General features: G+C 36.1%; 1 protein-coding gene and 1 pseudogene across 1 annotated transcript; one reads left to right on the plus strand and one right to left on the minus strand.

Annotated features, from left to right (window-relative positions):
• Positions 1 to 32,157: 32,157 nt before the first annotated feature.
• On the minus strand, positions 32,158 to 96,915 carry SYT10 (synaptotagmin 10). The gene is made up of 7 exons (XM_023208920.3): positions 96,462 to 96,915; positions 83,428 to 83,785; positions 66,227 to 66,794; positions 43,086 to 43,206; positions 40,272 to 40,443; positions 37,738 to 37,867; positions 32,158 to 34,806 (listed from the first exon to the last, which is right to left on the minus strand). The coding sequence occupies exons 1-7, from the start codon at positions 96,610 to 96,612 to the stop codon at positions 34,735 to 34,737; spliced, it is 1,572 nt and encodes a 523-aa protein (XP_023064688.1). The 5' UTR covers positions 96,613 to 96,915; the 3' UTR covers positions 32,158 to 34,734.
• A 4,314-nt stretch (positions 96,916 to 101,229) lies between these two features.
• Positions 101,230 to 113,152, plus strand: LOC111540648 (annotated as a pseudogene).
• The last annotated feature ends 30,592 nt before the right edge of the window (positions 113,153 to 143,744 follow it).

Here is a 143,744-nt window from a genome sequence, read left to right on the forward strand (position 1 = left end):
TCCTGTCTGTATCAAAACCTTGTTGTTCATTGTCTCTGTAATCCAAAAAATCAGCTAGTTTTCCAAAGGTCAGAAAAGGCCCAGCCTAGATCACCCTCAGCAACTGATTCATTTAATCTCATATTGGAGATTTTTGGTGTTTGAATGTAACCAAAATGCAAGTTAGTTGTTCACTGCATGTAGAGTCCAATTAACAAGACAGAGGTCTGATACAAAAAATGTGAATTTATTCTGAAGTTAACTTAGAGGAAGGGTACAAAGTGTCCTGCCTTTAAATGTGGCACTTCATCTTTGGAGCAGAAAGTGGATATTTTTATAAGTAAGAGAGGAAATTGAGCCAGAGCAGGGGACCCCTCTACTAACTTGTTGCCTTATCTACAGAACAGTTGAGTTGACACCTTCCATGGAAGAAATAATTTGTAAAAGTGGCCAAATGGGCATGCTTTTGACATGCCCTCCTGGTGAATGAAAGCCCTGAGGCAAGAGTGGAAGTTTGAAGGCAACCCCCTGGAGGCGAGACTTCTGTGGTGGTTATGCTTTGGTCTGCAAAGTGACTGTCGACTCTCAAGGAGAGACCTGTTTTGGAGCAAAGAGTTGGAAGTTGCATTGCAGGACATGTCTGGTGAGGGAGATGAGAAAGAATACATTTGCATTTTTAAAGGGCTAAGTAGGAAGTGGGAAACCAGAAAATGAGAATAGAAAAGAAAGCAAATAATAATAATAATACTAATAATAATTAAACCACCTCTTAGAAAAGTGAGGGATACTCAGTTACATGAATAGGTTAAAATGTATGCAGTTTTCTCAAGAGCCATGAATAAAATTACAGTTAGAAGCCAACAGTTAGCAGATATCTTCCCTGAAGAATTCATCTATGGAAAATCTAGTTTTGAGATCTTATGGATAAAGACCAACTCTGTCTTTGAAAAGGTACTTCTGTAATATCAAAGTTAGACCTCATTCTATTCTGCTGATTGATCTGTCAAACATAATTTCTCATCTAAATTGAGACACTTGAGAGTGAAGGGTGCTCTGTAAATAAACACACAAAAATCACAATCATATTCCAGTGCTGTCTCAAGGCATATATGACCATCACACCAATAGAAATTCTCATATTATACCTAGTTCTATTACCACCTGTGCGAACCCAAAGTGTCTGAGACAGGTATCCGTTAATTTACGAAGTTTATTTTGCCGAGGTTAATGATGTGTCTGTGACACAGCCTCAGGGGATTCTGATGACATGGGCCCAAGGTGGTCGTGGCACAGCTTGGTTTTATACATTGTAGGGAGACAAGAGACATCAATCAATATGTGAAGATGTACTTTGGTTTGGTCCAAAAAGGCAGGACAACTTGAAGCTGGGTTGGAGGTGGTGCTTCCAGGTCATACATAGATAAGAAACAAAGGTTGTATTCTTTTGGGCTTTGATTAGCCTTTCACTAAATACACAATCTACATGTGAGAAAGGGGTAAAGTAATAGTCACTTATGTCTTAGACTGGCTCAGTGAATCCGCATTTTTACATAAACGACAGGGCAGAGGAAACAATGATACACATTTGTCTCAGGTGAGCAGAGGGATGACTTTGAGTTCTGTCCTTTGTCCCACACCTGTGAAGATAAGCTATCAATTTACATTACCAGGATGAAGTTCAGCAGAACTGTTTTAGGGTAAAGATCTTGAGGCCTACAAGGAATTTCCTTGTGGGTTAATTATGAGGGAGGTATGTAGCTTTTTAAATCTTCATAGCTATCTTATTTAGAATAAAATGGGAGGCAGGTTCACTTGATGCGATTCCCAGCTTGACTGTCCCTTTGGCTTAGTGATTTTGGGGCCCTGAGATTTATTGTCCTTTCACACCTGCATCCTTCTTTACTTCTTTTCTCTCTTCCTCCCCAGTTTCTTCTTCTTCCTTCTCCTCCTTCTTCTCTTTTTCCTCTCTCTTACTATTTCTCTCCTTTTGCTTCTTTTCTTGTCTGGAGTCTAGACTAATACCATATTGGGAGGTTTTCAAAAAAGAAACTGTCTTTTTTTTATTTGAAGAAACAGCAGAAGACTGTGTTTTACTTACCACACATACAACTATGTTATAGGAATAAAGGAAAATATACAATTATTTTAAGTATTTTCCTTTCATTTCCACTTCTATTGCATCCCTGAACTCCTTCTCCCTTTTGCCTTGGGTTCACAGTCATTTTTCTGTGCCTGTAAGACTCTCAATATGCTGAGTATAGCAGAAGAGAGACTGCAAGAATCTGAGAGGTTCTGATCATCAACATAAGAAATGGCACAAAAGGACTTAGAGTAGAGATTAGAAGAGTTTGGTCACACAGGGGTAAGGGAAGTAAGAAGAAAGTCAGGAGTTCTGTTAAATTTTGCAAATAGAAAGGTTTAAGAGATGTGGGTAGTTACTTTTGAAAGTGAAACTTTGAGGGAATTTGGAAAGTTTTACTCTCTGACATGCAAATTAATTCTAATACATCTTTAGGTGAAATGCAATACATGCCAGCAATTTTCTCTTTGTTTTGTGAAGCTGGATTTCTACATTTTTTTTTTTTTTTTTGAGTGTGAGAAGTAGCACTAGTTTTACTAGATATACCTACTAAGCACATATCAAATAACAGGCCCTCAATTTGGAGAAGTAATGTTGAATAAAGCATATGTAACAGATGATGCTTGTGGAATGAATGAACAATGAATCCATAAATCAATGACCATACTTGAAAAGTTAGAAAGTTTTTCTCCTCTGAACAGTCTGAGGGCAAGTGGCATACATCAGCCCTTTATCCCTAAATATTTTAATATGCATTTTTGTCAGAGTGAAAAATCATATGGTTTTAATTACTCTTTTAATCAATTTGATGGCTTTCTAGAGTGAATGTGGGGAGATTCAGAACTGGGTGGTTGCTATTGTTCTCCTGAGAGTTGTTTATTAATAAAGTGTTTTCTCATACAGATATAACCAGAATAACACATTGGGCATACGCCTATGTGCCCCTTCCTTACCTCTCAGGAAATCACAATTTGTAAGAGATCAAGCTCTCACGTTCATCATATTCTTTCTAATGTGCTAGTGGTATGAGCAGACCATGAAAATTGTTCACAAAATTATTTTCCTCATGTAACATTAATAGTAATAGTGGTTCTCTTCAAATCTTAACTCCTTCTAGCAGAAATATACTCTCATTAAGCTATTCTCCACTAGTTAATTATCTCCTGTATCCAGTTCATCACAACTGCCACTCACTCCCATTAGCACCCTCTATTGTGTTCTCATGGGCCTGGGAATTCCGTTCTCTATTCCCCTCTCTTATATATGGTCACTGGGGTATTGCCTGAGCATTGTTCTCCCTACTTTTCTCATGTATTAACTTTAGTCACATTTTTATAGTTTCTATTTTCCTACTTTCCATCATTGTGTTAATTATTCCTTCACTTTCTTTTATATCTCAGTTCTGATTTTGACTCTTGTTCATTCTCTTTTATTTTTCCTTGCTTATGCTTACTGTAGTTTTCAAGGAAAGGGTTTAATATTAAAACTCTGGGGACACCAATATATTATTTACTGGCTCTTCTGAGAAGTTTTTGTAACTCTTAGAGGGTTCCATTGGTGGTTCCAGAAAACAGGAGGAGGCCTGGAAGGATTGAAGTTTATGTGAGTTTCCAAAGATACCTTAAGGGAGAATTTGCAAACTCATTACTGGCAGGTCAAATCTAAGCTGCAAGATTGGCATTTCTTTATTCCTTTTTCTTTTTAAAAAATTGGCCCACACAGTAATTTAAACAACTTTCAATTAGTTTCCAGCATTTATCATAAGACATTTTGGCTTCTCTTTAAAATATGTGTCTGTAATCCTGCAGGGTAGCAATAAGCTGCAGCTGAGAAGCTCCTGACCGCTTTAGATGGGGTATATAATTCGGAGTTTGCCACAGACTCCATCAGACCCATTTTAATTGTTTCTATTCCCTTCCTGACCCCTGTAGTCGTTGAATTTTTCACATTTGTATTAAAGTCTTAGGAGCAGCCTGTTTCGAGAGGTGAAGAACAGGGCCCTAGCAAGGTGATAATTGTCCTCCAAGGACACAAAGAACTTGGGAGTATTTCCGCTGTGCTCCTTTGCCTTGTTCCCTACATTTTGGTGATATTTTGTTGAAAATGACTGACTAACTGAAATATCAAGAATCATGGTGATACCATAATTTTATAAACCTCTGAAAACTCAGCAGGCTTAGTGTGGAATTTGTAATCCTTTCAGCTCTTAACATTAAGAGTTGTAAGGGAGGAAGCGATGCTCTGGCTTAGGCACAGTATTCTTGCATGAGGCCAGGGCCAGACTCAAACATTTGACTTTGTTTTATTCTTTCACTTGGCGACGTTGCCATATTCTTGCTGGTATTGGATTGGCTATTTCTTTCTTTTCTTTTTTTTTTTGAAATGGATTCTCGCTCTGTCGCCCAGGCTGGAGTGCAGTGGCTCTATCTCGGCTCAGGGCAACCTCCGCCTCCTGAGTTCACGCCATTCTCCTGCCTCAGCCTCCCAAGTATGGATTGGCTATTTCTTAAAAGGTAGGTCATTAGGGGTAAGGAAGAAACAAAAAAGTTACTGCAATTGGTCAAAAATAAATAAATAACTCCATATTACAATCTAGATTAAAACTCTTCTTTGGACTCTGGTTGCATTTGAGGACTGTCACAACTCCTTGTTAGTGGCCCCTGCCTCCTCACTTCCCCCATTGTGGCTCCAGGATAATCTATACTACTCTATCCCACGCACTTCACGCAGACCTCCAGGCTGCCTTCAGATTTTCGACATCTACGTAAAATGCTTGGAAGCAGCCTGTTTGGGGAGGTTATATCAAGTTAATAATTTATCCTAGAAGGACGGAGACCCGGGAGCAGGTTCCTCCACCACATCAGTCTCTTTCCTGCCTCAGGGACTGGGATTTGTTGTCTGTCTGCTTTCATTTTTAGCTCATCTCTTGAATTTTCCTTCTCAACTTTTAGGTCTTGGTTTAAATGTGCGGTCCTCAAAAAGATATGTGAACTGGAATAAATAAATAAATAAATAAATAAATAAATAAATAAATAAATAAATAAGAATAAATAAATGCAGACTGGCTGGGCATGGTGGCTCACACCTATAATCCCATTATTTGGGGAGGCTAAGATGGAGGTATTGCTTAAGGTCAGGAGATTGAGATTCCGCCTGGGAAACATAGTGAAATGCTCCTCTCTACACAAAATAAAATAATTAACTGAGCATGATGGCATGTGCCTATAGTCCTAGCTACTCGGGAGAATTGCTTGAACCCAGGAGTTCAAGGGTGTGATGAGGTATGGTCATGCCACTGCACTCCAGCCTGGGTGACAGAGCAAGACCCTACCTCTTAACAACAACAACAACAACAACAACAACAACAACAACAAGTGGATCACATATTGAATCCCTTTTGTGCCTTTGATATTTCCACTGCTAGTAATATAGTTTGTAGAGACAAATGATACTATTGGCATATATTAATTATTTTCACCATACATATAAATTAAGAGTGCCAAAGTATCAAAGAAGACTATAATTTACTCTAATCAAATATTGATACATTTTTCTTAAAATATGAATCATGAGTGCCATCTACTCCAATTTCTAGTAACCTTCTCACTTGACTCCTTTTGGAGGTGTTAATAAATTTAAAAACCGGAGAGCACACCTTTCATGCTAAAAAAAGCCCAATAAACTAGGTAGTGATGGAACATATCTCAAAATAACAAGAGCTATTTGTGACAAACCCACAGTCAATATCATACTGAATGGGAACTGGCACAACACAGGGATGCCCTCTCTCACCACTCCCTTTCAACACAGTATTGAAAGTTCTGGCCAGGACAATCAGGCAAGAGAAAGAAATAAAGTGTATTCAAATAGGAAGAGAGGAAGTCAAATTATCTCTGTTTGCAGATGACATGATTGTATATTTACAAAATCCCATTGTCTCATTCCAAAAACTCCTTAAGCTGATAAGCAACTTCAGTAAAGCCTCAGGATACCAAATCAATGTGCAAAAATCACAAGCATTCTTATACACCAATAATAGACAAACAGAGAGCCAAATCATGAGAAAATTCCCATTCACATGTCCTACAAAGAGAACAAAATACCTATGAATCCAACTTACAAGGGATATGAAAGACCACTTCAAGGAGAACTACAAACTACTGCTCAAGGAAATAAGGGAGGACACAATCAAATGGAAAAACATTCCATGCTCATGGATAGGAAGAATCAATATTGTGAAAATGACCATACTGCCTGAAGTAATTTACAGATTCAGTGCTATCCCCATCAAACTACCATTGACTTTCTTCACAGAATTAGAAAAAAAACTACTTTAAATTTCATATGGAACCAAAAAATAGCCTGTATAACCAAGACAATCCTAAGCAAAAAAAGAACAAAGCTGGAGGCATCACACTACTGGACTTTATACTACAAGGCTACAGTAACCAAAACACCATGGTACTTGTACTAAAACAGATATATATATATATATATATATATATATATATACACACACACACACACACACATACATACATACACACACACACACATGGAATAGAACAGAGGCCTCAGAAATAATGTCACACATCTACAACCACCTGATCTTTGATAAACCTGACAAAAACAAGCAACGGGGAAAGGATTTCCTATTTAATAAATGATGTAGGGAAAACTGGCTAGCCATATACAGAAAATTGAAACTGGATCCCTTCCTTACACCTTATACAAAAATGAACTCAAGATGGATTAAAGACTTAAAAGTAAGACCAAAACCATAAAAACCCTAGAAGAAAACCTAGGCAATTCCATTCAGGACATAGGCATGGGCAAAGACTTCATGACTAAAACACCAAAAGTGATGGCAACAAAAGCCAAAATTGACAAATGGGATCTAATTCAACTAAAGAGCTTCTGCACAGCAAAAGAAACTATCATCAGAGTGAACAGGTAACCTACAAAATGGGAGAAAATTTTTGCAATCTATCCATCTGATAACAGTCTAATATCCAGAATCTATGAGGAACTTAAACAAATTAACAAGAAAAAAAAAAAAAAAACCATCAAAAGATGGGTGAAGGATATGAACTGACACTTTTCAAAAGAAGACATTTATGCAGCCAACAAACATGAACAAAAGCTCATCATCACTGGTCATTAGAGAAATGCAAATCAAAACCACAATGAGATACCATCTCACACCAGTTAGAATGGTGATCATTAAAAAGTCAGGAAACAAGAGATGCTGGAGAGGATGTGGAGAAATAGGAATGCTTTTTACACTGTTGGTGGGAGTGTAAATTAATTCAACCATTGTGGAAGACAGTGTGGTGATTCCTCAAGGATCTAGAACTAGAAATGCCATTTGACCCAGTAATCCCATTACTGGGTATATACCCAAAGGATTATAAATCATGGTACTATAAAGACACATGCACATGTATGGTTATTGCAGCACTATTCACAGTAACAAAGACTCGGAACCAACCCAAATGCCCATCAATGTTTGATTGGATAAAGAAAATATGGCACATATACACCATGGGATACTATGCAGCCATAAAAAGAATGAGTTCATGTCTTTTTCAGGGACATGGATGAAGCTGGAAATCATCATTCTCAGCAAACTAACACAGGAACAGAAAACCAAACACTGCATGTTCTCACTCATAAGTGGGAGTTGAACAATGAGAATATATATGGGCACAGAAAGGGGAACATCACACACCGGGACCTGTCGGAGGGTGGAGGGCAAAGGGAGGGATAGCATTAAGAGAAATACCTAATGTAGATGATGGATTGATGGGTGCAGCAAACTACCATGGCAGACGTATACCTGTGTAACAAACCTGAACATTCTGCACATGAATCCCAGAACTGAAAGTATAATTAAATAAAATAATAATAAAATAAAGAAGCTGGCTAAAACCCACAGAAACCAAGATGGTGATGTGAGTGACCATTGGTCGTCCTCACTGCTACAGTCCTATCAACGCCATGACAGTTTACAAAGGCCATTGCAATGTCAGGAAATTACCCTATATGGTCTAAAAAGGGGAGGCATGAATAATCCACCCCTTGTTAGCATATAATTAAGAAATAACCATAAAAATGGGCAATCAACAGCCCTCGGGGCTGCTCTGCCTATGGAGTAGCCATTCTTTATTCCTTTACTTTCTTAATAAACTTGGTTTCACTTAAAATAAATAAGTAAATAAATAAATATTGCTATCTTCCAAAGTTTTTGTTCCACTGAAAACACTTAGAGAAAAAAACTGTAAGAGTTTGGGATAGTTTCAACTCAAAAATTTGTCATTGGTTTTAAATTTCTTCAAATCATGTTTTCCCCTATTGTTTCTGCCTGAATTTGAATATGCCAGAATTCCTTAGAGAATTATATAGTTAGGAAAATCCATCAGTTTTTAAGTACTCTAAAATTAAAAACAAAGTTAAAAAAAAATACATGCTGGCCATATAGCCTTATAAATGTATATATTTCACCTTATCTGTGATTTTATTTCTTTGCCTTAATAATAGACATTGGTATAATTAAAAAAAAAACAGGGGAATAAACTTTTTGGATAAGGTTATGTCAAGACAATTTAATTTGAAGCATACTTATTTGAGACACATAAGACTGTGTTCATCACATGAACTGCATGATTATCAAATAAGTTTTAATATCAAACTAAAATTATTTTAACTCAATGTATTCTTTGTAATGATAATAGTGCCTTATTTCTTTGTTGTCATAGGCATTTTTCATTCTATAATTCTCGTTTGTTTATTTTAAAAAACTAGCCAATTTGACTCTCGGAGAATGTAGTGGCTCTTGGAATGTACACCTTTATATTTCTCTAAGCATAAAATCTGAAGTCATTCAATGCCTGCTGGAAGTGAAGACATAGTCCAAATTTAAGTGTAAATCCTAGCATAAGGCAAAATAAATGTGGGAACCCATGTGTATTAGGCCATTCTTGCATTGCTATAAAGAAATACCTGAGACTGAGTAATTTTTAAGAAGAGATTTAATTGGCTCAGGGTTCTGCAGGCTGTACAAGAAGCATAGTGCTGGCATCTGTTTCTGGGGAGGCCTTAGGAAGCTTACCATCATGACTGAAGGTGAAAGGGGAGCAGGCATCTCACATGGCAGGAACAGGAGCAAGGGGTGGAGGAGATGCCACACACTTTCAAACAACCAGATCTTCTGTGAACTGAAAGGGAGAATTCACTCATCACCAATGGGATAGTGACAAGCCATTCATGAGGGATCAGCCCCCATCATTCAAACACCTCCCACTGATACACCACCTTTCAATACTGGAGACTACATTTCAACATGAGATTTGGAGAGGGCACATATTCAAACCATATCGTCATGCCAGTTGCATATCTACTCAGTATGCCCAGACTCAGTATTTCCAACCATAGTGATGAACTTTGCTGTCCATGAGGGCATAGAACATATCTATAGTCAGTCAGGCTCTTACTGGCTGTTAGCCTTTTCCAGCCTTCCATTTGTTGCTTTCCCCACCATTGTTCTAGATCTTGTCCTTTACTCTTGTTTATATTAAAGTACAACTTATTCTATCCCCCTTTGGACATGCACCATGTATATGAGAAAGATTGGTTCTAAACACATTGGTCCTTTCATTGTGTTTCCTGTGATTTTAGTGACCGCATCATGCTTTGAATTACTTTTACAAATAAGCCCAAATGAAAAATACAGATATCATTGCATTTATATAATTCATTTTGATTTTTGAGTCTCATTTAGAAATAGAGCATTGAAATTTTAGGCATTCTTATTTTGATGATAGTTCTCTTGGTGAGTTACTCCATAGCTACTTCACCTCTTATTGAGTTATCCTTCTTGTTTCCAATTTTCTTAGGTCCACAGAAATGTCATTAGTATCATTACTTATACTCATAGCATTGTCCAGTACCAGTTCCACAGGGAATCTGATCTAAAATCTAGTCAAACACCAGTGATATCCTATCTCAAACTATCGATTTTCCCTGACTTCATTATGATTACCTTTGATTTCCAGTTTTAGCAAATCTCTATTCTCTGTGATAGTGCTGACTACCAAGTTGAGAGGGTTATTTCTGTGATTAAAATTTCATGGTTTCTTGCATCTAAATTCTTTGCTAGAGAGAACATTGAATATTCTCTGGAGGGAAAAAAATACAACTAACAATTTTTTGTTGCAGAAATTTACCATTACAAATTCTAGGGAGTGACCTTTCATTAGTTCTCTGCAGGAGAAGTCAAATAATGGTAATAAGCTACAAAGTAAGGTTTTGACAATTTGTTTATAAAACTCAATAATATATTTTGCATATACAGAATAATGTTTTATCAAGATTTTTATTTCCAGGACCAAATAGAAAATATAACATTTGAAACAATTAAAACAAGAATGCTCTATGAAAAATTGAGTATTACATTGTGCTATTTCTGGTTCTCTATGGTTCATTGACCCTGCTAATATAATCATGCATTTTTAGCATTAAAAAAAAGCCACTTTTTGTGCAGTTAAGAATTCAGAGGGATACTGTTAATTGAACTAATAATTCTCAATTTTTGAATCAAAGCAACAAGGATTTCTTATAATCATGATGTGTGGCTAATTCTATGTCATATAGTCTAAAGAAATACATGGTCTTTGTTGCTGCAAGTTTTATAATTTTGACAAGAAAGTAAGTAGAAAGAGAAGTCATACATACACACACACACGTATATATAATAAAGTTCTTTTTTTATAGTATAAAAACAGCAAAATTAAAAATATTCTGCCTGCTGGAATCTTATAGAGGCATTAATAGAGGGGCGTGAGATTTTGACTGGCCTTAGAGTGTAGAAGTTAAATTAATGGGTGGGTGAAGAAACAAGAGTAGAGGAGAGGTTAGTATCCATCAAAAGGTATGCCAGCTCCTTTCCGCTAGGACTGTAGATCTTTGCCTAACCCTCAAATTTTGTTGGACAAACTCTCCGTGATATGTACAGTGTTATCTTGAGAGCTGTAGGATTTTAAATTTCTTGTTTTTCTTAGAAATGGATGGGCTTGCTGAGGTGATTTATAGCAAGTGAATTAGATCAAGTCCAGTGATGTTCAATTTTGCCACATGTGTAGACACAGCCATAGCTCTGGAAGTTATTTAGATTTTGTGTCAATAATAGGAGGTTAACTGGTAAGGTCACTTTGTGATTCAGAATAGAAAGATGAAATGTTCTGAACTGGATAATAAAATACAGTTGGACATGTGACCAAGATTGTTCTCGATTACTGGTATCTGAAACATTTTTTGTAATGCTGGAGAAAAGCAACAACATAATATGGTGAAATATGCCACAGATAAGAATTAACATCTGATGTTGCCATTGTCTGCTTATAGTACGCATCTGACTTCAAGTAGCTGCAAAGAAGAGATTTTTGGAATTGAATAGAAATATTACAGATCCAGTGTCTTCTGGGTAGTAAGAAAACCAATTTTTTTTTTTAGGCTCTTGAATTTTGCATTTTTTTTAACCAAAATTTCAGGACCTATAGATCCTTCCTGGTACTGTAGTGCAGATAAGAAAGAAAATAAAAAATAGAAAGGAAGAGATACAAAGAGGATGGAGCTAGAGACAGACAGTGATATAAAGACAGAGAGAAACAGGGAGAGTAAGACCAAGGGAAAGACAGAGACTGGATGATACATACGTATGGGCTGTCAGCTCCCTTCCTGAACCTAAACCTAATACTTAGTTCTATGAACTGAATTGTGTTCCCTCTCCCCTAAATTCGTACGTTGAGGCCCTAACCCCCATTGTGATTATAATTGGAAATAGGGCTTTTAAGGAGGTAATTGAGGTTAAATGAGGTCTCAAGTTGGAGCATGAATCCATTAGAACTGGTGTCCTTTGTCTATAAGAAGAGGAAGATACACCAGGAGTCTATTTCTCTGCACAAGCACAGAGGAAAGGCCACGTGAGGACACAGGGAGGAGGCAGCAGTCTGCAAGCCAAGAGGAAAGGCCCACCCTGAAACCAACCCTCCTGCTACCTTGCTCCTTGGCCTTGTAGCTTCTAGGACTGCAAGAAAATAAATGACTATTGTTTCAGCCATCCAGTTTGTGGTAAAGTATTTTGTCATGGCAGCCTGACCAGACTGATACACTCACTATGCCAGTAAAGGAACAGTGCAACTACCTCATCCTTGAATAGCCAAGTCATTTTCTCTGCCAAAAGGAGAATGAGGAGTGCATCTCGGTTTGTGTCTAAGTGAGTTTGAGGGGACATCAAACTGGAGTTGGCTCCAACTTTGCTGGCATAAAATAAATATGTTAGATGATCCAGCAGCTCAGGAAGATCTTCAACTGCATCCCCATCTGAAATCAGTTACAGTGACTTTCCCTAACTTTAATTCTATTATGTGTCTAATCTCAAGGAATGCAAGTCAATTGGTGGTGGTTGGAATATATCAGTAGAGGTCCAAGCAGCAGTACAGGATAAGTAGACAGCATTGCCTGTTGGGTGATGCATAACTCAGTTTAGATTTGGCTGTGATCTAAGGGAAGCCCTCTAATCAGCCCAAAGTGTAGCTGCTAGGAATGGGTGATGGGCAGGATCCTTGGAAGAGTGGGAAGGGCACTCCCACTCTTCTGCCTACTGCCAGGTCCTTGGATAAAATGCTCCTTCAGCAGGATCCTTTGGTTTATAATCCCTTATTCCTGACCATATGATTTATTCATGGCCAGCCTTCTAATCCTGCACTCAACTCCCCTACCACCCAGTCTACAGCAACTTGTAGTCTCATAGGAATTGAAGTTCTTCCTCAATTTGACTATGTCCTCTCCATGCCTCAATGAGCACAGGCTTTTGAAACAAAAAGACCAAGAAGAAACTCTTGTTTTCCTCTCTTATATTCCTCCCTTGAGAAAATAATCATGGAAAATCCAGCTGCTTTGACTGTGGGAAGCAGAAGAAGAAAGGGATGGAGTCAACTCCAAGGAGGAAGAAAGAAAAAGGGATCATATTGGTAAATATCTAAAAATATTACTCTTTCATACTTGTTATGCCACCTGCTATACATATGCATATAAATTGTTATAAGCTCCACTTTCTAGCTTCTTAAAGAGAAATTTAGAGAACCAGTGGCCAATCAGGGCTACTACAGATATGTCACACTGACTTAAACCATGGAGGAAGAAGTAATGTCATTAGATCAGTTGTTACATATTTTCAGATGTTACAGTCCTGTCTCATTTAATGAGAAAGAATGAGGGATGCTAGATGTTCTGCAATATTTAGGGCAGTCTGCACAAGAAAGAATTATTCAGCATCCTGCGTGACTTTCATATCTTAATAATTAAAAATTTAAAAACTTGTTCAAATAGACAAAAATTCTGTTTGTGGTGTACAGCATAGTGTTAAGATATATGCACATATTGTGAAATGGCTAAATCAAGCTAATTAACATGCATTATCTCACATACTTATCTTTTTCGTGGTTAGAACACAAAATTGACTCCCGTAATTTTCAAGTATAAAATATATTGTCATTAACTATAGTCACCATAATGTACAATAGGTCTCTTGAATTTATTCCTCCTGTTTAAGTGAAAATTTGTATCCTTTCACTAACATCTCCACCATTCCCCAAACCCCAGCCTCTGGTACTCATCATTCTGCTTTCTACTTCTATGAGTTTGGCTATTTTGTATTCCACATATAGGTGAGATCATGTGGTCTTTGCCTTTCTGTGCCTGGCTTGTTTCACTCAACATAATGTCCTCTAGATTCATCCATATTGTCCCAAATGACAGGATTTACTTTTTTTTTTTAAGGCTGGATAATATTCCATTGTGAATATATGGCATTAAAAAAATCTGTTCAACCATTGATGGCTACTTCAGTGGTTTCCATGTCTTGGCTATTGTGAATAATGCTACAATGAATATGGGAGTGCAGATATCTCTTCAACATAACAATTCCAATTCTTTTACATATGTATACCAGGAGTGGGATTGCTGCATCACATGGTAATTCTATTTTTAGTTTTTTTGGGAACCTCTATACTGTTTTCCACAATGGTGGCACTAATTTACACTCTCACCAACAGGATGCAAGAGTTCCTTTTTCTCCACATCTTTGTCAAAACTTCTCTTTTGTCCTTTTGATAATAATCATTCTAACAAGTGTTAAGTGATACCTCACTGTGGTTTTAATTTGCATTTCCCTGATTAGTGATGTTGAGCATTTTTTTTCATATACCTGTTGTCCCTCTGCAAATCTTCTTTTGAGAAATGTCTATTTAGGAACTTTGCCCATTTTTAAATTGAGTTTTTTGTTTTCTTGCTATTGAATTACTGAATTCCTTATGCATTTTGGATATTACCCCTTTATCAGACATACTGTTTGCAAATATTTTTTTCTCATTCAGTAGTTTGTGTCTTTACTCTGTTGATTATTTCCTTGGCTGCACAGAAGCTTTTTAGTTTGATGTAATCCAATTTGACTATTTTTGCTTTTGTTGTCTGTGCTTTTGGGGCCATATGCAAAATTATTGCCATGACTAATGTCATAGAGCTTTCCCTCTATATTTTCTTCTAGTAGTTTTACAGTTTCAGGTCTTAAGGCTTTAATTGATTTTGAGTTGATGTTTGTACATGCTGTGAGATAAGGCTCTAAATTGTCCCAACCTATTGGCTAAGGTACAAATGAGGCATAGGTTTCAGGCAGAAGTTCAGTTAAGTAATAAACATCTGGCTGAAGTTTTTTTTGTTGCTGCTTCCCTTGGGAAGCTCAGAGTATGGCCTTTGTTTGGCACCTTCCGCACACAGGTTAGCAGTTATCTAACAGCCTAACTCTTATAACTTTTCATATCCAGAGTGGAAAAACTCACATTATGTAAAGGGATTTTGAAGTGTTTAGTCATTGCTTTCATGATATAGTTACAATTTATGAGAGTATGCACGTGATTCATTTGGCCAAAATGGATTGCACAAATTGACTTTTATCAAAAACAACTTACAATAAAAGAATTGGTTAATGGAAGACTGTATGATACCTCAGCTGAAGAGTCTCCATTTATGATGGAGGTACATACCACTTTATCCAAAGTTAAATGAATTCAAGTAGCAGAAAATGAAATGTCATACTTTACATTAGAGAGTTTGTTTTTTAGATTTGCCCACAGGACACAGGGGTGGTCCTCGGGGATGGAGTGACTCATGTTCCCAATCATAACTAAAAGTTGTTAATCTTTCTTCTTTTCCAGAAAACTGTTAACTTTTTTAGAGAATTAAATTACAATTCAACTTGTTGGATAATGCAATTTAATACAAGAAAAGCTTCCCAGGAGCTTCCCACAGCTGTCACCCCAAGAGATCAAGAAAGCATGCTCCCTGCGGTATTACAAAGAACCAGGCACCCTTTCCAGACTTCAGCAGCCCTGGGGAACTGAGAGCCTACCACCCTCCAGAGTCTACTGGGATAAAAATCTGCTTGGCATTCCTGCTATTCTCAGACCTACATTCATCCAACCACTCCCGAGTGTTTCTGGTAATGCCCTGAGGCTCCTCTCCACTGATCAGGTTTCTTACTCCTCTTACAGTCCTCTAACCCCTTTCACTGTACTATTTGGTATTCCTGATCTATGATCAGGAAATTCTTACATAGTCTTGGCTTCCAGACCTCCTCCTGCAGCATTCTCAAGCAGAAGTTGCTCACCTACTCACCTCCGGGCCAGATCATGTGAACCATGCAGGGTATTAATGCCTTGATCACTTGTCTCAAATGGTGTTCTCCCATCTACCGCACATTCTCACTTCCATGGGTGTGTCTTGTACCTTTTCTCACCCCAAACTGTTCCATCTTAAAATCCCCAATGCGTTTCACTGAAAGGCCATAACTGTCTATATTTCTTATTGGCTTAAATAACCTATTGGAATAATAGTTTTATTTTTATGCTGTAGCTCCTCAGCACCGGTCTTAACTTATGTGGCTTTCTCATAACTACTTCGGAATTTTACTCTCTATTCGCAAAGACCTAATCCCTTTCCTTCCTTCCCCCTTATTCTTAGCAAATGATTTGGACTTTGATATTTATTTACTTGACATAGACATTTAGATGTCTCAGTAACTTCAAATTCAGTATGTAGAAAAATACCTTTTGAACTCTCCTCCTCCATCAAAAATGTCCCTCCTATCCCTTGAGTCCACCAGCCAGGGTGACAGAGTGAGACTTTGTCTCTAGAAATAGATAAATAAATAAATTCTCCTCTTTCAGTGTTCTCTGTCTCTCTTTCTCTCTTGCACACCTCTGAGCTAGTCACTCAAAACTTTAAAACTGTAAACTTGAAATGTCTGCAGGCATTCCATTGCCCCTGTTGGAAAGGCCATCTTCTTAGTAGGAACATGGGCTGGTTCCTACCTGTTTCCCTCCAGCCTCATCTTGTGCTAGCTGCTCCTCACTCTGCGAAGGTTTTTTGTTCCACTCATAATCACCGTCTTTCATTTCTTCTGATGCACTCAGCATCTTTGCACAGGCAGTTTTTTCTGTTTACCACTATACCAGCAACCAGCTTACCCTTTTCATTCTTCATGTCCCTGCTAAAATACCCTTTCTTCCAATTAAACCTCCACTGACCAAGCTCTCTACAAGATTAGGTTAAGTCTTCCTGAAATAGAATATAATAAAAAGTTGCATGTCTCAATTAGAATGATTGATTATTAATATTTATTTCCTACCCTCAAAATAAGCATCATAATACCAGAATCTGGGGCCACTGGATTCACCTATATAGATTTTCAATAACATCCATGGAAAAAACAAACAGATGACTTTGAATCAGTCTGTTCACTGTATTTTATGAAGTGTAAGCATGATGTCTTTATTGTGACTCACAGGGGTATAATTTTCTCTCCTCACAGAAGATATGAATAAATGCAACCTCTCTATCATCTCAATTTAAAGCACTTTGCTCGTGGATCACTATCTCCTATCTTTCCAGATCACTTCCTCGTTCTCTTCTATTCCAAAACCCCTGGAACTGAGCATGACAGGAGAAAAAACATACAACAATACTGACTGTTCCCACTTTAAATTCATTCCATAAGCCTAAAAAGAGACCCTTAGTTCTGCCTAGCAGGAGGAGGGCCTTCCCCTTGGATGTTCATCCTCTCATTTTCCTGGAAGATTTTCCTACCCCCTCCTTTTTCATCCTTGGAATCCTTCCCTTGCGACTTTCCTTCACAGCTGGCATTCTTCCTTCACTAAGAACACTGAAGCATGCAGAGAGGGAGAAATTAGCATGGGAAAAGTAACATCATGCTTACGTGGTGCTTGAAATAACAGTGAAATAAGGACAGTATAATGATATGAGAAAGGGGGCAGAATTTCTGGAGCAATGTCTTTACATAGGTGAGCACAGAAGCAGAGTGTTATTTTTCCCATCTTAATTTCTCTTAAAAATCTATAAAATAATATTCCAATACAATTATTTTCTGAAATGCGATTTTTAAAATGCAGTATGTCATAATTTATTTTGGCAACGTCATACTGTTGAAAATATATACTGTGTTTCTAATAGTATTTGCTGTAAATATGTGGGATGTTCTATTTGTTTATATTAACTAATATTTAATCCTATGTTATCTTTTTATATAATGTACTGTTTTTAGTGGTTTCTTGTTTTCCTTCTTTTTGGTGTTTTTTTTTTGTTTTGTTTTGTTTTGTTTTGCTATCTAGACTATTTTGTTTTTAACCCCTATTAGTGTATTCATTGTTTTCATTGTAGATATATGCTTTTAGGTAAATATAGTGTAACTATTATTTTTTAAAAATATTAGTGTCTATTATCCACCCATGTATTATAGTAAATTCAACCCCCTTTCTTTTTCTTCTATCTCTTCACTCATTTCATATCTACTTTTTTGGTGATGAAATCTAAAATTTTAGTTCATGTTATCATTTCATACATTTTATATTGTGTTTTCTTTTTCAAGATTTTTCTACTCTATTTTGTAGTAAATTAGTATTTATTCAAACAATTTCGATTTCAGTAGTTTTATTTCATAGAGACAATTTCTTTATATGATGATTTTTCTATTATTAAAATCTTTGATTTTTTATTCTTTTCTCATTTTGTTGAATAACTTCTTCAAGTATCTTGCATTTAGTATATGGGTATGCTATACTCTGAACACTTGCACATTTAAAAATATATTTTCTTATTCTTATAGTTGAATGCAAATTTAGCCTTGCGTAGAGTTCTTTTGTTGAAACTCTTTTTTACAACACAATAACAACAAAAATAACATTGAAAAACTTCAGAATATATGACATTAAATACATTAGAAATGAATGTAATTAAGGATTGATTGCCAATTTCATGATAGAACTTTACTAATAATTACAATTATATAATTACAATTAAAATTAAATTATCTAATCACTTACAACAGGTTAAACAAATAGAACACACCTGAAATTAATAGCAAACCATGTTTATATTTAAGAAAGACCAGATGTGGTGGCTCAAGCCTGTGATCCCAGCACTTTGGGAGGTCAAGGCTGGTGGATTGCTTGAGACCAGGAATTTGAGACCAGCCTGGGCAATATAGTAAGACCACATCTCTACAATTTTTTTTTTTTTTTAATTAGTAAGGCATGATGGCACCTGCCTGAAGTCCCAGTTACTTGGGAGGCTGAGGCAGAAGTGAGTTGTGATTGTGTCACTGCACTCCAGCCTGAGCAACACAGCAAGACTCTGTCTCAAAAGAAAAGGAGAAAGATAGTGTATTTTATTGTGAATACTCTCCATAAAAGGATAATTTTTTCAATGTATTAGTTCATAAGATGTTCCTACAAAATTGTGCAAATTCAAAATAGGATTATAAGGATTAGAATGCCGTATGACATCGGTAACTATATCCTTGTTGGCTTATTTAGTAGTTTCTGGTGGAAATACAGATGTACAAATAAATGACAGCTGTCACTTCAGGTAAGACAGCTGAATATCAAAATTTATTTAAAAAGAGATTCTTAAATTTTATTGTTGTTGAAAAGAGAGATGAAAACAGTATCAGTAGTTTCTTAGAATGAATCTTTAACAAATCAACATTCATTTGAAATAAAATCTGTGCTTATATTTAAGGCATTTACATAGGTTTACATTTTGGTAGGGATGTAGAAAGTACATCCGTACTAAACAATTGATTGAACGGTGGTGAGGCTTCGTAAGGAGTAAAATAATTCCAAAATGTTCCAGACTTTAATTTTTTTTTTTTTTTTTTTTGAGACAGAGTTTCACAACTATTGCCCAGGCTGGAGTGCAATGGTGCAATCTCTGCTCACCTCAACCTCTGCCTCCCAGGTACAAGCGATTCTCCTGCCTCAGCCTCCCAAGTAGCTGAGATTACAGGCATGCGCCACCATGCCCGGTTAATTTTGTATTTTTAGTGGAGACGGGGTTTCTCCTTTTATATAACACTATGCATCTGAGATATGGCAGGCATTTTGTTTCCCAAAATATTTGCGAAAAAGGCAAATGTGTACCATGTAGGAAATGACATCGTTTGTTGAAAACACATATCGAATTGTATATCGTGGATTACATAAAACAATGTTGCAAAAATGAAGCTTGGCTAACTATTGGAATGGTTTGCTGAAATTGGCTTTCAAATTTGAATTGCATGTTATCCTTGAAACTTCTATATCACATGTGAAGGGTTTGGAATTTTGCCATAAAAGTGCCAAAGTAAAAGTAATGTCATTCCGTTCTTTCTTTCCAAAAGTAGAAGCATTAAAGAGAAGCAAACACACTTAGGAGAGTAAAGAGAAGTTTTGCAAAATCAAAAACCAAAACCCCAACAACCAAAAGGTAAACACAAAATTCTGATATATTTCAAAGTTACAAGAATTATAAATAACAAAATGAAAATTTTAAAATTAAATATTTTGTAAGATTACTTATAAACAATGTTATGTAAAATAATAACTCTTCCCAATCTCTACTCCACTGTCAGTCTTTATGTGTCAGCTTTTGGCCAGCAATGTTTCTATTCACCACTCTTTCTTTCCTTTCCCCACAGTCTTTATTATTATTATTATTATTATTATTATTATTATTATTATTGGTATTATTATTATTTTTGAGACAGCTTGCTCTGTCGCCCAGGCTAGAGTGCAGTGGCGCAATCTCGGCTCACTGCAAGCTCTGCCCTCCGGGTTCACGCCATTCTCCTGCCTCAGCCTCCCGAGTAGCTGGGGCTGTAGACTCCCGCCACTACACCCGGCTAATTTTTTGTATTTTTAGTAGAGACGGGGTTTCACCGTGTTAGCCAGGATGGTCTCAATCTCCTGACCTCATGATCCGCCCGCCTCGACCTCCCAAAGTGCTGGGGTTACAGGAGTGAGCCACTGTGCCCGGCCAGTCTATGTCATTATTAAGACTGTAGTGGTAAATGAAAATGGACCAGGTAAATTTTAAAGGAAATATGAATACGGGGTAGATAGGAACAGTCAGAGAATTAACATGGATGTAGTTTGCCTTTATCTTGGTTGAGTGAGATTTTAGAGATCAATGCCTGTTCATTTTTGCATTTATCGTTTTAAGTAGTAAAATTACATTTTTTTCTCTCTCTCCTTTTTATTGTTTTATTTTATTATTATTATTATTTTTTGAGATGGAGTCTTTCTCTGTCGCCTAGGCTGGAGTGCAGTGGTGTGATCTCGGCTCACTGCAATCTCCACCTCCTGGGTTCAAGCGATTCTCCTTCCTCAGCCTCCTGAGTAGCTGAGACTATGGGTGCATACCATCACGCCCAGCTAATTTTTGTATTTTTAGTAGAGACAGGGTTTCACCATGTTGGCCAGGATGGTCTTGATCTCTTGACCTTGTGATCTACCTGCCTCAGCCTCTCAAAGTGCTGGGTTAACAGGAGTGAAACACTGCGCCCTGCCCATTTTTTCTGTCTTTAACAGAATTAATTAACTACATTTGATTCACCGATCCAGTTTTGTAAACTGAGATGTGATACATAAAATATAACAAGCTAGATGTTAATTATATTAAAAATGGACCTCAAGTTTATAGAATTGTGTTCATCATAATGTTTGGTTTGTAGACAAATTATTTTCATTGGTCCATGTAAAAAAGAAAGTCCTGTTTTATTTTATGTATGCAGATAAGCATGTATGTATTTGTTAATATAAAGAGCGACCATGAACTCAAACCTTAATAATTAATTATACTGTGGCACAAACCTGTAATCCCAGCTACTTGGGAGTCTGAGGCACAAAGAATCGTTTGAGTTTGGTAGGCTGAGGTTGCAGTGAGCCGATTGTGCCACTGCCCTCCACCCTGGGTGACAAAGTGAGAATCTGTCTCACAATAATAATTATAATAATAAACTAGACCATTCTAGTTATTTGTATGAATATACTTATTCATCTTCATTCTATCGTTCTAGGTACCACCTTCAAATAAACTCTGACCTTAATTTTACGTCTATCATTTTCTTGCTCTGTTTTTTGATAACAGCATTATTCAAATATGATTCATATAGCAAACAATTTACCCACATATATATGTGTTTATATATATATATAATTATATAATTAGTGTTGTATTCACATGGTTATACAACCATCACCACAATCAATTTTAGAACATTTTTATCAATTCAGAAGGTAATGCTATATCCTTTGCAGTCATCCTCAATCTTCTCATCTACTGTAGCCCCAGGCAACCACAAATCTACATTCTGTCTCAATGGATTTGTCTATTTTGTACGTGTTATTTCATATAAATACAATCCTAAAAATGTGTTGTCTTTGGTAACCAGTTTCTTTCACCTAGCATAATGTTTTCAAGCTTTGCATGTTATCGCATGGCCCAGTATTTTATTCTAAATCATATAGTCCATTGCATGAATATACCATGTTTCAGTTATCCATTCATCAATTGTTGAGCATTTAGATTGTTTCCTCTTTTTTGACTATTATCAATAATGAAGGTATGAATATTCACGTACACTAGGAGTCCCCAACCCCCAGGGTACAGACTGGTACCAATTCATGGCCTATTAGGAACCAGGTGCACAGCAGGAGGTAAGTAGCAGGCAAATGAGCATTACTGCCTGAGCTCTGCCTCCTGTCAGATCAGTGGCAGCATTAGATTCTCATAGGAACTCAAACCTTATTGTTAACTGCACATGTGAGGGATCTAGGTTTCATCCTCCTTATGAGAGTCTAATGCCTGATGATCTGAGGTGAAACAGTTTTATCCTGAAACGATTCCCACCCCAGTCTGTGGAAAAATTGTTTTCCACAAAACCAGTCCCTGGTGCCAAAAAGGTTAGGGACTGCTGATGTACACTTTCTTTGGTGGACATATGTTTTTATTTCTCTAAGGTATATATTTAGGAGTGGAATTGCTGGTCATATGTAATTTTATGTGTAACATTCCTACCAACAATTTATGAGGTTTCAAATTTCCCCATATAGATGGCAATGCTTGTTATTATCTGTCTTTTTAATTATAGGCATTTTAGTGGTTGTGAAGTAGTTACTTATTGTGGTTTTGATTTCCCTGGTGACTAATGATGCTGAACATCTTTTCATGTGCTTATTGGTCTTTTGTATCTCTTTGTGGAGAAATGTCTTTTCAGATCTCTTACCCATTTTAAAATTGGATTCTTTGTCTTTCTATTATTGAACTACAGATGTTCTTTGTATGACTTATATATAATTTCTCCCATTTGGTGGGATGTCTTTTCACTTACTTGATGGTGTCCTTTGAACCACAAATGATTTTAATTTTAATGAAATCCAATTTATCTATTATTTCTTTGAAATTATTGCCAAGTCCAAGGTCACAAAGATTTATGCTTATGTATTCTTCTAAGTTTCATAATTTTAGTTTTTATGTTTAGGACTTTGAATCACTTTGAGTGAATTATTGTTTATGGTGTGAGGTAGGGGTCTAACTTCATTCATTTGGATGTGAATGTCTAATTATCCTAGCACCATTTGTGGAAAAGATTATTGTTTTCCCATTTCATTGTTTGACATCCTTGTTAAAAAACGATTGACCATAAATGTGAAAGTTTTTCCTGAATTCTCAATTTGCTTCCATTGATTTATCGTCTATTGTTGTTCTATTATCAGTCTTTATTCTCTTGCTCTTTTGAATTAGTTTATGTGTAGTTTTTGCTTGCAGTGACACAATATTCTTTAGCGATTTAAAAAAAAATTTTTTAAAGGTATAACTATACATATTCTTTATGGTGAGTGTTTTCAGTCCCCATTTTCTAAGATTTATTAAGAGTTTAAATTTAAAGCCAGGCACATTGGCTCACACCTGTAATCCCAGCACTCTGAAAGGCCGAGATGTGCAGATCACTTGAGGTCAGGAGTTTGAGACCAGCCTGGCCAACATAGAGTAACCCCATCTCTACTAAAAATACAAAAACTTAGCTGGGTGTGGTGGTGAGAACCTGTAATCCCAGCTACTCAGGAGGCTGAGGCAAGAGAATTGCTTGAACCCAGAAGGCAGAAGTTGTGGTGAGCTGGAATTGCGCCACTGCTCTCCAGCCTGGGTGACAGAGTGAGACTCCATCTAAAAAAAAAAAAAAAAAAAAAAAAAAAAAGAGTTTAAATTAAGATTTATCCGTATTGTAGGTAGAAATAATTAGGTGATTCCACTATTGTTTAATATTTTGTTGCTGAATATACCACACTTTCTTTATCCATTGCCCTTTTTATTGGCATGTGAGTCATTTCTTCTCTCCCTTCATTGATTTTGTGTGGTTTTCCTATTAAAATTTGGTATGTATCTCCTAATCCACATGGTTGAAGGTTTCTCTGGGTATAGACTTAGGAGTGGAATTGCTCCATCCCATATATGTAAAAGTTTAATAGATACTTCCAAATTGTTTTCTTAATATCACTCTCCCAATAGAAATGTATTAGAAAGTCTATTGCTTTACCACCTTTTTGGAGTTAGTGTTGTGAGACTTTGTGACATTGTCAATTAATATTATATATTGTTCTCATTATAACCCTGATTTATATTTTCTTGATAATTAATGAGATGGAGTACTTCTTTATGTGTTTACTGACCATAAGCATTCCCTCCTCCATTAAAACCTTTCATGCTTTTGCTCACTTTATACTGGATTACTTAAGCTCTTCTTATTGATTTGTAAGATTTGTTTACATAAGTTTACATAACATGCTATGGACTGTTTATTAGTTATATGAATTGTTAATATCTTATCCTCAATTTGTAGCTTGTTTTCACCCTTTTTTGTTTCTTAATTTTTTTTAGAAATGGGGGGTCTCGATCTGTTGCCCAGGCTGGAGTGCAGTGGCATCATCATAGCTCACTGCATCCTTCAACTCCTGGGCTCAAGCAATCCTCTCCTCAGCCTCCTGAGTAGCTGGGACTACAGGCCTAAACCACCACATCTGGTTGCTTTTTTACTCTAAATGTTTGTTTTGATAATGACAAGTTGTTTATTTAATGTAACAGTATTCATCAGTCTTTTGCAATGTAGAGCACATTTCATGTCTTAAGAAACCATTTCCTCTTTCTAAATTATTTATACTTTACAATATAATTTTGAGAATTTTCATTTGACATTTGAATGCCACTCAAAGTTGAATTTAGGATGTAGACTGAAAAGAGGATCCATGTTTATATTTTTCCCATTTTTAAAACTTGCAGTTATTAAATAGTTCCATTGTTTTCTCACAGCTTAATATGTCCCCTCTGTTATATTAATTTTCATATCTATGTGGCATGTTTTTACTCTCTTTATTTTGTCAGTTTGCCTAAGTCCATACTGTACCACACTGTTTTGATGACTGTAACTTCAGGATAAGACATGATTTTTTTTTTTTTTTTTTAGGTGAAATCTCAACTCCTCTTCTTCCTTTTCAGCAGAATGTCTGTTCATAGACCTTTACTTTTCCATATGCCATTTAAGAATCAGCTTATTAGGTTCCATTAAAACAAAAACAAACAAACAGAAATCTTGTTGCAGTTTTGATTAGAGTTGCTTTGAAACTCTGAGTTCTTTGTAGTCCATTTGGAGGAAATTTAAATCTTTACTTTTGTTTGTTTCTATAATTGTCTTTGCTCAGTTCTAAGAAACTGGAAAGTTTTGGCCAGGTTTGCCTACTCCAAGGTCACAAGATATCCTGCTTTGTCATCCAGAAGATGTACAGGTTTAAGATATCCATTTAAGTGTGATGTAGATGAAATTAATTTTTATGTATGATAGGAGGTAGGGGTCAAATTTTATTTTCTTATGGATTTCCACTTGTTCCACTATTGCTTGTTTTCTTTTTAAGATCCATATAGGGTTTTTGAGTAAAGATATGGGATGCTCAGAGATGCATTTTCTGGAGATGGAGCTGTATAGTGGAGAGTGAGTGGCCTTTAGGAGAATCTAGACATTTTTAAACCAATTAGCAAGATTTATAAATATCACAAAAGAGGTTTCATAGCCTCAGCTATGGTAGTGGCAACGGGAGAGGTTTTTTTTCTTTTTTTCTGAATATGATTAACAGGAGTCTATAGAACTTGAACCTATTGTCTAGGCTCCTTCTCTACTCTTCATTGCTTTTTTTTTTTTCTTTTTTTTTGGTCAGGTCAGGGTCAATTTGGCATTTACTCCCTTCTTAGCCACTTCACCTGCACAAACACCTATCTTATGGCTTTTAAAAATATCCCATCCATGGGTTCTTCCTATTAATGACAGGAATGAAGTTGGTGCAAAAACTAGTACCTACTATTTGCAGAATATTTTACATATTACAAGATGGTACATACATTAACTAAGTGGTAGGTCAGACAGAAATAACTAATCTCAATTTATAGATGAGTAAAGTAAGTGTTAATTAGGTTTATATAACTTTCGTCTTAGTGATTATATCTTAAGAGGCAAAATATCTTTAAGTCTTATTTTGTTTCATAGTATGAAGGCAACCAGAAAAGCAACAGGTCATAAAATGTGCATGTAGTTTGAGGACCAAAGACCTAGATTTGAGGCCCCATTCCACAATCTACTACAATACCTTGGGCTTTCATTTAAACTCTGTTAACCATGATTATCTTCTCTGTTAAATGGGGGTGATGAAATCCACATGGCTTGTGGTAAGAATTAAGAAGCAATATATGTGAAAGTATTTTAAAATCGTATCAGTATTAGTTGTTATATCTCATGTCCTGTAGAGATTAAAAGCCCTGATTTAGGAATGAGTTAGCCATGTTTGCAAGGTTGTACCCTGCCACTGACTACGGGTGTATCTACTTAATCAATCTGAGCCTCAATTCCCCCATCTTTAAAAAGGTCACAATAATACATCACAGATATTTTGTACACATAGATTTGGAATACAATAGGTAATAAGCACAGTTCTTGGTGCATAGCACGTATTCTGTATGTTTTAGGTAACATGTCCAATAAAAAACAATCTCTCCTTTAATTCTCAACTCTAGCTTTCAATTTTAGCTTCTGGTTGAATTAACTTTGTACCTATTAGTGCTACTTATATCTTATTATTTACTAATTAGAGGTGGTTAGAGTTGTGTGTTCCTGGAAGCACCATTTAGACTATAGGCTGTTTTATTCCTCCTGGGGTTGTGCAATTTTGTGGCCTGTTTGTGCCTTGTGTTCTCTGTATGATTTCTATCTATTAGCTCTTTCACGTTCTGGCTTGAGTTTCTGTTACTGACTCAGGTCTAGCTTCCCATTTAAGGTAAGTTTTTTACTCATGTATGTTCTAAAATTAATTAAAAAATTAATTGCTCATGAAAATGTACACAATCTAATCAGACTCACTAAACGCATTCATAGTGGGAATTCATTTCTCTTCACATAATTTATACTCATAGTTGGAACTTGAATGATTTTTCTATACTTGGAGAACTTTTTTTTTTTTTTAATTCTAACTATAGCATGAAAATGGAAACTTCTTGTCAAGTGTCCTATTTGTGCTTTGTATTTAGATTTTTGATTTTATTCTCTGTGGACGTTACTGGATACAACTTTACCCCATTCTGTGTCATTGTATGAGTGGATAGAATCAAAACAATTCAAATTTAGCACAACAAGGGATTTTTAAACAATAGCATAAATAATGGGTTATTTTTTTCTACTTCTTTCAGACACACTGGTGGGTGACAGCCGAAATCATCCTGGAAACTGTCAAGGTAAGAACTTGTGCTTTTCAAGAGGAGATAACTTTTGTTTAAACTTTGCTTTACATTTCCTCATACATATATTTAATATGTATTTTTTATTTATATATATTGTATAAATGTCCTTTATAGATTATAACCTAATATTTTGACATCTACTTTGAAGAATGATTAGTTTGAGATATGCTTATATGAAAAATTTATCTGCATTCAAAAATGAAATAAAAACCTTTAAAAATAAATAAGGAAGAAAATCCCAATGGAAGAATAGGGAAAGACTTAATGAAATCCAAATTGCCAATAATTATGTAAAATACGACCTATCCCACTGGAAAAAAAGGAAATAGAAATTAAAACATTTTTTCATGTTCAAATTGGCAGATTCAAATAATAATGCCAACTGTGGATGAGGGTACCTGGAAGCTCCTTATATTGTTAGTGGGAATACACATGTTAAACCAGTGGGAATGTGAACACTTCCTGGGGAGAAATTTGGGAACACTGCTAAGAAACGAGAAAATCTTTAAAAGTGGCAATCTAGCTCCTTTTCTAAAGCATCAACTTAGATTTCACTCAGGCTCTTCATACTGTTTGGATATACGGATTTAAACAAGGCTAGCCAGACAGGTCAGGTCATTGAGTTTTTATCCTGCATCATTCTGGGAAGAGGCATATATATATATATATATATATATTTTTTTTTTTTGAGGTGGAGTTTCACTCTTTGCTCTTGTTGCCCAGGCTTGAGTACAGTGGTGCAATCTTGGCTCACTGCAACCTCTGCCTCCTGGGTTCAAGTGATTCTCCTTCCTCAGTCTCCTGAGTAGTTGGGACTACATGTGCCCACCACCATGCCTGGCTGATTTTTTTTTTTGTAGAGACAGGGTTTCACCATGTTGGTCAGGCTGGTCTTGAACTCCTGACTTCAGGTGATCCACCTGCCTCCACCTCCCAAAGTGCTGGGATTACAGGCATGAGCCAACACGCCTGGCCATATATATATATTTTAATAAACAATGACTCTAGGTATAGAACATCTGATTTGCCAACAGTTATGATTTTCTTTGAGTCAGTGCCCTGTTTACTGTCTAAAACTAGTAGCTACGCCTCTATTCTTGATGAAAATATTTTGAAAATTGGAGGAAAAGCAGAAGCAGACAAATGATCCAGCAAAATATCTGATACACCCCAACTGCTGAATCACCTGCTAAAGTATTTCTAGGGGTTTGGGATTTTTTTTGGAAGGTAAAACAAATTTAGCTAATGTGTGTAAATGGCATTTACAGCTTTTAACACTTGACTCATGATTGTTTCATTGCTTCTTAGTGGAAATAATCAAAAATTTAAATGAATAATTTTGTGATAAAAATGACATATATTACAGAAGACCTTTAACATATATTCAGTGCCTGAATTATCGGATTATTGATAAACATATCACTGCACTACTAATGAATGCCACAGATAATGTCTATTAGAGAAAACCTTAATAATATAAAGGTCACAAAATTAAATCTGGAAAATATATTTTCTATAAACACAGACAAAGATAATTTATAATCACTTTATTTCTTTTGCAAAGTACATATGAAACAGAGTAAAATTATATTTCAAATGCTTTCCATTTTCTTTTACAAAAGTAATCATAAACTGTATACTTCATAACAGCTTTGAGGTTTAATTGTTACGTAATTCATCTGAACCTGACAAATACAGTCACACATTCTAAAGAAGACATTGTAAAAATACTGCATTGTGTAACATCTTTTAAAGGTGGTTGCAAAAAATTTGTTCTAAGTAATACAATTATATGCTGTCAAGTTTCACAAATGACTGTTTACAATGTACAAAAGCCAGAAACACGAATTTCAAAAGATTTTAACATTTCTGTTCTATAATACGGAAATCAAAGATACTGATTTGAACAATGGCCAAGTATCAAATCACAAAATTCAGCTGAAAAGTCACCTAACGAACAAGGACTAAAGGTACCAAAAAATCAGATATAATGGATCTAAATAATTTGATGTTATAAGTGAAATGATGGATTTTAGTGGTTCCTGGCAGTTTAGAATAATTGATAATTGGCAACATCTTGGACTATTCGTTAGTGGACTCATCACATTTACAATGTGACGCAGTTCTTTTCGACTTTGACTTCTTCATCCTGAAATAAAGGTTTCACTTCATTGTCCATAATTTCTCCATACTTTGCAGGTGAACCCGATCACTTCTTTCAGTCGGAAAGGTCAATAACAAGCTAATGTGAATGACACCCCTTGGGCTGGACATTTTGTCAATAAAACAAACTATAAATGCAAATATTTTGTATATTAGAGTTGGTCTACCTGCTTATTTATACAGTGATAAAATTTATGAAGCTATTCACACTGGAGATTACTATGTTATTTAAGTGGAAAACTTCCAGGGTATTTTTAAAGAAAAACAAAAATTATAATGAAACTCACAAAATGATCTATATAAATATAAATAGAACAAATCATGCAATTTTTATACAGAATAATTCAATGACCAGTTTGTAAATAACCTAGGGATTATAGGTTGTTTTGGGTCCACAAACTTTATTCTATGGAAAAATCATAGCCAAATATAATTCATATATTGATGCTCAGATTAGAAAAATTAAACAAAAAATTTTGAAAGGGTTGATGAAATAAATAGCTAATGCATTAACCTTCCAACATTGAGATTTATTTCTCTTAACACTTTTGGCTTATATCTATAATATTCATTAATATCTAATAAATTATTTTTGAGGGAACAAAAACGTGAAATTGAATAACTGAAATCCACCACCCTGTGCAGTAAATAAGGGGATCTGTACACATACAACAGATTACACTTACAGCGAAATTTCAGGAGAAAATGGCTTACTTTTACTCTCTGGTGACAAGATGAGGCATAACTTTGCTTCTTGGAGAGGGTTCTCATGGTCCAGGTGAGTTTAGAAGAAATTATTGTCAGTTTGAGATAAAAATATTTCCATACAAATGTATCTATCATTTCTAGTGTCGCAGTGTAGAATCATCCTAATCAATTCCTCCTGGCAGGAGTGTATTTAAATCATTTCAGGCATGAAAAAGGCTACACTTTCTCTTAAACACTGTCTACTTATTTTTCAGTCACCACTTTTAGTATTCAAAATGTTTGCATTCAATAAACTGTTAAGTCCCACTTCCACTTCAGCCTTTAATTTAGTGCTTTATTTTTTTAAGTCTCTGTAGCATGATGTTGTCATGCCACCAAATTATACCCTGGTTTCTTATGTTCACGATGAACAGGGTGAGAGTGAAAATAACTTTTTACTTTGATGAGGAGACACTTGAACTGAATATTAATTAACTGCCACTGTTCAAATACACATCTTTTTGGTTAACTGTTAATGGTAGATGACAACTAATTACTAATACATCTTTTATTAAATTATCATTCACTTTAATTAACAGAATATTGAGTACATATATAGAAGTCTTATAATAAAACATAAAATTCTTACCTAAAAGGGTATCACTGAATAATGTATCGGAAACAACATTTAGTTTAATTAACTGTTTCTCATGGAAAATACAAGCTCATTCTTTTCTTTGAAATAATGGGTCTTTACAGCAGGTTCAGATGAATCATATCCTGACCCATGTCACTGAGTTAACAATTAAATGCTCTGTCATAGGTTTTTTGGGAACAATGTTAAATTATATACATTTCTCTAAAAGTTAAAACACACACCTCTTTTGATTTTGCATCTCAATATCATATTTCCATATGCTTTAGCTTCTTTTCTCAACTATCATGTAATTATTTTACTTTCATTTTTGAATCATGTCTCATTGACAGCAATATATTTTTAGCCTAAAGTTTATAAAAATTTAGATCAAGTAGAGTACCTCAAAACAACTAGAGCAGCTTCAAAAACAAGTGAAGAAAACTCTGCATTTTCTTTTTATTTAGCAGAGGTCAAATGATGTTCTCAAATCCTTAACAACTCCAGGTGTTCTTTATTATCAGGCAATTAAATTACCTGGTAAGTATTACAACTAAGGTGGCAAAAAAAATCAGACTAAATTCTATAAACATATACATTCTTAAATAACTTCAAGTACTCTTTTTGAGGAGCTAAAGAAATTACCACATGTTCAATGTTAAGATTTCGTGTCCCTTTATTTGTAATAGTCTTTGGCTCTTTTGGTAACTGATCCTCAAATAAGGTATATTTTGTTTTATGGATAGTGAAAGTTGACCACAGGGTTGGAAGTTTGGCTTTTTCAATTTTGCAGTAATTAATCATTAAATGAATTCTTTAGGAGATTGATACCTCTATATTGAGTTGCAAAAATTTATAATAATAAACATCAGAGGAGAATAAACACAGTTGAGAATGTCAATGAAATATCACCACCAAATAGGTTCAAATATATTTGCTTTTATTTATCAAAAACCTGAGTCAGTATTGATCAGTTGTGATCTCCCTGCAGTAACTACAACGTGCACACACTTCCCAAAACTGCATAAGAAAGTGAGTGCTTGGCTCTGCTTTCCTGTCTTTATTCCCCTAGCACTAGTCTTAATGATATTTGTTGCTGAACTGTGAATATATTCAATATGGAAATGTTTACATGTTAAATGAAGTATCAGAAACACAGGGTTGGCCTGACAACAACAATTGTTGGGAAAAATATTATTAGGAAACCAGTGTGAAAAAAACAATGTTTTGAGTTTTATGAAAAGATATACTCCACAAACATGAATGTTCTTTTCATATTCAATTCCCTCATCCCGGTGATTGCCTAGTGAATCAGGTAAAAACAACAACACATCCCTCCCCTAAAACTAAAAAGAATATCAGTGTTGTTATGCTAATGAATCAACCCTTACTCTTTTTTTCCCTAGACTTATATTTGGTAAGTCCCTGAAGAAGTCCCTGAAATTAGATATTCATTATATACCTGAACTGCAACTTCATAATGTGTCAGTACTGTCATTAAAATGTGATGTCCCACACAAATGAGAGGAGATTTGTAATATCAACCTTATTTTAAATACTGAAACTAAAAATATTTCATCTTCAATTACAAGCAGAAAGATGATAAGTTATGTGTATATGAATGTGTGAGCTGTAGAGAGTGAGGGTGTGTTGTATTAAAAGTGTTAGGATTACATTTTAATAACATGAACTGTCATTTTTAATAATCATGCCTTATTAATCTGAGCATAAACCTACCTCCTGAATTACATGAAAGATCAGTTGTGGTGAATTTCCTCTTCTTCATTTCTTTCTCGGGATTAACACATATCCTTGCATGATGAGTTTATTCTAACTTCAAGGAAACATTTAAAAAATTATTTTAAAAACTTATTTTAATCTACAATTCCCATATTAGAGTCTTCTGATTGGCCAATGGGTTCACATTTTTTTCCTCACAAGCATTGGCTTTTTCTCCTTAAGAAGTAAAGAAAAGCGAGTTTCCAAGAATCAACAAAAAGTCCTTCAAATATGTTTTTGGGGTGAAAAGAATTATATTCACTTAGGAAATGTAATTGTTAATTTACTTTAAGCTTCAGTTATATCTACTAATAAAACAATTGTCTCCAAAAATGTCATTCTATTAATAGCATAACTTTGTCTTCCCACTTGAAAAATTTTATTTCCCAATAAAACAAATAATTTCAAAATGCAAGTGTCATCTTTCATTTTACCTATAGCAAATAATTCTTTTAGGCTTGACAAGGTAGCCAAGTGTTTCCAAACAGCTTTCTTCTATTATTTTAAATGAGAAAATGTTAGCTAGGAGTACCTGTTTTCCCTTAGGGTGGTATAAGCATTTTTGAAAAATCTGAGGCAGAACTATGTTTGCCTTTAAAATGTTAATGTGAAAAATATTTACCTCTTAATTAATAGTAATGCCATCACTATAAGAGATGTCAACAAAATGTTAATGCCTTTAAAACTTTTTTTAATATTTAGAAACAATGGGATTTTACAAAAATAAAAACTTCATAACTGCTGATAAAATTTTCTCATCCAGGTAAATATGTTTTTATTTTCTTGCCTTTTTAAAAAAAACCACCAATTTTGAAATAAGCTTGAAATATATACTATCTACACCACATATCTCAAAAGTAAGGTTGAGGTAATTCAGTATAGATACTTTCCAACAGGGCCTGAAAATGGGACAAAATATGTGGACCTGATTTAAAAGAAAGTTCTGTCTTGTAAAAACATTTGCATAGTTTTTACATGTAGTGGCCTGAACCTTGATCCTTATGAAGGCAAATGCCTTTCATGCAAGGACTGGAGGCCTGGGCCTTTAGAATTAATGTGTTTATTATTATTATTAAGCGTTGAAGTTGTATTATTAATATTTATGGTATATTTCTATATTTTGCTGAAAATAAATCATCTTTTCTTTACGAAAGTACCCAATTCCAATGATTAGCTTCTGACTGGTTTTAAGAGTCACCATTACCGTGTACAATCTAAACGATGATGAACACACACAGTGTTGTTGTTCCTTTGGTGTCTGTTAGTATGGTCTATCAGAAATACAGGATCTATATGATAGCTTCAAGTCACAAAAAATACATGTCACAGTACTTGAGAACCTTACAAACACTTAAAAAATGAACTTCTGATTCTGTTCACTTAGAAATACTAATGCTACATTTGAGATGAAGATTATTAGAATTTAAAAAATATCAGTTAAACAGTGCAACAGATATTTGAGCTAACGTTACAGTAAAACAGTATAAAATGGTAGCCACAATGGCTCAGCCTCCGTTTTTCAGCCAATAAGCATTACTTCTTAAATTTATATTCAAAGTGATTCTTTAAATTTACAGCTTTGTTTGTGTGTTTTAAAGAACAAGCCAGAGAGACAAAGTTTTGAGTTTAGCAGAGCCAAACCTCACCAAGAAAGTAATTTTCTGAGAATGAAAGAAACTATTATCAGATAAGTAACACTAATTTGATTGTGCAAGGATTTGTTGTGTAAGTTAAGTTCAAAATCTCCTTTTAAGTTTATGTAGAACCACATGCACAATTAGAAATGAACACAGTATAACAAAATCAAACCCATACATATGTGACAACTGCTACTTTATACAATAGCAGCAGAAACTATATTTAATTTTAGGTAAGTATGAACTGTTTAAAAAAACATTTCTTTGCTTATGCAAAGAATTACAACATAGTAAAACACTCTGTGCTAACAGGCATTTGACGCGAAGGATAAAATGCCTTATGCAACGAAGGACTATATGTATTCAAGTAAAATGTATTGATGTTCAAAGTTAAAAAATCGACAATGAAAGTAAATAAAAAAGTGCACATCAAGTTCGTTCATTACTATAGATATATTTTAAATGAGGAAATCAAACCTTCCACTTTTTTCTGATTCAATGAGCACGTGATCCTAGGTTCTTAATATCATGGTCTTATTTTGGAGGCATTATGGTGTGGAAGGTGGTTTAGGAGAAGGGCAGGATCCTTGACTATCAAAACTGGTCGCCCGGCCAGGTAACTGAAAGACAATAATTTCATAACATATGATCTAGTACAGAAACAGAATACAGTGGTGAATCATTGCTCCCTTTTAGTAGTGAATATTCAACCATAATATGCGAATCTCTGAAGAAAAGAAATACATAACTCCCTTTGCCCTTCAGAACTTACCTTCTCTGCTACCATGAAGGGACATGGATGTCTCATAGAATGTAGACAGAGCATGGTACACAGACGTACATGGAACAGCCCTGTGTAGACAACTGTTTATAAATGCAGAATAATTTCAAATTTTACAACAGGGTTTTAGCTTTTTTTCTACCAAAAATAAATGGTTTACTTTAGTAAACCATTCATCTCGGCTCACTGCAACCTCTGCCTCCTGGGTTTAAGCGATTCTCTTGCCTCAGCCTCCCGAGTAGCTTGGATTACAGGCGCCTGCCACCACGCCCGGCTAATTTTCGTATTTTTAGTAGAGACAGGGTTTCACCACGTTGGCCAGGTTTGTTTACTTTAGTGAGGGGCAATTTCTAGGAAAGAGCAGTAAGAGACTAAACACAAGAGAACTGAAGAGACTGCATTCCACTTGCTCTAAGGCAGGTGGTGATCATGGAGGCAGTTAATGAGATGAGGACAGCATTTGGCAGATGGGAGCCTCAAGTGACAGAGATACTTTTGCACAATCCTTAAATGCCTATGTGTATTTAAAAAGTTTAATTACAACAAAATGAATGATTATCTAGATAAAAGGAACCCGATTTTCTTTTTCTTTTCTTTTTTTTTGAGATGGAGTCTCACTCTTGTCGCCCAGGCTGGAGTGCAGTGGTGTGATCTTGGCTCACTGCAACCTCCGCCTCATTGGTTTAAGTGATTCTCCTGTGTCAGCCTCCCAAGTAGCTTGGATTACAGGCGCCTGCCACCAAGCCTGGTTAATTTTTGTATTTTTAGTAGAGACGGGGTTTCACCATGTCGGCCAGGCTGGTCTTGAACTCCTGACCTCAAGCGATCCACCCACCTTGGCCTCCCAAAGTGCTGGGATTACAGGCGTGAGCCACTGCGCCCGGTGGAGGAACCCGATTTTCTACATGATACTTTAGTCTTTGTTGTACCAATGGACACAACTCTCGAATAACTCTTCCCTTCTCATATTTATGCCTTCTGTGACAGCAACATATATAATTACATACTTATTTTTCCTATAATGCACAATCCAGCTAGTTCTTAGGTCCCTAGTCCATATATTCTGTTTGACCAACAAATGTAGGAACAGGGATTAAAAGGAGCTATTTTGCTGGAGAATGTACATTTACACAATCTTGTTCTCAATAACTATCTGGGATCTTTTTCTGATGACTATATCGTAGCTTATCTTCCTGTATATTCTATTATGACAAAAAAAGTGTCCACATGTTCCCAAACACAAACATGTGCCTATTATAGAATCCCCCTTCAGCAGAGAAATGTAAAGCTGCTTATTAAGCACTAATAAATAATTACTATGCCTTGGTCATAAAGCACCTTTCTCTCATTCCTTAAGAGTTCTTGCTCACATTATCTCATTTCTCCCTGCATCATCCCTGTGAAGCCTGCAGAGGCATGCAGTTCTATTTTTGTGAAACACGGAGAAGTGTAGTTGGAGATGGAGTAAACAGCCTGCTCAGAAGTAGACAGCCAGAGAAACAAAATTAGAATCCACCTCTCCACTCAGAGTGAGTTCCTGCCCAACATGGCTTTACTCTCCTTTTCAGATTTTTAGAATTAATGTTCACTTTTCACATGAAAAGATGAGAATCAGGAAAAGAATACTAATCATACAATAAGAAGTAAAGTGTACTTTAGACAACATTCACCGTTTGAAACAAATAACTTTCTAAGATGTGAGCTACTCAGAGAAGACACGTCTACACTTATGAAGTTCTAGGGGAAAACACCAAGTGACTGGGTATCTGTGTGTGTGTGTGTGTGTGTGTGTGTGTTTGTAGACGCATTTGTGTGTGTGTCTCTATCTTTTATGATTTATACTGAATTATGAAGTCAGATAAAGACTTGACACATTCACATATAAACAGATACTGACGACGACAGTTCACCTGTGTGAGCATGCAATGAGCATTCGGTGTTCCTCCTATTTCCCTTACAAGGGCCTTAGTGACGCAGCCAAGGTCGTGTTCTTTTGTGACCAAACTGAGATTAGAACCTGGTCCCACTGACACTTAGTCAATTATACTGCACAGCCTCTCCCATTCAATCCAGTCGCTAGTGCCGGAACAAGAAGCACTAAGCACTTAATATTCAGCATTTCTTTAGTTTTACTCTGAGTTTACCACGATTTCAGAGTCAGAGCAAAAACACAGAGGGTAAAGTAACTTGCCTGAGGTTTTACAATAAGCAGTCACACAGCAGAGGCAAGCCTTGAACTCGACTAAACTGACAACTTAATATTTTTAAAACCTGTGGGCAGTTTTACTTCCTGATCAGAGTTGAGAGAGACATACCTTTCCCGTTACGCAGAAAAGTTATATTAGGTGACAGCACCTTTATTTAGGGATTGTGGAAAACTCTGGGTAAGGTGACTGTTTCTTACAGAAGAGAAGGACAAAAATGCAGTTTCTAGTTAGTAATAAACTTACTAGATTGCGCCAGCATTCACAGATGTAAGTTTTCAGACTATGCAAAAAAAAACAAAAAACAAAAAACAAAAAACTTGCAAATGGCTTACTGTCCAAAAGAATATGAAGCCCAGAAAATGTAGTGTTTTTTAAAATCCAAGAAGGCACACAGAACTTTGAATATTAAATGTTAGAGAATGTGGGACAAAAGCAAGAACAATCTTTTCTATTTTTTTAAACAAGGATGAATACATAAAATATCAGATAAAGGTTAGCAGATAAATAATATTTAAGTAAAAGAGACAACAAAAAGAGCAGATGTAAAGAACTCACAAGCTTACCTCCAGCAAGGGGTGCCAGTGTGTTATTGGTTTTCGATGATAGGCCAGCATTTCATTCCAGTGGTCTCGCCCAAGACCCTCCGCATCCAGTCCTGTTCTGCATACTCCTATGACCTCATTGTGTCCTACCCTATGATTTGTGGAATATTATACTTTCATTTCCAACATTCAAAGATAAAGGGAGTTTCATAAATCTTAGTAGAATTTTAAACATATGATTAAAACATTAGATTCTGTAATTTTGCAGATTATACTACTTCAGACCGAAAGAAATCTCTTAAGTAAATCAACATTTACTAAACAGTATCAACATTCAAAACATGAATGTGTATAAGAGGCACACACAAACCATTTCAGTGCTTTGTAGTTTCAGCACATTTCACCATAATAAAAATGGCATGAATGAGAAATACCAGTAGGTCTTTAGCTATATGAGTGTCTTTCTTGCAAACAGTCTTATTTAATATAAGTGATGTGAAGCAAATCTTGTTCTTTCCACGAGGCTTAATGTTTTATAACGATGTTTAGATTTCTCACCAAGAAATACAGTACCAATTTTCTTTAATTGGCTGTAAATGATATGTCAGTGTGTTACCACTTGTATTACAATTAAATAGGGCAGGATTATGTTCAGTTGCATGGCATGTGATTTATTTTTGCATAACAGAAAACATACTGGACAACATTTGTATTTTCTATTCAGGTCCTACTTTCACAGCAATGAATCGAGATGATAATAATAACAGTTAATATTTTTGAGAGCTTATTATGTGTCAGTGTTCTAAGTAGTTTAAATGTACTGACCCACTTAATTCTCCCACCATGACCACGAATATCATTATTATCATTCTCTCGTTTTACAAATAAACTAAATGCCCAGAAGGTTAGGAGCTGGCCTGACTTTACACACTTAGTAAGAGGCAGAGACAGGAGCTGAATCAAATGAGTTGCTGACTCAAGAGCACATGTGGTTAAGCTGCTTCTCAAGAACGGAATGTCATTGGAAGGAGCTTTCAATTTTGACAGACATCTCCAAAGATACTTTTGAGATGATTTTAGAACAATTTCATTACTTTTTTCCCATCACTGATGTAGATATATATATGTAGTATTATTTTCTTTAATATGAAATTTCCACAACAAGCATGTTTTTAGGCACAAAAATTTTGTCTTCCTGTGCATATCTTGTTAGCATCCATTTCCATAAAACTGCCCAAGTGACAAATGCTCAGTTGCATCCACCTGCACTTACTGCTGTGAGAAATCAATGGGGGTAACTGGCAAAGCAGAATGGGGCACCTGACAAAAACATCTGCAGCTTTTTTAGGTTTGAAATTCCAACTACTTCAAGAGTTCTCTCTCTTTCAAAATAGTAGTCACAAGTGAATTTTTTTAATTATACATTTTTTAAAATTATAATTTAAATTTTAAATTATAAATGTCCTAATAGATGGTGCTTGCAAATGTTATTTTTTCAGTGTTTTTTCCCCCTTGCTCTAAGCCAGAGGTGAGCACATTAATTTCTCTCAGTTATAGGGTCCTGGTGATGATACTATAAAATGGACACTTTGTGTTTGTTTGTGTATTTTAGAACAAAATAAATGTACTAAGCTACTCTTTATGCGCTGATAATTTTGTAGGTTAAAAACATAAGCATTCATTTCCAAAATTGTATAAATCTAAAAGGCAAAATAATAAGAGGAAGTATACAGTAAGGCCCAAATAAGAGACACAACTGTTGATAGGACAAGAGTTCAGAGGAAGAAGAGGATTGGTCAGCAAAGCAAGACTTACAGAGGTGCTAACATAAGCAAGGATGTGGGGTGTTGGTGGAACAAGATACAGGAAGCTGGAGGACAGTCCAGGCAACGGGGAGAGTGGGAGGGCAAAGGTAAGAGCTGCAGTGAGAAAGATCTTCAGAGCTGCACAGGGGAGGCTGCAATGTTTTCATGAAAGCAGGAGTGACTCAAACTGTGTGATCTGGAAGCACTATCCATAAAGCAATGCTTTAAGATTAATATGAAGGCATCAAAGCTGTATCCTTATGGCTACTATTCACTTTCCACTCATTCCTCATTGTTCACAGTTCTATAGGATCTTTAAATTTTACAAATGGGAAGTGATTCTCAAAGTGATTATGTAATATGTCTTCTCATGCAGCTAGTTAATGATAGAGCTCAGGTAAGCACCATGATATTCATATTCCAGCCTAGTTGGTAAAACAAATTCTGTTGATTATAACCTCTGTTGTTACTGTAAAAAGACTCCACAATAGTGCTTTCCTGAATGTGTTCTATACCACTTCTGGACCCATTCTTCCACCAGTGTCAGGTTAATTTTAATTTAAAGATGACTTCTTTTGGAAATGAAAATCCACAACTCTAACACAGAAAACAACGAATTTTGAAGGAATCAATATTCCCTCCTCCAATTTAAATTAAAACTGTTGTAGCAGTAAATGACCTGAAAAGCTGAGTTTGGCTTGTGCGTGACTACACGTGGCTGCCGTTCAGTGAGTAGAGAGATACACATACCTATCGTAATCCATGACTGCAATGGAGAGGCTGACCTGGTCCACGTTCTCTGGAGGGATGTCAAAAATAATGGCCTCATTGTATACAGGGTTTAGAGTGTTTTTCTTTGTAGTTGTTTTCCTCTTTTTTAATCTTCGACCTTCACACATCAGGGACACTTTGACATAAGGATCTAGGAATAAGAAGATAACTTTATTAGAATAAAAGTAATAGTACAAAGTATAAATAAAACTGCAGTTTATTTTTACTAAATAAGACATACAGTACTAAGGCCTACCTTAAGACCTTTAGTATTACCAATTTTAAATTTGTCTCCAAAAAAAGAATAATTCTAGTAAGGTTAGTTTCTTTCAAAATGGTCTAGAGTAAGAAGATCAAAACTTGGGAAAGACTTAGCAACACTGTACCTAGACAGACAGAGATCACAATAAGCAGCAATTAGACAGCAAAAAATATACTTGGAATTTCCTTCAATTACTGGAAAAGGACCTAAAATTAAAAATATCATTTGCTTGATAAGGAACTTCGATTGAAAAAAATGATACTTACAAGTGATTTATTGCATGCACAGCAGGAAATGATAAAAAAGGGGATATTTGGTTTAAAGATGGCCACACAGGAAGAAGTCTCCCGATATGACATTGTCTACATCATGCCAATTACAGGAGAAAAATTTAGTTGGGCTACATTTTTATAGGCCAAAGGGAACAGATAATTGTTAACAAGTTCTGCTACAGCTGACTTGATATCTCTCCTATTACCCTTACCATCTTAAATTGTAAAACTGCTATAGTATTATAGAAAACTATATGATGGTTATACAAAATTTCCAACAAGCCTTACTTTTGCACCTTCTATTCAAAGCAGGTATGGTTTTGGGAGGTGATATTGACATTGGGTTGAGCACACTAGATAGTTAAACAATCAGTGTCTGCTATCTTAATTTTTTTTTCATTCTGACCATCCTCTACCTGTAGCACCAATATTTCTTTTTTCCTATTTCCACAGTAATACATTTTATTTCCATAGAATAAACCAAAATGATGGCAATATTAATTTATTTGAGCATGTGAATGCTTCTTAAACTCTTGAAATATGTATCTGTATATTTCCAAAGCATTCCCATCAAGAAGCAAGGTATTCGTGGCTGGAAATGGGGTATATAGAGGAAAACAAGATAACAGGGTAATGTTAATCTGTTTCCTATTTATTTTTAAATTTTTTAAATAACAGGAAGCACATCCTAAGGAGAAGCTCATTTCTGTGATACAGCTTTGTGTTCGAGCACACAGGCCTAGGCCTTCTAATGAACAATGGGAATGAGAGGCATGGATTACCCTTTGTAACTCCCATCACGTCTCCGACTACATTTCTCTGCTTGTGACAAGGATAATTTACTGGCTCTTTAGTTGATTCACAAGCCTGTTGTGAGGATTAATGAGGAGGTGCTCTCAAAGCAATTGCTTCTCTGATGAAAAGTTTCATATAAGTAAAATGGAATCTTGCACTTAATTATAACTTTGATGTTGTTTTCTTGTCTCAAAATTTGATCTCTTTTCATACATGGTAAAAAAAAAGAGTAGAATAAACAATTTGCCGAGTACACTGTTTATCTTAAATTCTTCAACATTTACTGACCCAAGACTGTTTCACCAAAATTAATGTAGAATTTACTTGTTGTTCTACTTTCACATACACACTATGTATTGCACATTTTAAAAAATGAACATCATGACATAGTTCAAAAATCCATGATAGATATACAATAAGTAGTCTCTCTCCCATTTGTATTCATCCTTCTTCGTCCCTTAGTTTTTGTACATCACTTCAGTATTTTTAATACAGATATTAGCAATATGAGTATATATATTCCAAATTTCCCCGTTCCTACACAGAAGGGTGCATAATATTCATGTTAATTTCTTACCTCTTTTAAAAAATCCGCTTGTACATCCTGGAGCTATTTCCATACCAGAACTTACAGTTCCCTTATGTTTTTTGTGATGCAAATTTAGATTTTGTTGTTGTTCTGCAAAACCACAAATTATAGATCTTCCCCAAATGTCATCCTTTATTTCCACCATTTCTTATTTCTGTTTAATACAACAAATACCTACCAGTCTCCCTACTCTTCCCTTATCATTTTTCTTCCACAGAGTTGTGCCAGTGTGTATGTATTAAATTCTAAATAATTACCCAGAACTGCAGTGAATTCAATAAAGGGATGAAGAAACATGATGTGTCTTTATCTTTTTATCAGATTTAGCACAAGAGGCATTTCCTTCAAGAATTTCTTTCAGAATCTTCAAGAAGCATTAATTTATTTTATTATTTATTTCAGACACTACAGATGGATGCACACATTTTTAGTTACGTGGCAAAAATGCAAATGCAAATGATGGTCGTGGAACATGGTTATTTCTCTGCAGATCAGGTGAGGCGAATAAGTTCAGACTAAATATATCTTCACATGGCCTCACTCACCACTTAAAGCCTAAGAATCTTCCTTTATAAACAACTGACTAGCTGAAAGTAGGGGAGTAGATGGTAAATTATGTATTTTTGAGACAGTACTAAATTGGTAGAGGAAGAAATAGAAACAAGAACCCAAATTCAGATCTATTTGATAACACCTTTTAAAAATTTCATAATGATAATGTAAATAAAAGAGATGAATTGGAACATTTAAATTTGTAATCTTCTTTTTTCTTTTGTAGTACCCCATCATAGACAAATAACTCAGCAGTCATGTATCATTTTAGATACATGAAATATTTTATTTGGGATTGTGCTCTTGGTCCTTTGTGTACATACCTGATGAGCCAGTAATATCCATCGCCTTCAGATTTCTGCACTTAATGACTGTCAATGTCATACGCCCTGCCGTCGGCAAGTAACAAAGGGAAAACATGATTTCACCCAGGTCTACGCTTTCCTAGAAAGGCAATCAGAATGTTAGCAATTTCAAACACTGAAGGGTGAAAACAAAAAATAATGAAAGATGTTGAATACAAAATCACTTTAGTAGAATACTGGAGTGTCATTTTAAATTATTTTTTTGAGGATAATACAGATAACACTGCAAGAAAGCTATTCTGAATGCAGTAAGCAAAATGATTGTATCCCAGCTGCTTATTTGCTATCTCCACTTGTATTTACAACAAGAATCTCAAACTTAACATAGTCAAAACCAGACTACTGATTCCACCCATGCCCCATCATCTTCCAAATCTGATTCTCCTGTCAGCGTTTCCACAATCAACAAACGGCATCACGATTCACCCAAAGGCTGGCGCCGAAAACCCAGTAGTGACTATTATTCTTTTATCCTCACCCCTATGAGCAACCTATGGGTAAGTCCTGTCTACACTATCTACAAAATATATCCCAAATCAGTGACTTTCTTTTCAGCTCTATTACTGCCATTCAAGCCACCATCACTGCTTGCCAGGATTACTTCACTAGCCTCGAAAACAAAACTCTCTTTCCAGAAGTTAATCTTCACACAGCAAAGTGAACATTTATGAAATGCAAATCTCTTGCTTAAAACTGTCTAAGGGATCACAACTGTAGTGGAATAAAATCCAAACTCCTTACTTTGGCATATAAGTGAAATAACTTCAAGTCCTGATGTGCCTGGGACATTCCTGGTTCATACCTATTATTATGGGGTAATTATTAAGAACATCCCCATCCACATTTGTTTTTTGAGACAGAGTCTCGCTCTGTTGTCCAGGCTGGAGTGCAGTGGTATGACGAGTGATTCTCCTGTCTCAGCCACCTGAGTAGCTGGGATTACAGTCATGTGACACCACGCCTGGCTAATTTTTGTATTTTTAGTTTCGACTGTTGGCCAGTCTGCTCTCAAACTCTTGACCTTAAGTGATGTGCCCACCTCAACCTCCCAATCTGTCCACACTTAAATATGTCTTTGTTTGGCTAATACATTAGAACGTCACACATAAGGTTTCTGTCTTCTGGGTCCTACCTTTCTCTCTGACATTTTCTCTTTCCTCTCCCCTCCAAGGTCAGATGCAGACACAAATGTCTTTGTGTGTGTGTGTGTGTGTGTGTGTATGTGTGTGTGTGTGTGTATGTGTGTGTGTTACTCAAACAAATGAAGTTTGTTCCTGCTTTGGGGCCTCTGTTTGTTTTTTTTCCCTTTGACTAGCACTTCTTTCTCTTAAATCTTTATATGGCTGACTTCTTACCATGCAGAACTCGATTCAAACAGCATTTCTGTACTGGGGCCTTCCCCCATCATTCATTCTGAGACTGCACACCCTTCATATCCTATACTCACCCCACTCCCAGAACCTTCGCATATTTTTGGTAGTATTTATTGTCTGATATCATCTTTTAAATTCTTTTTTGTTTGTTTCCCTGATTCCCACATATAACACCCAGGAGAGCAGGGTTCTTGGCTGTCTTATTTTCTACAACGTACTGAAGAGAATGGTGCATAGCTGGTACATACCAGTACGTATTTTTGAAGAACTGAATATATTATTTAATTAATCTGGATAAAACCTGACCTGTTTTGTTTCATTTTTATAAAGCAGAACTGTCCACAGTACTCTGATGTCGATTTATATGTGGTCTATTACTGCATAGATGGTGGACAAATGAAAATGAATGTGGACAACGGACAATTTAGGATGCCCCTTCAAGAGCCGTTTACAGGATTCAATGAAATCATGCCTGGTAAGAAATTCGTGGCAGGTTTACTTTTGGGGGGAATGACTTGCTGATTATGCACCCAGGTCCACAGAGCTGGGGTCTCAAACTTTTTTCATGATACACTATTAACATCTATTGGGCTTACTCATATAGCTCAAGTTCTGATTTACATGATTCTCATTTCTTTATTCATGGTCTAGAAGTTGGAGAGACCAGTAATTCAGAGAAATAACTTTAATTAAATTTGTGTTTGACCCCCAGTTTTCTACTTTCTAAAAGTGAGATCCTGGGAAATTCAATTAAGTTTTTAATCTCCAAAATTTCATTTTCAAATTGAGAAAAACGTCCACTTCACAAGGGTTGTAAGCATTAAAGGAGATAATGTAAATAAAGCATAAGGCATTTTATACAGCGTTTGGCATGTGAGAAGGAATGATGTTTTCTTTACTACTGTATTGCATAGAGCAGTATCTTACATATATCAGGAATTCAGTAAGTACCAGATAAATGAAAAGCTTAATAATGGAAGTGATTATTATTTTGCAAGAATATTAGCAAACAAAAACTATTTGGAAAGAAAGGCATATCCAACTGGATATCCTTTGGGCTAGTGGATTGCTGTAGACCAAAAATCCCATAGAAGAGCACTGAGGAAAAACAGGAAGAGCACAACCTCCTGCTGAAGAAGGAACATCCTCCTCCTCCTTCTAACCTTTTTTTTTTTTTTTTTTTTTTTTTTTTTTTTTTGAGCCAGGGACTCTCACTCTGTCGCCCAGGCTGGAGGGCAGTAGTGCAACCATGGCTCATGGCAGCCTCAACCTCTCCAGCTCAGGGGATCCTCCCACCATAGCCTAGCTGGGATTACAGGCATATGCCACCAAGCCCGGCTAATTTTGGTATTTTTTTGGTAGAGACAGAGTTTTACCATGTTGGCCAGGCTGGTCTTGAACTCCTGGGCTCAAACGATCCACCTGCCTTGGATTCCCAAAGTGTCGGGGTTACAGGGGTGAGCTACAGCACCCAGCCACCATCTAACAATTTTTGAGCATTATTTGCCAGGCGCAGTGGTAGGTGCTGCAGACACCAAGATGGACATGACATGGTTCGGCCCTTGGGGGTCTCAGTTGAGAATGAAGTGAGTAGGCTTTAAACGGCTAAGAAAATATGTCTGAATGCCATTTTTATCTGTTGATTCTCTCCTTGTTTCTTTTTCTGCTTCTTCGTCCAAGTGTTTCTTCAGGCTCACTCTAAGGGTTTAAATTTTCCGCCTGACAGCCATTCCCCTTTCCCTCATTGGGTATGTCTCTTTTCAGTTACTATAAATAAGTGTAGGCATATTTTGTTGCCAGCTGGTCAAATAAACGATCTCTTAATGAATGTAGATCATGACACCAAGTTCTACTGAGAAACATGGTGGGGGTGGTAATGGAGAAGCCAGAAACAAAAAAATAGGAGACATATCTCAGGCACGAAATGCTTAGATTCCAATAGGATACAAACCACATGAAGAGAGGGAAAAAAAGCACACAATGTAATCTATAGGAATTAACAAATAAAACTTATTTCACATGTCTGACTTATATGGTTTTACTTTTACACATTAAACCATCTGTGAAAGGGATTTTTCTACTCCTCTAGATACATTACGTGCTTATTAGCTGGAGCAAAGAAAGTTCACTATGTTTAGTTCCATCTTTTAAAGATCTTTTATATGAATTCAGTTGCAAGTTAATTTTGACCATCTGTTATTAACAGGTATTTGATAAACATGGAGAAGTTTGACTGAGGATTGGCCAAAACACTAACCCAAATAAATTTGAAGCACAGATCATCATTAAGGGGCATCTTCCATCAGCTCTTTAGTACAAGGTGGTTGGCTTTATGCCTAGAGCACTAGGAAGAACTCCACTTAAATATTAAACTCAGCTGGCACGGTGGTTCTTGCCTATAATCCCAACACTTTGGGAGGCTGAGGTGGGCTGATCACTTGGGTCAGGAGTTTGAGAGCAGCCTGGCCAAAATGGTGAAACCCTGTCTCTAGTAAAAATACAAAAACACTAGCTAGGTGTGTTGGTGCACAACTGTAGTCCCAGCTACTCAGGAAGCTGAGGCAGGAGAAGTGCTTGAACCCGGGAGGTGGAGGTTGCAGTGAGCCGAGATTGGGCCACTGCACTCCAGACTGGGCAACAGAGTGAGACTCCATCTCGAAAAAAAAAAAAAAAAATCAGTTAGAGACCAGCCTGGCCAACATGGGGAAACCCTGTCCCTACTAAAAATACAAAAATTAGCTGGGTGTGGTGGCTCATGTCTGTGATCCCAGCTACTCAAGAGGCTGAGGCAGTAGAATTGCTTGAACCCAGGAGGCAGAGGTTGCTGTGAGTCGAGATCATGCCACTGCACTCCAGGCTGGGGAATAGAGCAAGACTCCACCTAAAAAAAAAAAAAAACAAAAAAAAAAAATTCAAACTCCGTGTAGCCAGGAGTTTTAAGAAAATTGAAATGAATTGGGTGGTAAAAATTAACATAAGGGATGCATACATAATAACTGCACAAAAATTTAAGTCTTCATTAAACTAATTTTTTATTTCAAGAAGTGTGAATGTGAAAGAACAAACTGCCAACATATTGCAAAGGACAGAGTACTCTCTAAGGTAAATATCAATATTCTTAAGCTTTCAAAATCTGGAAGTGATCTAAAAGATTACCATGAGAAGATGAAATTAATGAAGGTAAGTGGCTGCATGACCTTAAAAGGGCCCTATAACATATGTAATGCAGAACTCTAGAATTTGGTAACTGCTCTGAGCTATTATGTGAGTTAATTCTCACTACCCTCCACTAAGTCTGTGCCCTTATTGATAGTTCAACTCCAACGAACAGGTAGAGTCTTAAGGGCCGCCTCTTCTGTCTGCCACATACCACTGTGGTTTAAAAGGTCATTCTCATCCCCCACAATCCAAGCACTTTAGTGACCAGTCAAGAACCAAGAAACAAATTGAAGGGTCTCTAAACATATGGCATAAACATAAGGAAATTACACAATAAAGTTATTTATATAAGGAGTTTATATCCCTTTTTTCAACCCCCTTTTGCTATTATTTAAGACAAAATTTTAGCAAGAATGTTTACTTGCTATATCAATCTACTGCAGGTCCAATTTCACACATGCAATGTGGAGATGGGGAAATTAACAGCAGCAGGTCTAGTGCAGACAGCAAGAAAAAATAGCTACAAAGACCCAAAACTGCAAAAAAAAAAAAAAAAAAAAAAAAGCAGATATTCTAAACAGAATAGCAAATTGGAATCTTTTTGTATTAGGGGTATTAAACAATAATAATGCCTCAGGAACTTGAACTCTATATTTTATTACAGACTTGAACAGTAATTAACATTTAAAGTAATGACCTTGAGTCATCAAGGTAAGGAAATATATCCTATATGTTCTGTTCAAGAAAATAGAGACTTGTACACTATTTTTCAGGATTATTTTTATCAAAAATGCTTAAAATGTTTAAAGTGGTATTATATTTCAGCTCAAAATGAGTAAGGCTTTGAGTTTCTGAAAATTGTGTGTAGTCTCATTTTTCTACAATTTTACATAAACATGAGTTTTCCATATCAACCTCTGAAAAATTCTTGTATTTTGGGGCAAACAACCATTTGAAAGCCTATTACAAAGTCTAAGATGCAGTGTTCCATAAAATTTATTTCGGGTAAGAAGATTTTTATTCCATTCTCATACACACTAATTTATCTGGCTGAACAATCACAATAATAATCTTCAGAGTTCCTACTTGGAAAAGGGGCATATGAAAAAAGGGTAACACTGAAGCTGGTTTAGAGGTTGTAAATTTGATTTCTTCATGCTGGCTCCACCAAAATGGAGCTGGGTAGATAAAGACCATTTTTTGATGATTGACTAGTCAACCTCACAGACCGAGTCACAGTTATACAGTGTTTTCCATGTAGTCTTTTTCCAAAATAAAAATAAAAGTCACTGGAAAGACAAATTGACATGCAAATATTTGCATTGCACATCCTATTACAGGACTAATAGTAAAATCAAGCTGTAGCAATGGAGTGTAAGAGATGGAGAGAAGGGAGATTAAAGGCTCCATAACTAGAAGGTCTATGAACCAAGAGAAGTATTCCTGGAGGGCAATAATCATTAGGTTGGACTTGAAGAATTAACCAGATGGGATTTCACAGGGTAATGAGGAATAATGTTGTATGTGAGTACTATGATTATACTCAGAAATAAAAATGGTCAGTATGCATTGAGAAATACAGAGTTTGGAAACATGTTGGAGGAGCGTTAAGCTTGATGTAGTTGTTTGATGTCTTCTGTGGGCAATAGGGTTACCAAGGTGTTGGTGACATGAAAGTGTGGGAGCTTGGCAGAGTGGAAAGGGCATAGGTTCCTGGGTCAAAAAAACTGGACTTAAAAATAGCAAATCTTCCATGTTCTATTCCAAAGTACATGGCAAAAATACTTGACTTCTCTGAGCTTGAGTTTAATTACAAACAAAATGGAGACAATAATAAGTAACTTGCAAGGTAGATATCAAACATGTAAAGTGCCTAGTGTAAACAGGTACTCAAAAGCAATAATGATGTTAATGAAAATAATATTTGAAAAAAAATTTATCTTGAGTAGGCTAGATTAGAATGAAAAAAGACATGAGAGAGAGAGAGAGAGGTCATTGAAGTAAAGTTGGTGTGGGAAGATGTTGGCTGAGGAAAAGTTTGAATTCAGTGATATATTAGGAAGTCAGAATCATTGACATGTATTAAAAAAACTAAACAAACAATTGGTTGCTATGGTGATAGCAGTCATCACATCAACTTAGCACCTTAAACGCAGCCTGTCGTCCACATTTCCTTGGTGGTAAGAAAACAGATGGTTTTCTTCACACTGTTAAAAGTGAGATGTAGAACTAGATCAAATGAGCTTCTTCATCAAGTTACTAGTCCTTCATTCACCTGCCCAAAAAATAAGCTACAACAAAATACAGACCCAGAGTGGATCTATTGGATTCAAACTACTGTAAAATATATTTCTCCCTGACCTACACTTCTCATTCACCTGAGAAAATCATGGAATTTAACCTTGAACAATCTACTTAACCTCACTTGACCTCAATTTCCTTGGTATAACATGAGGTGCTCAAAGAGATGAGCTAATTTATTTTCCAGCTCTAAAATTCTGTAATTTTAAGCACTGTGGAAAAATGAGAACTAACTAACACATATAGTTTAGGCATGTTCGAGAATGTCTGGACAATCCCTTTCAGGTCCTGTTTGTTATAGTCTGGGTGGAGCCTCCTTGAAAAGACCACAAACAATCATTTGGTGTGAATAGATAAATTTAAAGGTCAAGAACAAGTAGTCATAAAAAATGGCTATCATTTAAACTTCCAGATAATATGCTAGAGGAGGAAGGATCCAATCCTCAAGGCTGAGAGTATCAGGCTTGATCTAGTTGGGGATTCATGAGGAAAGGCCATACAGGATAATAAACGTGCGATGTCATTTATATTATCTTCTGGCTCCACTAAAATTCTCAAGAGGATTATCTGATGTGTGCTGAACACACAGAGCATACAATATAAAGTCCAAACTATTTGATATGACACATGTGGCCCCTACTAATATGGTCTCTACATTTTTTTTTCTGCCTTCATCTTACAAATTTTTTGTTATGCTCCCACAACCCAAAACCTCTGCCCTCCATATATGTAAAATAAGTAACTTGCAAGGTCGATATCAAACATGTAAAGTGTCTGGTGTAAACATATATATATATGTATGTATATATGTATGTGTATACACACACACACAATGTCTGGTCAATCTCTAAACTTTCATTCATTCATTAGCACGGTTATGTTTACTGAGTGCATAAATAATGCCAGGCACTCTTCTAGGCATTGAAGAAACACTGATGACTAAGACAAAATTTTTCTCCTCCTAGGGCTTATATGTGATTTCGGACAAGTTGCTTAACCTTGAAGAACACCGTACAATTAATTAGGGATTAATTAGGGGACAAGCTTTAATGGTAACACAGGTCTGCATAATTTTAAATTACATTTTTTTTTTTTTTTTTTTGAGATGGAGTCTCCCTCTGTTGCCCAGGCTGGAGTGCGGTGGCAAGAGCTTGGCTCACTGCAACTTCTGCCTCCTGGGTTCAAGCAATTCTCCCACCTCAGCCTCCTGAGTAGCTGGGATTACAGGCACATGACACCACACCCAGGAAATTTTTGTATTTTTGGTAGAGACAGGATTTCGCCACGTTGGCCAGACTGGTTTTGAACTCCTGACTTCAGGTGATCTGCCCACCTTGGGCCTCCTAAACTGCTAGGATTACAGGCATGAGCCACCACCTGGCTGCTTATCTTTTAATTTAATTTAATTTAATTTATCTTGTGTTGTAAATGTTTTCTAGAGAGATACTTGGATTTTAATTATGGGAACAGTGATGAAAGATATTTGATTCTTTCCACGACGATCGAGGAGGGCATTAGAGGTGGGTGACAATCTAAATGTTGAAAAATGAGTAAAAGCAAAGGTAATTAAAAACAGAGGGGTCAGCTTATAAGAAGGCTGTGAGGGGAGGCTTAGAGTGCTCAGTGATGACCAGAAGGCCAAACAGAAAGCATTGGCTCTGGCAATGCCAGACTATGATTTGAATGGCAACACAGTGGCCTTATTCGAAATGGCCTCTCCTCAGGAGCACATAATCAAATCACCTCTGCAGTCAGGATGAGATCCATTTTTATGGCTAATAACAATTACGTGGAGGGGTTGCAGTTATATTTAAAAGGGATAATACACAAAGATAATATATGTCAGACTGCAGTTTGCAGCCTGACACACAGTAGGTGCCAGAAAACATACGACGTTTTTTTTTTTTTGCTCAAAACCATGTTTCTGAGGTCAGTGATTAGCATAAGATGAATGTTCATTCAAAAGCTTACTAAATGAGTAAATAAATAATAAGGTATCAGGCCAGGTCATGACTTCCGTTAGTTGCAGGAGAGGCATCTACTGCTTGAAGGAGTGAAAGTTACCGGCAACTAGAAAACAAGTGACAAAGACACTTTTTACGGGTGCTGTGGTTTGTGTGAATGAAATTTTCTACAATTGTGCAAGTGCTTGCCCACACAGGATGACCTTGAGAATACAATAAACCAGTCATAATAGTTTTGAACTATTTAAAGATACATGCAAGATTTGGGGAGCTACAGTTAGAGGATACTTATCTATTAGCTTTATTGGACCTTATTTCTCTATAGATCTCTCTAGTCTTGTGTGATATGGGATTATGTTTGCTGTAATTCTATAGCATACTAAAATTTCAGAATCAAAAGCATCCCCCTAAGGTCTGTAAATTGCTCTTTTTCCTTACATATCTGGTAATTTCTCCAAACCAGCCAGCACATGCAGTCTAGTGACTAAAGATGGCAAATGGGAGGGAGGAAGAAGCAATTTGATGGAGTACAATTAGGAAATGTAATTAACATTGTAATCCTTTCCAGTTTCTAGCCCACTTTCCCTTTTTCTTTCAAAGAACCACAATTTTTGGACAACACGCCCTCCCTGCCTTTCGTCTTCCTCCCAGTGATTCTGATTCAATCAGGTTTCATTGTGTTCCATAGAGGTCAGGGAAGAAACAGGAAAAGGAGACTTCTATCACAAAACCTAGTGAGATTCCTGGATTTTTACATCATATTTTCAATATTCACTCTTTTCTGCCTTCTCCACTTGAAGATAAAGAAAATGCTCACCAGGTGCCTTTCAGCAGGACTTCCTTGTATTTCTGCATGAAAGAAGCAATGAATTTTATACTAAGCACATAATCTTAAGCATTGTGCTTGGCCATGGCACTAAATCCAGGTGAAGCATAGCTGAGGTCAGGGCAGGAACGGGGCAGAGAACATGGCTGTGTTAGAGACAGGATAATTACAAAACCCCCCTGGACATTAAGCGATTAACAGCAACCACCCAGAGCTACTATTGCCAGGACACTGTTTAAGAGTGCCCATGTCACTGCTCAATGGGAGATCCATTTTCAGTTCCCTTCCAAATGGGAAACAACTACTAGTTTGGTGCAGAAATAATTGTGGTTTCTGCCATTAAAGAAAATTGCAAAAACTGCAATTACTTTTGCACCAACCTCATATATGCCAGAATGGTTTAGCTCTTGTCCTATCCAACATAACCAAGGACTGTAGCTATCAGGAGCCACAAAGTGACATCGCTGAGGCCTTAAAACAATCCTTCCTTGATTTAACTAATCAAGTCTCAAAATTAGCTGTGTAATGAAGACAGTGAAGTAGGAAGGAATAGCCCCACACAGATACTGAGACAAGAGCAACTTGAAACACAAAAAGAGGATACAAATTTCATAACAACTCTTCCCTTCATCATACTGGATAAGAGATAATCATAAGCTTATTGGTGCAAAAAAACAGAGACTTATTCTCAAACTTCCATCATCATTTAAATAGGGGCATGAAAATCTGTGCAATAAACTATATACAACTCTCCTTAGAGTGTTTGATGCTTTTAAATAGATTTACAAAATTCTTAATTAAAGGAGTCCCTGTAAGTATTGCTGTATATAGACACCTAGACTGGATGAACTTGACTTCACTATTTTAGAGAACTGATTGACATTGTTCCACTTCTGGCTCTCAAAGTTTATTCTCCACATAATAGCCAGAGATCGTATTGATTCTAAGGGAGTCTATGGCTCACTTCTCAACAAAAGCCATCAATGGCCTCAAACGTAACTCAGAATAAAACCCAAAGCTCTTTCCATGGCCTGAAGACTCTAGATGACCTGACGCTCGGCTATCTCTCTGATTTCATCTCCCATCACTCCCATCTGAGAGTTCTTATCTGAGCACTCTATCTAGGGTGGCCTCCACTCCACTACCACGGCCTACTTCCTACCCTGCCTCATGTTTCATATAGTACGTGCCTTCATTCATGTGCATATTGTATATTTGCTTCATTATTTTCTGTCTTCTTTTCTAGAATGTTGGCCTTCTAGAAAAGGAACACTTTACGTCCTGAGACGCTGGGAAGAGTGTTTGGTAAACAGGAGAACTAAACAAAAGTTTGCTGGGTTGATGGGGGTAAGATCCTTGCTCCTCTCTATATAAACAGATGCAGTCTACTTGTTATGATAACAGTGAGTTTGGGCACAATTTTCTGTGTCCAGTTATCTACATTTTTCTGTAGACTGGTATTTGACAGGTGCCAGCTTCCTTTTACTTACCATAGGATGCGAGACGATAGATATTGAAAAACCTAAAAGCACTGTAAAAGCATGAATAAAATGGATATCCAGTCAGTAAGGTCTCTGGTTTACTGAATTAAATGTGCAGGATTTAATGCAATATACGTAATGGCATAGTCTTGAATAATATTGTCATATTTTGTTCCATTTTTAAGATTTAGGAAAAGAGTTAAGGCATCAGTATCTCTCATTCATTTTTTCAAAATATGAGGGTAATACATTTAAGAAATCTAAATTTTAGGGCAAGAACTTTAGGACGTAGAAGTAGCTGGGATATCAGCAGTTGAGTGGATAACAAGAAGGTGTTTTCTTTGTGTGCAGCATGGTAGCATGTCAGGGATAACTGACAACCAGAAACTTTAAATTTTACAAATATTTTACATTTATCATCTAATTTTACTTTCAAAATATTCTTGTTGGGTTGATATTATCATAAATCTCTTTTGGTGGATGAAGAAACAATTTCAGAAATGTTCAGCAACTTATTCTAAGTGATACAGCTAAAGGTAACCATCCCAGGATTCTAATGAAAGTATACTCATTAGCATTTTAACTCCTGTACTTTCCTGCTTCACTCTGTGGCTTTACCTAATAGAAATGGTGCCTACAATTTTAGTGGCCAGAAAAACAAAATTGTTTTTGTGGTCTTAGATTGCAAAGTCAGTAGATAAAGTACCAAAAATTTTTTAGAAATTAGAAAATCAGATACTTAATTTATAGCAAACTCCTTACTGCACTCTGTTATAGAAAAGGAGAAGAATTATTCTGAACATTTACATTTAAAAAACATCTGCATATTCTTATCACTCTATAAGAGTGTGTTCATAACTAATAATTATACTGGTTAAATGCAAAGGAGAAAGAGAACAACTTTAAACAGTATCTTTGGAACCACACTAAATTCCTAGAACTTATAACAGGCCCAGCTATGCTGCTGGAGCATTAGGGAGCTAAATAGCTTCTCTTTATTTCCTACAACCTTCAAGCATTAAAATATACCAGGACACAGCTGATAGAATAATAACCCAAATATGAATTTTTTTGTTAATTCCATCTAAGAGAGAAAAATTACCTGGATATTTTCTGAAATAATATTGACTCCAATTGATTTTTAAAACAAGGCAAAGAGAAGCATTGCTTAGTTCCCTAGGCATATCAATCACAGTTTTACAAGACAGATTTGACAGGATTACAAGTTTTAAAGGCCTTATGCATACGTTTTTGCCACAAATATTATGTTACAAACTTCTGTAATTCAAACTATATTAGTTTTAGCGATTCCAATTCTGTAAGCCAATAGTTGAACTTCCGTGTTTCACAAAAAAATTCATTTCTTTTCCTTTCTCTTTGCTACATTTCAAGTATGGTAAAACTCTAATATCATTCAGGGTGAACAACTGAACTAGGAATGAAAGATTTAAAACCTAGTTCTGGCTCTTCTACTAATCAGCTTTGTGAATTTAAATTATTTTCTTAACATCCTTGGGCTTCAGTTTTCTAAACTATAAAAAGAAAGGATTAAACGTGGACTCTCTACCAATTCTAAAATAATGATTATATGATCTAAACATGAGACTCTCAAAATTCTGCCCAGAATATGCCCATGAACTTTTAAGGTAGTATGAAAAGACTTCTGACCTATTACAAATCTTACGTCCTTTACTCTGAGAGCAAGATCTCAGGTCTTTATTTAAGATGTTGATCTTATTTATATATAATTATATAATTTGGGTATTTGATTATTCAACCTGAAAGCAATGAATTGGAGCAGTAAGGAAAGCAGGAAGCGTGCAAACTTAAAATAGAGATGAGATATTTTAAATATAAGAGAGCATTGGACAGAAATGAAAATCTGCTTTTTAAATTTATATAGTTAATGGTCACAAAGATCACGACTGTTAATAAAAGGATAATTTACATTCAGAATACTCTAAAAAGCAGAAACATCTGTGGCATTTTGTAAGTATTTATATTTTAAATTTTTAAGATAAACTGGGAACATAAAAATATGTTTTGGAACCTATGAAATTAACATAGAGAGCTATTTTTCCAGGCTATTATTAATAAATGATGTATATCTGTGTCTGAAATCTTAATTTTAAGAGGCATAAATTCTTACTTTTTCAATTGCAATGAAATGTGGAATTCCACTTTTTTTTTTTTTTTTTTGAGATGGCGTCTCGCTCTGTCGCCAGGTTGGAGTGTAGTGGTGTGATCTTGGCTCACTGCAACCTCTGACTCCTGGGTTCACGCAATTCTCCTGCCTCAGCTTCCCAAATAGCTAGAACTAGTAGAGAAGAGGTTTCACCATGTTGACCAGGATGGTCTCAATCTCTTGACCTCGGGATCCACCTGCCTCGGCCTCCCAAAGTGCTGGGATTACAGGCATGAAGCACTGCGCTAGGCTCAGAATTCCACATTTAAGGAGATCCTTTGAAGTTCTTTATGTAATAAAGAGTAGAATGTTTTAGCAATGATCATGGCTCTTTCTTACTTTCTGTGGTTGAAGCCTTGTCTTATCATCAGCCTTTACAGGACTAATTTGATTGCTCCTAAGGTAATGAGCATGTAGATGTACAGTCAGATACACAGCATCATCCAGAAAGGTTATAGGAAATTAACCTGTTTGTAATTAGGAAACATTTTCTTTCTTTAAAGTATCAGTGAGAGATTCAGCGGGAAACAGATGGCACAAACAAATCAGAGTAATTCCAGAGGGCTTCATGAAGGGCTATTCACAAAGATGTGAGCTGGGAGGAGGAACCACAAGAGACAGCTACCCTGGAGTGGTAACAGCAGAGGTTGTCATGACCACTAGCACTTAAAGAGCAAGTGGGGACAGTTACCTGGATTCAGAAAGAAAGTAGTCAGAAGAAAAGCCTGCTTTGAGAAAAACCATACTCTCAGATGAAGGGCAGAGACAGCCTGAGGTTTTCTTGCAGGGGAAGAGAGCAATGGACAGAAATATATTTCCCAAGGTCATTCTTCTGCCTTAATATTTCTTGCCAGAAGGCTTTCTGTCCTCTTGCCTCAGGACAGAAAGTCTGAACCAAACCAACCAGCCTTTTGAGGCACCAAACAGGGTGGAGAACAGCAGACACTGAACCTAAAGACACACCTAGGAGATATCCAGCATCTTCAGCTTCTGAGGTTTTGTAAGATGCAGACTGCTGAGGGAACAAAGTGCCTAACGGGAAGGGAAGAGAGCCCTCTTCCTTTAGGAAGAAGCCCAAAGAACCCTCTTCCTTGGGAGAAGTCTGACTCTCAGAATATGAATCTGAATTGAAAATGAAAAGATGAGTGAGGCTTCCCAGGCAGAAACAGGGACAATGGCCATTTCAGGCAGAGGTATCAGTCAGTAAGAAAGCTTGCGGGCCTGGAAACATATTGCTTTGAGTGAGGTGAAATTGATGCAGAGAAGTCACATAGGAGAGTGGTGGAAATGAGTAGGGAAAGTTAGAACTAACTGCCAGTTCATAAAGAATAGGTAGAGTCAGAAATCAGAAGGGATAGGAAGGATAGGCAGTGGAATATGGTGCTCAGGAGGGTGATACCTGGAGTGGAAGTGGAGAGAAATGAAGATGCCAAAATCCTCAATGAATGTGTGAAAAATAATTGAGATACTGTCTCCAGGTAGGATATGAGGTCCAGGCCAGATGGCATTATGAGTATATACATCATACATTATAAAAAGCAGCAATAGTGTCTACTCACTGAATCGCAGCACACAGTAACTACAAAGATGTAAAGGAGCTCTAACTCAAAACTTTCCAACTTGAATAGAAAAATATAGGACCTAAAACTATCCCTCATGATATTACTGTAAGTTTTAGTATCAAGGTCTTTACTCCTATTTAATATGATGCTACCTAAACAATAACCAAAAACCCACCATAAAATACATCCTATGGCATATATGGAACACTTACAAATATCCGACTGTGCTGATCACTTATGTTACTTAGTCCTAACAACAAACTATGGTTAGCCTTCTATAATTCCCATTTTACAGATACTAAAATTAACACTTAAAGAGATTTAGTAACTTGGTCAAGTCATACACAGATAAGTGACACAGCAGGAATATAAAGCAATGTGGGTTTGTTACAGAGACTCCAGTGCTTCATTAAGCACTTAGAGGCTACATTGCCTCTAACTACAGACACAGAGAAAGGGATAGTCCCAAGGATATAGTGGGGAAGCTCGATGGGAGTTATAATATTTACCAGTACAACTATGTAGGAATTTAAATGGGAAATTATGTAGATATGATGAATTTAGGCAAAAACCATCCTTTTGTTTTTCAAACAACCCCAAATACTATGACTAAAATATGGTTGGGAACTATTCCTTAAGTGGCTGCTTGATACTCATTTTTGAATGACAACCTTCCAATGCATCTAAATATCATACAGTGCTTACCCAGCAATTCTAGATTTATCTAAAAAGTATGGCATCACTGTTGAATTACATTTAAAACTGGTGGCACAAATTTAAGTTCAGATTTGCATTAACTTTGACTTTTTTGTTTTGTAAAACAGAAGCCTGTAATCAATGTTACAGGAAGCTGCTGTTTAAACTGCTAATAAAAGGCTAATATAATAATTGTTGTGGGCTATTTTATAGCCACTTACCTGCAATCTTTCCCATGAAAGTAAAAGTAGTCAAAACACACTGATCAGACAACAAAACCTTGTTCTCTAAATGTGCATAGATATGATCTAACGTGAAAATAACATAATAAATTATGATGATTTATTTAATATCACTCATGAGACAAAGCTCCTTTAAGTAGGCTGGCTGAGTTAGGCAGATGTTAAGGCCAAGAAAAATCATACTTTGGGAACTGAACTCCCATGGTCTTATGATAGTATATGAAGGACTCTACTATTTTTAAACTGAAGTTAAATTTAATTTTAAATTAACATAGATACTTCCCATCAATTCTAGCAAAATAAAAGACCGTACATACAGGTTCATGGAATTTACTTGCATCATTTGAGTTAATCTATCATCAGTTACTGGTGGCCCATAAGCAGATATGTAATCTGTGACACACCAAGGCCAGGTTTATTGCAGAGATGAAACAGAAAACTAGGAATGTTCATAGAGGAGCAGATGTGGGTTCATCGTCCCAACCTGCAGGTCAATAGCTACAATACTGTCTGTTACACCCCAGGAGACCTGGTAAGACAGATAGCCCCTGACTAGAAAGGCTTGCTTCCTACTGCCCCACTTTCCATCATCCTCTTTTCCTTAAAATAAAACTGGAATTTCACCACGCTTTAAAATATTCTTAGCTGACACATATTTCATAGTTAATGAACTTTGGAAGGCAATTCATTGATAGCTAAATGCGAAAAATATATAGTATTCTTCTGATCCTATGATTGATCCAGAATGATTGAGGGTAGAATTAAAAAGACATCTCTATATTAAAAAGAATTTTAAATATTAAAAAATTTTAGTAATGTGTAATAAAATATGTTATTTCAAACTGAAGCTCAGCAGGTGCATCCAGTACTCTGAATGGCTGATACGATGAATACAACAGTTCCTTTGTACTTGTCCTGTCAAGGTCTACTCTTTCAAACAATACCTGACAGATGCTTAGTTAGAATATACTAGATTCAAACATTTTATACCTGTAATCAGGTCAATGTGATATACACAAGCAACTTCCTTACTTGTAAGAATTTTAAAGTGTGTAGAACACAGTTGGTGCAAAAAGAAAATTTCATTGAATAGGTAAGTAAATAAATATGCAAATGAAGGTAGTTCTGTTCAAAAAAAAAGGAAATCTTTTCCTTGTCTACCTATCTTTTCAATGGCTTCTTGAGTATGCACAGGAAAACTACATTCAAATATTCCAAATACATTAGTCTTGGTTGGCTGTGGTGGCTCACGCCTGTAATCCCAGCACTTTGGGAGGCTGAGGTGGGCAGATCACCTGAGGTCAGGAGTTTGAGACCAGCCTGGCCAACATGGTAAAACCCCGTCTCTACTGAAAATACAAAAACTAGCTGGGCATGGTGGCACACGCCTGTAATACCAGCTACTTGGGAGGCTGAGGCAGGACAGTTGCTGGAACCTGGGGAGGTGGAGGTTGCAGTGAGCTGAGACCACACCACTGCACTTCAGCCTGAGGGATAGAGCGAGACTCTGTCTCAAAAAAAAAAAAAAAAAAATAGTCTTTATAGTGATTGACATTTTAAAAAAATTCGACGTTTCAATAATATTATGCATAATAGCTTAAATATAAAATGTATATAAAGCAACATGCTGCAAATAATTCTTTTTCTGTAGTCATTCATCCAGTTACTACCATATATTCATTCTATCTGGTTGCCAATAGCTAACTCCTACTACTACATTCTTGTATGCCTTTACATAGACTTTTTTTTGTATATATAACTGAATATGAATATATATTTCTCCTTTACATTTCAGAAATAGCAGCATAGGGTACACATTGTTTTTTAATGTTATTCCTCATGCTGGAGATGTTTCTATGCTAGTATTAAAGGTGGTTGGCTTGCCAGATTTGTGATATATAGTAGGATGATTGCTAAAGTGAAAACAAAAATTTTGCACAGAATGAAGATTCACCTTTATTGCTTCTTTTGTCAATATCAAATTTCAAAACAACTGCTACTTCCTGAAAAATATTAATCCTTCTTATATAATTTATTAATGAAATCATAAATATGAAATATGTGCCTCTTGTTTCAACCTGATAACATTTTTGTTAATAAATTTTAAATGTTCCTGCTTTATTTCATATATATATATGGGTGCCATACCCTGAATATTAAAAAGAATTTGTCTGCAAAAGGTAGCTAACATTAACAAAGTATACCTAAGCATATCCTTGTTTACTTGTAATCAATAGGGTACAACATTGCATTGTTTTCTCCTCTGGTAGTGGCAGATCTGTATTTATACAACTCTACACTTAACCCCATATGAAAATTTGCTACGTTATTTATTCAAAAAGCATTTATTCATTAACCACTAAGTGCTCATATTATGTAAGGGATGCAAGAGATATACAAGATGATTTCTGCTTTCCAGAAGCTCAGAGACTAGTGGCAGACACAAGACAAACACCTGCAGAATGTTTAAATAAGTGAAGCAGACAATGCTTTCATTAGCATATATTAGCTTCTTTCCATTCTCGTTGCTACCAGCCTCAATCAGGCTTTGCTCATCTCATCTAGTCTGTGTTACATTCCTACTGAGCACCACATTTCACAATCTCCCACTCTGATCCATTGTGCACACAGGTTGCCATATGAGGTAATGGCTTCACTGATTTAACTCTTCTAATAAAAAAAAGAATAAAATAGAAATTCCAATGACATTAAATGTCCTCTTGATTATAGATAAAATATAACATTTTGGTTTGTGTTCCCTTTAGTCTCTTCATTTCATATTCACACTTCACTTTTCTGTCCCCTGAAAACATGTTACAGTCTTATTTATTTCCTTTTCCTCATGCTGTTTTTTTCTTTGAGAATCACCCAACTCTTTTCTTCAGAATTCTATCATCATGGAAAGGCAATCTGAAATATTTTCATATGGGATACAGTCAGTACCAAAAAGTGTGTGTGTAGACAAGACCACATTTGTGGAGGCTATCAGGAAATGGTTATATAATAATTTACACTGAGGCATATACTTTATTTCCTGCTGTTTGTCTCCTTTGTTAAAGTCCTTGAGTAAAACTTGTATTTTACTAGTCTTTCTTTCAGTTTTAGAACTAAATATAAACTTCGTTCATAGAAAGTTCTCAGTAAATATTTAATCAAATTAAAGTTATTTGAATCAAATGCTGTAGAACAGAAAATTTTGGGGGATGAACTGTTCTAGGAAGATTTTTTTTGGATAAGGCCTTGGACAGGCCTTTGCACCTGTGGAAAAAAATACGATAGAGACTCTGTGATGAAAATTTGTGGGAATGCGACACTTAAGACCCTTAAAAACAACAATCACAAAAGCCCCTAGGTCTGATTTTCACAGAGTCTTCTCTGCAACAATTATGAGATATAATTATATAATTAGCATGAAGAAGGAAAAAGACAGCCATGGCATTTACAACAATATGATAATAAAGCAAGTCTTAATGATTCTAAGAAGAATCATAAAAAATTAAAGATACACCAGCTAGTGCTTTTCAAACTCATTGCAAAATGGTATTTTTTTCCCCAGTAAATTTTGGTTTAAATTAAATTGGAGATTTGCAATTATATAAAGGCACTCTTTAAAAATCTCATAAATGACTATTTCAAAAAAAACTTTAGTTATGAGTTCTTACAATTACAAAGTTGTAAGAATTATAAGAATATTTATATTTGTCATCATTATCTTTTAATCTGATAGTTTTTTTTTGTTTGTTTGTTTGAAACAGAGATTCACTCTGCTGCCCAGGCTGGCATGCAGTGGCGCCGTCTTGGTTCACTGTAGCCTTCTCCTCCCAGTTCAAATGATTCTCCTGCCTCAGCCTCCCAAATAGCTGGGATCACAGCTGCGTGCCACCATGCCCAACTAATTTTTTATTTTTAGTGGAGACGGGGTTTCACTCACCATGTTAGCCAGGCTGGTCTCAAAATCCTGACCTCAGGTGATCCACCCGCCTTGGCATCCCAGAGTGCTGGGATTACAGGCATGAGCCATCGTGCCCAGCCAATAGTCTTTTAATCCAATATTTATTTTATTTGTTACATAAACTCTCTTATATCTGTGTCTGCACAGTTTGATTTGCCTTTGTAGGTTTCCATAAGACTTAAACAAGTGAGAGCATATCCTACATTGCTTTTTATTTCTTTTCTCTTATTCTCTATTTTTCTAGAAGACTCAATAATTTCTGCATGAAATTCTTAAAAATGAATGATGTGTGAATAGAAAAAGAAAGTTTCTTAATGAAATTTCCACCTGCATCATTTTTTTTCCACTTTTACTAATAAGAAGATGTAACATTGCTTAATGATTTTTCAAAGGCTGAACAGAAATTTTAATTAAATACTACCCTAACCATAATATTTGGCCACATAGTCTAGAAATTCAGGTTTCATTACTATATTTCCAAACAAAAATCCAGAAGCAATATTCCGAACAATGTGTGGTTCAATGTTCTAGTTAAAGGAGAATGCTCTTTTATTAGAATAATCTAAAAATGAGTTTTATTTTCTGCCAACTTCTTTTTATATTCAGAATTCTGAAATGAGAATGTCTGCAGAGGTGGCAGGTGGAATAAAGGTAGCCCCAAAGATGGGCATCCCCTAATTCCTGGAATCTGTGAATAATGTTACTTAAATTGCAAAAGGAGCTTTGTGGATGTGATTAAGATTATGGACTTTGAGATGGGGAGATTTTCCTAGATTACCCACTGGGGCCCAATATAAGGCAATGAATGCCTGTGGCCTCTAGAATCAGGAAAAAGCAAGAAAATGGGTCTCCCTAAGAGCCTCCAGAAAAGAATGCAGCCCTGTCAACCACATTCATTTTATTTAAGTTAGTAAGATCCATGTCAGATTCTCATTTTTATTTTTTTTTTGAGACGGAGTCTTGCTCTGTCGCCCATGCTGGAGTGCAGTGGCCGCGATCTTGGCTCACTGCAACCTCCGCCTCCCAGGTTCAAGCAATTCTCCTGCTTCAGTCTCCCGAGTAGCGGGGATTACAGGCATGTGACACCATGTTTGGCTAATTTTTTGTATTTTTAGTAGAGATGGAGTTTCACCATGCTGGCCAGGCTGGTCTTGAACTCTTGACCTTGTGATCCACCCACCTCAGCCTCTCCAGGTGTTGGGAATTACAGGCATGAGCCACCGCACCTGGCCCCATATCAGGTTTCTAACCAAACTGTAAAATGTATGTGTAAGACTAAATTTGTGGTAATTTCTAACCAAACTGTATTTCTAACCAAATTATAAAAGATTTCTAACCAAATTGTAAAATGTTTGTGTAACATAAATTTGTGGTAATTTTTATAACAGAAGTAAAAACTAACATTCCAGCCATATGGGAGAGCTGAAAATAAACTTAAGTAATTTATTAATATTAACAAACAATGAATAAATATTATTGGCAATGAGAAACTAAAGTTTTCACAAGGAATCCTACTTTTTTCTAAGTAGAACCAGTTTGGAAACGTATGAATGTTAAAAAAAAAAAAAAAAAAAATTCACTGTCAATCTCCTAGCCGATTATATTAATTTTTAGATTTTATTGGCAGATTATATACCTCCGAGCCTGAATATATGTACAGAACATACTTCACTTTTTAATAAAAAAATGTGTTTTTTGCAACCTTAGTACTTAGAGCATGCTAAGCATAAATAGGTACTCAGTAAATATTTGTTGAATGAATAAAAAGTAACAATAAGACTGAGGAATCAAGAGAAATAATCTAACAATTAACTGCCATCTGCATTTGTAGAATTCTAGAAGGTGTTATTTTTAAAAACAATAAAAATCAGTATTCATCATGTTTTCCCTGTGGGAATATAGGTAATAAAATGAACACAAATGTGAAATCAAAAGAGCCCCACTGTGCATTTGAAATATGATCCACTTTCAAAATTCCTTCTTTGTTCCCTAATAGATATCACAATAGAGATTATGACACAAGAATTCAACAACTAAAAATGTTATGATGCTGGAATACAACATTGAACGGGCAGCATAAATTTTCAAATTAATTTATCCACATAATTTACAATGACAATATAATTATCCCACATACTGATTGTAATTAGTAAAACATTCATAACTGGAAAAACACAAAAGGAGCTATTCTGAATAAAGAAGTATCCTTATGTTTTAAATAATTCCTTGTCTCTGTTCAAAACTTCAACGCTTTAAACTTATAAGATGTATTACAACTCCAACAAAAGATGGTAAATATGTAAAAACAACCTGATGGTAAAAAATTAAATGTCCCCATTTAAAAGCTAATAAACTAAAGCAAGCAATCTAACTTAAGAGATCACTTCTCTAATTCCACATCTATAATTCTATACTGGAAAAATAATCTTGAAAAAAACAGATTTACAAAAAACCCCACAATTTTTCATATAACAAAATTTATGCCTAACTTAAGTGTCTAACAGTAAGAAAATGGTTAAATAAATGGATCATGTATTTCAACATCATGCGCTAAAACGAATATAGAATGAAAGAAAATTGGTGTGAAAAAAATTAAGCTTGGTATGTTCTTAATATTCTGAAATACGCAGAGCAAAAAGTTGGAAAGCAATATGCCAAAATATTATATATAATTGGTAGCACTGTAGATTATTTTACTTTTATGCTATGTGTTTTTACTCTGTTTATAAAATTTTCAGTACTGAAGTTGGTATTATTTTATAATCAGAAAAAGTATTTTGTAATGAAAAAGAAGTTTTAATGTAAACAATGATTACTTCTTGATCATTGATCATTTCATATATTGTAATTGTGTGTATTCTATGAAAGCTTCTGAAGTAATGGGTTGTTTCATATCAAACCAAGGACTTTTCAAATAGCATCAAAGTACATTTTGGGTTTGATTTGATGAATTATCTTAAATAATGAAGTCATTATTCTTAGAGAGTGAAATAATTTCTAAAATAATGAACTTAACAAAATTATCTTAAATAATGAAAACCAATACTAACCATGAGGAAACTGGGTGCTGTAGATAGGATATTTATATTACAGATAAATATTTTAAAGGAGAAATAGTCTACAAGTTCTGTTAATTTATAAGAGCTTTTTTTTTATTTACACAATCACTAGGGTTACCAATATATTCAGCATTAGGTGACTGAATTATTAGTAGTAGAAATGAAATCCTACCTTTGCAGGATCTTAGACATAAATTCCATAACTCTGTAAGACTTATCCCAATAATTTGGGGAAATAATTACTCATGTATCACTGTAAGTCAAATAAAAAACAATACATTGGTGGAATTACTACTTACTGTGGTAGCACAATGAATATCTTTCCATACTGTGGCTTCCCTGGAGAGATCAGAGACTTCAAACAAATTATCAAGAATCACTTCCCCAATCATGTCATGTCTAGAAAATCTGTCAAAATCATATACACTGAAATGTAGTTTTCGGTTGCTTAGTTGATCGTATGCTACAGGAAATTGAAAAGTTTCATCAAATACAGGATTTAAAGTCTTTCTGTGCACGCGGGTCTGAAATTTCTTTTTCCTGTCTGGAAGAAGATACATCTTCACATAAGGGTCAGAAGTTCCTGTGAAGTCTTTAGCAGGGAGATCTAAGGCTTTGATAATTTTAACAACTAGAAGTTCATTTTCATAATCATACTGGAGGGTAAAGTTAAGTTTCCCACAGGTTTTGACATCTTCTTTTTGGTTGCCCTCAGAGTCAACTGATCTCTGTTTGTAGAGTTCTGGCTTTATCCTCCCAATGCTGGTTGTTGTTTCTCCTCTTTGTAAAACAGGTTCTGTGCCCATGCTAAAATCAACACTGGAAACCTGCATTTGCCTCGGTAGGTGTCTTCGGAAGGAATTGTGGCTGAACACACACACATATACACAAAATCATTGAGGGAGATCATTTCGATGAGAATGTTGTACAGTGGCATATAAACTCTCCCCCACCCCCAGAACAGTGAAAAGATATCTATATCTACACAGATAGACACAAACATGTAATCAAAGAGGTACTTTTGAAGAAAAATAAAGAAGTACAATATTCAAAGAGAAGTCTCCTAAAATTCCAGAACATCTAAAACACTTAAATGTTCTTTGTGTGTGTGTGCGTTTGTTTTTTTTGAGACAGGTTCTGTCACCCCAGCTGGAGTATAGTAGTGCTATTATAGCTCACTGTAGCTTAAAACTCCTGAGCTCAAGTCACCCTCTGGCCTCCACCTCCTGAGTAGCTGGGACTACAGGCGTGCGCCACCTTACCTGCCCAGTTAATTTTTAAATTTTTTGCAGAGACAGAGTCTTGCTATGTTGTCCAGGCTGGTCTTGAACTTCTGGACTCACACAATCCTCTCACCTCAGTCTCCTAAAGTGCTGGGATAACACATGTGAGCCACAACATGTGGCTGGCAAATGTTAATTTTCATAAGCTTTTGGAATTTTGTACTCTCAATCATAAGCATATAATTAAAATTAAGCAAAAAATTAAAAACAATTCTAAAGAAACCTGATTAGCAAAAAATTCAATATTCCACAGAAAATTGTGAATGTTATCAATCATCTGGGTCTATCTAGATGTAAGCATTATACAGACAAAATCATTCAGATGGCTGGTTTCTTTTCATCTGGATATTTGGGTCTCATGAATTTCATGTTTTAGTGACTACAGTATTAAAACAAAAACATATTATAAGTCCACATTTTCTTATAATGAGTTGTTTTTAATTCTTAATCTTACTAAATGAATATTTACTTTTAAAAAGAATATATGGTTGTGACCGCCAAAAATGAGTACATTTTCTTTTTTTTTCAACATGCTGTGGTCTTCAGAAACTCTAAAGATAAAAACAAATGTAGAATTTTAGAATTTGAGCCCAGAAAAACAAGTTTTTAAAAATTCAGACTGAATTTCCTACAGTCGCTATTAGCTACTCATCCAGTCAACATTTCCAGAATATTAAAAATATAAGCTTACTAATGTCTTCTACATGTGACTTGCATTAAAGATCTGCTTCTTTTATACTTCCTCCAAGCTTTCTGGCATGAACTGTGTCATATCTCCTTAAAGCCAGGTCTTTTGTTATATTTCTTGTCAGTCTGTCCATCAGACTAATCAGTTCTTGGACTATAATTATTGTCTTGAATCTGATGGTTTCTCAGATAAATCCCAGCTACATAAACCTCTAGTCCCATATCTCTAAATTTCTAAGGAAGATTTCTAAACAGATGTCTTCATTTTGCCCCAAATGCAAGCAAAGTCATCATTTTCTCCCTTTTGCTTGCAAATTCGTTCTTTATCCCACAATCTCTGACAATAGCACTAACATTTTTATCAGTCACTCATGCTTCCAAGCATGAAGTATGCTTTGAATCATTCTCCCTTTACACATAGCATTTACTCGTTTTTCTAAATCCTATTGCTTTTCCTTTGAAACATCTCATATAATTATTCACTCCATTCCTTTTCCATTGCTATGGAGTCCAGATCCTTATCACTATATACTTTGCTTTCTCCAGCACTCAGCTGGCTTTTTTTTTTTTCCTTCCAGCTCTGTCTTACACTTAATATCCAGTCAGTACACCCTCAGAACACTGATTTCAAAATACTTTGTTCACCTTTGTTGTCTATTGCAGCAGGTCTACACCTGTTACAGCATTAAGTGATATGCATGACATTGCATGATTAATATTTGATTCACTGATGTACAAATGAAGCTCGATTTCTTTTTTTTTTTCCGAGATGGGTTCTCACCCTGTCTCCCAGGCTGAAGTGCAGTGACACGATCTTGGCTCACTGCAACCTCGATCTCCCAGGTTCAAGCGATTCTCCTGCCTCAGGCTCCCAGGTAGCTGAGATTAGAGGTTCCCGCCACCGCACCTGGCTCATTTTTGTATTTTTAGTAGAGATGGGGTTTCACCATGTTGGCCAGGCTGGTCTCGAAATCCTGATCTTAAGTGATCTGCCCACCTTGGCCTCCAAAGTGCTGGGATTACAGGCGTGAGAAGATTGATTTCTTTTTTTTTTTTTTCTTTTTTTTTTGGGACGGAGTCTCGCTCTGTCGCCCAGGCTGGAGTGCGGTGGCGCGATCTTGGCTCACTGCAAGCTCCACCTCCCGGGTTCATGCCATTCTCCTGCCTCAGCCTCCCGAGTAGCTGGGATTACAGGCACCTGCCACCACACCCGACTAATTTTTTTTTTTTTTTGTATTTTTAGTAGAGATGGGGTTTCACCGTGTTAGCCAGGATGGCCTTGATCTCCTGATCTCAAAGAAAAGTTTACAAATTAGTGACCATCCAGAAGTGAGATGCCTGGGCATAATACCATTTGAGAAGTAGTGACAGGAGCTGAGGATTTTGAACCTAGAAAGGAGAAGCAGTTGAAGAATAGGGTAAAGATGGATTAAGGCTAGCTGTCTTCTAATGCCCGAAGGACTGTCATGACAGCATTTAGGAATTTATGGAAGGGACAGAAGATAAATTTTAGCTTAATATAAAGGAACGTTTAAGATCTAGAGCTCTCCAACACAGTGAAGCAGTGAATTTCCTCAAGCTGGAAATGTAGAACAAAGGTTAGATGCTGTAGAAAAATATTTCTGCCTCAAGTAAGATTTGGCCTCAAGTCTAGCATCTCACTTGAGGCAGGAAGCATTAAGTGTTTTCTAACCTTAAGTTTATTCTGTGATTCTCTGTCATTCTTCAGTAATTCAATAATTTTACGGGCCTAAATGTTTACAACGCAGCATCAGTATTATCTGCATTAATATAATAGAATTTGTTAAAATCAGAATTATAAACTAAGGTGTTGCCAAGTTCATTCTCTTACATTTAATTTGCTTATTTACTTTAACTGTACTGAACAGTAATTCAAAAAACACCACAGAAAATGCTTAGGGCTGTATTGAAACTAATTCAACCTCTCTTTATGGTCCCCTTTCATATAGATAAGGAAGACAAACCGAAATGAGCCGTGAGAGTATCAGTAGCTCTGCTTGTTTCTACTGTACTATTCACAGACCTCTCAAACATTTGCTTAAAGGACCTATGGTTCAGTACATACATTGCAAATTAAAGATTCATACTAGTAAAGAGGTGGAAGGGTGTCACAAGTGAAAGTAAACTGCAGTGTTTTTGAAAGATCTTGTCCTCCACATTCTGCTCAGCTTTACCCCCAGAATGAGAAGCTTTTAGTGTGCTGTCACAGAGAATTATATGGATAAAAGGAGAAAGCCTACGGAAAAATGATATTCCAATATCAGATTAGTGCTGAACTATGCCAAGAATTAGAATATGAAAAAAAATGTCTAATACAATTTGGAAGAAAATAAAAAGGAATAATAAAAGATGGGGAAAAATAAAGAAATATACACTACAACATTTTCACGATAAAAAGTTAGGATGTCTTTGCTCTTCAGATTTTGCCAGTAAAAGCTAACACAGGAGTACTTATGATGTTGCAGGTATGGGTGTAAATTCTTTATCAATTCAACTGAGCCTCAGGTAACCCAATCAGGCACTCACTATTATGTTCCCAAATGAGGACACTGAGGCACAGAGAAGTGAGTAATGTATTCAAAGTCTTGCTGGTAGGCAGGTGCTAACATTAAAATTTCACTGAGGCAGTCTGAGTCTAGTGGCCACACCTTTAGCCACCATGCTATATATACTGTTATATTAACGGTTATCCTGTTTGAATAAATTACTTCAAAAATCAGTTATTCTACTAAATAACCATATAAAATATTAAAGTATCAATTTATATATATTTATGTTTTCCACTTAAATATTATATATAACATAATTATGTAATCCACTAAGATCTAAAGTTTATTTGGTTAAAATAGCTTGAGATATGTTTTTAGAGGTTTTAACTTATTTGACTTGTTACCAAAAATTAGAAGGGAGCACAAATGTTTAATTTGTAAATGAAATTATGATGAGACACTGTGTACAAATTTCTTATTGAGTTTATAGTTATGATACATTTTATTAGAAATGGCATATTTTGAAAATAGCAACAAAGTAAAATTTGTAAGGCGATTTGTAGTACATCATATTTTAAAAATGACTATTTTAAAATTTGACTATAATTGAAAAACTGTTACTATATAGAGAAACATACTAGAATTACTTTATCTCAGGTGAGAAAATTAGCCCCTAATTTAAACTACACTGACTTTATGACTCAATATTTTAGTTTCTGTATGAGTATACATGTAAAAAAGTCTTGCTAACTTAAATCTTGAAGTGATTTGTTTCTTCAGATATATGTCACTCTATTGGATTAGGCATGACATGAAATGTATTTTGACCTTGAATCTACCCCAGATATTAAGGATCAGGAGCTTAAATTAGGGTTAGCAAAGGTCAGAGAGAATTTATGAAAATGAAAAGAATATAAAAAGGTATATAAGTGGTATATATTACTGTAAAATATTAAAAGGATCTAGTATAATCTAGTTTGCATATTCATTACTCTTAAGATATTTAGGATATTTTATTGAACAGAAAATCTAATATTCTTGCTAAAATCACTTTCAGTTATGCAACAAGCTTTTGATTTTTGGGAGCAAAACCCCTAAGAAGTTAATTCTTTATTTTTTTTAATAGATTTATTCCATCATTTCACACTCCCTTGTGCTTTTCAATATTATAAAACTTCAATTTTCTATCCTCTGTGCCAAAATTAGTAATTTCTTCTTTATGACTCTTTTTATATTTTTGCAGCTGTAAAGCCCCTTATGAGAATAAAAAGCTAGTAACATTTTTGTTCTAGTAAGTCAGTGTCCTAATTATAGGGTAAATAGCACATATTCTAAGTCACAGTTTAGCTAGTCAGTTAAGACAAGCTTTAATGAGTACAATGTTAAACTATTGCCATGACAACACAAATCTTTTTCTTCTGGATTTTGTTTTCTCTCTTTTATAATGGCAGTGATTAGTGGCTATATAGTCTCACACAAATATCCAACCAATCACAGTGCAAGTCATTTGACTGTTACTAACCCCATGCTTATCCGTCAAACCTAGTATTAGGTTGGTGCAAAAGTAATTGCATTTTTTGCTGTTGAAAGTAATGGCAAAAACCGCAATTACTTTTGCACCCACCTAAATTCCATCTTATTCTTCAAACCTAGCACTGTCCAAGCATTCTCCCAGAGAAGAAAAAACTTTCCCCATCTAACCTGGAACTCTGAGGGTAGCTAGATATCATCAATATTAGTTGATGGCACTGGAATATAATGTATTAATATGGTCACTTTCAAATATTTACTACCAATAGATCCTTTTCTTCCAATAAAATCTGAGGCTAGAATTGGACTATGTAAAGACAGAGCTGCTTTGGTTGACATGTGGTTAGAGTCCTGTAAACTCACTGGAATATGAGCAAATTCTTCCCCCCATCAGAAGAAAGTGTTTAAAGATTTTTACAGAGAGATGAGGTGGAAAAAGTGCTGGACTAGAATCTGACTACAGTTTGGTTCCAGCTTCCCTATGTAGTGAGGGCAAATTTGGCACATCACTTAACTTGTTTGAGCTTTATTTTTCTCATTTATAAAATGGTTCTTTTACAGTTTTTGAGAAGATTAAATGATATATTGTATATGACTTTCCCAGCTATCATTTTTCATATTGATATTAGTTATTACTATTATAATTCAGGACACAAGGAGCTGAAGTGCAAATGCCATAATGAACTTTGGTTTTGACAAAGTCAAATCTAGGCTTCCTGAGGATGTACAAAGTCATTTCTATGTAAGCATGTCCTGGACCACTACCCTGGGCTAAAGAGACCACCTGACTTCAAATCTCAGCATCTAATGGGAAACCTATATCCTCTTGCTCTAATTTGCAATGTCTCTGCTATCTATTAAATTAACCTTAGATATTGCTTAAGAAATTACAGAAGAAAAGTAAAAATATCTTTAGCAGCTTTCTATTTATTTAATAATTAAATGTTTAAAAGAAATGTATCTTCATTTTAGTATTAAAATCTGCATCAGAAATTCTCATCATATATTCAGTTAGATCCCGATTTCATAGTTAAAGAAGCTTGAGTAGCAAGACTAAATCAAGTTTCTGGTAAACAAAGTTTTTATTCTCAGTTTCCTATTTTCTTCCATTCAACTTGAAACAAAGACAAGGTGATTCATTCCTTACACAAATATCTGAGCATATACCATGCAAAAGACCATAATGAGAGTAAACTGTATAAAATGCCACAGTGGATTTTTAAAAATAACCCATTGACCTCTATATTCTTAATCCCTTTTTGGAATGTTTTCTCACCTTATTTACCTGGTAGAAATTTGGCTTTTCCCCAAGGACATCATTTCCTATGCGTTCCTCTCACATGGTGGCTGTTATTTCCCATGGCCCTTATTCCACCAGCTTGCCAGTGAAGTAACTGTTTCTTCTTGACCCCCATTACTACTTCACATCATTCTCTTTTTTGTTGTTGTTGAGACAGAGTCTCACTCTGTCACCCAGGCTGGAGTGCAGTGGTATGATTTCAGTTCACAGCAAACTCCACTTCCCTGGTTCAAGCAATTCCCCTGACTCAGCCTCCCAAGTAGCTAGGATTAAAGCAACTACACCCGGCTAAATTTTTTGTATTTTTAGTAGAGACGGAGTTTCACCATGTTGGCCAAACTGGCCTTGAACTCCTGACCTCAGGCAATCCACCCGCCTCAGCCTCCCAAAGTACTGGGATTACAGGTGTGAGCCACCAAGCCTGGCTCACACCATTCTCTTTTAAGCTACCACACCCGTCTTTTTAAGCTAACACACCCATTACCACTTACTGTTAGTGATCTATTGATATCCAAAACCCTCTCTATAAAGTCTTCATTATCGTCTTCTGGTTCATGAACATTCTCTTTTACAATGTTTCTGCTCTAATTCTGGCAATCAAAGTATTTCTTCCAACCCTTTGGCCTCAAGGTTCAATGAACTCCTCTCTTCCAATGATGTTCTCTACTTAACCTCAGTCACTATTATGTAAATAGCCAGATTTTGTCATCGTCAACTACAAGCTCTCCACAACCGCAATTTCAGGCATGCTTCCCTCTGATCAACACTTCCTACCTTTTCCGGTTCCTTTAAGATGGAAGAAATAATGGTATGCTCTTGTGCTGAGAGTACTAATAAAAGAGAGGGGGAGAATTATAATGCAAACATCAGAGAGGAGGATTCTTAGAAGTGACAGGAGGCAAAATGGGATCTAACATGAAAGTGGAGGGATTAGTTATACATAGGTGCATTGATAGTTACCATAGTATCAATCAGGAAGGCACATATATGGGATAGATGCTGGTAAGAGGGTTGATGATGTGGTGGGAGTCTGTGGAAGGTTTCTACCCTTTGCTTCAATTTTCTTAGTAAAATGGGAAGTAAGGTCATTAATTAAAACTGAAAACTGAGAATGAGGAAGAAGGTGATAGAAGTTTGAAAAAAGGTGAGAAGGTATAAAATGGTGTGGTTTGAATGTCCCTTCCAAAACTCACATGGAAACTTAATCCCTGATGTGGCAGTATTGAGAGGCAGAACCTGTATTGTAAGATGTGACTAGGGCATAAGGGCTCTGCCCTCATGAATGGATTTAAATCTATTCATGAATCAATGGATTAATGAGTTAATAGACTTGTGGATGATCACAGGAGTGCAGCTGCTGGCTTTATAAGAAGAGGAAGAGATTGCTGAGCTAGCATATTAGCATACTCTGCCCCTTTGCCTTGACATGTTCTGCACCACCTTGGGACTCTGCAGAGTCATCAAAGCAAGAAGACCCTTGACAGATGTGGCCCCTCAACCACAGACTTAAAAGCTTTTCTAACTGTAAGAAATAAATTCATTTTCTTTATAAATTATCCAGCTTCTGATATTCTGCTATGAGCAACAGAAAATGTAGCAACACAATAGTCTTGTGACTCTCAAAGATTGAGAGGGAAAACAGATTTTTGTTTTAGCACTAGCTAGCTAAATGAGGAATGTGGTCATGAATTTAAGTGGATTCATGAGAGTTGTTTATATTTTTTTCCAGTCATATTCACAGTCATTTTTTTTCCAGTCACATTGCACATGTGCAAGTGTACAGGTGACAGAGCAATGAATTCAGGTAGGGCTGTGGTTTTGCCCTGCAAATACAAAAATAGAAAGCAACAAGAGAATTGAGGATGTACACAAGAGTGGCTCTGATTGACCATGGAATTGAAACTGAGTAAAGAAGAAAAAATAATAATATCAAGGATGTAGGAATTATGACATAGTGACAGAATCAACGGATTGGAGGTTTTGGTGAGTTGGAAGAGTTGTCTGAATTGGGATGTAAAGTTAAAAGAACTTTCTATTCACCCCACTTTCTCTGTGCTGCTGTTTCTCTAACATATTTGCAGCAAAACTTTTTGAAAGAGTTAATTACAGTATATTCACCGTCCAGATTCTATTTAAACTTACTCTAATCAGCTTTTCATATACTGTACCACAATTGCTCTTGAAAATGTGAACAATGTCACCCCCACATTGCTAAATTCAAACAGATCCATTCACAATCATTCCACCCAGCCTTAGCACACTCCCCTGACAGCTACTCCCTCCTGGGAGCTTACTTACTCTCTTCACTTGGCTTCCAGGTTCCACCCTCCCGGATTCCCTGCTACTGTACTAGCCTCTACTTCTCAGTCCACCTGGCTGTTCCCAATCTCTCAACGCTCAGAAATTTATCCTTTTTCTTCTTTTTCCCATCTACTCTCAACTATTTGATGATATCATCTCCTGGCTGAGGACATAATCTACATGCTCAGGATCCCAAATTGATATACATATCACAGATTCACTTCAGAGTTCCAGAGTCATTACCTAGTTGCCCACTGAACTTGTCCACTTAGATTTCTAATGGAATCCTTAAATGCCACAGGTCCAGATCTCCTCTTCTTGCCTCTCAAACTCACTCCATTCACAGTCTCATCTGTCTCAACTTGATTTTCTCAGACGCTCAGTCCAAAATCTTCAAGTCATTTTTGCTCTTCTTATTTCACTCACATGCCCCAGCTCATCTATCAGGATAGTCTGTTTCTTACACCCTCAAAATATATCCAGTCAGTTCTCATGAACATTATTAACTACCACTTCCCTGGTCTGAAACATCATCACTTCTGACCTGGATTGGAGCCTCCTTAGTGGACTTTCTGCTTCTATCCTTGTGCCTTCCTCAATGCCTATTTTCAATACAGCAGGCAGAATCATATTTTAAAAACAGGTCATGCCACTCCTTTGACTTCCTCTAGTGGCTTCCCATATTCCTCAGAGTAAAAGCCAAAAATAATGTAGCCCCCTCTACCTCTGCTTTGTCTCCTAGATTTCTCTTGGTGGGAACATGTAGTGCAGGTTCTAGCTTCAGGGTCTTTGCAGCACCTGCCTCCTCTATATGAAAAGCCCTCCCAGACTCCTCAAGACCTACCTCTCTAACACTTTGAGTCTTCGCTCAATTTACCTTCTCAGGAAGATCTATCCTGACTACAATGTTTAAAATTGCAACACTGCCTCCCACTCAGACTTTCCAATCCCTTTATTTTGTGCTATAATTTTCTATAGGACTTATTACCTATTATAACCTCATATAATTTATAAGAATGTGTGTGTGTGTGGGGGGGGAGACTTTTGACAGCTTTGTGCCAAATGTGTATCAAATTTCAAGAAAAATGTCTATGACATAGTAAGTGTTCAATAAATATTGTTGAAGAAAGAAAATATTTTCTCTGAAAAATTTAGCCATGTAACTAAATAGCAATTGAATAATAATAATAAAAGCTAGAGAAACAACTAGTTTTCTTCTCAATTATTTAAAGAGGTGGCTAAAATCCATTCAGTAGTTTACCTTTATTCTATTCAAGAATTTACAGGCAATTGGTTCTTTAATAAATTTAATGAAATAAATGTTCACTTATTCTGAACTTAAAACCTTCAGATTATGAGAATAACATACTGCCTATTGTGCAAAGGAGGCAATTCAGTTATTCTTAAAATACTTACTTTGACTTCTCTCCATGTTTAAAAAAGATATAAGATATAAACATCATAAAACAATGATAAGCAATTGCTTTTGATGTAGCATATATTTAAATAAATGTATATGAAGTAATTAGCTTGGGAAATACTTCTTCATAGCTTTTGATCTACAGATAATATTCTGAGAACATAACACATATATTACAAGAAAAGAAGTAAATATAGACTGAAGCCTTAAACATTAAAAAATTCTCAATAACAACTGGTCAAAACAATAAATCCAAGAACTTAATTTTTAGCATTACTTGATTCCTAGAAGGTCATTTGACCATAATTCTAGCTCTGGATTTCTATGCTCAGTGTGCAATTTTATGCCTTCCTTCACTTTGTAATATGCTTCTGACTCTCATGAGCTTACCTCCTGGTGAGCTCAGCTAGGTTTTGGAGAAAAATAGTCATAGCTCTATAACCGGGTTCATGTACCAGTCTTGACGACCCTTCGTCTGTGCCTCCACATCTCCTTGACCTTACTGCACATAGTGTATTGAAATTACCTGTTTTCGGATTTGTCTTCCACTCTCCAAGACTTTCTTCTAAATTGTGGTCTTTATCATGGCAGAGACTAAGTATTATTCATCTTTTAATGTATTTCATCATAAACATTTGATAGGAACTAAGAAAATGTATGTTGGAGTTTGTATGAAAATAATTTACCATACGATTCCTGTGACTAATAAAACCAAACTTCCCAAGCATTATTCATATTATATAGAAGACTAAGAAGCTGAGGTGGGAGGATTACTTGAGGCCAGGAATTCAAGACCAGCCTAGGTAACATTTTGAGACCTCATCTCTACAAAAAAATATTTAAAAATTAGCCAGGCCTGGTGGTGCGGCAGTTCCTGTAGTCCTGGCAACTTGGGAGTCTGAGCTAGGAGGATCACTTGAACTAGGAGCTCAAGGCTGCAGAGAGCTATGATTATGCCACTGCACTTCTGGGCAACAAAGTGAGACCCTGTATCAAAACAACAACAGCAAAAAAGAACCGAATCAGTGTTTGTGTATAAGACAATATTTATAAGTGCCAGAAAACAAACTTCAAATTTCAATCATTTTGTTAAGGTTGTGACTCTGGCTTTATTTCAAAGAGTCATCTCTTTTCAGAAAAGAAGTAAGGGTGTACACCTAATACATTTCTTTCATGAAGGGCATTATTTAACCACTTCAAGTTCCTGCAAAGCATGTTTTATGAACTTCTATCTCAGGGACACAGATCTCAAGTCTTTCCATTGTTCTGGGCAAGTGTTGCTACTTGATACCCTAGCTAGCCATACATCTTTTTTAAACTCCTCCTTTTTGTAATATCTCATTTTTCATTCCTTACAGTGTTTTAGCATAGATAATTTCAATTTTAGCTATCTTTTCCAGAGAAATTCAATTTTTTAAAAACATGCTTACAGTAAACTATGGAATCTCATTTTATGTATTTTTAAATAATTTTTCATTTTTCTTATAATAATGTACATTAAGCATTCTTTTGGATACTATGCATGATGATTTTAAGCATTACTCTTCTAATCAACCATAGCTAATTGTAAATATTGTAAATTCATCAGCACATATAAGTCAGTGATTTCTTCCCATGTACATTTTCCTGCTTTTGTTTCACGTTCAATTGTTTCTGCTATTACAGTTCCTAATTATTTTCAATAGGTACTCAGAGTCCTAAAGTCTACATAATTTCTCATCCTCAATACATTATTTTGCCAGTTACTATTCACCTTGTCTTTACACCATTAATAAATGCACATAAAATTGATCCTCATACTCATCCCTGTGAGAATACTATCATTAACCTCTTTCTAATATGAACACAGTGTATCTCACCACTCATCAGCTGGTGTGGCTTTTAAAGATGATGTATTTAAAAAGGCAAAATGAAGTGTAAGATGATCAATCAATCAAAAGCATTCAACCGACACTTATATACCTACACACTGTTGGAAATTAGGAGGGCATAAAAGTAGGTTATACACCCTTATTCTCTGAAAATTTAGCATCTCTTTTGGAAACAGCTGGAGCTCAATATTAAGATACAAAATAATTGCTAGGTTGTAATTAGCAATTACAGTTTTAACAGCATTGCTGTTTTAATATAGCAATTTGTTATTTAATACAGCAATCACAGCTTTAAATAATAAAGGATAATAGTTAATAATTGGGCAGATAAAGTTGGGCTCTCAGATGCATTTTCCTTAAAGATCTTATAGTACATAAAAACGAGGTTGTTACTCCACACAAGGAAAGCAGAATGAACAAAAGCACACAGGCAAAGAGAGTCAGGCCTTTAGGAGGATGGTAAAAAGACCAAGCACCCTTCTAGTGAGCAACCATGGAAGATCAATGGGATAAACAAGATGAGGTCATTGAATTCATTTATTGATTCTTTTAATTCAGTAAGTACACTCTGAGCTCCTACAGTGTTTTGTTAAGGCATCAAAAAGCAATATAGAAGTGAATATGGCAGATTTTTTGCCTAAGAAAGCAGCATACAACTCTATATGTGGGGGTATATAGAACCAAAATGCTAATGGTAGCTTGGCATAATCATAGTATAACAGCCTTGAATGACTTTTAAAAGATTTGGACTAGACATGGAATTACTGAATTGCCACTTAATGTTTTTTTACAAGGGATCTTAGATTTTCCTTTACAAATTTTCTTACGTTTCTTTTTTTGTTGTTGTTGTTTTCTATTTCCTGATTTTTATTACGCTTGAGCATAATAAAAAGTAATTACAAAGTAGATATCTTCTCCTATAGTCTGTCTTATAAAATGTTGCCAGGTGAATTATCCTAAAACATAACACTTATCCATAGAACTCCTCTGCTACAAATACTTGACAAGAGAGACTCTGAACATGTTGGCCATGATTTCAAGGTTTCACTATATTTCAATTTCAGCTGATTTTATCATCCATTATTCCTTCACTTTACTCTACTTTTTGATCAAAGTACCTTACCTGCTGTTTTCTTAGCAAAACTTCCTACTCTATGATTTTTCACATAATCTGTTTCCATCTAGGATGCACATCCTCTCCCAATTGCCACTTACATGAATTCCCAGTTTCCTTTGACTCAGCTTAATGGCTCTTCTACATGCCTTAGCTGGAAATAATGTTTCAATGTTCTGAATTCCACTTTCTCCATCACATAGCTGGCATTTGTAATTCCTTATATTGGTATTGCATGTATTGTCTCCACATTATATTATAAATTTACAGAAGTGGTCACAGATCCTTAGAGTTTTCAGAGTGGAAGGAGTACGATATATTGACTATACCCAGGATTAAATATATGTTGAATAAGGTTATTGGATGCATAAACAATCAATCAAGATGATGCTTAAAGAATATTAGTAACGAAGAAATACATAAATGCCAGCTGGGTTGTTTGATTGCCTGGCAGGCTGATAGGGCAAAATGTCCAGGTATTTGAAAAGGGAGACGAGAATTTGAGAAATGTGTGTTTCTAGCAATGCTGCTAACTTCTAGGCCCATCAGGATGCTATTTAAATATAGAGACAAGTAAAACTCGAAAGACTAAGATGTCTGAGCCAAATTAAAAGGAGTCCCAACAGACTGGAACTGTGACATACTAATAAGGTGAGGAAACAAAGTATTAAAGTTAAATTCAGTGTGTGTGTGTGCATCTGTGTGTGTCTGTGTGTGTGTGTGTGCCTGTGCATGTAGGTTTGATTTTGCTACATCTCAGTGAAAAGTTGGCATATGAGCAGAATAATTTGACTCATAATAATGTACCCTCGATCTCTGTGTTCATGTGGACTACATAATGAACTCAGCAATTTCCTCTTCCTCTCTCTATAAAGGTAATTTCTAGTAAGATTAAGTAATTAATGTAGATGAGGGTTTTGAGAACTAGAACTAATCATGTTTTTTGCAAGGAATTCATCCCAAGGCTAAACAGATTCAAATCATGACTCTAGTCATTCATGATAATCATATAAAATTCCAGATTTTTAATTGAGTAGGATAAACAGGAAGATGCTCTAACTCTCCAACCTCCCAACTACCTGTCCTAAGCATACTTTGTAGCCAACATATTTAATTGCAGGAAAACTACATCCCTGTGGCATTTATGCTTAATTTGTGCTCTTCCAACTGGATAAATTTGAATTTTTACTCTTCAACTGCATGACTTCAGGCAACTTTTTAAATTTCTCTGGGTTTCATTTAACTCACATGTAATGGGGATAATTAATAATACTTACTTCATGCAGGTTGGGGAAGGATTGTCAGGAAGGGTGCCTTGGCATAGTGACAAAATTTCAAGTGCTCAAAATTCTTTTCTTCTTCTTCTTTCCCCAACCACCCATATGAACAATGAAAGTCAGAGGCAGGTGAAATGATATCAAATTTCTAGCAAAACTCTGAATGTGTGTTGCAGTTTTTCCTCTTAGAAAATATCAGATATACGCAATCCAATTTTTATGATGTTAAGGTTGAAATTTTTATGTTTTTCTGAGTTGTTCAATTTCACATAATTACTGAGAAATCCATAGCTAGCAAAAAGAAGCCTTCGCTCACGTGTTTTCATTCTCCTCTAGCTAGGGATAATCAGACAAGTGGTCTCTTTATACTCAACAGAAAATATTTTGAAGACAGTATTTTGTTTTTCTGAGGTTCCAAAAAAACATTGATTACCTGAATTTGTCTTCATTGAGTATCCTTATATAATCTGTACATATCAGCTAAAGAGTTGAATAATTCTGAATGCTAAGCTAATATATATTCACAGTGGTTGGTATTTTTAAAATGTTTTGCAGATTAATTGAAGATTTTTACCCTGAAATTTCTGAATGTCTTAAGTCTTCGTGGCTATAAAATATCATATTTGGCCAAAGTTTTCAGGGATGGTAGTGATAATCAAGTAAATACATCAGGTAATTTTACAGCGGTTTTCCCCATAAGTATAGTGAGATCAATGTCTTGGAAAAAAGGAAGCTCCTCCCAAAGACATTTTTCTCTATTTGTAAAACATGTAAAAAAAGTGGTTTATTGGACAATTATTTTATAGTTCAATAAATATATATATAGTGCAATAAATATATAATAAAAATTAACGTGGATATTTATTGGGTTACATTACACAAAAATCATAAATAAGAAAATTTAAAATGAGCCTAAATATCATTGCTCAGGAAAACTTGTCAAAATAAAAACAGAATATGAGGCATTCCTTAGTTATAACATTTAAGTAGCACAGAAAAGTGTAACATGAAAAGGACACCTCCATCCACCCTCCTTATCCCAAAGTTTCCTATCTCAAAGGTAACAATTATTCTTATCCCTCTGGAATACATTTGAGTAAGAAGTGGATTTATTTGTAGATACAATTCTCTTATTTACACAAAATACACATTGAACAGCCTTTCAATTCCAGTAACCAATATATCCCAGTTTTTCAATTTGATAGATTTCGAAGCCCACAAAGTATTACCATGTTGGAAAACATGGATGCACCTTCAGTTTAGAGAGATAGAAAGATAAGATTGGGAAGTCAATCAGTTTGCAGGAAATAGCACTTTCCTCTCAATAAGAGATCACTGATTTTACCCCACCCTAGAATAAAACTAGTTGCTACATTTGGGAACCCGAGAAAAACTGCTCTCATGCAATTTGTTTTAAGAATTGAGGCCTATACTTAGCAGAAAAAAATGCCTCTTTACAAGAATCATTTTTTCCTGTACAGTTAATACAGTTAGAATATACTGTGGTGAATTAATTCCAACAAAGTTTTGCTGATTTTCCCAGGCTGAGTTAAAAAGTATTTCCTTAAGGAAGTCCTCTTCTTCCTCCCTTTTATGTACACTCCTCCATATGCCCATGATATTTGGCTTCTTGTGGAACTTATACTTTGCCCAGTTAAGAATCCGGTCTACATGAGCTCAAACACACAATGAAGTTTCATGTTTTTGGTATATTTGTTAAATAGTTGCAGACTAAATATGAATCTGTTAGTTGTGATTGTGAAATTCTAGATGATTCCTCATTGTATAGAGCCTCCATGACATGCATTTCAAATGGCTTTAATATTTATTGGTTGAATTAAATTAAGTTGAAAGACTACAAGTAGCAGCTATCAACTGATGATATTTCAAAGGAGAAAGTTTAACAATAATCTGTAGTTACACAATTTTACTGAAACCTCACAGTCTGCTAAGCCCCTCTCATGGTCCTGCTCCCTATTTGGCTTCTTTGTCCTTAGTTTCTCTCTCTCTGACCCTATGTACTCTGTCCTACCCTTTCTCTCTTTATTTATCTATTTCCTATGTCTTTCCCATTTCTCCTGTTTCTCTTTTCTTTTCTTCCAACTAAAGTTTTTCTCTCTTATGAAATTTCATACACACACAGACACACACACACACACACACACACACACACACACACCAGTTTTATATATTTAATCTTTCCTTACCGAGATGATGACGTAGGCTCAGTAATTTGTCTTTGCACACGTGCATGTTTAATTAAATGTTCTTTTAAAGCAGTTTGGACTTCTGCTGGGATATCAGGGGATGTGTGGCTGATTTTTATTGCAGGCTCAATAGCTTTTACGGCTGGCTTTTCATTTTCCTTAATTTCTTTTTTCTCTTCAGTCTCAAAAACTTCAGTAGGAGCACTTGAAATGCTCTGTGGAAGGGTAGTGACGTTGGAAGTCACAGGTTTGCTTTTCCAGCATGGCCAACACAGCTTCCAGAAGACAAAAAGTGAGACAACCAACAAGGCCAGTCCACAAAAGCTGACAACGACTGCTAACAGGCTGACCGAAATATCTGGAAAAATTATAATGTAAAAATGATTAATTAATATTGTACATTAAAAAGCAGAAATGAAAAGAAAATTTTACATCATAATTGTTATTATTTCCTGATTTAGAGTTTCAAAAACTCAATTTTAATTTATCTTTGTAGGAAGAAAAAGTTAATAATCATTCCTGGAAATTCTCAAAGGAGATAATTGAAAAGTTCCACCCCGGTAAAAATTCTAATTATATACAGGAAAATTATGATGTATGCATATTTCCAAGTACACTATGATGGGTCCAAGATTTTGCAAACTCCGTTGATTCTTTCTGATAATTTTGTATTATTTTTGTTCCTAATTTCTCTGAATTTCTTGAGTTCTAAATTAATCAATGAATTGTGCTCTGGTCTGAATTTTTGTATCATCCCCAAAATTCATATGCTGACATCCTAATCCCCAAGGCCATGGTATTATGAGGTGGGACCTCTAGGGAGGACATTAGGTAGAGAGGGAAGTCTTTATGAGTAGGATTAGTGTTCTTATAAAGTAAGCTAAGGGAGCTCTTCTGCCCTTCCACCATGTGAGGACATAGCAAGAAGGTGTCGTCTATGAACCAGGAAATGGGCCCACAGGACTAGTGCAGGCATTCTCCATGGGGACTTGACCCTGTACATTTTGCAATATAGAGAAGGATAAAATTTTCGTTTCTTGAAGATGTCAAGCTTTTTCCTCAAAGAAGGGGAAACTGATATATCATTTCTTAAGGATGGGGATTGGTCAAGATTCCATCATAATTACAATCTTGTAGCTCCTTGCATCCAGAGACATAAGGCATGGGGGAAAGGGAATTCCGCTTAATAGAAAACAGTGCAAGAAGTTAGATTAAGTAGAATTTTATCCTGAAAAATAAAACTAAAATTATGTAAGCAAGCTTATTGTCTTTTATTTATGTTTTGCATTGCTTGCCATAGCAATTATGACTAATCATTAATAGTATTAAAAATGAAATCAAGTGCTTGATGCATTCTTCATGACATATTTTTCCCCCAATAACAAGCCTTGCTTAACAAAATAAAAAAAACCTATCAAAAGATTGAGTGAGGATCTACGAAAATTTATAAAGTCAACAAAAATTTTTAAAGACATTTTCATATTTGTGATTCATTTAACTATGACATGGAGTACACATTTAATTCAAAGAAAAATGAGTGGTCCCAGAAACATTTTAAATCAAGGTGTTGAAATGAAAATATGCATTTCAGAACTAACATTTTGGCTAAGAAGAAGACAGAAGTGAAGGCAAGACTGGAAGAGGAAATACTAGTTAATAGATTACAACAGCTATCCTTGTGAGAGACTGTAGTGGTTCTGAACCAGGGTTTCTGAAATAGGAAAGAAAAGATTCCAGAGAAAATCAAAGCCCTAGTGAAGGAGTGTGAAGATTAAAAAGGACAAGAATGTGACTCACTGGGATGATGAAGTAAGGAACACAATGATTTCAATTTTCGTTGTATTGAGTTTGAAGTACTTACAGTCATGCAAGTAGAAATTTTGAGTAGGCTATTGGTCATGCATAAATGCAAGTTAAATAAATTGCAACTAATTTAACTTCCTTAAGTAGTGGGATCTGAATCCATAGAAGATAAATGTTCTTTAACAGAATTCTGAGTACACCAATATTTAGAGAAAAAGAGTTTTAAGGAATAAGAAACCTGTACAGAAGAATGGGGAAAAGGAGAAAGAAAGATATGGAAAAAAATCAGGTCATTCGGTTTCCACAGAAGCTAGAAGAATATTTTAAGAAATGATAGTGTAGATCATTAAAATAAGTTCAATTAAAACAAGAGTTGAGAAGTGACCATTAACTTTAACAAGTATATGTTTAGTGAATTCTATGAGAAGAGTGAAGCAGACGTTGTGTTAAACGGATTACTGTGGATTAAGAAATGACTGGCGGCCGGGTGTGGTGGCTCACGCCTGTAATCCCAGCACTTTGGGAGGCCGAGACGGGCGGATCACGAGGTCAGGAGATAGAGACCATCCTGGTTACCGCGCTGAAATCCCGATTCTACCAAAAACACAAAAAATTAGCCGGGCAAGGTGGCAGGCGCCTGTGGTCCCACCTACTCGGGGGGCTGAGGCTACTCGAGAGGCTGAGGCAGGAGAATGGCGTGAACCTGGAGGGCGGAGCTTGCAGTGAGGCGAGATTGTGCCACTGCTCTCCAGCCTGGGCCAAAGAGCAAACTCCGTCTCAAAAAAAAAAAAAAAAAAAAGAAAGTGACTGGCAGTGCGGCAGTGGATTCTGTGAGAATAGATAATTTCTTCAAGAAATTATACCTAGGAAAGGAGGAGAGAGAGGGAGGAATAACTACAGCAGCACATGGAGTTCATGACGGTGTTTTTATTCCAATGTGCAATACCTCAGCATGCTTCAGAATAATGAGAAGGAATCAGTGGACAAGAAAGGATAGGCAATTAAGCAGAATAACTAACAGTTAAGTCCCATAAAAGGTGACAATGGATGAGGTCTGAAGCAAAGATGAAAGAATTGGATTGCTTATTTCTTTGTAAGAAAGAAAATTGTTCTGGATGCCAGTAAGGTTGTAGGTCTGGAGGCAGGAAGTCAAGTGAATTCTTGTTTATAACTAGTATTTTTCTCTCCAAAGGAGGAGTAGGGTTAACTGCCAATTATGTTGGAATATTTGGGAATAGTTTGGGATATCTGAAGAGCGTGACAACAATTTGAAATAGGAACTATAGAGAATAGGGAAAAATTGAATAGGAAAACATCAGATGCCTGGTCAGAATATACATTTCTTTCAAAATTAGAGACTAATAAAGTGATGCTAGTCTGCCTGGTTTTAAAATCTTCTAAACATTCAGCAGCTTTGGTGTAGGGGCAGAGAGACAAATAAATTCATCCATGGATGAGGTTTTTGATTTGTTTGTTTTTCCAGAAGAGTGTGATAGACGACAAAGGAAAGAGTGTATTGGACAGATAAAATGATGCATCATAAGTATGATGCCATATTTATTGAAAGGAAATTCAGAGATAAATAGGAAAGTTAATAGACTGGAGTTTCTAAATGAGAAAGATGAACTCATAGGAGATTTTGGTTGGGGATTGAAATATTTGGATTTACAATGCTATGGTAGTATCGTTCACCGTAATGACAAGGGTTTGAGTATGATCATAAAATAAAAGAGGTAAGGTAGACTAGAGAAGATCACTGGAGGAAGGTGGCCAATCACCAGGAGGCCAGGGAGATGAATATGAATGTCCTGGCTTTTCTACATGGACTTTCAAGTTACCCATTGCAATGGGCAAACTTGATGACTAGGCTCTCTAGCTCTAATTTTCACTGTCTCCAGATAACTCAAAAGAATCCATTACATAACATTCATCCTATTATATCTGGAAAGATTAAGAGTTAATGAAATATACAGCAATTAGATTAGGCTCTGAGATAATTAGGTTTAAAATTGCTCAGACTCTGGTTTGATTACATACATATGCATAAACATTATTCTGCCACTGTCTGTCCATATGTCTGTCGGTCTATCTGACTATGTATCTCTAACTAATTTTAGTTAGAAACATTTTACTCTTTTATCATGTCTTAATATCCCCAAATAAAGTGACACAGTTAGGAAAAACTGAGAAAAAGATCACTGTCATCAGAAAATACAGGGAACTTTTAAAATGCGAATTCCTCAGAAACTTTTAGTATAGCAGAACTTTGCTAAAGTCTGTATAACCAGGCCATAACATTTGCATGATCTTGTTCACTGAGACTTAAAAATACTGCTGGGTCCAATTACCTACTACCCATGCAGCTAACTATGATCATGCAGAAAAGTACAGGCCAAGTGTCCTGTTCTCAAATCCAATTACCACTGCTTGAATTGATACTCTTCTCTGTGTCTCTCTGTATCTTTTAAAAAATTTTAAATTTCTAGTTCATTTTTAACTTTTCAAAATGTACAAAAATGTGATTTCCAATCATTAATCAGAAATTAATATAATTTAGTTCATCGATATTCCAAGCCTTTTGTTTCTTTCCTGCTCCCTGTTGTTGCCTGACCACACTACATGTTTGCTTATGGCACCATTTCACAGAGAAAGAGGGGCAATAAAACTCAAATCAGCAACTTGTATTCAAAGATGAAATTTTGGGATTATCTCTGAAGTTAATTTATTTATACTATACATCTGATATTACCATTATAATAACTAGGGCATTCTTCTGATTTCTATAACAAGGGACCAAATTAATAGTGACTGAAACAGGATAGTTTATTTCTCTTTCATGTGAAACGAGACTGTCCCAGCATAAACAGGCCACAGCAGATTTATCAACTCCAAGGTGCTTGGAATTCTGGTTTGTTTTACATTTTTGCTCTGCTCTTAAAAGGTCTTTGCTTCTCTTTAACGTCCAAAATGGCAAGGTACTATGTCCATATTTCAGGCAGCTGGGTGGAAGAAGATTGAAAAAGGGAAGGCTATGTCAATATTTCAGGCAGCTAGATGGAAGAAGATGGAAAAAGGGAAGGTGAAGGTATGTCATTTCATTTTAAAAGTACACTGCTAACTTCCCAAGGGTCAGGACTTAGTCATGAGGCTATACCAAACTGGAAGGAGACGGAAAAACGTTCTTTTAAAATGTTTTATGCTGCCATATTCTTAAAAAAAATAAGAGATCCTATTGTTGTGAAGTAGAAGCAGGAGATGAATATTGGGAAGCAACTAGTAGTCGCTTTCTCATCTATAAATCTAATACATAATATAATCAATCACCAACAATCCTTGCATGTTGCCTCCTATAATGCCCATTTTAAATGTATTGATCTTTGCCTTTCTCTTGAATTTCAATAAATGATAAAAATTATATTACTACTATATTTAATCCATTATCAAACAAATACTTTAATACATTGTGCATTTTTGAAATAAGGATGTTATCTTAGTGTTGATGGCTTGTCACAATAGCTAATAGCCAGGCAATAATTGTGTCATAATTTTCGTTATTTGTGTATGTGCTAAAGCAAAAACATCAGCATCAAAATTCATAGAAATCTAAGTGGCTTGTAAGAGAATACTGGAGAAAATACTGAAGCATATCCTTTAACCTTACAAATCAAATTTTTGGAAATGTGTGGTGAAGGTGGTGAGTCAGATGTATTTAGAAATACTGATAACATCCCACATATTTGCACAGTTAGCTTTAGAGCACAGTACCATTGGCCTGTATATCTTTTATGAATTCTTTTAAGAAAAAAATGTATCATTAACACTTTTTATGGCATAGAATATGAAATGTGTGGAAAAGCAAGGGCACCATTAATTCTGAATCAAAAAGCCGTTCAGAAGAATCAGACTCAGAATTTTAGTTTTAAAATCACTTTTAACCTATGTATTTATTTTATGTTTTCCTTCTATATTTGTGCCAGAGTGATATAAGATTTCTTTAAAAGTTTAATTAAGTTTTAAAAGAGGTTATTTCTACATATAAAATAAAAATCCCATGTAATTAAAAAGCATTGTGCCATAGTTTATTTGGCAACATTCTCTTTCCTTTCTTGGTGCCACATAAAATAATGGCGCATCTTATAATAAAGGCATCTCCGATTTGATAAAACATGGTACCAAATATGGTATTCAAATATCTAAATTTATTAAAAAGCTTTACATATGCTCATAATTGAGTAAATAATTTATAATTTGTGACTGTATATTACTCATATATGTACATTAACTTGAACATCACGCATAGCATCACATACATTTAATTGATGGCACTAGTACATTTAATGCCTGGCACAGTGGCTTTCACATAGTAAGTGCTCAATAAATATTGCTTGAATAAAAGCATAATGCTAAAACCACTTCTCAGGTACAGTAACAGCTCATATTGTAACAGATTAGAAATGATAGGCTTCTGAATATCGTTTTGTCCATTAGTCCTATAAATTCATGACTACTAAAACATCACTAAGGGAATAAAATTAATAAATACTGAAGAGAAAACAATAGTCCTTTTTAATTACGACAATTTTGTGGTATGGACAAATTGACATTGACAAGGTTTTAAAAATTGACTGTTATGTTTTCTAGTCGACAATGGAATAATAAATTAGATACTAGATCATAACATACATCAAGGTCCATCTAAGTAAAAAAAAGGTCATTAATATCGGTTCCTTTCTATTCTCCTTAAGATGATTCCCGCCTTCTGGCTCCAAGGCCATTACAGCACAATTCCATAAAGAAACAAAGGTGTTAAAGACTTTTATTAATTTCTGGTAATAAACCCATAAGAGCTTCCACTTTTTTCCCTTGATAGTCTACGTAAGGCATGTTGATGTCAGCTCTTATAGCTTCAGTGACTACTTAGGATGTATTTAACATTATGAAGAAGAAGAAAATTACCCTACAAAATAATAAAAGACGCCTTCTCTTTAGTCAGGAACTCTGTTTGTAAGCTTGGTCAGTGTTAGGTGTTCCACCAATAGAGGAAACTGGCATTGTGCAAGTTAGACGAAAGACCTACAATAGTAACACTCCTTATCTGAACGTTCAGTTTCTTTGATACGTTCATATTAATGCTCTGAGATCTTTTAGTGGGTGACTCTCAGCTCTTTTTCCTTGACATATTTTGTCTCCAATGCCTCACAGTACTGAATTTTTAACAGTATACACTGTTGATTACTTAACTTGACCAAAATATGGTAGGAAAATACAGTACACAAGATTTTAATGAATTATTTTTTTCTAATTACAAATTAACAAAAACAATGTAACTGGTAATTTAATATCTGTTTTCACTAGAGATTTATTTATAAACATATGAAAGGAACTGTATTTGGGATTATATGAGTTCAAAGTTGTGCATTTCAAACACACTAAAAATCTTTTATGTGATTTTACAGTTGACACAAATCAATTATATTTGGCCAAGAATATGTAAACACCTACTCGTACACTGAAGTACACATGTGTGCATATAGTCAAGTTAAGAAAAATGAAAAACACTGCTTGTTATATTTGGGTGACAGAAAATCTAATAGAAAGGTTTGGGATTTGGGTCATAATTGCACACTAAGAAATTTTATTGGCCAGTAATTATAGCCAAGAATATAATAATAATAAGAGCTTATCTTCACAGACATTTTTTCCAATGCCCTTCAGCGCCAAGGATGCCTCCAGAATCTCCTCTTTCTATTCCTACTCTTCATTAAACCTAGGTTAAAATCTAAGAAGCCCTGGTTTCTTAGCCTATCTCCAACACTAACTAGTTGTGATTTGAAGGGAAGTTAAATTTCTTTGCCTTGGTTTTCACATCTGCAAAATGATGATTCCCACTTTCAAGTGGAATAATTAACAGTAATCTGAATAATGAGATGGTTACTTTTCCCCTGTCACTTTCTACTTAGCACACTAACAATTCTTTCCTTTTACTGCCATACATGAATATATTGAACAGAGATTCTAGAACTTGTAGACCCAGTGCTTTATGCAATACTTACAAATCTGCCATGGAATTATAGCTCCACCTGAACACACTCTGAAGAAAGTCAATGGATACCTATGTCAAGTTCAGTTGCTTTTTCATGAGTATATTGCTCACTGAATTGTAGCTTTGAAATGTTTCAAATGCTCTAATTTCTGCTGTTATCATAAACTGAATATTCTGTATGTCTACATGGCATATTAGACTCTGGTGACACAAAAATACAGATGTATACAATTTAGTTGCAGAAGGGATTTGGAGGTTATTAAGATAGACTCATTATTTTACAAATAATAAATTTGAAGCTTCTTGATAATAAATCCCAAGATTCATTCATTCATTCAAAAAATATTAACTGGGCCGGGCGCGGTGGCTCATGCCTATAATCTCAGCACTTTGGGACGCCGAGGCGGGTGGATCACCTGAGGTTGGGAGTTCGAGACCAGCCTGGCCAATATGGAGAAACCCCGTCTCTACTAAAAATACAAAATTAGCTGGGTGTGGTGGCACATGCCTGTAATCCCAGCTACTCGGGAGGCTGAGGCAGGAGAATCGCTTGAACTTGGGAGACTGAGGTTGTGATGAGCAGAGATCCTGCCATTGCACTCCAGCCTAGGCAACAACAGTGAAACTCTGTCTTAAAAAAAATAAAATAAAAATAATAAGCAAATAAATAAATAAATAAAGTAGCTAGTATGAACCACAGATTTTTCTAGGCACTGAGGATAAAATAATTAACAAGCCCCTGCCCTCAAAGAGCTGGCATGCTATTGACTCAATGTGTACATCGTTAGTGGAATAAAACGTAGATCGGGAAGAATATAATCATACGTTCAAAATAGAAATGATTTTAATTGACATTGGAAATTACATTAAACATTTATGGTAATGACTGTCTTCTGTCGGAATTTTGTATTTAAAAAAGCTTGTAAATTAATGCAGATGCATCTCAAACAATTACCAATTTTTTTCAGAAAACCAAAATTACAGTAATGACTAAGTTTATTTTAAATGTGATTTGAACTTGGTGTACAAAATCACTCATAAGAATTAGATGTCAGAGACTCATAGTTCACAGAAAAAGGAAATACAGCTTTTAATTTGTCACAAAGGAAAAAGAAAAGGTTAAAGCAAAAAGAAATTCCTGCCAATACTGCTAATATACTGGGAATTAAGAAGAAAAATGTTTGCTGAGACCTCCTTGGTTTTGAAGATAGGTCTCCATTTCTGTTTGAAGTAAATCAGACCAAGCATAAGGTGTATTGATGATCATGTGACAATGAGGCTAGACATAGTAGAAGCTGGCCACTCTGCAGTGGAGTAACAATGTGGAGGAAGGAAAAATACCCTGTCATATATCCTTCTTCAAATGGGCCTATCATTTTGAATTCACTGTAGCTCTATTATTCTTTTACAGACCTACAAATCTCAAGGAAAAAATTCTGCTGATAATATGTTTGTAAATTGGAATTCTTTATACAATCACTAGGATGTGCAAAACTCTGTTATGGTGATTAAAAAATGGTAACTCAATTAATTGGGTAGTCATTTGGTTTGTCCCTCTACTAATTTTAAACCTTTATCGTAGACCCACTATGCCTTGATCTTAGAGGGAAATTATAATGTAATTCTTAACATTTTACTTAACTATCCCTTTTCTTATCAGGTAAGTACTTTAATAAAATTATTTGCCATGTACCTACTTATTATCCCTACCTCTAAGAAACGGAAGAACACAGGTATGAATTTAAAAGAATTTGTATAAATTTTTATTTTAGAATTTTTAGTCCCAAATTAAAATTGTGTAAACATGCAAAATTAGAACAGGAATGAATTAAATGCTTACGAAAATCTTTAAATTAAGGTTAGATCTATACAATTGTGATGTGAGCTCAAGTGACTGAGCTTAAGTGGGCTTCATTAGCTGTGATTTATGAGGTGTGCCTTTTAAGCAACATAGGTTCCTTGAAATTGATAAGCATTTGAGCAGCAACTGAAGAGTAACCAGACATTAAGCTAAATCCAGTTTAAAAACGATTATATATATTCAGTCACAGTATGTCTGAAAAATAACTTTTGAGCCCAATATATTGCTTTGTATTTTCCCTAAGCATTCTAATATTAAATCATCTTGTGCATTGAGATGAATTTAGTGGGTGATATATTTATTTGGGGAGAGGGAGAGACTCTGTGGTAAAAAGACTCAACATATCTGATATTCTAACAATTGCACATGGTGAACTTTCTAGAATATTAGTAATGCTAGCACATATAATGACTCTGATAAACTACGCCAAAAGAGTAAATGTACCTGTGTTGGCATCTTTAGTGTAAGTCTTCACCAATTTCATTAAAGTATGAGATTGGTCATATTGCAATCATACTGTGATTGTGAAATCCTCAATGGCAACAATACTGCTGCTGCTTCTGCTACTGCTGATATGGTAAAAAGAATGGTGATGCTTGCACTTCACTGGCATTTACAAAACCAGTAAGATAATATCTTACTTATATATGTGATTTGTAACTCCCTTCATGTAGAATGACTTTAACTGGAATTACCTGAATTTCTCTCCCTCTATCTCTATGTGAAGGAATTAAAAATATACACAATTTTGGAGCTTGCAATTATTACTGTAATGTTAGAACAACTAATACCATCTGGGCAGTGCTGATTAACTTTCAAAGTAAATAAGCACTGTGCCATTCAACATTGTTGATGTCTTCCTACCAAAAATGCCCTTCTCATTAAACAATGAGTAGAAGGATCACTGGAAGTGCTTTATTTAGGAACCTATAATACCAAGCATGAGAGCACAAAGTTATAAGAAAATCTACTTTGAAGAACAGTGTGACGCTGAGTGGCTAAGAAATAGAATTAAATACTTGGCAAACAATCTTTAAATCCACTTCATAGATCTCTATTAACTTGGTCTATTTGTAGATTAAAGTATTTTACTTCTGTTGCTTAGATTCGCAAATGAAAAATGTATAGCAATCTTGTCTTTATACGTCATACACAATCTAGTAGAATATCTTTCCTAGAAATAGCCATTAAATATGTGTGTTCCTATATTAAATCAAATACCCCTCTTGTATATATTATGTAGCCTATTTTTCCTCCTAAGGGGAGGAAAATATTCTCGCAATTGTTTTAGGCAAATTTTCTCACTTTTTATTCCCAAGGGGAAAAGTTCAAAAGGAATTCAGACTACAACTACTTCTTGTGGTGATTAGGAAAAACTGAGAACCATTTCTACAATTCATATACTGTATTTTATCTGAAACTGATGTAGTTGTGCATTTTAGACAGATTTAGAAGCTAGGATTTGGTTTCTAATTTTCACATATTTTCCTCAAAACTAGCCAATCTGAGACCCAGGCAATCCCTATTTGGTGTGTGATCACAAAAGGGCAGGAAAGAGGAAAATCAGTAGTTTTATTCACAGCATCAACTGTTCAATTACCAAAGCACAGTCTTCAAACTTAAATACTCTCATTTCGTCCAGCGTAGCCTCTTCTCTCAGTGTTACCTTTAGCACGTGTGTCACTAAAGACGTTTCAGAAAAGCTTACCTAATATCACCACAGAAGACTCTGAGGTCACACTATTCTGGTCTTTACCTCATACTTAGCACGACAAAGAATACAACATGCCCACCAGTGCCTTCCGCTGAGTTTCATACACTCCTAGGAATTTAACACCTACTGAACGAATGGAAATGATTATCAGTTGTGTTTATACACTGACAAAATTTTAAAGTTTTCCGCTCCAGGATCCAAACAGCGGCATCTCTTCAAGCTCTGCCAAGTGCAGACAGAGCCCCCTTGGCTCGCGTTGCCGCGGATCAGAGAATTCCAAACCCTGCAGCTACTCATGTGAACGATGGAACGTAAAAGCTAAACTAAACCCATTCCCGCTCCCCGCTTGGCTTTGACGCAGGAGTAGGGGTGGTGGGGATTCACTAAATGTGCCCAGCTTTGCTCCCTCCCAGCACGCAGGGCTCCATGTTGTCCTGCTCCACCCCGAGCCTGGCTGTTCAGCTCTTGTTGCCCTGACTACCTTCAACGCTTAAAATTCCGCCAGGAGATCAAAATGACAGGAAAAGCCAAGGGAAAGAACCTAGAGAAGGAATGGCAACCTTCCAGCCGAAAATCCCGAAAGCAGTGTTTTTTGACTCCTAGTGCAACAAGTGACCCTCCCAAGCGGCTCTCGAAACCACGCAGCCCGCAACTCGGGGATCCACCTCGCGTGCGCCCGAGCAGCACAGCAGGCTGGACACACCAACCTTTTCCCCAGTCGTGACCCAAACAGTGACTCGGATTCGATCCTTTCCACCCCCAAGCCTTGAGGAAAATCCACTGGAGACTTTTTTCCATCTCCAGATTTCCGACAGTCAATATCCTCCTCCATCCAGCCCACTTCCTAGTTTCCTGAAGGGTAGGGAGGACGTCTGTGAGTTGGATGTATGACAGCGTGCGTGTGCTAGGGATTTTAAACGTTTCCCCTCTCTTCCACTTCTTCGATATGTGCTCTGAGCTTTAGGTGTCGTCTCACAAATGGGATCAATAATCCCTACTGTTTTACCAACTTTGTCAAGAAACCCTAGAAAATCATATATATTAAAAGGGCTTTAGAAATTTTCAAGTACCCGAAAGGTTGCAGCCACGAGTAACCTCGGAGGCCAAGGCAGCCACCTCTGCAACGGAGTTCTGCGTCCAAGCATAGATTGTCCGTCCCGCCTGGCCCCCATCAGAAAGGCCGGGACCAGAGGCTGGTGAACGAGCGAGAGCAGCCCCAGTCCCACAGGTGAGCCGCCCCCACAAGCAGCCGAGCCGGGAGCCTTCCCGGCGCAGTTACCGCCCGCACTCACCTCTCCACTCCGGGAGCGAGATGGGAGGCGTGGGAGAGCGCCGAGAGGCGCGGCGAGCCTGGGAGCGGGAGACGGCGCCGGGAGGCGGGAAGCGGACCAGAGAATGGGAGAAGCCCTGCAGGGGGACAGGAGGAAACAAAACCCAAACGCCCCACCCTCGAAGTCGCCAGGAGCTGAGCGAAGGAGGGAGCGAGGTAGGAAAGCGCGGCGCCCCAAATATGCCCCGGGAGCGGCGCGGGAGGCGCAGAACCCCGGAGCTTGCAGCCGAGCGCGCGCGATCCCAGCGGCGCGCGAGGAGGCGAGCGGAGCCCTCCCGGTTACCTGTGCTGCCTCCGCCCTGGCTGCCCCTGTCCCGAGGGAAGATGCCCAAGCACTTCTCCCATTCCACCTGGCCCGCGAAGCACAGCTCGGTGACGATGTGCAGCGCCTTCTGGCACAGACTGTTCACTCCGTCCTCCTTGTGGAAACTCATCGTTTGGCTTTTCTTTCGTTTTCTCTTTTTTCCCCCAGTTAGCCGTCTTTTCTTCTTCCCGTACCTCTAGACTAACCCCTCGGGCGTCCTAAGCCATAGTCCGCCTGCGGTGACTTTAGCTGGAGAGCGCGCAGCTGAGACCCGGCAACTCTTAGGAGCCCCACGTTGGTCCCATAGCGGGAGCGGAGGGCGCAGGGGAAGAAGAGGCGCGCGAGGAGGCTGCGGCTGCGGCGAGGTTTGCGCCAACTCTCCCGCCGCGCGAGCAAGCCGAGGCGAGCTGGAACTAGAGACCCGGCATGGAGTGCTGAGGGGAGGGGGGAGCCGTAAAAAAGCCAAAGCCCTCGACTCGCAAGCACGCCCCCCTCCTTTCCCCAGCACACTGGTGTTTCTGGCGGGTGCCTGGCGGCGACGCGTCCAATAGCAGCCCGGCGCGGGCGCGGGGTGACTGGAGGCAGAGCGCACAGATCCAGCTCCCGGCGTCCTCTGGAGAACGGACTTGCGAGGGAGGGCTGGCGGCCCGGCACCCCTGCCGAGGCCGGGGATGCTCATCGTTGCCCAGAGCTGGCCCAAGGAGCCCTCTCCGTTTTCCCAATACTTTTCCCTGCATCAGTGCAGCCATCCCCGCCGCCTTTGCCTCTCCAACTTTTCCACGCATGTATTCTACTTTTTGTGCTATCTGCTTCTGCCCTTCTGGAAAAGTCATCCCAATCGAAGAAAAACTGAAAAAGTTAATTTAAAAAAATGAATGCGTGCATAAGCAAACCCTCTTAGGTAGATCACAACATCAAATGTTATTTGTACTAATAATCAGATAAGATTCTGTTGATTAATCCGTAATTGGAGATTGAGAATGCACAACTTGACTCTCTCCATATACTTTCTTAGCGGCTTAAAACAAGACATGGGTGTTAAAGGGAACAGGATTAAGTTCAAATCTGTCACACATCTCAGCCTAACCTTGAAGCTGCTTTCAGGTCTTGGTGTTCCTCCCACTTCAGCCTCCCTAGTAGCTAGGACTCCAGGGACTCCAGGTGCTATTTTTTTTTTTTTTTTTTAAACTTATTGTAAAGACAGGGATCTCACTATGGTGCCCTGGCTGGTCTCGAACTCCTTTGCTCATTCAATCCTACCGCCTTAGCTTCCCAAAATTCTGGTATTACTGGCACTAGCCACCACGCCCGGCCTGCTTTCTGGTCTTTGCCTGAGTCTGTAAAATGGGAGATTTGGACTCGGATGTCTTAAGCTCACCTGTTCTTATAATTCTTTAATGCAAATGCGTGCAAATCACTAGAACTAAAGCGACAAAATAAAATTAATAAACACGGGCTTCAGGATATAATAATGTGTTTACATGGTTTTTAAACTGTTTTTGGGCAGAGTTTCAGCCCATATCATAACCTGAGGATCGATTTAACCCTCTTGTGATGAGGGATTCTTTATTTTTGAAGTGGGATGTATTGAACTTGTTGGCATGTCTATACTAGCAGAATAAGTAGTCTTTTTTAAAAACAGCTAATCAGTTCATGGTAAATTATTTCCTTTGCATGGGCACTATGGTAAACCTACTATAAATATTAGCCATAGCACTCCAGTAGGGAATCATTCATCAGTTGAATAATTTTGACCTGATCCATAGGATAATTGGTTTAACTAGGACTATTTTTTACCGTGAATTAAGACAAACTAAAATCTGCAGTCTCCATTTGGTTTTTGTTTTTATGCACACTGACTTGGGTGGTTTTTCAGTCATTGTCTAAAGAAATAATTTCACTGTCAATCAAAAAAAAATTAAACATCTACTGTATCTACAAAGTTAAGTAACACATTTTAATAAGGCCCTTTCCAATTGCCTTTTGCCCCCCATTCTGCTACAGTCTACACAGACAGACCGGTAGAAAACAACCCACAATGCAATGCTGTACTTTCATATTTACCATATGAACTAATTGCTGTGTAGGAGGACCAAATGAGTAATTATCTTTATACTACTTACAGAATCTAATTGCTTAAGAGGAGTAATGCAGAAGATCTTCCTAATGACCCTCTTGTGTTTGATTTCAGCGTTAAATATTAAGTAAACAAATTCTGAAAATAACTTTTCTGGTATTTGTTTATGCTGTTCCTGGCCTTACTGTTGTGTTTTCACAACAAGCAGAGTTAATTTCACTTGGATATTCGTTTTTCTGAATTCATTTCTCTGAAAAAAAAATTTCTTTCACTAAAATGAATATTACAGGTTTTGATTTTTTTCTTTGTTCTTTGGACTATCTCACAGCTCATTAGCAGGTGAATCAAAACAGTTTTTTTTTGTCACTAACTAAAAGCTCAGGTAAGAATTTTGGGCAAAGTAAAAACTGCATTGAAGATCATCTTTTTCAATGCTGAAGGATAAGATGACAAGAATTTCAACTTTCAGTCTTTAAATTTTTTTTTCCAACTATTTCAGCTACCAAGAACCTAAAAAGTAAACCAAGAAATACAGATTTGTATTTACTTCCCCACTCACACTCTGAAGGAATCGGTGAAATAGTAAAAGGAGAGGAGTGCAGGTTAGACTGATATTTACCGAGCACTGTAGGCTGTGCTAAGTACTATAGTAGCCATTGTTAGTCAAAAAAATGCTGGCTGTAATGATCTCTGTCACAGCTTCCTTCTGGATGACCTCTACCTTATGTAGAGGAGGGACTGGTTTGGAAATAAGGAGCCCAAGAAAAACCCATCTGAGCTAGGCATACCTGTTTAAGTGACAATTTTAAACATTCAAAACTCTGTGATTTCCGTACTTGCTCAATCCTCTTCCAATTCCTTCTTCCTCTTTCTCATTCACATCGTGGAGGAGTGAGAGTTAGCTTGTTAGGTAGAGATCTCCCTAAGGTAAGAGGAACTTGGGAATCAGTCTAAGACTCTAATTTTAAATATTATTTGACCTCCAAGACAGGAACTAAGAGAGTGGGTAAATGAAGAAATCTCAGAGCAGCTAAGCTTAGTCTGAATGAAGATCACAGAAAATTATTAAATTTTAACTTACTTAAAGTGTTACTGCTTTCCTTTTTTGTATTCTATTGGCAGCTCAGATTCATAACATCCCAGTTGTAACTTTCTGTATACACTTGGGGCCGCTCCTGTATTCCTCAATTCAGAAAATAGAATTGCCACTCACTCCCCGCTGGTGATGATGATGACCAAACTTCTGGCTTGCACAGGAGGGTGTCCCTACTAAGAAGTCCAGTTCTGACTCCAGATCCATCCTCCCTCCCTCCCTCCCTCCCTCCCTTCCTTCCTTCCTCCCTCCCTTCTTTCCTTCCTTCCTCCCTCCCTCCCTCCCTTCCTTCCTTCCTTCCTTCCTTCCTTTTGACAGAGTTTTGCTCTTATTGCCTAGGCTGGAGTACAATGGTACGATCTTGGCTCATTGCACCCTCTGCCTCCCTGGTTCAAGCGATTCTCCGGCCTCAGCCTCCAGAGTAGCTGGGATTACAGGCGCCCGCCACCATGCCCAGCTAATTTTTTGTATATTAGTAGAGGCGGGGTTTCACCATGTTGGCCAGGCTGGTCCTAAACTCCTGATCTCAGGTAATCAGGCCACCTTGGCTTCCCAAAGTGCTAGGATTACAGGCAATAGCCACTGTCCCCAGGCCTCCAGATCCTTTTAATACAACCCAATTCATCACTCTGGAAGATTCGGTGTCTTCTCTTTTTTCCATTATGTTCAATTTGTTCATTTTTCCTGATGGATACCCAGTGAGCATTTCAATCTGAGACTCAGTTTTGAGTTCTTCAATTCTGAGAAATTCTATTGATTTATTGCTTCAGTAATGTTCTAACTTCCATTTTTTCTGTGCAGTCCCTTACTAGAACTCCTTTTTTGTTGGATTTTTGACTATCAGGACTAAATTTCCAATTTTCACTTCTCTTCTATTTTCCATTTTTGTCACCCTACTCCTTGTGCTTAATTTTGGGGAGATTTCCTTGACCTTGTCCTCTGAGCCTTCTACAATTTCATGTCTTATAGTTCTAAGATCTGCACACTTTTTGGGTTAGTGATTGTTTTTTCTTATTTCATGGATGCAAAATCTTTTCTTCTTTCTCTGACCATATTCATTATGTATATTTAACACTCTTTCACCCTCGTTTCAGTCTTGTCATCTTTTTCTCTGAATAACTCTTTTTGTTGTTGTTCTGTTCTTTATGTTAGAGGATTTTTTCTCAGGTGTCTGCTGATCCCTGGGCTTCCATTTAAAAGCACTGTAATATGGATTTGCAGGACCAAGTGCATCAGTAAGACATAGAACCAATGAGCATCACTGAAGGGCAATTCAGAACTGAGCTGTGTTTTTAATTGGAACACCCCAAATATCAGTATCAACAGCTTTATTCTCTGGAGTGATTAAATTCTTTTCAGAGAGGGACTCTCTAGTGTCTCACCAGGGATGTAAAGGTAATAATTAAAATCTGCCTGCTTTTACTTAATCCTCCTTCTTCAGTATGTCCCCTGACTCTGTCCTCTTTTGGGTCTGATGTCCGGATCTAGAGCCTTTCAAGGTTAATATTTCCGGGCAAAACAAAACACGAAAAACAAACCTATTTTATTTGCAATTTGGGGAAGGGTAATAATTAAGGATGTGTGGGTGGAGACTTGAGCTTCAAGACATCTTAAGAATTACATTGACCCCCAACCCCTGCCTTTTTAGCCTCTTGTCTTACCTCCACCTTCTTCAGAATGAACATGAGGTATCTCCATCTCTGTTTTTTTCTGGGTCTCTCTGGGGTGAATCACTAGCTTCTCATTGCTGTCTGCCTCTAGAGGTTTAGCTCTCTTTGCTTAGCAAGTTAGTGACTGCTTCTTCACCGACTTCCATCTTCTAAACCTATTAACATCTTCTGTCTTTTTTTTTTTGTCTTTTTAGTCTTTTTGTTCTTTGGGGTTTATAGCCTTTTATTGTTTTACTGTCATTGCAGTGTCATATCAGGAGCAGGAGCACAAGCACACAAGTTCTTAATTTATCATGTTTAGCTGTTTAAAAAGGCAATTCTCATTGTGCCACTATTTAAAACTTTCCTGTGGCTTCCAATTGTGCTTTGGATTTATTGAATACCTTCAATATGGTCTGTAAAGCCTTACTGACCTGACTTCTATCTTCTTTATTGTTTTCTGAGTTGACCGTGTACTTTCTTTTCATCCTCAATTTCTCCTTTGCAGCACAAATCATAAAGTCAAATAATTTCTTGTAAGCTCTGGAAGGAAGGGAACATTTCTTGCTTTATCACTGCTCTTTTTCTAGTGCTTCACACTGTGCCAGCAGTAATGTTATTCAATAAACATTTGTTAATGAGTAGATTAATATGTCACTTCTTAACCCTATCTCTTTCTCTGTAGTTATCATCAGTAATAAGAGCCATTAGTTACTTATTTCAGAAATATATAGTATATTAGTCTGTTCTCACACTGCTAATAAAGGCATACCTGAGACTGGGTAATTTATAAAGGAAAGAGGTTTAACTGGCTTACAGTTCCACATGGTTGGGGAGGCCTCCCAGTCATGGCGGAAGGCGAATGAAGAGCAAAGTCATATCTTACGTGGTAGCAGGCAAGAGAGCTTGTGCAAGGGAACTCCTATTTATAAAACCATCAGATCTCATGAGGCTTGCTACCATCAGAACAGTATGGGGGGAACCACCCCCATGATTCAATTATCTTCACCTGGACCAGCCCTTGACATGTGGGGATTATTACAATTCAAGGTGAGATCTGGGTGAGGACAGAGCCAAACCATATCACCAGGGTATGTAATAGAAGCTAGTAAACTGTTCTATTCCCAGGGAGGAAGAAGGCCCACAAGGAAGAGCAAGTGGCAGTAGTGCAATATATCCTTTCAGAAAGAAAAAGATGGCCATTTATATCTCAGGAACAGTCACAAACTCTTGATACCTGTTTTGTGTCGTGTCTGTGTTATATGTTTTATATCTATGCTTAATGATCATAATCATAATTATTATTATATATAAGCTATAAAAAACTAAGTACTTTCAAGCTAATTGTTATAGTATTAATATCTTATATATTAGCTCATTTAGAATAGTGACAGACACAGTTCTAAGCTTTTTACATACATTTACTATTTAATTTTCACAATAAACTGGTGTAATAGATATTTTTATTTGTATTGTACAGGTAAGAAAAAACCACCTCAGAGAGTTTAAGTAGCCTTTCTTAGGGTATATAGCCATTGCTAGTAGAGTCTGGATTTCAATTCAGACCTTAAGTTGCAGAATTTAGATTCTTAGCTATTGCTGTATGCTGCTGCTTCTCATCCATCCTCATAAGGTGTCTACAGAGTAGGCAGAGAGGTATTAAGGGATCAGTCAGCCAGGAAGGTGAATTGATAAAAGCGTGAAATGATAAAAGTATGGCCTTTATCTACTTCTTCATTCACATTAGCAACCAATCCATGACCCTACTAGTTATACCATCTAAGAACCTAGAATGAACCTTGTCATATTCTTTTCCTCTCCCATATAAGTAAATAAGCATATGGATACACAAATGTATAGATGTTACTCTGTTGTCTATTTTCCAAAATGGTGCAGTTTTTACCTAACTGTAACTAATGAAAATCCCTTCAGTTTAACTGTTGTAGTTTAATGAATTATTTTTTCTTGCTTTTTTGAGGTATAATTGACAAATAAAAAAAGTACACATTCAGGGTGTATAATGTGATGATTTGCTATAGCTATACATTGTGAAATGATTATCACAATTAATTTAAATAATATATCCATCATTACTCATAGTTACCATTTTGTGTGTGTAGAGTAAGTTAGTGAAGACACTACAGATCTCCAGGAATACCTGGGAGATATTGTGGATTTGGTTACAGATCACCTCAATAAAGTGAATATCATAATAAAGCCACAGAATATCATCAAAAAGTCACAGCACATTTTTAGTTTCCCAGTGCTTATACAATTTATCTTGACACATACTGTAGTCTATTAAGTGTGCAATTGTACTATGTCTAAAAAGCAATATACATGCCTTAATTAAAAAATACTTTATTGCTAAAAAATTCTAATGATCATCTGACCCTTTAGCAAGTTGTAGTCTTTTTTTGCTGGTGGAGGGTCTTGCGTTGGTGTTGATGGTTGCTGATTGATCAAGGGTGGTTGCTGAAGGTTGGGGTGGCTGTGGCAATTTCTTACAATAAGACAGCAATGAAGTTTGCTGCACCAGTCAACTCTTACTTTCACAAAAGATTTTTTCTGTGCTTTGTGATATCATTTTACCCACAGAAGAATTTTGTACAAAATTGGAACCAGTCCTCTTAAATCCTGTTGCTGCTTTATCAACTAAATTTATGGAATATTCCAAATACTTTGTTGTCATTATAACAGTGTTTCCTGTGTGCTCATCAGGAATAGATTCCATCTCAGGAAACCACTTTCTTTGCTCATTTATAAGAAGCAACTCTTCCTGTGCTCAGGTTTTATCATGAGAGTGCAGTAATTCACGTCTTCAGGCTTCACTTCTAATTTTAGTTCTTTTGTTATTTGTACCACATCTGCAGTTACTTCTGCCACAGAAGTCTTGAACCCCTCAAAGTCATCCATGAGGGCTGGAATCAATTTCTTCCAAACTCCTGTTCATATTTATATTTTGGCTGCCTCCATGAATCATGAATCTTCTTAATGGCATCTGGAAGGATGAATCTTTTCCAGAAGTCTTTATATTTACTTTGCCCAGATCCATCAGAGGTTCACCATCTATGGCAGCTGTGCCCTTATCAAGAGTATTTCTTAAATATTCATGTCCTTTGCAGCAGCAAGTATGCAGCCGGAGGCCATTATCCTAAGTGAGTTCATGCGAGGACAGAAGACCAAATACTGCACGTTCTCACTTATAAGTGGGAGCTAAACATTGGGTACTCATGGACATAAAGATGACAACAATAGACACTAGAGACTACTGGGTGGAGGAAGGAGGACAGAAAGGATTGAAATATGAACTATTGGGTACTATGCTGAGTACCTGAGTGATGGGATCGTTTGGACCCCAAACCTTAGCATCATGCAATATACTCCGGTTACAAACCTGCATATGTACCCCCTGCATCTAAAATAAAGTTAAAAAAAAAAAAAAAGAACCTGGAGAGCCATGTACAGGAAATGTATCAAAATGGAAGAAGAACAAAAGCTTAATAAATCATCGTTTATAAAAACCCCAAACAACAACAACAACAACAACAACAACAACAACAAAAAGTACTTCTGAAATAAAATACTTGAAAATCAAAATTACTCCTTGGTACATGGGCAGCAGTCATGAAAACAACATTAATCTCTTTGTACATCTCCGTCAGAGCCCTTGGATTTCTAGATGCATTGTCAGTGAACAGTAATATTTTGAAAGGAATCTTTTTTCTGAGCATTAAGTCTCAACAGTGGGCTTAAAATATTCAAGAAATCATGCTATAAACAGATGAGCTGTCATCCAGGCTTTCTTGTTCCATTTAGGGAACACAGGCAGAGCAGATCTAGTATCATTCTTAAGGATCCTAAGAGTTTTGAAATGGTAAATGAGCCTTGGCTATCACTTAAAGCCACTAGCTTCACTAGCCCTTAATAAGAGAGTCAGCTTGTCCTTTGAAGCCGGGCACTGACTTCTCCTGTCTCCTATGAAAGTCCTAGATGGCATCTTCTTCTAATAGAAGGTTGTTTCATCTACATTGAAAATCTGTTGTTTAGTGTAGCCACCTTCATCTGTGATTTTAGCTAGATCTTCTGGATAACTTGCTGTAGCTTCTACCTCAGCACTTGTTGCTTCACCTTGCACTTTATGTTGTGGAGATGGCTTCTTCCCTTAAACCTAATGAACCAGTCTCTGCTAGCTTACAAGGTTTCTTCTGCAGCTCCCTCACCTCTCTCAGCCTTCAAGGACCTGGAGCAAGTTAGGGCGTTGCTCTGGATTAGAGTTTTGTGTAAGGAAATATTGTGGAGGTTTGATCTTCAATCCAGACCAGCAAAACTTTCTTCAGGCTGTTTTCACTTTCTTTTTTCTTTTTTTTTTTTGAGAAGGAGTCTTGCTGTGTTGCCCAGGCTGGAGTGCAGTGGTGGGATCTCCACTCACTGCAAGCTCCACCTCCCAGATTCAGGCCATTCTCCTGCCTCAGCCTCCTGAGTAGCTGGGACTACAGGCACCCGCCACCACGCCTGGCTAATTTTTTTGTATTTTTAGTAGAGACGGGGTTTCACTGTGTTTGCCAGGCTGGTCTCGATCTCCTGACCTCGTGATCCACCCACCTCAGCTTCCCAAAGTGCTGGGATTACAGGCGTGAGCCACCGCACCCGGACTGTTTTCACTTTCTTATCATTTGTATGTTCACTGGAGTAGCGCTTGTAATTTCTTTCAATAACTTTTTCTTTGTATTCATAACTTGGCTAACTGATGCAGGAGGCCTAGCTTTCAGACTCTCTTGGCTTTAGACATGCCTTCTTCACTAAGCATAATCATTTCTAGCATCTGATTTAAAGTGAGAGATGCGGCCTGGTGCGGTGGCTCACACCTGTAATCCCAGCACTTTGGGAGACCGAGATGGGCGGATCCCTTGAGTTCAGGAATTCTGGACAACATGGTGAAACCCCATCTCCATTAGCCGGGCATGGTATTGCACTCCTGTAATCCCAGCTACTTGGGTGACTGAAGCAGGAGAATCTCTTGAACCCGGAGGCGGAAACTTCAGTGAACTGAGATTGCGCCACTGCAGGCCAGCCTGGGTGATAGAGTGAGACCCTGTCTCAAGAAATAAATATATTTTAAAAATAATAATAATAATAAATAAAGTAAAGTGAGAGATGTGTGACTCTTCCTTTCACTTAAACACTTGAAGGCCGGTTTCGAGTTAGTAGTTGGCCTAATTTTAGTATTGTATCTCAGGTAATAAAGAGACCCGATGAGAGGGACAGAGATAGGAGATCGCCAGTTAGTGAAGCAGTCAGAACACACAAAATATTTATCAATTATTTTGCTGTCTTTTATGGGTGTGGTTTATTGTACTTCGAAACAATTAATACGGTAATATCAAAGATCACTGTGTTAGGCGATTATTGCATAGCTATAAAGAAATTCTTAAGACTAGATAATTTATAAGAATAGAGATTTAATTGGCTCACAGTTCTGCAGGTTGTAGAGGAGGCAAAATGCCAGCATCTGTTTCTGCGGATGGCTTAGGGAACTTTTACGGTGGAAGCTGAAGTGGGAACTTGGATGTCACGTGGTGAAAACAGGAGCAAGAGAGAGGGAATTGGGGGCAGAGGTGCCACACACTTAAACAACCAGATCTTGTGTGAACTTAGAGAGAGAGCTCACTTACCACTAAGAGAATGGCCCAAGCCATTTATGGGGGATCTATCCTCATGATCCAAGCCCCTTCCATCATGCCCCAACTCCAACACCGGGGATTACATTTCAGCATGAGATTTGATCAGGACAAATATCCACACTGTATCAATCACTGACCACATATCATCATAAAAAAGATAATAATGAAAATGTTTGAATATTGCAAAAATTATGAAAATGTGACAGACATGAAGTAAGCACATGCTGTTGGAAAAATGGTGCCAATACACTTGCTCAAGGCAGGGTTGCCACAAACCTTCAACTTGTAAGCAGCACAATATCTGTGAAGTGCAATAAAATGAAGCACGATAAAACAAGGTATGACCGTCTTCTCAGCATATTTCAAATAAATAATATGGTATTGTTAATGACAGTCACTATGCTGTATATTAAATCTCTAGCATGTATGGCGTGATGAATAATTATTTTTAATGACTAGAAACATTTCAAGATGATGATATACCATAATTTATTCAATTATTTCCCTACGGATGCAGATTTTTTTTTTTGTTTACTTTAGCTATTTATCACAATGGGCCATGTTGCAGTGAATTTACTTATAATATTTACTTAAATACTGATAATTTTATTTACAGTATCTATATTTCCAAGGAAGATAATTCTGCTATGTGAAATTACATTTAAATTCACATTTCTACCAGAAACATATAAGATTATACTTTTTTGTGCATCTCCGCTTATAAAAATAGATGTTAGTAGTTTTAAATTCCTGACATTATTTTGAGTGCATTATTTTCAAAGACTGCCCTGTGTTTTTATATGTAAACACTTATGCAAATATATATATAATCTATATGCCTATCAAAGAAATTAAAATTAAAATGCAAAATATTTTTATTTTTGATTAAAAAAATAAGGAATCTGAGACTAACCATTGTGTCTTTTCTAAACTTGTGATCTCAAACCTTAGCATATGTAAGAATCATTTGGAATGGTTGTTAAAACATAAGTTGCTAGGCCTCACTCCTGGAGTTTCTAATTCATTTGATTTGAGGTAGGGACTGAGAATTTGCATTTCTAAAAATTTCCCATGTGATACAGATACTGCTGGTCCAGGGACCACACTTTGAGAACCACTCTTCTAGATGGGTTCTTTAGACCAAAGGTATCCTTAAGAATTTACGTAGTATACTTACTTACTTCGGGTGTAATATCTGGTCAACTCAAAATAAGCAATCTAAAATAACAATAGATTGAGGGCATTAACTGAAATTAGGTAAAAAAAAAAAAAAACAAACAAACAAACAAACAAACCCACAGTTCTGTTTTAAGTTCCATAATTTGCCAGCTGTGTAATGGATAACTTACTTAAACTCTTTGAACTTAGCGTGTCTTTTTTTACTGATAGAATAATATCATGTTTTACTTCATCAAAGGATTGCCCTGATGCTCAAAAGAGGCAGTGAATGTGAAAGTACTCAAAAATGCTATGCAAATATAAATTATAATAATCGCTCTGTGGATTAGGATTATTTGATATATAAATCAGTTATAGCTCAGCCTTTTTACTCTGTGTCAAATATTTTTCTCGAATTGGTGCCTCATTAATAAGTAAAATAATTGGGCCCCCAGAAGTCTTAAGAAGTAGCAAAATACCTTTCTCATGAGGCAACAAGTGATGAATTACCTCACGTAGCACATAATTAACCTCCCTAAAATTCCCATTTACACCACATTCTTCCTCAATTCTCACAGAGGAAGTTCCAATCATTCTAAATCGTATTAGAATATTCTATTATCTCTACAGCAGTGGTCTCTCTCTGAAATTATCTTGCTGGTTTATTTATGTGTTTACCATCTATCTTTCCCATACTAGATTACAAACGCCCTGACAGCGAGGTCTGACTTTTTCACCACTGCATCCCAGAACTGAGAATAATTATAGGCACAGAGCAGGAATAAAATGACAATTTAGCTTTTTAGTGACCATGTGAAGCGCTATAATAGCTCTTAAGTAGGATTTATCTGGTACTGACAAGTTTGAATTAAGTGCTTAGAATGTACTGTGTCAATTTCTAAACACCAAAATCACATAAACGTTACTGGTTATTTTGAGAAGTTCAATAAAGAGGATATATTGATTTAAATGATTTGTAAATCACTAGGATTACAATTCATTCATTAAACAAAGTTATATAATTAATACATGATGATATAAATAGTATGTAAGTTCTGAGGAAATTTTTCTTCTCAGTTTCTCTCTTGGCAGAAAGCTGGCCTAGAAAATTTCAATTTAATTTGTTGAGTAAGTTTTCTGCAGAAGATATTTGTAATTTTTTTTATTGTAAACATTAAAGAGTTAGTGCTAGAATATGGAATATGACTATAAAGTAAAATATATTGTTTGTCTGCATAGTTGCTTTTATGGACTCACCAACAATTTAAAAATGCTGCATTTATGCAAATTTTCTTGGAGTGTTTCTTTTGGGATTAACTTCAAAGCCAACTCACATGCTACAAAATACAAACAAAACAAAAAACAGAGAACTTAAAAATGATTCAAGTTTTTTAAACCTAAATTATAATTGTGTATATTGATTAAATATTTTATTTACCAATCTTGAATTCTGGCTGTTAAATCTTTACTTTAAAAACAAAGGGATTCTTGGTAAAGAAAACACTAAACAAACTAGGAATACAAAGGAACTTTCTCAACCTCATGAAGGGCATTTACACGAAACAATAAACAAATATCCCCCTCCTCACAGCTCTCCCACATAAACAAAAATCCCAACTAACATCGTATTTAATGGTGAAAGACTGAAAGATTTACCCAAAGATTACGAAAAGACAACAATATACACTCATGCCTCTTCTATTTAACATTTTACTGGAGGTTCTAGGCAGGACAATTAGGGAAAAATAATGAAACAAAAAGCAGCCAGATTGGATAGTTTTACTGTCTCTGTTTGCAGAGGACATCATCTTATATACAGAAAATCTTAAGGAATCCATATTGAAACTACAACAACTAATAAATTAATTTAACAAAGTTTCAGGATTCAAGATTAATATAAAAATATTATTGCTGTATAATAGTAATAAGCAATCCAAAATGAAATTAAGAAAGCAATTTCACTTAAAACATTAAAATAATAAAATACTTATAAGACTTGAGCCTTGTGAAATACAAATATTGCTGAAAGAAATTTTAAAATATCTTAATAAATGGAAGATATGTTCGTGAATCCAAGACTTACTATTGTTAAGAAGGCAAAGTCCCAAAGTTGATATACAGATTTAATGTCATCTATATGAAAATCCCAGCTGCTTTTTTTGCAAAAATTAATCGAATGGTCCCAAAATTTAGATGGAACTGTAAAGCACCCAGAATAACTCAAGCAATCTATAAAAAAGAAGAAATTTGAAAGTCTCATACTTCCAATCAAATTTACTATAAAGCCCTAAAGTAATGCAGACAGTGAGGTCTAGGATAAGGATAGATATACAGATTGATGAAATGATAATCCAGAAAAAAACCCTTATATTTATGGGCAACTGACTTTTCAATAAGGTTACAAACACAATTCAGTAGGGGAAAAAATCATTTTTTCAACAAATGGTGATGAGACAACTGGTATACACATGCAAAAGGATGGAAGTATACCTCTTCCTCACACCATACATAAAAATTAATTCAAAAGAGACCATAGACCTAAATGTAAGAACTGAAATTATAAACCTTTTTGAGAAAAACAAGAATAAATTTTCATGACCTTCAGTTAGACAATAATTTCTTAGATTTGACACCAAAAACTCAATAGACAATATTTTAAAAAATAGATAATTTGAACTTAATGAATATTAAATCTTTTTTACTTCAAAAATGCATCAAGAATGCAAAAAGCTAACTGATGGGTCTGGAGATAATATTGTAAAATACTTATATAATGAGGGACTTTAATCTAGAAAATATAAAGAATGCTTATAAGTCAACAACAAAAAGACAGATAACTCAATTTTAAATAAATGAGTAGAGGATTTGAATAGATATTTCCCCAAAGAAGATATACATATGGTCACTAAGCACATTAAGATATTCAACATCATTAGCCATTAGAGAAATGCAAATTAAAACCATAGTAACATATCACTTCATATCAACTAAGATAGCTATTATTAAAAGACAGATATAACACATGTCAGTAAGAGAGTGTAGAACCCTTATGCACCTCTGGTAGAAATAAAAATGGTACAATGACAGTGGAAAACCAGGTATAACTTCCTATGAGTTATCTACTGATTCACTTCTTAGTATTTAGCCAGGAGAACTGGAAACATATTTTCACACACAAAAATGTATGCACTAATATTCATAGCAGTATTATTCCTAGTTTTCAAAAAGTGGTAATATCCATCAGCTGATTAATGGATAAACAAAATGTGATGTATTCTGTATCATAGAATATTATTTTGCAATAAAAAATAATAAATTACTGATACAAGCTACAACGTAGATGAACTCGGAAAATATTGTGTTAAGTGAAATAAGCCAGTCACAAAAGACCACATACTCTGAGGCACCATTTAAACAAAGTCTCTAGGGTACCTAAATTCTTAGACATGAAAAGTAGATTCGTGGCTTTCAGGATCTGGGGAAGGGGGCAGGAAGAACTGGGGAATGGGCAGTGGCTACTAATGGAAAGGTTATTTTTTTGGTGATGAAATGTTTCAAAGTTAGTAGTGATGTTTACGCAACTCTGTGGATACTCTAAAAATCACTGAATTATACACTTTCAAAGATTGAATATTAAATGTGAATAATATCCCAATAAAGTTATCTTTAAAAAATAACATGCTTATTTATCACCACACAGAATTTAATTTTCAATGCCTTATATATTTAAAATTGTAAAAATTAATTCTAAAATAAAAATGTTTACATCATTTTTAATGTAAAAATTGAAACCATAATGCAGGATAAAATATACTGAAAAACATCATAAAAAATGAACTGAGGTCATGCTGAGCCAGGGTCTGGCCCGTGAACCCAGCAGCAGCCCCTCAGCTTCACCCACCACCTACCGACCACGGACCCCTGCAAAGTGAATGAGCTTCCGGCCTTCGTGAAAATGTGTAAGCAGGATCCAAGTGTTCTGCACACGAGAAAATGCGCTTCCTGAGGGAGTGGGTGAAGAGCATGCGGGGTAAAGTGCCATCTGCTGCTCAGCTCAATCAGAAGAAAATATCAAGGAAGAAAAAACAGATAATAAGAAGGCGGAGGAAGACTTAAAGACAGACAAAACATCAAGTGAGGAAAGCGAACTGATAATGAAGGTGTGATGGAACTAGACACTGATGCCCCTCAAGAAATGGGAAATTCAGAGATAGCAGAGGAGATGATGGATCAGGTAAATGATAAGAAAGTGGCTGCCATTGAAGCCCTAACTGATGATGAACTGTAGAAAGCTATCAACTCATTCCTAAATTCCATCAAGCTGAATCCTCCCTTGGCCATTCTGTATACCAAGAGGGCCAATGTCTTTGACAAATTACAGAAGCCAAATGCTGCCATTTGAGACTGTGACAGAGCCATTGAAATAAATCCTGATTCAGGTCAACCTTACAAGTCATGAGGGAAACCACACAGATTTCTTAGTCCATTGGGACGAAGCAACCCATGATCCTGCTTGGCCTTGCCTTTAAACTGGATGATGATGAAGATACTAGAGCAGTGCTGAAAGAAGTTCAACCTAGGGTACAGAAAATTGCAGAACATCGGAAAAAGTGTGAGAGAAAACGTGAAGAGTGAGAGATCAAAGAAGGAATAGAAAAAGTTAAGAAGGCTCCAGAAGAGCATGAGAGAGCCCAAATAGAGGAAGAAGCCAGAGGACAGTCAGCAGTTCAGTATGGCTCTTTTCTTGGTGGCTTTCTTCGGGGAATGCCTGATAATTTTCACAGAGGAATGCTGGGAATGGGAGGGGGAATGCCTTGAGTGGCAGGAATGCTTGGACTTAAAGAAATTCTTAGTGATCCTGAGGTTCTTGCAGCGAAGCAGGATCCAAAAGCTATGGTGGCCTTCCAGCACATAGCCCAGAACCCAGCAAATATGTCAAAACACCAGAGCAACCAAAGGTTATGAATCTTATCGGTAAATTATCAGTCAAATTTGGAGGTCAAGTATAATGTCCTCCTGATAAATAAAGCCCTTGTTAAAGGAAAAGCAACCTAGATCACCTAGAATGCTTTGGATGGGTGTCACAATAATATGAACCTGTGTACTTCTGACCTTCTCATCAAGAGAGCTGGGTCACTTTGAAGATAATCACTATCTCTCGACCCCAAATGCAGCTGAAGCATTTTACAGTGGTTTGCCATTAGGGTATTCATTTACATAATGTTTTCCTACTAGGAATTACAAACTTTAAACACTTTTTAAACTTTAAAACTATTTAAAACAAAAAAATGAACTGAGAAAAATGTGTGTGGCATATATGCCAAAAGGTTAGTAACAATAATATCTCAATAATAAAATATTTCATAAATTAATTAAAACAAAAGTCAAATTTTAATAATGAAATAGGCAACATGAATTTTTAAAAAATGTAGCCATGACAAATTAACACATAAAATAACCTCATTAACAGTCAAGTAACTGCAGAATTTAACAATATAATCAGCTTTTTAAAAAATTGTAAGACCCATTGTAGGCAAGATAACTGGGTAGTTGTGTACACTGTTGGTAAGAAAATAAGTGGATGTTATATTTCTCTAAATTACTCATTTTTGCATGCTTTCCTTAGAAGTATACTTCTAACAGTTTATCCTAAAGAAAATACCATGAGTGAATTAACTGATTTAGCAAGAAAAATATTTATCAGAACATTGTTTGTAATACTAAAAATGTTAGAACAATTTACATTTCTAAAATGGGGAATTTATTAGATCACGTGTGTCATATTGGCAAAATTGAACACCATTCAGTTATTCAAAAAAGAGCTATTGGTGAGAGGAATCTGAGATGATGGAAATAGGAAACACCAGGAATCTGTTTTCCCACCTAGACAACAATTGCGTTAGCAGAATGGGTCTGATGTAAATATTTTGGAACTCTGGAGTCTGTTGAAGGTTTGTAACTTCCAGGGGTGGCTTGGATGATAAATTGCAGTTAATTTAGGTCAGTTTCAGCTCTTACCACCATAGAATCTGTCTCGCACCCCCAACCCCATGACAGGCAGCTTGCATGTGTTCCTGGAACAACCTGCCCATAGTTTGCAGGAGCCGTGTGAGGCAAAACATATCCTGTCTTCCAAATATCAGGTTCTGTGTTCTCATTACCAATTGCTATTTCTGATCACAGAAGTACAGATGGGGTGGGGGGATAGAGAGGCATTGTTGTTGCATCTCCCCCAGTTGTTGCAAGCCCTCGGTCTGTGACTGAAAAGACTTCCAGGTGATTTAAAGGGCCAGTGATTCTTGCCACACCAATTTTTCTCCTTTTCCCCTCTTGGAAGCCAGATATTAAAGACTAGGACCTTAAGAAGCAATTGCATACATGGGGAAAATTAGAAAGTTACCATGCGTATGTAAGGAAAGGTATGGGCTCAGAAAAGACTTGAGAAGACCTGAAGTTTACACCACAGGCTGATATTCGGCACAGAGACAGCCTACAACAACAGCAACAAAAGCTATAATAAAACTGCAAGCCCTGGAAAAGGGAGAGGATTTGATTTCCAGAGTTAACCATTTTATTAGATTCAAATGTCTAGTTTTCAACAAACATATCAAAAGACATATGAAGAAATTGGCAAGTATGACCCATTCAAAAGAAAAAAATAAATTAACAGAAATTGTCCCTGAAAAAGACCTGATGGTAGATCTACTACACAAAGATCCTAAAAAAGCTGCTTTAAAGATGCTGAAGGAACTAAAGGAAGATGTGGAGAAAGTCAAGAAAATGATGTGTGGAAATAAATGGAAATATCAACAAAGAGATGGAAAATGTAAAAGGAAACCAAAGAGAATTTCTGGACCTGAAATTATAATAATGGAAATGAGAGAAATCACTACAGGGATTCAGAGAGATTTGAAGAGAAAGAAGAAAGAATCAATAAAGTTGAAGATAGGACAATGGAAACTATTGAGTCTGAGGAGCAGAAAGAAAAAAGATCGAAGGAAAGTGAAAAGAAACTATAGGACATGTGGGACAGCATCAACCAACATATGCATTGAGAGAGTCCCAGCAGGAGAAGAAACAGAAAGAGAAAGATAATTTTTGAAAGAATAATAGCTGAAATATTCCCAAATGTGATGAAAAACATTAAAATAGTTATTTAAGAAGCTCAATGAATTCCAAGTTAAATGAACTAAAAAAGACTCACACTGAGGCACATTATTATAGTAAAATTTTTCAGAGACAAAAACTAAGAGAATCTTGAAAGCAGCAAGACGGATGGAATTTGTCACATATAACAAATCCTCAACAAGACTATCAGCTGATTTCTCAGAAAATTTGGAGGCCAAAGGTCAATATAGTCAAAGTGCTAAAAGAAATAAAAATACCTGTCAACCAAGGATTCTATATCTGGCAAAACTTTCTTTCAAAAATGAGGGAGAAATTAAAATGGTCTCAGAAAACAAAAGCCAAGGGAATTCTTTACCAACAGGCTTTCCCTGTAAAAAATACTCAAGGGAGTCCTGCAAGATAAAATGAAAGGACACTAGTCAGTAACTCAAAGCTGTATGAAGAAATAAAAATCTCGATAAAAATAAGAATGTGAGCAATTATAAAAACTAGTGGTATTGTAACAATGGTTTGTAGCTGTACTTTTAATTTTCTACAGAATTTAAGAGACTTTTAAAAAATAGTCTAAAGGTTAGTACTATTGAAACTTTGCTTTGTAACTCCAAATTTTGTTAGAAAACAAAATTGTGATTTAAGAGACTAATAATTATGAGTATATGTTTCTGAACACATGAGGTATAAAAATGTCATTCTGTGAATGACATAAAAAGGGTGGAGGCAGAACTGTTAAAAGAGTAGAGCTCTTATATGTTACTTAAATTAACCTGGCATAAATGTCAATTATTATAACTTTAGGGTGTTAAGCATAATCCTCATGATAACCACAAAGAAAATAGCTATAGAATATATACAAAAGGAAATGAGCAATGAATTTTAACATTCCACTACAAAAATTAAACTAAACATAGAAGATAGTAATACAGGAAATGGAACACCAAAAAGTTATAAGCCATATAGAAAACAAATAGTAAAATGACAAGTAAGTTCACCCCTATAAGTAATTACTTTAAATGTAAATGAATTAAACTTGCCAACCAAATGACAGCCATTGGATGAATGGATTGAAAAAACATGTTCGAAGTATATGCTGTTCACAAGAGACTCACTTTAGATCAAAGATACAAATAGATTGAAGGTGGACAAAAGGAAAAAGGTATTTCGTGCAAATAGTAATCAAAAGAAAGCAGGGGTAGTTATATCAGACAAAAATAGACTTTAAATCAAAATAAACTTTAATCTTCTTAAAGATAAGAAGGAAACTTTATATTCATAAAAAGGTTTAATACAGGTAGGAACACACAACAATTACAAACATGTAGACACTTAATGGGACTAAGAAATAAAGAGAGAAGACTGAAACTACTAAGATCAGAATGGAAAGTGGGCATATAATTACTGATTCTACAGAAGTAAAAAGGATTATGAGAGTGCTATGACAAATTATATGCCAACAATTGGATAATTTCAATGAAGTGGACAAATTCCTAGAAACATGAAACAAACAATACTAAATCATGAAGAAATAGAAAACATGAGTAGATCTATTACTAATAATGAGATTGAATCAGTAATCGAAAAATCTTCCAACAAAGAAAAACCTTAGACCTGATGAATTCACTGGTGAATTCTGCCAAACATTTAAAGAAAAATGAGCACTAATCTGTTCAAACCTTTGTTAAAAAATTGAAGAGGAGGAATTGAAGAGGAGGGAACATTTCCTGTCCCATTCTATAAGGTCAGCATGAACGTGATACCAAAGCCAGACAAAGACACTGCAGGAAAAGAAAATTACAGAACAATGTAATTGTTTACAACAATTGTCACTGAAAAAGACCTGATGGTAGATCTACTAAACAAAGATCCTAAAACAACTGCTTTAAAGATGCTGAAGGAACTAAACAATATAAACAATGATTCAGCAAAATATTAGCAAATGGAACTCAGCAGTATATCAAAATGATTATACACTATGACCAAATGCAACTTATTTCTGAATGCAGTGATAGTTTAATACATAAAAATTGATCAATGTAATGTATCACATTAACAAAATGAAAGAAAAACCTACATAATTATCTCGATGCAGAAAAATTATCCCACAAAATTCAGCATCTTTTATAATTAAAACTTTCAACAAACTAAGAATAGAAGGAAAGTACCTCAATATAATACAGGCCATATATAAAAATCCTGCAGTGAACATTATACTCGACTGTGAAAGATTGAAAGTTTTTCATCTAAGATCAGAAACAAGGCAAGGAAGACTGCCTTCACCACTTCTATTCAATATAGGACTGGAAGTCCTATTTAGGGCAATTATGCCAGAAAAAGAAATAATAGGCATCTAAGATAGAAAAAAAGGAATAAAATTATCTCTGTTCACAGATGATATGCTTTTATGTGTAGAAAACCCTAGATTGCACAAAAAAACTATAGAATCAATAAATGAATTCAGCAAAATAGCACTATGCAAAGTCAGCACAAAAATCAGTTGAATTTTTATACGTTAACAGTAGGCCATCTGAAAAGAAAATTACAAAAATAATTCCATTACAATGACATCAAAGAAAAGAAAGTACTTAGGTATTAACTGGGCAGTTGAAAAATTTATACAATGAAAACGATAAAACATTGCTGAAATTAAAGAATACATAAATAAGTGGGAAAATGTCCCACATTCAAAGATTGGCAGACTTAATATGGTTAATATGTCAACACTACCCAAAGCAAACTACATATTCAATGCAATTCCTATCAAAATCTCAATGATTTCTTTTTGTAGAAAGAGAAAGCCCATTTAAAAATTCACATGGAATCTCCAGGGACCCTGAATAGCCCAAAATATCTTGAATAAAAGGGAACAAAGCTGACACATTTACACTTCTCAAAAGGACAGATATGTAGGCCAATGAAATAGAATAAAGAACCCAGAAAAATAGCTGGGCGCAGTGGCTCACGCCTGGGATCTCAGAAATTTGGGAAGGTGAGGCAGGTGGATCACCCGAGGTCAGGAGTTCGAGACCAGCCTGGCCAACATGGTGAAACCCCGTCTCTACTAAATATACAAAAATTAGCCGGGCGTGGTGGTGGGCGTCTGTAATCCCAGCTACTCGGGAGGCTGAGGCAGGAGAATCACTTGAACCTGGGAGGCGGAGGTTGCAGTGGGCTGAGATCATGCCACTGCACTCCAACCTGAGTGACAGAGTGAGATTCTGTCTCAAAACAACAACAACAACGACAACAAAAAACCCAGAAAAATCTTCCCACATATGGTCAAATAATTTTGATATGGTGCCCACACCATTCAATGGGGGAAAAGATAGTTTTGGTTCTAGAAAAATCGGATATCGACGTGCAAAGAAATGAAGTTGGACTTTTACCTAGCACTATAACTCAAAAATTAACTCAAAATGAACCAAAGACCTAAATAAATGTAAGATCTAAAACTATAAAACCCTTAGAAGACAATATAATGCAAAAGTTTCATAACATTAAACTTGTCAAAAATTTATTGGCTATGACACCAATTTAAACAGACAGTAAAAGAAAGAGAAGTTGAACATTATTAAAATTTGAACAATTTTATGTATTAAAATAACAGAGTAAAAAGGCAACACACAGAATGGGAGAAAACATTTGCAATTTGTTCTCTGCAATTGATCACTGATATGATTGGATTATTTTAATTTTTATCCTTTAGCTTATATACCTATATCATCTAAATTTTATATGATAACCATGTGTTATTATTATAATATGAAAGAACTACTTAGATAATAATAGTCTCAAATAAATCTAAAGTTTAGAAAGAGATTTTTTAAAAGATTGCAATAATTTTTGGAACAGGTAATCTTAGTCTGTTAAGAGTGTTTATACCATAAAATGGATTGACTTATAAACAACAGAAATTATTTTTCACAGTTCTGGAGGCTGAGAAGCTTGAGATAAAAGTGCCAGGAGATCAGTGGTGAGTACCCACTTCCTAGTTCACAGAGAGGAGTTTCATCTTGTGTCTTCACATAGGAGAAGGGCCAGATGTGCTCCCTTAGCCTTCTTTTATAAGACCAAATTACCTCCCACATCCTAATACTATGATATTTGAGGTTAGGATTTCAAAATATGAATTTTGGAGGGACACAAACATTCAGATAATAGCAAAGGTATTATAGTTTAATAGTTATGAGCTTGGGTCTGGAGTTAGCATAGGTTCAAACCCCAACCCTGCCATGTCTTCCAGAATTTTAAGCAATAACTATTCTAAAAGTTCAGAATCTTCTTCTATTAATCTAGAATTATAACACTTCATTGTATATGGATTAATGATGTAAATATATATAAAGCTCAGATTACAAAGCTTAATATTTTGCAGAAACTCAATAAATGGTGGTAACCTCCCTTTAAACTTTCATAGAGCCCATATTTCTCTATTTTGATCTTAAGAACATATGTGCATATCTTTCTTAAATGCTTTGCTTTGAACTTCATTTCATTATACTAAATCAAAATAAATATAGAAAAATGTAATCTCATTTAAATTAGATGCAAGGAACATTACAAAAATATTAAATGAAAATTGTTTCTCCATGTGAGCTTGTATTTCATTATCATTCAAATTATTTAACAAAACAAATTTTTTAGGTTTAAATGATTTTAGACTTTTTTCAGCCGGCTGATTGTTTCAAATTGAAACAATTGCCAGCCTGGTGTTCAAAATACAGTAACATATCAATGTCTGATAATTAAATTAAAGAGTCTGTGCTTCCTTGGATTCATATGCATACATAGCACTTAGTAAACTTAATAGTAAATGAGGGAGCAAAATGATTTTCCTATGAATCTAAAACAAGGACATGCTTCTGAACTGTTTTCAAGTATCCAGACTACATAGGGTAAATATTACTTTTAAATGAACACCTTAATATTGTGTATTTACACTTTCTGTGATACACACAGATAATTGAAAACTGTCAATGAACTCAGAGCACTTTGTCCAGTAAATCTAATGGTTTCAGCTGATTTAGGTGCAGTCACTTTATTCTTTTGCGATGTTAAGTTGCCCAGAAACAGGAATGCGGGATTGCTGGCAAGATGGCCGAATAGGAACAGCTCTAGTCTGCAGCTCCCAGTGACATCCATGCAGGAGGTGGGTGATTTCTGCATTTCCAACTGAGGTACCCAGTTCATCTCACTGGGACTGGTCAAATTGAAGCAGGGTGGGGTGTCACCTCACCAGGGAAGTGCAAGAGATTGGGGAACTCCCTCTCCTAGCCAAGGGAAGCCATTAGGGACTGTGCTGTGCATTCCTGCACAGATACTGCATTTTTCCCATGGTCTCTGCAATCGGCAGACCAGGAGATTCCCTCCAATGCCTACGCCACCAGGGCCCTGGATTTCCAGCACAAAATTGGGCAGCCCTTCGGGCAGACACCGAACTAGCGGCAGTTCTTTTGTCATACCCCAGTGGCACCTGGAACGCCAGCAAGACAGAGCCCTTCACTCCCCTGGAAAGGGGGCTGAAGCCAAGGAGCCAAGTGGACTGGCTCCAGTGGGTCCTACTCCCACGGAACCCAGCAAGCTAAGATCTACTGGATTGAAATTCTTGCTGCCAGCGCAGCATTCTGAGCTCCACAGACCGGGGATGCTCAAGCTTGGTGGGGGAAGGGGCATCCACCATCACTGAGGCTTGGGTAGGAAGTTTTACCCTCACAGTGTAAACAAAACCACTGGGAAGTTGGAGCTGAGCCCAGCCCACCTCAGCTCAGCAAGGCTGCTGCGACCAGACTGCTTCTCTGGATTCCCTCCTCTCTGGGCAGGGAAGCGCTGAAAAAAAGGCAGCAGCCCCAGTCAGGAACTTATAGCTGAAACCCCCACCTCCCTGGGATAGAGCACCTAGGGTAAGGGGCAGTTGTGAGAAGAGCTTCTGCAGACTTAAACGTTCCTTCCTGGCAGTTATGAAGAGAGCAGAGGATCTCCCAGCCCAGTGTTTGAGCTCTGATAAGGGACAGACTGCCTCCTTAAGTGGGTTGCTGACCCCCATGTATACTGACTGTTAGACTCTTCCCAGTAGGGGCCAACAGACCCCTCATACAGGAGAGCTCTGGCTGGTATCTGGCAGGTGCCCCTCTGCAACAAAGCTTCCAGAGGAAGGAACAGGCAGCAATCTTTGCTGTTCTGCAGCCTCTCCTTGTCAATACCCAGGCAAACAGGGTCTGGAGTGAGCTTCCAGCAAACTCCAGCAGACTTGTAGCAGAGGGCCCTATTAGAAGGAAAACTAACAAACAGAAATGAATAGTATCAACATTAAAAAAAAAGGAGGTCTACTCAAAGACCCCCTCCAAAGGTCCCTGACTTCAAAGTCCAAAGGTAGATAAATCCATGAAGATATGGAGAAACCAGCACAAAAAGCCTGAAAATTCCAAAAACCAGAATGCCTCTTCTCCTCCAAAGGATCATAATTCCTTGCCAGCAAGGGTGGGGAGGGGGGGGAACAAAAAAAACAAAAAAACTGGACAGAGAATGAGTTTAATGAGTTTGACGAAGTAGGCCTCAGGGGGTGGCTAATAACAAATTTCTCCAAGATAAAGGAGCACGTTCTAACCCAATGCAAGGAAGCTAAGAATCTTGAAAAAAGCTTAGACGAATTGCTAACTAGAATAACCAGTTTACAGAAGAACATAAATGACCTGATGGGGTTGAAAAACACAGTATGAGAACTTCAAAAAGCATACACAAGTATCAATAGCTGAATCGATCCAGCAGAAGAAAGGATATCAGAGATTGAAGACCAACTCAATGAAATAAAGTGAGAACACAAGATTAGAGAAGAAAAAGTGAAAAGAAACAAACAAAGCCTCCAAGAGATATGGGATTATGTGAAAAGACCAAATCTATGTTTGATTGCTGTACCTGAAAGTGACAGGGAGGATGGAACCAAGTTGGAAAACACTCTTTAGGATATTTTCCAGGAGAACTTCCTCAACCTAGCAAGGCTAGCCAATATTAAAATTCAGGAAATACAGAGAATACCACAAAGATACTCCTTGAGAAGAACAACTCCAAGACACACAATCATCAGATTCACCGAGGTTGAAATGAAGGAAAAAATGCTAAGTGCAGCCAGAGAGAAAAGTCGGGTTACCCACAAAGGAAAGCCCATCAGATTAACAGTGGATCTCTCAGCAGAAACCTTACAAGCCAGAAGAGAGTGGGGAACAAAATTCACCATTGTTAAAGGAAGAATTTTGAAACCACAATTTCATATTCAGACAAACTAAGCTCCATAAGTCAAGGAGAACTAGAATCCTTTACAGATGAGGAAATGTTGAGGGATTTTGTCACCACTAGGCCTGCCTTACAAGAGCTCCTGAAGGAAGCACTAAACATGGAAAGGAACAATGGAACCAGCCACTGGAAAAACACACCAACTTGTAAAGACCATTGTCACTCTGAAGAAACTGCATCAACTAACGGGCAAAATAACCAGCTAACATCATAGTGGCAGGAACAAGTTCACACGTAACAATATTAACCTTAAATGTAAATGAGCTAAATGCCCCAATTAAAAGACACAGACTGGCAAATTGGATAAAGAGTCAAGACCCTTCAGTGTGCTGTATTCAGGAGACACATTTCACGTGCAAAGACACATATAGGCTCAAAATAAAGGGATGGAGGAATATTTACCAAGCAAATGGAAAGATAAAAAAAAAAAAAAGAGCAGCGGTTGCAATCCTAGTCTCTGATGAAACAGACTTTAAACCAACAAAGATCAAAACAGACAAAGAAGGGCTCTACTTAATGGTAAAGGGATCAATGCAACAAGAAGAGCTAACTATTATAATTATATATGTACCCAATATATGTGCACCCAGATTCATAAAGCAAGCTTCTTAGAGGCCTACAAAGAGACTTAGACAATAACACAATAATAGTGGGAGACTTTAACACCCCATTGTCGATAAGAGATAGATCAAGGAGACAGAAAATCCATAAGGATATACAGGATTGAACTCAGCTCTGGACCAAGCATACCTAATAGACATCTACAGAACTCTGCACCCCAAATCAACATAATATACATTCTTCTCAGCACCGCATCACATGTATTCTAAAATTGACCACATAATTGGAAGTAAAACACTCCTTGGCAAATGCAAAACAATGGAAATCAAAACAAACAGTCTCTCAGACCACAGTGCAATCAAATTAGAACTCAGGAATAAGAAACTCACTCAAAAACCCACAACTACATGGAACTGAACAACCTGCTCCTGAATGACTACTGGGTAAATAACAATATTAAGGCAGAAATAAAGATGTTCTTAGAAACCAATGAGAACAAAGACACAATATACCAGAATCTCTGGGATACGTTTAAAGCAAGTGTGTAGAGGGAAACTTATAGCATTAAATGCCCACAGGAGAAAACAGCAAAGATCTAAAATTGACACCTTAACGTTAGAATTAAAAGAGCTAGAGAAGCAAGAGCAAACAATTTCAAAAGCTGGCAGAAGACAAGAAATAACTAAGATCAGAGCAAAACTGAAGGAGATAGAGACGTGAAAAACCCTTCAAAAAATCGATGAATCCAGGAGCTGGTTTTTTGAAAAGATCAACAAAATAGACCACTAGTCAGAATAAAAAAGAAGAAAAGAGAGAAGAATCAGATAGACACAACAAAAATGACAAAGGGGATATCACCTCCAATCCCACAGGAATACAAACTACCATCAGAGGATACTATAAACACCTCTGCACAAATGAACTAAAAAATCTAGAAGAAATGGATAAATTCCTGGACACATGCACCCTCCTAAGACTAAACCAGGAAGAAGTCAAATCCTTAAATAGACCAATAACAAGTTCTGAAATTGAGGCAGTAATTAATAGCGTACAAAACAAAAAGAGTCCAGGACCAGATGGATTCACAGCCAAATTCTACCAGAGGTACAAAGAGGAGCTGATACCATTCCATCTGAAACTGTTCCAAATAATAGAAAAAGAGAGAATCCTCCTTAATTAATTTTATGAGGCCAGCATCATCATGATACCAAAACCTGCCAGAGACACAAGAAAGAAAGAAGATTTCAGGCCACTATCCCTGATGAACATTGATCCAAAAATCCTCAATAAAATACTGGCAAACCGAATCCAGCAGCTCATCGAAAAGCTTATCCACTGCTATCAAGTTGGCTTCATCCCTGGGATGCAAGGCTGGTTCAACATATGCGAATCAAATGTAATCCATCACGTAAACAGAACCAATGACAAAAACCACATAATTATCTCAATAGATGCAGAAAAGGCCTTTGACAAGATGCAACAGCCCTTCCTACTAAAACTCTCAATAAACTAGGTATAGACGGAATGGACCTCAAAATAATAAGAGCTATTTATGTCAAACCCACAGCCAATATCATACTGAATGGGCAAAAGCTGGAAGCATTTCCTTTGAAAACCAGCAAAAGACAAGGATGCCCTCTCTCACCACTCCTATTCAACATAGTATTGGAAGTTCTGGCCAGGGCAATCAGGCAAGATAAATAAATAAAGGGTATTAAATTAGGAAAAGAGGAAGTCAAATTGTTTCTGTTTGCAGATGACATGATTGTGTATTTAGAAAACCCCATTGTCTCAGCCAAAAATCTCCTTAAGCTGATAAGCAACTTCAGAAAGTCTCAGGATACCAAATAAGTGTGCAAAAATCACAAGCATTCCTATACACCAATAATAGAGAGCCAAATCATGAGTGAACTCCCATTCACAATTGCTACAAAGAGAATAAAATACCTAGGAATACAACTTACAAGGGATGTGAAGGACCTCTTCAAGGAGTACTACAAACCACTGCTCAAGGACGTAAGGGAGGACACAAATGGAAAAACATTCCATGCTCATGAATAGGAAGAATCAATATCGTGAAAATGGCCATAGTGCCCAAAGTAATTTATAGATTCAATGCTATCCCCATTAAGCTACCATTGACTTTCTTCACAGAATTAGAAATAAAACTACTTTAAATTGCATACAGAACCATTAAAGACCCCATATAGCTAAGACAATCCTAAGCAAAAAGAACAAAGCTGGAAGCATCACGCTACCTGCCTTCAAACTATACTACTAGGCTACAGAAACCAAAACAGCATGGTACTGGTACCAAAACGCATATATAGACTAATGGAACAGAGCACAGGCCTCAAAAGTAATGCCACACATCTACAACCATCTGATCTTTGACAAACCTGACAAAAACAAGCAACAGGGAAAGCATTCCCTATTTAATAAATGGTGTTGAGAAATCTGCCTAGCCATATGCAGAAAGCTGAAACTGGATCCCTTCCTTACACCTTATACAAAAATTAACTCAAGATGGATTAAAGACTTAAAAGTAAGACCAAAACCATAAAAACCCTAGAAGAAAACCTAGGCAATTCCATTCAGGACATAGGCATGGGCAAAGACTTCATGACTAAAACACCAAAAGTTATGGCAACAAAAGCCAAAATTGACAAATGGGATCTAATTAAACTAAAGAGCTTCTGCACAGCAAAATAAACTATCTGCAGAGTGAACAGGCAATCAACAGAATGGGAGAAAAATTTTGCAATCTATCGATCTGATGAAGGGCTAATATCCAGAATCTACAAAGAACTTAAATTTACAAGAAAAAACAAAACCCATCAAAAAGTGGGCAAAGGATATGAGCAGACACTTTTTAAAAGAAAACATGTATGCAGCCAACAAATATATGGATAAAAAGCTCATCATCACTGGTCATTAGAGAAATGCAAATCCAAATCACAATGAGATACCATCACACACCAGTTAAAATGGTGATCATTAAAAAGTCAGGAAATCACAGATGCTGGAGAGGTTGTGGAGAAATAGGAATGCGTTTATACTGTTGGTGGGAGTGTAAATCAGTTCAACCATTGTTGAAAACAGTGTGGCGATTCCTCAAGGATCTAGAACCAGAAATACCATTTGACCAAGCAATCCCATTACTGGGTATATACCCAAAGGATTATAAATCATTCTACTATAAAGACACATGCACACATATGTTTACTGCAGCACTATTCACAGTAGCAAACACTTGGAACAAACCCAAATGCCCATTAATGATAGACTACATAAAGAAAATGTGGCACATATACACCATGGAATGCTATGCAGCTGTAAAAAAAGATGGATTCGTGTCCTTTGCAGGGACATGGATGAAGCTGGAAACCATCATTCCCAGCAAACTAACACAAGAACAGAAAACCAAACATTGCATGTTCTCATTCATAAGTGGGGGTTGAACGATGAGAACACATGGACATGGTGGAAGGGGGCGCCTCACACACCGGGGCCTGTCAGGGTGTGGGGGGCTAGGAGAGGGATAGCATTAGGAGAAATACATAATGTAGATGACGGGTTGATGGGTGCAGCAAACTATCATGACGTGTATACTTATGTAGTAAACCTTCACCTTCTTCACATATACCACAGAACTCAAAGTATAATTAAAAAAAAAAAAAAAAAAAGAAAGAAAGAGGAATGCAATATGTGGCCACTGCTTAGAGAGAAAGAAAACAACCACCTTTTATATAAGCTAAAACTTATCACCTTGGTTTTACTGACATAAATACCAACAAAGTTGATCTGTTTTAAATGTGAATAAATTGTGATAAATCTGTTCATTACTTTGTATAATCCCTGTATATTTGAAAAAATTATGTTCGTAAGGATTATTCTTTGAGATGAATACTTCTGAGCTGTAGGGAACTATCCTGAGATTCCTTTCTGCTTTAGATAATGAGAATGAGGTCAGGGATGCCTCCTTACAACTTCTTATTTTAAATAAGTGGCTGACATTCATTTGTTATAGTGAGAATTTGTTAGTACAATATGTATTTGTATTACAAGAATCATGTTTGCTATTCAGTAATTCATTCAATATATATTTATTGAGACCAAGTAGACAGTGTTCTAAATGCTGGAGATATAACAGTGAACCAAATAGACAAAGAATATAAATGGTGCAGTTACTTTGGAATGCAATTTGGAAGTTCCTCAAATGTTTACCACAGTGTTATCATATTACCAGAAATTCCACTCCTAGGTATGAACTCAAAAGAATGGAAAACATGTTTACACAAAAGCCTGTACATGCTAATAATCACAGCATCATTGTTACTAGTGGCCAAAAAGTAATGACATCTATCAACTGATGAATGGATAAGCAAATGTGGCATATCCTCACCCTGGAATATTATTCAGCAATAACAATGAGTACATATTGCTATATTTTACAATATGAATGAACTTTGTAAATGTTGTGTTAAGTGAAAGGTGCTAGTGACAAAAGACCACATTTTGTATGATTTTATTCATGTGAAATATCCAGAATATATAAATCTGTAGAGACAGAAAGTATATTAGTGCCTTTCAGAGTCTTGTGGGAGAGCAAACCAAGGAGATGGGGAGCAACCACTATTGGATTTGGGGCTTCTTTATGGGGCAATGAAAATGTTTTAACATTATGTAATGGTGATGTTTGCACAATGTGTGATTAAACTAAAAATCCACTAACTTTATCTTTAAAAGGTTGAATGTTAATGGTATGTGAATTACATCTTAATGAAGCCGATACATGAAAAAATGAAAAATATTAATTGAATATCCTCTTCATGCTAAGTAACGTCTCAGGAGCTGGGGATATTGTAGCTGTCAAAAAGTAGCAATCTTTGCTTTCGCAGAGCTAATCATTTTTCAGTAAGTGTTTATTGAAACTGAAAGCTCTTGGTCTATGTTTGAGCAAAGGTTTATCCTAAATGAAATTATTACTGGTCATTATAATTGGAGGACCATTATACAGAAATGGGAGGATCTTGCTTGTATAATGTTATATACAGAATTTAAAATAAACAGGATAGGTTGGAGTATGACAAAAGAAGAACATTTCCTTCATTTAGGATGAAGAAAATAATCTGGGAGCTTTTTGAAGTATGCTTTTCTATATTTTTACATCAGAATTTCATGGAAGATGACTGTGACCTATGGAAAGTTTTGGGAATTAATTTAGCAATTAATGTCACTTTGTGCCTGTTCTCATATTGGAATATCAACGTACCTGCTGATGACATTTTCTAAAGATTTTGTTTTGGGATAAAATGACCTACAGTGATTTTCATAAAATATAACTTGTTTGTGGAAACAGATGTAAACATTAATGATAAATTAGATGAAACATCTAAATGATTTAAACAGAATAGTTAGATGCAATAAATTAAATATTACATAATAAAGAAGACATAGGGCTTATGAAGATGTTGAGGTTGATTTATGGTTGACCTGTAAGTTGTTATTTTCATTTCCAGATGTAAGGGTCTGCATTGGTTAGTTTTATGTGTCAACTTGGCCAGCACGTAGTACCCATTTATTAAATCACACACAAATCTAGTATTGCTGTGAAGGTATTTTTGTGTATGTGGTTAACCTCTAAAATCAGTTGACTTTAAGTAAAGGAAATTATCCTCAGTAATTTGGAGTGAACTCATCCAATCAGTTGAAAGGCCTTAAGAGCAAAACTGAACTTTCTCTGAGGAATAATGCAGTCTACCTGTGGGAAGCAACTTCAACTTCTGTCCCAGCTTACCAGCCTTTCTGACAGATTTCACACTAGTTAATCCCTACAATTCCATAAGCCAATTCCTTGAAATAAATATATTTATCATATCTATCTTTCTGTCTTTATCTATTCTAATTCCAGGAGACCCAAAATATTATTGTGTTCTACCAGTCAGAGTAGTGGCTTATGGAAGTCAAGTTGAGGGCTTAAGGAGTCAGAGTAGGAGATTATGGGTGTCAGGTTATCAGTGGGATTTTAGCTCAAGCCTGTATCTGAGTTGAGCAGGTCCACGGACCAATCTTGTGGTTTTTTCTCCAGTTCCACAATGTATAATTGGGATAGATGTACTCAGCAACTGGTAGAATCCCCATCTTATTTCCCTGACCTCTAGAGTGAGAGTTATTGTGGTAAGAAAGGCAAATGGAAACCCCTAGAACTACTTCTATCTAAGAAACCAGTAAACAAAAGACAATATCGCAATCCTGGAAGAACTGCAGAAATTTGTGTTACTATCAAGGACTTGAAAGATGCAGGGTTGGTGATTCCTACCAAAACCCCATTTACCTATTTGGCTTGTGCAGAAAAAAAAAAAAAAAATTGATTGTGTGTGTGTGTGTGTATGTGTGTGCATGTAAATATACGCATGTGTGTGTGTATGTGTATAATGTACATATGTTTATCATTAACTTATAGAATTAAAAATAGAGACACAGAGAGTTTATGCAACTTGCCTGGGTTTACCCAACTGGGAAGTGTGGGGCTGGAATAAAAAAGTAGTTTATTCAGACTCTAAAACCTGTGAAGTTTAAACTGCATGAACAGTAGTTTTGTTGTGATAGGTATCTGCAGCTGTTCCTTGGAAGTCTGCTCTTTTTTGGTGAGAAACTCTAGGAGTCGTCAGCCTATTCAGGGAGTGACTGTTGCTTCATCATTACGCTGATGCCCTTCCAAATGTTCTAGAATTAAGGTTACCCTTCTGTCCCGAGTGGCTACTCTTAAGCTGTTAATAGAGTCAAAATTAGATTTTAATTTCGTATTTACATTCTTATTCGTTATCAGGAGGAAGAAAGGTCCTGATGCTTATAATGAAATTATACTGAGAAGCCCAAACAGGCTGTGACAAAGGAAATATTGCTTCCATGTCAGAAATAATAGGAAATGAATCTGATGTACATCAAGTTTTGACTTTTTAGGCAAAGACTCTGAGGTTGGGGCAAACTTGGTAATTTACAGTAAGTAGTTACTGAATGTTTGGACTTGATGACATGCATTTATACATTACCTAGTTTTCTACTTTTTATTTAATCATTAAATAAAAATTTAGCCCACAAAATAAATATATTAAAATTCATGCATTTATTACTATTTTGAAGTCCCCCAGAAGAACAGAGATTAGAATTTTGCCTAATGAAATGGGTTCAGATATATAAAAATAAAGACATCTATCTATCTATGTATCTGTCTATCTAATTTACATGGAACATCCAAACAGCTGAGTCAACAGTATACACCCCTGGTCATGCATCAGAGTTGCCTGCAGGGCTTTGTAAAATACCCATGTCTGAATCATATCAAAGACCATGATTAAGAATCGCTCAAGGGAGTACCCCAAAAGTTGGATTTTCAGAAAGTGATACAGGTGCATCAATTCATGGCTGGGACTGAAAACTATAAAAGTTGGAGAAAAGACTGAAATTGCATCAGTTAGTTGAGTCAATTGATTTTCTAGCCTGCTCACTCTTTAGGAGTCCAATCCCTCATCCTACACATACATTTTTAATCATTTTTATTGGATTCACCTTTGTCTACACTTTTATTTTGAACTTCCTGTTTAACTTCATTCTCCTTCACTGATGGGAACATTTTCTTTAATTCTGGCTTCTTGCCAGAATCCTTGTAAGGATTTTGTAAAGCTCTGGCATATATTTGTTCTGATTTGGTTAATCTATTTTTTAAACAAATATTTTTTAATTATATGTATGAACATATAAATTTAATGGGTCAGACTAGATTATTTTCTTGAGTTAATTTGTTAGCCTCCTGGTTGGAAAGGAACAAACAGCATTTTTGAGAACAGATACAAATGGCTTATGTTCCATCAGCTGAGTCCTGGAAGAACATAAAAAATCAGTTGTGCAGAGCCACTAAACTGAAGAAGTGCACTCATTCTGAATGTTTTTACTTGAAACATGTATATAATTATTTTTGAATTGCATTTTTATTATGTGTAAATAATAAAATTTAGACATGAACAACATGTTTCCCATGCTTCTTCTTCTTCTTTTTTTTTTTTTTTTTGTAATGGGAATGTTGGTAAATAGGAATGTTGTTAAGACATAATCATGTTTACACTTTTAGTCAGATTTGGCTAGCACTAGAAAACAAAATGAAACATCATTTAAAAAAATAATTGTAAATAAAGTTCTCTTCTTGAGCTTACTTATCATTTGAATTGAAATAAGATGTAGAGGAAACAGAATTTTATGGTATACTAGTCTGTGTTGTGTGACACCACTATTCTTCAGTTGGGTTTCTCATATTCTCTGGAGGAGTGACATGATTTTTTAGGAGAGTCTTTAAATATTAGGCTAGAATCACTTATAACCTAAAATTTCAAGATGGCCAATCTTGGTCTAACCAGAAAAAAACTTGTATTAATGATGATATTAAAGAAAATGGTAAATCTCTTTAAATTTTTTTGCAATGAATATTTATATGATACTATATTCTTAATTTCAATAAAAAAACTAGAAAACATCAGATCCATTTGAAAAAACCCTGCTTGAGGATATTACTACTTTTAAATTCTACTGGATACATTTTCAGAAAACATCATTAAAAGGGCAAGCATGAAAAATAGCTTGATTACATTATTGAGATCCAATAGTTTAGCAAAGTTTATTGATCACCTAGATCCTAAAGGTAATATGTTTCTAAGTAAGTTATGAATGGAAATAAATAACTATTTTCATTTATAGCTCATGGAATCTGTCTTTATAGTTTGTTAAACATTTTTTTAAAAAATATGAAACCGTTAAAAAACACAACTCAGGAGGGATAACCTAAAAAATAGCAGAGTAGGGAGCTCTCTCTATTGAAACAAACATTAAGATGAAAAATAGCTAACTGAAACTGCTTTTCAGAACTCTGGAATCTAATAAAAACTAATCCAATAGGAAACTTGTAGGAACCAGAGAAGTGCTTAATGAAACAAAACACTGCTAAATTTCAGCAGTTAAGGAAATTTCTGTCAAGTCACTGACTGAATGCTTTGGTAACAGAACAGATTTCAGTGACTACACACAGCAAGGAATAAGGTTTTGAAAAAATAGCTTTAAAAAGTCACTAAGCAATTGGATAACAGCAGCCCTCAACAATAAAGTTTGGGGAGGGAGAATATTGTTTCCAGATTTTCCATGTTATAATTTTCAAAGTTTTGATTTTTCAACAAAAAAACTAAAAGGCATACAGCGAAACAAGAAAGTATGCCCCTCACAGGAAAAAGTGTTGATTGACAAAACTATCACTGAGGAACCCAGACATTGGACTTACTAAACAAAAACTTTAAATCAACTGTATACTCACAGAGCTAAAATGAACTATGGACAATGACTAAAGGAAACCAGAAGAATTATGTCTCATCAAATATGGAATATTAATAAAGACATGGAAATTATAAAAAAGGAAACAAATAGAAATTCTGGAGCTAAACAGTAAAGTAGCTAAAGTGAAAGATTCACTAGAGGAGATAAGCAGTATATTTGAGCAGACAGAAGAAGGAATCAATAAACTCCAATTGAAATTATCCACTCTGAGGAGCAGAAAGGAAAAATAATGAATTAAAATTAATAAAGCCTAAGAAATCTTTTGGGCACTCTCAAGTATAATATAACATTCTGGGATTCTCAGAAGTTGAAGAAAGAGATAAAGAAGAAGAAAGAATATATAAAGAAATTGTGGTTGAAAATATAAATTTGATGAAAGTCTGAATTTACCAATCCAAGAATCTTAATGAACTCTGAGTAGAATCAACTCAAATATAGTCATACTGAGACACATTATAATCAGTCTTTGAAGTAGCAAGTGAAGTGACTCATCACCTACAAGGAATTCTCAGTAAGATTAATATTTGCTTTCTTATTTGAAATTATAGAGGCCAGAAGACAATGGGGCAACATATTTAAGGTGTTGAAAGAAGAAAGACTGTCAATCGATTTTATATTTGACAAAACTCTTCTTCAAAAATGAAAGAGAAATTAATATATTCATGGATGGACAAAAGCTGAGAGAGTTTATTGCTAGTAGGCCCACCTACAAGAAATATTAAAGGATACTAGATAATAAATCAGAAGCACACACACAGATAAATAACTAGTAACGATAACTACATACATAAATGTAAAACAGTGTTGTTTTGGTTTGTAACACTTCTTTTATTATATATGATTTGAAATATAAATCTATAAACCAATGATTATGGGTATTTAATATAGACACATGAGGCATACAAATGTAACTTTTGACTATAAAAGCATAAAGGGGGCTATGGAGCCAGATAGGAATAGAGTTTTTTTTAATGTTAATGAAGCTAAGTTGGTATCAATTTAAACTAGCTATAAGTTTGTGATTTTAATTGTAATAGAGAAATTACTAAGAAAATTAATGAGACTATATAGAAAAGCAAATGATGAGGAATTAAAATGGTGCACTGGAAATAATCAAACACAAAAAGAAAGCAGTCTTGGAGAAATTGAGAAACCTTAGAAAACACAAAGCATAAAGGCAGAAGTAAGTCCTTAGTTTTTACTTACCATGAATCACTTTGAATGTAAATGGATTAAGCTTGCCAATTCAAGGCAGATTTTAGCAGAATAGATTTTAAAAAACATAATTCAGCTATATGCTGTCTACAAGATATTCATGTTAAATCCTTACCCAGTCTCAGAGATTTTGTAATAGCAGCACAAATGAAGTAAGACAAATTGGGACTGATAAATGGGGTGTTGCTATAACGAATATCTATAAATGTGGGAGCAGTTTTTGAACTCAGTAATGGGTAGAGGTTGGAAGAATTTGGAGGTATGTGCTACAAAAAGCCTAGTTTTTTGCCCAATGGTGGAGTGTTAAGGGCAATTCTAGTTGAATTGAAGAATTCAATTCAGAAGAAGAGATCTGTACAGAGAGCCTGAATCTTTGAACAGAAGAAGAGATCTGTACAGAGAGCCTGAATCTTTGAACAGAAGAAGAGATCTGTACAGAGAGCCTGAATCTTCTTAGAGATTATTTAAGTGATCATAATCAGAATGCTTGTAGAAATATGGACAGTTCAAAGCCATTCTGATGAAGTCATAGACAAAAATGAGGAGTACCTTATTGGAAACTGGAAGAAATGCAATCGTTATTACCCACAATGTGGTAAAGAACTTGGCTGAATCATGTTCATGTTATAGTACTTTGTAGGAAGCAACTCTTCAGAGCAATTAACTGGGATTTCTGGTGGAAGAAATCTCTAAGCAAAGGTTCAGGGTGCTGCATTGCTTCTCTTAACTGTTTATAGTCAAATGTGGGAAGAGAGAAACACATTAAAAATGGAATTTATGATTAAAAGGGAAGCAGAACTTAAAGATTTGGAAAATTCTCAGCCTGGTCAGGTTGAAAACACATTTGGGAGAGAAAACCAAGGGTGTAGCCAAGTGACCATTTGATAAGGAAGTTAGTATTGTTGGAAGAAAGCCAGATATTATCCATCAAGACAATGGAGCAATGACCCTGCAGGCATTTCAGAGATTACTGGTGTCTCTCTGCATTTCCCATCAGAGGCCCAGGGTGCCAAAGCCTAGGAGACATAACTGTGTCCAAAGAGGGGTCCTGGGTACCCACAGGGGCGAAGTTGCCATAGAGAGCCCCCACTAAGGCAGTACTTACTAGAGCCATGGGCTTGGGGCTACCACGGAGAACCTCTAGTATGGTCATATCTAGTGGAGCCATAGGCACGGGGCCACTCCCAAGATCCCAGAACTGTGGAGCCACCAGCATGCAGCTTCAACTCATGAGAGCTGTGTCATGGGCTGTACCTAGCAAAACCAAAAAGGTGGGGTCACAAGGAGACTTTGGATCCAACTCCTACTCTAGTATATCCAGAAGGTGGAACATGAAATCAAAGAAGATTGTTCTCAAGCCTTAAGATTTGCCCTGTTGGATTTTGGACTTGGAACCGGTATCACTTTCTTCTTTCGTATCTCTCTAAGTGTCATGGGAATGCTTATTCTATGCCTATCCCACCATTGTATTTTAAAAGCATCTAATTTGCTTGATTTTATAGTCACATTGCTAGAGGGGAATTTGTGTCAGCATGAAACACATCTTTGAGTCTCACATATTGGATTTAGATGACATTTAGATAAGACTCTGGACTTTCGACTTTTAAGTTAATACGGGAACAAGTTAAGAATATTGGGGCTATTGGAATGGAATGAATGTATTTACATCTGAAAAGAATTTTTGGAGCCAGAGACAGAATGTGATGGTATGTGTCCCCCCAAATTTATATGTTGACATTTAATCACCAATATGATAATACTGAGAGGTGAGATCTTCAAGACGTGATTAAGTCATAAAGGCAGAGCCTTCATGGATGATATTTATAAAGGGGCTTGACGAGGCAAGTTCATTTCTCTCATCTTCACTCCTATGTGAGGACATAGCACACATTCTCTCTGGAAGAAGCAGAATTCAAGATATCATCTTAGAGGCAGAGATGGAGCCCTCACCAGACTCAGAATGTGCTGGCACATTGATCTTGGACTTCCAAGCCTCCAGAACTATGAGAAATAAGTTTCTATTATTTATAAATTACCCAGTCTAAGATATTTTGTGGCTGTAGCACAATTAGACTAAAACCCAAAGACACAAATAGGTTGAAAATTTAAAAGGATGCAACTTTCAATCAAAGAGAGCTGGGGTAGGTGTAATAATATCAGAAACATACCATTTAAGTAAAAAATCATTAAAAGAGATAAAGAATGATATTACATATATTGATGTTAGTGTTAATTCAGCAAGAAGTTATAATAATTATAGGCATATACTGATCAAACAACAGAGCCCTAATATATATGTAGCCTACATTGACAGTATTGAAAGGTGAAAGAGACAGTTCTACAATGATAGTTGGAGATTTTAATACCCTACTTCCAATAATAGATAGAACATCTAGACTGAAGATTAATAAAGAAGTGGAGGACTTGAAGAACACTGCAAAATAACTAGATCTAACAAACATATGTATAACATGCTATTCAACAACAGCAAAATATACATTATTCTGAACCGCACACAATATTATCTACAATAGACTATAAACTAAGTCAGATATCATGTCTTGATAAATTTAAGAAGTTGAAATTATATAAAGTATCTTTACTGACCACTTGGAATGAATCTAGAAATTAATGGCAGAATAAAAACTGGAAAATTCACAAATAGCTGGAAATCAAATAACACACTCTTAAACAACTAATGGGTCAGAGAAATAATCATGAACGAAATGAGAAATTATTCACAGATGAATGAAAACAAAGTCATAACATACCAAAACTTACATAGTGCAGGGAAAGCAATGTTTAATAGAAAATGTATAGACTTAAATGAGTAAATTATAAAATTATAAAGATCACAAACCAATATTCTAATTTTGTACATAAGGACTTAGAGAAAAACAAGAAAACTAGACCCAAAATGAATGGAATGAAGCAAATATTATAATGGAGGTACACAAACACATAATAGAAAAACAACAGAGAGAATTGATGGTATCAAAAGTTAGTTTTGAGAAAATATCAACAAAATTGACAAAACCTTAGCTAGACTGACTAAGGAAAATAGCAGCAACAGAGAATATGCAAGTAACTACCATCAGAAATGAAAATATGGATATTACTGCTGACCTTTACAGATATTAAAAGGATTATAAGGCAATACCGAAAATGATTGTACAGAAACAAATTATATATTATAAATATAAATTAGAACGAATTCCTAGAAACACACAAATTATCAAAATGGACTGAAAAAGCATTTAAAAATCTAAACAGACTCCTAGCAAGTAAAGAGATTGAATTAGTAATCCAAATTCTACCTACAAAAACAGCTTGGGTCTGATGCCTTTACTGGTGAATTCTACTAAACACTTAAAGAATAATTAACACCAATTCTTCTCAAACTCTTCCAAAAAAATAAGCAGAAAGGATAATTTCTAGTGCATTCTATCAGACAGCATTACCTTATTATCAAAGCCAAAATAAGACACCACAATAAAAGAAGACAATAGACCAATATCCCCTATTAATAAATATGCAAAAACCCTCAAATATACTAGCAATTCAAATCCAACAGCATATTGAAAGGATGATACATCATGACCAAGAGAGATTATCCTAGGAATGTAAGTATGGTTCAACATAAGAAAGTCAATATAATAAATCACATTACTAGAATGAAGGGGAAAAATTCCATGATTAAATCAATTGACTAAAATAAAACATTTGATAAAATTCAACCCTCTTTCATGATTAAAATACTCAGCAAACTTAAATAGATGGGAACTTCCTGAATATGAAAAGGACATTTATTAAAAACCCATAACTAACATCATACTAAATGGTGCAGGAATGGAAGCTTTCTCCCTAAGACTGAAAATAAGACAAGTATGCCTATTTAATGTTGATATTCAACATTTTACTGGAAGTTAAGTCAGGGCAACTAGCAAGAAAAAGATATACAAATTAGAAAAGAAGAGGCCTTTATGCATATATAGAACCCCCCCTCCAAAATTAATAGAGCTACTGAATGAATTCATCAAAATTACAGGGTACAAGATCAACACATAGAAATTAGTTGTGTTTTTATAGAAAAGCAATAAACAATCTGAAAAAGAAAGTAATACATTTATTCCATTTTCAATATTATCCAAAAGAATAAAATACCCACAGGTTAATTTAACCAATGAGGTGAAAGAAGTTAAAGAAGACCCAAATAAATTGAAAGACATCTTGTCTGTGTGGATTTGAAGACTTAATATTGTCAAGATGGTAATACTATTTAAAGTGATTCAATACAATTCCTACTGAAATTCAAACATCCCTTTTTTTGCAGAAAATGAAACATCAATTTATGAATTCACATGCAATTGCAAGGATCCTTGAATAGTCAAACCATAATGAAAAAGAGAAATAAGATTGAAGGAGTCACACTTTCTGATTTCAAAACTTACTACAAAGCTAAAGTTAATCAAAACTGTGGTACTAGCATAAATATAGACATTTAGACAGTAGAATTAAGAGTCCAGAAGTCAACTCATACATCTATATCCATTTGATTTTTGACAAAGTTACCAAGTGCATTCAATAGGATGAAATAATAGTGACTTCAACAAATGATGCTGACACAACTGAATATCCACATGCAAAAGAAAAAAAATGATATTTACCTCATACTATATACAAAAAGTGACTCCAAATGATCAATGGCCTAAATATAAGGGTTAACTTGCAAAACTATTACAAGAAAATGTAGGAGTAAATCTTCATGACAGGGAATTTGGCAGTTGATTCTTCAATATGAGCCCAAAGTATGAGCAACAAAGGAAAAAGATAAATTGAACTATGTAAGAATTTCAAAACTTTTGTCCATCTAATGACATTACCAAGAAAACAAAAACACAGCCTACACAATGGGAGAGAATATTTGTAAATCACAAAGACTCCGTCTCAAATAAAATAAAATATCTGAGAAAGATCTATTATCTAGGATATTTAAAGAACACATACCTTACCAACAAAATGACACACAACCCAATTTAAAATTAGGCAAAGAGGGCCGGGTGCGGTAGCTTACGCCTGTAATCCCAGCACTTTGGGAGGCCGAGACGGGCGGATCACGAGGTCAGGAGATTGAGAACATCCTGGCTAACACGGTGAAACCCCGTCTCTACTAAAAAAAATACAAAACATTAGCCGGGCGTGGCGGTGGGCACCTGTAGTCCTACTCGGGAGGCTGAGGCAGGAGAATGGCGTTTACCCGGGAGGGGGAGCTTGCAGTGAGCAGAGATAGCACCACTGCACTCCAGCCTGGGCGACAGAGCGAGACTCCGTCTCAAATAAAATAAAATAAAATACAATACAATAAAATAAAATAAAATAAAATAAGGCAAAGAATACATATAAATATCATATATCTCTACAATTTTTAATAAATAAATAAATAAATAAAAGGTAAATCTAAAAAAACGCAAAGGATTTGAAGACAGATTTCTGTAGGGCAGATATGAAATCATGCACATGAAACAAGCACATTCTGAGATGCTCAATATCATATGCATTAGGGAACTGCAAAACGACAATGAGATACTGCTTCACATCCACTAGAATGGCTGTAATTTAAACAATGGAAAATAACGAAAAGAACATGGAGAAATTGGAGCCCTTGTATATTGCTGGAGGGAATGTAAAATGGTGCATCTACTGCGGAAAACAGTTTTGTGGTTTGTAAAAAAGTTATACATAGAATGAGCCTAAGATTCAGCACTTCTACTTCTGGTATATCCTAAAGAATTAAAAACAGGTACTCATACAAATACTTGTACAGGAATATTCATGGAAGCATTATTCATAACAGATAAAAGGTACAAACAACCCTATCGTCCTTCAGTGGATGAATGGATAAACGAACTTGGTGTATAAAATAGAACGTTACTTAGCTTAAAAGGAATGAATTACTGATACATGCTGAAATATGGATAAACCTTGAAAACATTATGCTTGTGAAAGAAGCCAGAAACAAAAGGTCACATATTGTATGGTTGCATTTATGTGAAATACTTGGCATATGAAAAGACATACAGTTAGAAAACAGACTGGTGATTGCCGGGGACCTGTGGGGCAGGGAGGGGAAATAGGGAGTGACTGCTGAATGAGTACAGGTTTATCTTTTGGGGTGATGAAAACGTCTTGGAACTAGATAGAGGAAGATGGTGGTTGTACAACATCGTGAAATGTTAAATGCGCTGAATCATACACTTTAAAATGGTTAATTTTGGTCAGGTGTGGTGGCTCACGCCTGTAATTCCAGAACTTTGGGAGGCCCAGGCAGAGGTCGCTTGAGCTCAGAAGTGCGAGGCCAGCCTTGGCAGCATGGTGAAACCCCATCTCTACCAAAAATGCAAAAAAAAAAAAAAAAAAAATTAGCCAGGTATGGCGGTGCACCCCTGTAGTTCCAGCTATTCAGAAGGCTGAGGTGGGAGGATCACTTGAGCCTGGGAGGTTGAGACTGTAGTGAGCTGAGATCCTGCCACTGCACTTCAGCCTGGGTGACAGAGTGAGACCCATCTCAAAAAAGAAAAAGGTTAATTCTATATTACGTGACTCCTAACTCAATGAGAAAATCTATAAAGAAGCCATTGTATTCTGGTAAGATTTAAAAATGGTGGGGTGAAATGGAAAGTTGTATTATTCACTGACCAATTAGGACACAGAAGCCACACAGTAATTTTAACAGGGGAGGTTAAATGTAAAGAGTTAATTATAATGGATTACCTACTAATGGAAAAAGAAAATTTTGAAGAATACAGGAAGAGCAGAAATAGGGAGGAGCCCCTGCCTTTATAGCTGAGGCAAAGCAACCCAGGAAGGGACATAGATGGAAGAACCTACCTCTCAGGACTGAGATCCAGACCTTGTTGGGGAGGATGGCAGTGGTCTGAAGGAAGGTGGAAGTGTTTGCTGAGGTCCCCACATTGTGGAACTCACTGGTAATACTCAGCAAGGGTCATGCATTGGGAGGCTCCCTTCCACCACGACCCAGGGTGATGTGTTTGGAAGGTGCCTTGAAGTGCTGCTGACTGCTGAACACTGCGGAAGTTTACATGAACTAACAACGTGCAGAAGTTACACTGCACTAACAGACTTAATATTTTTGCCACTGACAAAGAAGAAATTTTTACAAGGTTTTCCTCCATTATTGTATAGCAGGATTAAAAGGGAGATTTTCAGTTGAGAGACAAATAAATTGATAATTGGCACAAAATTCTTCTAATAAAGTGAGTTTAGATAAAACAGTTTACACAGGGATCTCTTGCTGCTATAGTAGCTTCCTATATTAATTCATGTGATTACTGAATTGTCACCTTGGTTTGTAATGTTACCTTCAATCATCTGGAAGTTGAAAAGATACATTCCTTAGAAGAAAAAAAAGTTAACAATCATTTTTTAAAAAATGGGCTTATCAAACTATAATGCTTGATTGAAGTATTAGATTAAAATTTCATAATTAAATTAAAAATATTTGTATCAGTGACATGTTTATTGATAATTAAGAATATAATCTGCCATTCAGACTTTCATTATTTTTAAGGGTGCCTGTATAAGTAGTAAGATGAAGCTAATTATACTGGAAAGCACACTAAAATAATTATCTCTAAAATGTTAAAAATGAAAGCATCCAGATTTTGATCCAGTTGACTACCCATAGTGTTAACTATTATAGAAAATAAATGTTAGGGCACATTTGTAGCATCCCTATTAAAAATGGTTACTTTTTCTAGCATTTTTAGAGCAAAATATACTGTATCAGAAATACATTATTGCAGTAGAACCTTGTTTAAAGGTTAATATTTTATGGGTTAAAAATTCTTGTCTCAACTTTGACATTTGTTTTTGAAAAATGGGCTTCGGTTCAACATTTATATAGCAGCAGGAGACCGTTATCTTGTGACAACACTTCATCGCATTGACATTATCTGTTAATTATCTTTGCCATCACTAATTTTGAGCCTGGTGTGCTGTATATGCTGGCTCTTACCATTGTATGCTTGCTCTTTCTTTTCTCACTGATGAGTCTGGAAAAAATACAAATCTTAATTAAAAGTGAAACTCAGACAAAGGTTATACTTTGCACAAGATTTCTGGAGACACTACGATCATCCAGAGTAGTTTAAAATAGTCTTCAGTATTCAAAATTGCCTCTAATATGCACTGTCTAGGTTGTACTCTATAATTCCTCTCTCTGCAACATGCTTTTTCCCTTTCAAATGACCTCTGAGTGTAATTCCATATAGCTTTACCTAAATGTCTCCGATTTCATGATTATTCTCTACAGATATTTAATGAGCATTTATTCTTTGGGAGTATAATCAATCATAGGTCGTTTTGGGGGATGATAAACCACATCAAAAATAGAAAAATGGATAAGAAAAAACTTGTTCTAAGAAAATTACAGCCTTGTAGAAGAGATACATCTTTTCCAAAGTATATAAATAAATGTATATTGTCCTTAGAATTGTCATCTTGCTTCTGGCAGCCTCTGCTTTAATTCCCCTATCCCATCTTCCTGTCTCTTTAGACCAATTTGTTTGTTCAGATCTTCTTGTTCTCCTTAGGGCAGGATACACTACATCCTTTCACCTGTCATGCTCTCTAAAAGGGAATATATTGTACCATGTTTCTAAATTCTTCCTTCTTAACCGCTCATCTCTGCCATAGACAGTCATCCTTGGTGCTCTAATTCTCAACTAAGGGGCAGGGAATGTGATTCTGAGCCCGAGCCTTACACTTGCCAGTGCCTTGACTGGCCCCGTATTCCTCCCTTTATCTTCCTGTGACTGCGTCCTTATAATTATGTCTCTTAAGACATTATCCAAACGCCCTATCTTAAGTAGCTTATTTTCCCAACTCCCAAGTTTCAATCTCCCTCAATTCCACTATTCTGACTTACATTCTTCATAACATTTATGACTCTCTGAAATGGTAGTATCTTTTCAAATACTTACTGATTAATGTCTGTGTTCTTCCATCACAATGTCAACACCACAAAGATGAAAACTTCTCTTACTTGACTTCTCTATTCCTACCACCTAGAATTCTGCCTGGCACATGATAAAAACTCAAATTATATTTGCCAAATACATGAGTGAGTGAACCTCATCCTAACCCCCTGAGGGGAATGTTTTGTATTTGGACACAACGTCTTTCATGGGTGACTGTATTCCTTCATGGAGAATCCTTCCCATTGATTGAAGATCCCCAGAATTGGAAGTCTTTCAAATTAGCACTGACCAGGAGTGTTACTTGCAGAGTAAACACTCCTATCTTAGTCACTTGCTGTTCCCAGATTTTGTGGCTGCACGTACAGGTTTCGTACATTAACTCTTTTGGATCCTTCGGAGTACTACTGCCCAGTAGTTCTTTCTGAAGAAAACCTTTAATAGACAGTTCTGCTTTGGGGAAAAAAAAAAAAAAAAAAAAAAAATACAATGAAAGCTGCTGGAGATTGGCAGAAGATAAAGAAAAATAGACACATGTGCTTGCAGAGTAATCTGAAAGAAAGCTGAATGCGTGGTGGAATGGATTTCATTTCTTCAGTTTATGAGAGTAGCATTTCATACACTAAAATTTCCTTTTTGCATTACTTCCTAAGTTACATTAATGATCCCTTTCTTGTTCTTTCATTCAGCACACATAGGCAATGTAGAATTATAGAACATTTTATTTTTAAGAAACACAGTCTGGCCAGGCATGGTGGCTCATGCCTGTAATCCCAGCACTTTGGGAGGCCGAGGCGGGCGGATCACAAGGTCAAGAGATCGAGACCATCCTGGCCAACATGGTGAAACCCAGTCTCTACTAAAAATACAAAAATTAGCTGGGCATGGTGGAGTGCGCCTATAGTCTCAGCTACTCAGGAGGCTGAGGCAGGAGAATCACTTGAACCCGGGAGGCGGAGGTTGCAGTTAGCCAAGACTGTGCCAATGCACTCCAGCTTGGTGATAGAGTGAGACTCCATCTCAAAAAAAAAAAAAAAAAAAA

The sequence above is a fragment of the Piliocolobus tephrosceles genome, chromosome 10, assembly GCF_002776525.5.
Source record: "Piliocolobus tephrosceles isolate RC106 chromosome 10, ASM277652v3, whole genome shotgun sequence".
NCBI lineage: Eukaryota > Metazoa > Chordata > Mammalia > Primates > Cercopithecidae > Piliocolobus > Piliocolobus tephrosceles.

Excerpts from the sequence above, each read along its gene's own strand:
- SYT10 (XM_023208920.3), bottom strand. The coding sequence starts at position 96,612 with ATGAGTTTCCACAAGGAGGACGGAGTGAACAGTCTGTGCCAGAAGGCG. Across the intron at positions 66,795-83,427 it reads GAGCCTACGTCATCATCTCG|CCACAATTCCTTCCGAAGAC; the intron begins GTAAGGAAAGAT and ends GTGTGTGTTCAG. Across the intron at positions 40,444-43,085 it reads GGATATTACTGGCTCATCAG|ATCCTTATGTCAAAGTGTCC; the intron begins GTATGTACACAA and ends TCTTATTCCTAG.